This window comes from Triturus cristatus, chromosome 2_2 (genome assembly GCF_964204655.1).
Source record: "Triturus cristatus chromosome 2_2, aTriCri1.1, whole genome shotgun sequence".
NCBI lineage: Eukaryota > Metazoa > Chordata > Amphibia > Caudata > Salamandridae > Triturus > Triturus cristatus.
Genome location: NC_140582.1, coordinates 2,083,542 through 2,226,712, shown reverse-complemented (window position 1 = coordinate 2,226,712; position 143,171 = coordinate 2,083,542).

Below are 143,171 nucleotides of genomic sequence, written 5' to 3'. Positions count from 1 at the left end.
GACTCCTACTCTGGCCTAATAGCTAAGGTCTTAACTCTTACTCTAGCCTAATAGCTAAGGTCTTAGACTCGTACTCTGGCCTACTTGTTAAGGTCTTAACTCTTGCTCTGGCCTACTGGGTAAGATCTTAACTCTTACTCTGGCCTAATTGCTAAGGTCTTAGACTCGTACACTGGCCTACTGGTTAAGGTCTTAACTCTTACTCTGGCCTAATAGCTAAGATCTTAACTCTTACTCTGGCCTAACAGCTAAGGTCTTAGACTCGTACTCTGGCTTACTGGTTAAGGTCTTAACTCTTACTCTGTCCTAATAGCTAAGGTCTTAGACTCGTACTATGGTTTACAGGTTAAGGTCTTAACTCTTACTCTGGCCTAATAGCTAAGGTCTTAGACTCGTACTCTGGCCTACTGGTTAAGGTCTTAACTCTTACTCTGGCCTAAGAGCTAAGGTCTTAGACTCGTACTCTGGCCTAATGGTTAAGGTCTTAGACTCTTACCCTGGCCTACTGGTTAAGGTCTTAACTCTTACTCTGGCTTACTGGTTAAGGTCTTAACTCTTACTCTGGCCTAATGGTTAAGGTCTTCACTCTTACTCTGGCCTAATAGCTAAGGTCTGAACTCTTACTCTGGCCTACTTGTTAAGGTCTTAACTCTTGCTTTGGCCTACAGGTTAAGGTCTTAACTCTTACTCTGGCCTAATGGTTAATGTCTTAACTCTTACTCTGGCTTAATAGCTAAGGTCTTAACTCTTACTCTGGCCTAATAGCTAAGGTCTTAACTTTTACTCTGGCCTACTGGTTAAGGTCTTAACTCTTACTCTGGCCTAATGGTTAATGTCTTAACTCTTACTCTGGCTTAATAGCTAAGGTCTTAACTCTTACTCTGGCCTAATAGCTAAGGTCTTAGACTCGTACTCTGGCCTACTGGTTAAGGTCTTAACTCTTACTCTGGCCTACTGGTTAAGGTCTTAACTCTTACTCTGGCCTAATAGCTAAGGTCTTAGACTCATACTCTGGCCTAATGGTTAAGGTCTTAGACTCTTACTCTGGCCTACTGGTTAAGGTCTTAACTCTTACTCTGGCCTACTGGTTAAGGTCTTAACTCTTGCTCTGGCCTACTGGGTAAGGGCTTAACACTTACTCTGGCCTAATTGCTAAGGTCTTAGACTCTTACTCTGGCCTACTGGTTAAGGTCTTAGACTCCTACTCTGGCCTAATAGCTAAGGTCTTAACTCTTACTCTAGCCTAATAGCTAAGGTCTTAGACTCGTACTCTGGCCTAATGGTTAAGGTCTTAACTCTTACTCTGGCCTAATAGCTAAGGTGTTAGACTCGTACTCTGGCCTACTTGTTAAGGTCTTAACTCTTGCTCTGGCCTACTGGGTAAGATCTTAACTCTTACTCGGGCCTAATTGCTAAGGTCTTAGACTCGTACTCTGGCCTACTGGTTAAGGTCTTAACTCTTACTCTGGCCTAATAGCTAAGATCTTAACTCTTACTCTGGCCTAACAGCTAAGGTCTTAGACTCGTACTCTGGCCTACTGGTTAAGGTCTTAACTCTTACTCTGTCCTAATAGCTAAGGTCTTAGACTCGTACTCTGGCCTACTGGTTAAGGTCTTAACTCTTACTCTGGCCTAAGAGCTAAGGTCTTAGACTCGTACTCTGGCCTAATGGTTAAGGTCTTAGACTCTTACCCTGACCTACTGGTTAAGGTCTTAACTCTTACTCTGGCTTACTGGTTAAGGTCTTAACTCTTACTCTGGCCTAATGGTTAAGGTCTTAACTCTTACTCTGGCCTAATAGCTAAGGTCTGAACTCTTACTCTGGCCTACTTGTTAAGGTCTTAACTCTTACTTTGGCCTACAGGTTAAGGTCTTAACTCTTACTCTGGCCTAATGGTTAAGGTCTTAACTCTTACTCTGGCTTAATAGCTAAGGTCTTAACTCTTACTCTGGCCTAAAAGCTAAGGTCTTAACTTTTACTCTGGCTTAATAGCTAAGGTCTTAGACTCGTACTTTGGCCTACTGGTTAAGGTCTTAACTCTTACTCTGGCCTACTGGTTAAGGTCTTAACTCTTACTCTGGCCTAATAGCTAAGGTCTTAGACTCATACTCTGGCCTAATGGTTAAGGTCTTAGACTCTTACTCTGGCCTACTGGTTAAGGTCTTAACTCTTACTCTGGGATACTGGTTAAGGTCTTAACTCTTACTCTGGCCTACTGGTTAAGGTCTTAACTCTTGCTCCGGCCTACTGGGTAAGGGCTTAACTCTTACTCTGGCCTAATTGCTAAGGTCTTAGACACTTACTCTGGCCTACTGGTTAAGGTCTTAACTCTTACTCTGGCCTACTGGTTAAGGGATTAACTCTTACTCTGGCCTAATGGCTAAGGTCTTAACTCTTCCTCTGGCCTACTGGTTAAGGTCTTAGACTCCTACTCTGGCCTAATAGCTAAGGTCTTAACTCTTACACTGGCCTAATTGCTGAGGTCTTAGACTCTTACTCTGGCCTACTGGTTAAGGTCTTAACTCTTACTCTGGCCTACTGGTTAAGGGATTAACTCTTACTCTGGCCTAATGGCTAAGGTCTTAACTCTTCCTCTGGCCTACTGGTTAAGGTCTTAGACTCCTACTCTGGCCTAATAGCTAAGGTCTTAACTCTTACTCTAGCCTAATAGCTAAGGTCTTAGACTCGTACTCTGGCCTAATGGTTAAGGTCTTAACTCTTACTCTGGCCTAATAGCTAAGGTCTTAGACTCGTACTTTGGCCTACTGGTTAAGGTCTTAACTCTTGCTCTGGCCTACTGGGTAAGATCTTAACTCTTACTCTGGCCTAATTGCTAAGGTCTTAGACTCGTACTATGGCCTACAGGTTAAGGTCTTAACTCTTACTTTGGCCTAATAGCTAAGGTCTTAGACTCATACTCCGGCCTACTGGTTAAGCTCTTAACTCTTACTCTGGCCTAATAGCTAAGGTCTTAGACTTGTACTCTGGCCTAATGGTTAAGGTCTTAGACTCTTACCCTGGCCTACTGGTTAGGGTCTTAACTCTTACTCTGGCTTACTGGGTAAGGTCTTAACTCTTACTCTGGCCTAATGGTTAAGGTTTTAACTCTTACTCTGGCCTAATAGCTAAGGTCTTAACTTTTACTCTGGCCTAATAGCTAAGGTCTTAGACTCGTACTCTGGCCTACTGGATAAGGTCTTAACTCTTACTCTGGCCGACTGGTTAAGGTCTTAACTCTTACTCTGGCCTACTGGTTAAGGTCTTAACTCTTGCTCTGGCCTACTGGGTAAGGGCTTAACTCTTACTCTGGCCTAATTGCTAAGGTCTTAGACTCTTACTCTGGCCTACTGGTTAAGGTCTTACCTCTTACTCTGGCCTACTGGTTAAGGGATTAACTCTTACTCTGGCCTAATGGCTAAGGTCTTAACTCTTACTCTGGCCTACTGGTTAAGGTCTTAGACTCCTACTCTGGCCTAATAGCTAAGGTCCTAACTCTTACTCTGGCCTAATTGCTAAGGTCTTAGACTCTTACTCTAGCCTACTGGTTAAGGTCTTAACTCTTACTCTGGCCTACTGGTTAAGGGATTAACTCTTACTCTGGCCTAATGGCTAAGGTCTTAACTCTTCCTCTGGCCTACTGGTTAAGGTCTTAGACTTCTACTCTGGCCTAATAGCAAAGGTCTTAACTCTTACTCTGGCCTAATTGCTAAGGTCTTAGACTCTTACTCTGGCCTACTGGTTAAGGTCTTAACTCTTACTCTGGCCTACTGGTTAAGGGATTAACTCTTACTCTGGCCTAATGGCTAAGGTCTTAACTCTTGCTCTGGCCTACTGGTTAAGGTCTTGGACTCCTACTCTGGCCTAATAGCTAAGGTCTTAACTCTTACTCTAGCCTAATAGCTAAGGTCTTAGACTCGTACTCTGGCCTAATGGTTAAGGTCTTAACTCTTACTCTGGCCTAATAGCTAAGGTCTTAGACTCGTACTCTGGCCTACTTGTTAAGGTCTTAACTCTTGCTCTGGCCTACTGGGTAAGATCTTAACTCTTACTCTGGCCTAATTGCTAAGGTCTTAGACTCGTACTCTGGCCTACTGGTTAAGGTCTTAACTCTTACTCTGGCCTAATAGCTAAGATCTTAACTCTTACTCTGGCCTAACAGCTAAGGTCTTAGACTCGTACTCTGGCCTACTGGTTAAGGTCTTAACTCTTACTCTGTCCTAATAGCTAAGGTCTTAGACTCGTACTATGGTTTACAGGTTAAGGTCTTAACTCTTACTCTGGCCTAATAGCTAAGGTCTTAGACTCGTACTCTGGCCTACTGGTTAAGGTCTTAACTCTTACTCTGGCCTAAGAGCTAAGGTCTTAGACTCTTACCCTGGCCTACTGGTTAAGGTCTTAACTCTTACTCTGGCTTACTGGTTAAGGTCTTAACTCTTACTCTGGCCTAATGGTTAAGGTCTTCACTCTTACTCTGGCCTAGTAGCTAAGGTCTGAACTCTTACTCTGGCCTACATGTTAAGGTCTTAACTCTTACTTTGGCCTACAGGTTAAGGTCTTAACTCTTACTCTGGCCTAATGGTTAATGTCTTAACTCTTACTCTGGCTTAATAGCTAAGGTCTTAACTCTTACTCTGGCCTAATAGCTAAGGTCTTAACTTTTACTCTGGCCTAATAGCTAAGGTCTTAGACTCGTACTCTGGCCTACTGGTTAAGGTCTTAACTCTTACTCTGGCCTACTGGTTAAGGTCTTAACTCTTACTCTGGCCTAATAGCTAAGGTCTTAGACTCATACTCTGGCCTAATGGTTAAGGTCTTAGACTCTAACTCTGGCCTACTGGTTAAGGTCTTAACTCTTACTCTGGCCTACTGGTTAAGGTCTTAACTCTTACTCTGGCCTACTGGTTAAGGTCTTAACTCTTGCTCTGGCCTACTGGGTAAGGGCTTAACTCTTACTCTGGCCTAATTGCTAAGGTCTTAGACTCGTACTCTGGCCTAAAGGTTAAGGTCTTAACTCTTACTCTGGCCTAATAGCTAAGGTCTTAACTCTTAATCTGGCCTAATAGCTAAGGTCTTAGACTCGTACTCTGGCCTAATGGTTAAGGTCTTAGACTCGTACTCTGGCCTAATGGTTAAGGTCTTAACTCTTACTCTGGCCTACTGGTTAAGGTCTTAACTCTTACTCTGGCCTAATAGCTAAGATCTTAGACTCGTACTTTGGCCTACTGGTTAAGGTCTTAACTCTTACTCTGGCCTAATAGCTAAGGTCTTAACTCTTACTCTGGCCTAATAGCTAAGGTCTTAGTCTCGTACTCTGGCCTACTGGTTAAGGTCTTAACTCTTACTCTGGCCTACTGGTTAAGGTCTTAACTCTTACACTGGCCTAATAGCTAAAGTCTTAGACTCATACTCTGGCCTAATGGTTAAGGTCTTAGACTCTTACTCTGGCCTACTGGTTAAGGTCTTAACTCCTACTCTGGCCTACTGGTTAAGGTCTTAACTCTTACTCTGGCCTACTGGTTAAGGTCTTAACTCTTGCTCTGGCCTACTGGTTAAGGTCTTAACTCTTACTGTGGCCTAATTGCTAACGTCTTAGACTCTTACTCTGGCCTACTGGTTAAGGTCTTAACTCTTACTCTGGCCTACTGGTTAAGGGATTAACTCTTACTCTGGCCTAATGGCTAAGGTCTTAACTCTTACTCTGGCCTACTGGTTAAGGTCTTAGACTCCTACTCTGGCCTAATAGCTAAGGTCTTAACTCTTTCTCTGGCCTAATAGCTAAGGTCTTAACTCTTACTCTAGCCTAATAGCTAAGGTCTTAGACTCTTACTCTGGCCTACTGGTTAAGGTCTTAACTCTTACTCTGGCCTACTGGTTAAGGTCTTAACTCTTTCTCTGGCCTACTGGTTAAGGTCTTAACTCTTACTCTGGCCTAATTGCTAAGGTCTTAGACTCTTACTCTGGCCTACTGGTTAAGGTCTTAACTCTTACTCTGGCCTACTGGTTAAGGGATTAACTCTTACTCTGGCCTAATGGCTAAGGTCTTAACTCTTACTCTGGCCTACTGGTTAAGGTCTTAGACTCCTACTCTGGCCTAATAGCTAAGGTCTTAACTCTTTCTCTAGCCTAATAGCTAAGGTCTTAACTCTTACTCTAGCCTAATAGCTAAGGTCTTAGACTCGTACTCTGGCCTAATGGTTAAGGTCTTAACTCTTACTCTGGCCTAATAGCTAAGGTCTTAGACTCGTACTCTGGCCTACTGGTTAAGGTCTTAACTCTTACTCTGGCCTAATAGCTAAGATCTTAACTCTTACTCTGGCCTAATAGCTAAGGTCTTAGACTCATACTCTGGCCTACTGGTTAAGGTCTTAACTCTTACTCTGTCCTAATAGCTAAGGTCTTAGACTCGTACTATGGCCTACAGGTTAAGGTCTTAACTCTTACTCTGGCCTAATAGCTAAGGTCTTAGACTCGTACTCTGGCCTACTGGTTAAGGTCTTAGCTCTTACTCTGGCCTAATAGCTAAGGTCTTAGACTCTTACTCTGGCCTAATGGTTAAGGTCTTAACTCTTACTCTGGCCTAATGGTTAAGGTCTTAACTCTTACTCTGGCCTAATGGTTAAGGTCTTAACTCTTACTCTGGCCTACTGGTAAAGGTCTTAGACTCTTACTCTGGCCTACAGGTTAAGGTCTTAACTCTTACTCTGGCCTACTGGTTAAGGTCTTAACTCTTACTCTGGCCTAATAGCTAAGGTCTTAACTCTTACTCTGGCCTAATAGCTAAGGTCTTAGACTCATACTATGGCCTACAGGTTAAGGTCTTAACTCTTACTCTGGCCTACTGGTTAAGGTCTTAACTCTTACTCTGGCCTAAGAGCTAAGGTCTTAACTCTTACTCTGGCCTAATAGCTAAGGTCTTAGACTCTTACTCTGGCCTAATAGCTAAGGTCTTAGACTCGTACTCTGGCCTACTGGTTAAGGTCTTGACTCTTGCTCTGGCCTACTGGTTAATGTCTTAACTCTTACTCTGGCCTACTGGTTAAGGGATTAACTCTTACTCTGGCCTAATGGCTAAGGTCTTAACTCTTCCTCTGGCCTACTGGTTAAGGTCTTAGACTCCTACTCTGGCCTAAAAGCTAAGTTCCTAACTCTTACTCTGGCCTAATTGCTAAGGTCTTAGACTCTTACTCTGGCCTACTGGTTAAGGTCTTAACTCTTACTCTGGCCTACTGGTTAAGGGATTAACTCTTACTCTGGCCTAATGGCTAAGGTCTTAACTCTTCCTCTGGCCTACTGGTTAAGGTCTTAGACTCCTACTCTGGCCTACTGGTTAAGGTCTTAGACTCGTACTCTGGCCTAATAGCCAAGGTCATAGACTCATACTCTGGCCTAATGGTTAAGGTCTTAGACTCGTACTCTGGCCTACTGGTTAAGGTATTAACTCTTACTCTGGCCTAATAGCTAAGGTCTTAACTCTTACTCTGGCCTAATAGCTAAGGTCTTAGACTCGTACTATGGCCTACAGGTTAAGGTCTTAAATCTTACTCTGGCCTAATAGCTAAGGTCTTAGACTCGTACTCTGGCCTAAAGGTTAAGGTCTTAACTCTTACTCTGGCCTAATTGCTAAGGTCTTAACTCTTATTCTGGCCTAATAGCTAAGGTCTTAGACTCGTACTTTGGCCTACTGGTTAAGGTCTTAACTCTTACTCTGGCCTAATATCTAAGGTCTTAACTCTTACTCTGGCCTACTGGTTAAGGTCTTAACTCTTACTCTGGCCTAATAGCTAAGGTCTTAACTCTTACTCTGGCCTAATAGCTAAGGTCTTAGACTCATACTCTGGCCTACTGGTTAAGGTCTTAGACTCGTACTCTGGCCTACTGGATAAGGTCTTAACTCTTACTCTGGCCTACTGGTTAAGGTCTTAACTCTTACTCTGGCCTAATAGCTAAGGTCTTAGACTCATACTCTGGCCTAATGGTTAAGGTCTTAGACTCTTACTCTGGCCTACTGGTTAAGGTCTTAACTCTTACTCCGGCCGACTGGTTAAGGTCTTAACTCTTACTCTGGCCTACTGGTTAAGGTCTTAACTCTTGCTCTGGCCTACTGGTTAATGTCTTAACTCTTACTCTGGCCTACTGGTTAAGGGATTAACTCTTACTCTGGCCTAATGGCTAAGGTCTTAACTCTTCCTCTGGCCTACTGGTTAAGGTCTTAGACTCCTACTCTGGCCTAATAGCTAAGTTCCTAACTCTAACTCTGGCCTAATTGCTAAGGTCTTAGACTCTTACTCTGGCCTACTGGTTAAGGTCTTAACTCTTACTCTGGCCTACTGGTTAAGGGATTAACTCTTACTCTGGCCTAATGGCTAAGGTCTTAACTCTTCCTCTGGCCTACTGGTTAAGGTCTTAGACTCCTACTCTGGCCTAATAGCAAAGGTCTTAACTCTTACTCTGGCCTAATTGCTAAGGTCTTAGACTCTTACTCTGGCCTACTGGTTAAGGTCTTAACTCTTACTCTGGCCTACTGGTTAAGGGATTAACTCTTACTCTGGCCTAATGGCTAAGGTCTTAACTCTTGCTCTGGCCTACTGGTTAAGGTCTTAACTCTTACTCTGGCCTAATATCTAAGGTCTTAACTCTTACTCTGGCCTACTGGTTAAGGTCTTAACTCTTACTCTGGCCTAATAGCTAAGGTCTTAACTCTTACTCTGGCCTAATAGCTAAGGTCTTAGACTCGTACTCTGGCCTACTGGTTAAGGTCTTAGACTCGTACTCTGGCCTACTGGATAAGGTCTTAACTCTTACTCTGGCCTACTGGTTAAGGTCTTAACTCTTACTCTGGCCTAATAGCTAAGGTCTTAGACTCATACTCTGGCCTAATGGTTAAGGTCTTAGACTCTTACTCTGGCCTACTGGTTAAGGTCTTAACTCTTACTCTGGCCTACTGGTTAAGGTCTTAACTCTTACTCTGGCCTAATGTTTAAGGTCTTAACTCTTACTCTGGCCTAATAGCTAAGGTCTGAACTCTTACTCTGGCCTACTTGTTAAGGTCTTAACTCTTACTTTTGCCTAGAGGTTCAGGTCTTAACTCTTACTCTGGCCTACTGGTTAAGGTCTTAACTCTTACTCTGGCCTAATAGCTAAGGTCTTAGACTCATACTCTGGCCTAATGGTTAAGGTCTTAGACTCTTACTCTGGCCTACTGGTTAAGGTCTTAACTCTTACTCTGGCCGACTGGTTAAGGTCTTAACTCTTACTCTGGCCTACTGGTTAAGGTCTTAACTCTTGCTCTGGCCTACTGGTTAATGTCTTAACTCTTACTCTGGCCTACTGGTTAAGGGATTAACTCTTACTCTGGCCTAATGGCTAAGGTCTTAGACTCTTACTATGGCCTACTGGTTAAGGTCTTAACTCTTACTCTAGCCTAATAGCTAAGGTCTTAACTCTTACTCTGGCCTAATAGCTAAGGTCTTAACTCGTACTCTGGCCTAATAGCTAAGGTCTTAGACTCATACTCTGGCCTACTGGTTAAGGTATTAACTCTTACTCTGGCCTAATAGCTAAGGTCTTAACTCTTACTCTGGCCTAATAGCTAAGGTCTTAGACTCGTACTATGGCCTACAGGTTAAGGTCTTAAATCTTACTCTGGCCTAATAGCTAAGGTCTTAGACTCATACTCCGGCCTACTGGTTAAGCTCTTAACTCTTACTCTGGCCTAATATCTAAGGTCTTAACTCTTACTCTGGCCTACTGGTTAAGGTCTTAACTCTTACTCTGGCCTAATAGCTAAGGTCTTAACTCTTACTCTGGCCTAATAGCTAAGGTCTTAGACTCGTACTCTGGCCTACTGGTTAAGGTCTTAGACTCGTACTCTGGACTACTGGATAAGGTCTTAACTCTTACTCTGGCCTAATAGCTAAGGTCTTAGACTCATACTCTGGCCTAATGGTTAAGGTCTTAGACTCTTACTCTGGCCTACTGGTTAAGGTCTTAACTCTTACTCTGGCCGACTGGTTAAGGTCTTAACTCTTACTCTGGCCTACTGGTTAAGGTCTTAACTCTTGCTCTGGCCTACTGGTTAATGTCTTAACTCTTACTCTGGCCTACTGGTTAAGGGATTAACTCTTACTCTGGCCTAATGGCTAAGGTCTTAACTCTTCCTCTGGCCTACTGGTTAAGGTCTTAGACTCCTACTCTGGCCTAATAGCTAAGTTCCTAACTCTTACTCTGGCCTAATTGCTAAGGTCTTAGACTCTTACTCTGGCCTACTGGTTAAGGTCTTAACTCTTACTCTGGCCTACTGGTTAAGGGATTAACTCTTACTCTGGCCTAATGGCTAAGGTCTTAACTCTTCCTCTGGCCTACTGGTTAAGGTCTTAGACTCCTACTCTGGCCTAATAGCAAAGGTCTTAACTCTTACTCTGGCCTAATTGCTAAGGTCTTAGACTCTTACTCTGGCCTACTGGTTAAGGTCTTAACTCTTACTCTGGCCTACTGGTTAAGGGATTAACTCTTACTCTGGCCTAATGGCTAAGGTCTTAACTCTTGCTCTGGCCTACTGGTTAAGGTCTTAGACTCCTACTCTGGCCTAATAGCTAAGGTCTTAACTCTTACTCTAGCCTAATAGCTAAGGTCTTAGACTCGTACTCTGGCCTAATGGTTAAGGTCTTAACTCTTACTCTGGCCTAATAGCTAAGGTCTTAGACTCGTACTCTGGCATACTTGTTAAGGTCTTAACTCTTGCTCTGGCCTACTGGGTAAGATCTTAACTCTTACTCTGGCCTAATTGCTAAGGTCTTAGACTCGTACTCTGGCCTACTGGTTAAGGTCTTAACTCTTACTCTGGCCTAATAGCTAAGATCTTAACTCTTACTCTGGCCTAACAGCTAAGGTCTTAGACTCGTACTCTGGCCTACTGGTTAAGGTCTTAACTCTTACTCTGTCCTAATAGCTAAGGTCTTAGACTCGTACTATGGTTTACAGGTTAAGGTCTTAACTCTTACTCTGGCCTAATAGCTAAGGTCTTAGACGCGTACTCTGGCCTACTGGTTAAGGCCTTAACTCTTACTCTGGCCTAAGAGCTAAGGTCTTAGACTCGTACTCTGGCCTAATGGTTAAGGTCTTAGACTCTTACCCTGGCCTACTGGTTAAGGTCTTAACTCTTACTCTGGCTTACTGGTTAAGGTCTTAACTCTTACTCTGGCCTAATGGTTAAGGTCTTCACTCTTACTCTGGCCTAATAGCTAAGGTCTGAACTCTTACTCTGGCCTACTTGTTAAGGTCTTAACTCTTACTTTGGCCTACAGGTTAAGGTCTTAACTCTTACTCTGGCCTAATGGTTAATGTCTTAACTCTTACTCTGGCTTAATAGCTAAGGTCTTAACTCTTACTCTGGCCTAATAGCTAAGGTCTTAACTTTTACTCTGGCCTAATAGCTAAGGTCTTAGACTCGTACTCTGGCCTACTGGTTAAGGTCTTAACTCTTACTCTGGCCTACTGGTTAAGGTCTTAACTCTTACTCTGGCCTAATAGCTAAGGTCTTAGACTCATACTCTGGCCTAATGGTTAAGGTCTTAGACTCTTACTCTGGCCTACTGGTTAAGGTCTTAACTCTTACTCTGGCCTACTGGTTAAGGTCTTAACTCTTGCTCTGGCCTACTGGGTAAGGGCTTAACTCTTACTCTGGCCTAATTGCTAAGGGCTTAGACTCGTACTCTGGCCTAAAGGTTAAGGTCTTAACTCTTACTCTGGCCTAATAGCTAAGGTCTTAACTCTTATTCTGGCCTAATAGCTAAGGTCTTAGACTCGTACTCTGGCCTAATGGTTAAGGTCTTAGACTCGTACTCTGGCCTAATGGTTAAGGTCTTAACTCTTACTCTGGCCTACTGGTTAAGGTCTTAACTCTTACTCTGGCCTAATAGCTAAGGTCTTAGACTCGTACTTTGGCCTACTGGTTAAGGTCTTAACTCTTACTCTGGCCTAATAGCTAAGGTCTTAACTCTTACTCTGGCCTACTGGTTAAGGTCTTAACTCTTACTCTGGCCTAATAGCTAAGGTCTTAACTCTTACTCTGGCCTAATAGCTAAGGTCTTAGACTCGTACTCTGGCCTTCTGGTTAAGGTCTTAACTCTTACTCTGGCCTACTGGTTAAGGTCTTAACTCTTACACTGGCCTAATAGCTAAAGTCTTAGACTCATACTCTGGCCTAATGGTTAAGGTCTTAGACTCTTACTCTGGCCTACTGGTTAAGGTCTTAACTCTTACTCTGGCCTACTGGTTAAGGTCTTAACTCTTGCTCTGGCCTACTGGTTAAGGTCTTAACTCTTACTGTGGCCTAATTGCTAACGTCTTAGACTCTTACTCTGGCCTACTGGTTAAGGTCTTAACTCTTACTCTGGCCTACTGGTTAAGGGATTAACTCTTACTCTGGCCTAATGGCTAAGGTCTTAACTCTTACTCTGGCCTACTGGTTAAATGTCTTAGACTCCTACTCTGGCCTAATAGCTAAGGTCTTAACTCTTTCTCTGGCCTAATAGCTAAGGTCTTAACTCTTACTCTAGCCTAATAGCTAAGGTCTTAGACTCTTACTCTGGCCTACTGGTTAAGGTCTTAACTCTTACTCTGGCCTACTGGTTAAGGTCTTAACTCTTACTCTGGCCTACTGGTTAAGGTCTTAACTCTTGCTCTGGCCTACTGGTTAAGGTCTTAACTCTTACTCTGGCCTAATTGCTAAGGTCTTAGACTCTTACTCTGGCCTACTGGTTAAGGTCTTAACTCTTACTCTGGCCTACTGGTTAAGGGATTAACTCTTACTCTGGCCTAATGGCTAAGGTCTTAACTCTTACTCTGGCCTACTGGTTAAGGTCTTAGACTCCTACTCTGGCCTAATAGCTAAGGTCTTAACTCTTTCTCTAGCCTAATAGCTAAGGTCTTAACTCTTACTCTAGCCTAATAGCTAAGGTCTTAGACTCGTACTCTGGCCTAATGGTTAAGGTCTTAACTCTTACTCTGGCCTAATAGCTAAGGTCTTAGACTCGTACTCTGGCCTACTGGTTAAGGTCTTAACTCTTACTCTGGCCTAATAGCTAAGATCTTAACTCTTACTCTGGCCTAATAGCTAAGGTCTTAGACTCATACTCTGGCCTACTGGTTAAGGTCTTAACTCTTACTCTGTCCTAATAGCTAAGGTCTTAGACTCGTACTATGGCCTACAGGTTAAGGTCTTAACTCTTACTCTGGCCTAATAGCTAAGGTCTTAGACTCGTACTCTGGCCTACTGGTTAAGGTCTTACCTCTTACTCTGGCCTAATAGCTAAGGTCTTAGACTCTTACTCTGGCCTAATGGTTAAGGTCTTAACTCTTACTCTGGCCTAATGGTTAAGGTCTTAACTCTTACTCTGGCCTAATGGTTAAGGTCTTAACTCTTACTCTGGCCTACTGGTAAAGGTCTTAGACTCTTACTCTGGCCTACAGGTTAAGGTCTTAACTCTTACTCTGGCCTACTGGTTAAGGTCTTAACTCTTACTCTGGCCTAATAGCTAAGGTCTTAACTCTTACTCTGGCCTAATAGCTAAGGTCTTAGACTCATACTATGGCCTACAGGTTAAGGTCTTAACTCTTACTCTGGCCTACTGGTTAAGGTCTTAACTCTTACTCTGGCCTAAGAGCTAAGGTCTTAACTCTTACTCTGGCCTAATAGCTAAGGTCTTAGACTCTTACTCTGGCCTAATAGCTAAGGTCTTAGACTCGTACTCTGGCCTACTGGTTAAGGTCTTAACTCTTACTCTGGCCTAATAGCTAAGGTCTTAGACTCGTACTATGGCCTACAGGTTAAGGTCTTAACTCGTACTATGGCCTACAGGTTAAGGTCCTAACTCTTACTCTGGCCTACTGGTTAAGGTCTTAACTCTTACTCTGGCCTAATAGATAAGGTCTTAACTCTTACTCTGGCCCAATAGCTAAGGTCTTACACTCTTACTCTGGCCTAATGGTTAAGGGCTTAACTCTTACTCTGGCCTAATGGTTAAGGTCTTAACTCTTACTCTGGCCTACTGGTAAAGGTCTTAGACTCTTACTCTGGCCTACAGGTTAAGGTCTTAACTCTTACTCTGGCCTACTGGTTAAGGTCTTAGACTCTTACTCTGGCCTAATGGTTAAGGTCTTAACTCTTACTCTGGCCTACTGGTTAAGGTCTTAACTCTTACTCTAGCCTAATAGCTAAGGTCTTAACTCTTACTCTGGCCTAATAGCTAAGGTCTTAGACTCGTACTATGGCCTAAAGGTTAAGGTCTTAACTCTTACTCTGGCCTATTAGCTAAGGTCTTAACTCTTATTCTGGCCTAATAGCTAAGGTCTTAAACTTGTACTCTGGCCTAATGGTTAAGGTCTTAGACTCGTACTCTGGCCTAATGGTTAAGGTCTTAACTCGTACTCTGGCCTACTGGTTAAGGCTTTAACTCTTACTCTGGCCTAATAGCTAAGATCTTAGACTCATACTTTGGCCTACTGGTTAAGGTCTTAACTCTTACTCTGGCCTAATAGCTAAGGTCTTAACTCTTACTCTGGCCTACTGGTTAAGGTCTTAACTCTTACTCTGGCCTAATAGCTAAGGTCTTAACTCTTACTCTGGCCTAATAGCTAAGGTCTTAGACTCGTACTCTGGCCTACTGGTTAAGGTCTTAACTCTTACTCTGGCCTTCTGGTTAAGGTCTTAACTCTTACTCTGGCCTAATAGCTAAAGTCTTAGACTCATACTCTGGCCTAATGGTTAAGATCTTAGACTCTTCCTCTGGCCTACTGGTTAAGGTCTTAACTCTTACTCTGGCCTACTGGTTAAGGTCTTAACTCTTACTCTGGCCTACTGGTTAAGGTCTTAACTCTTGCTCTGGCCTACTGGTTAAGGTCTTAACTCTTACTCTGGCCTAATTGCTAAGGTCTTAATCTCTTTCTCTGGCCTACTGGTTAAGGTCTTAACTCTTACTCTGGCCTACTGGTTAAGGGATTAACTCTTACTCTGGCCTAATGGCTAAGGTCTTAACTCTTACTCTGGCCTACTGGTTAAGGTCTTAGACTCCTACTCTGGCCTAATAGCTAAGGTCTTTACTCTTTCTCTGTCCTAATAGCTAAGGTCTTAACTCTTACTCTAGCCTAATAGCTAAGGTCTTAGACTCGTACTCTGGCCTAATGGTTAAGGTCTTAACTCTTACTCTGGCCTAATAGCTAAGGTCTTAGACTCGTACTCTGGCCTACTGGTTAAGGTCTTAACTCTTGCTCTGGCCTACTGGGTAAGATCTTAACTCTTACTCTGGCCTAATTGCTAAGGTCTTAGACTCGTACTCTGGCCTACTGGTTAAGGTCTTAACTCTTACTCTGGCCTAATAGCTAAGATCTTAACTCTTACTCTGGCCTAATAGCTAAGGTCTTAGACTCGTACTCTGGGCTACTGGTTAAGGTCTTAACTCTTACTATGTCCTAATAGCTAAGGTCTTAGACTCGTACTATGGCCTACAGGTTAAGGTCTTAACTCTTACTCTGGCCTAATAGCTAAGGTCTTAGACTCGTACTCTGGCCTACTGTTTAAGGTCTTAACTCTTACTCTGTCCTAATAGCTAAGGTCTTAACTCTTACTCTGGCCTAATAACTAAGGTCTGAACTCTTACTCTGGCCTACTTGTTAAGGTCTTAACTCTTACTCTGGCATTATAGCTAAGGTCTTAACTCTTACTCTGGCCTACTGGTTAAGGTCTTAACTCTTACTCTGGCCTAATAGCTAAGGTCTTAACTCTTACTCTGGCCTAATAGCTAAGGTCTTAACTCCTACTCTGGCCTAATAGCTAAGGTCTTAGACTCGTACTCTGGCCTAATGGTTAAGGTCTTAACTCTTACTCTGGACTAATAGCTAAGGTTTTAGACTCGTACTCTGGCCTACTGGTTAAGGTCTTAACTCGTACTCTGGCCTACAGGTTAAGGTCTTAACTCTAACTCTGGCCTACTGGTTAAGGTCTTAACTCTTACTCTGGCCTAATAGCTAAGGTCTTAGACTCGTACTATGGCCTACTGGTTAAGGTCTTAACTCTTACTCTGGCCTACTGGTTAAGGTCTTAACTCTTACTGTGGCCTAATAGCTAAAGTCTTAGACTCATACTCTGGCCTAATGGTTAAGGTCTTAGACTCTTACTCTGGCCTACTGGTTAAGGTCTTAACTCTTACTCTGGCCTACTGGTTAAGGTCTTAACTCTTACTCTGGCCTACTGGTTAAGATCTTAACTCTTGCTCTGGCCTACTGGTTAAGGTCTTAACTCTTACTCTGGCCTAATTGCTAAGGTCTTAGACTCTTACTCTGGCCTACTGGTTAAGGTCTTAACTCTTACTCTGGCCTACTAGTTAAGGGATTAACTCTTACTCTGGCCTAATGGCTAAGGTCTTAACTCTTACTCTGGCCTACTGGTTAAGGTCTTAGACTCCCACTCTGGCCTAATAGCTAAGGTCTTAACTCTTTCTCTGGCCTACTAGCTAAGGTCTTAACTCTTACTCTAGCCTAATAGCTAAGGTCTTAGACTCGTACTCTGGCCTAATGGTTAAGGTCTTAACTCTTACTCTGGCCTAATAGCTAAGGTCTTAGACTCAAACTCTGGCCTAATGGTTAAGGTCTTAGACTCTCACTCTGGCCTACTGGTTAAGGTCTTAACTCTTACTCTGGCCTACTGGTTAAGGTCTTAACTCTTACTCTGGCCTACAGGTTAAGGTCTTAGACTCCTACTCTGGCCTAATAGCTAAGGTCTTAACTCTTTCTCTGGCCTGATAGCTAAGGTCTTAACTCTTACTCTAGCCTAATAGCTAAGGTCTTAGACTCGTACTCTGGCCTAATGGTTAAGGTCTTAACTCTTACTCTGGCCTAATAGCTAAGGTCTTAGACTCATACTCTGGCCTACTGGTTAAGGTCTTAACTCTTACTCTGGCCTAATAGCTAAGATCTTAACTCTTACTCTGGCCTAATAGCTAAGGTCTTAGACTCGTACTCTGGCCTACTGGTTAAGGTCTTAACTCTTACTCTGTCCTAATAGCTAAGGTCTTAGACTCGTACTATGGCCTACAGGTTAAGGTCTTAACTCTTACTCTGGCCTAATAGCTAAGGTGTTAGACTCGTACTCTGGCCTACTGGTTAAGGTCTTAACTCTTACTCTGGCCTAATAGCTAAGGTCTTAGACTCTTACTCTGGCCTAATGGTTAAGGTCTTAACTCTTACTCTGTTCTACTGGTAAAGGTCTTAGACTCTTACTCTGGCCTACAGGTTAAGGTCTTAACTCTTACTCTGGCCTACTGGTTAAGGTCTTAGACTCTTACTCTGGCCTACAGGTTAAGGTCTTAACTCTTACTCTGGCCTACTGGTTAAGGTCTTAACTCTTACTCTAGCCTAATAGCTAAGGTCTTAAATCTTACTCTGGCCTAATAGCTAAGGTCTTAACTCGTACTCTGGCCTAATAGCTAAGGTCTTAGACTCGTACTCTGGCCTACTGGTTAAGGTATTAACTCTTACTCTGGCCTAATAGCTAAGGTCTTAACTCTTACTCTGGCCTAATAGCTAAGGTCTTAGACTCGTACTATGGCCTACAGGTTAAGGTCTTAAATCTTACTCTGGCCTAATAGCTAAGGTCTTAGACTCGTACTCTGGCCTAAAGGTTAAGGTCTTAACTCTTACTCTGGCCTAATTGCTAAGGTCTTAACTCTTATTCTGGCCTAATAGCTAAGGTCTTAGACTCGTACTTTGGCCTACTGGTTAAGGTCTTAACTCTTACTCTGGCCTAATATCTAAGGTCTTAACTCTTACTCTGGCCTACTGGTTAAGGTCTTAACTCTTACTCTGGCCTAATAGCTAAGGTCTTAACTCTTACTCTGGCCTAATAGCTAAGGTCTTAGACTCGTACTCTGGCCTACTGGTTAAGGTCTTAGACTCGTACTCTGGCCTAATAGCCAAGGTCTTAGACTCATACTCTGGCCTAATGGTTAAGGTCTTAGACTCTTACTCTGGCCTACTGGTTAAGGTCTTAACTCTTACTCTGGCCTACTGGTTAAGGTCTTAACTCTTGCTCTGGCCTACTGGTTAAGGTCTTAACTCTTACTCTGGCCTAATTGCTAAGGTCTTAGACTATTACTCTGGCCTACTGGTTAAGGGATTAAATCTTACTCTGGCCTAATGGCTAAGGTCTTAACTCTTACTCTGGCCTACTGGTTAAGGTCTTAGACTCCTACTCTGGCCTAATAGCTAAGGTCTTAACTCTTACTCTAGCCTAATAGCTAAGGTCTTAGACTCGTACTCTGGCCTAATGGTTAAGGTCTTAACTCTTACTCTGGCCTAATAGCTAAGGTCTTAGACTCGTACTTTGGCCTACTGGTTAAGGTCTTAACTCTTGCTCTGGCCTACTGGGTAAGATCTTAACTCTTACTCTGGCCTAATTGCTAAGGTCTTAGACTCGTACTCTGGCCTACTGGTTAAGGTCTTAACTCTTGCTCTGGCCTACTGGGTAAGATCTTAACTCTTACTCTGGCCTAATTGCTAAGGTCTTAGACTCGTACTCTGGCCTACTGGTTAAGGTCTTAACTCTTACTCTGGCCTAATAGCTAAGATCTTAACTCTTACTCTGGCCTAATAGCTAAGGTCTTAGACTCGTACTCTGGGCTACTGGTTAAGGTCTTAACTCTTACTCTGTCCTAATAGCTAAGGTCTTAGACTCGTACTATGGCCAACAGGTTAAGGTCTTAACTCTTACTCTGGCCTAATAGCTAAGGTCTTAGACTCGTACTCTGGCCTACTGGTTAAGGTCTTAACTCTTACTCTGTCCTAATAGCTAAGGTCTTAACTCTTACTCTGGCCTAATAACTAAGGTCTGAACTCTTACTCTGGCCTACTTGTTAAGGTCTTAACTCTTACTCTGGCATTATAGCTAAGGTCTTAACTCTTACTCTGGCCTACTGGTTAAGGTCTTAACTCTTACTCTGGCCTAATAGCTAAGGTCTTAACTCTTACTCTGGCCTAATAGCTAAGGTCTTAACTCCTACTCTGGCCTAATAGCTAAGGTCTTAGACTCAAACTCTGGCCTAATGGTTAAGGTCTTAGACTCTTACTCTGGCCTACTGGTTAAGGTCTTAACTCTTACTCTGGCCTACTGGTTAAGGTCTTAACTCTTACTCTGGCCTACAGGTTAAGGTCTTAGACTCCTACTCTGGCCTAATAGCTAAGGTCTTAACTCTTTCTCTGGCCTGATAGCTAAGGTCTTAACTCTTACTCTAGCCTAATAGCTAAGGTCTTAGACTCGTACTCTGGCCTAATGGTTAAGGTCTTAACTCTTACTCTGGCCTAATAGCTAAGGTCTTAGACTCATACTCTGGCCTACTGGTTAAGGTCTTAACTCTTACTCTGGCCTAATAGCTAAGATCTTAACTCTTACTCTGGCCTAATAGCTAAGGTCTTAGACTCGTACTCTGGCCTACTGGTTAAGGTCTTAACTCTTACTCTGTCCTAATAGCTAAGGTCTTAGACTCGTACTATGGCCTACAGGTTAAGGTCTTAACTCTTACTCTGGCCTAATAGCTAAGGTGTTAGACTCGTACTCTGGCCTACTGGTTAAGGTCTTAACTCTTACTCTGGCCTAATAGCTAAGGTCTTAGACTCGTACTATGGCCTACAGGTTAAGGTCTTAACTCGTACTCTGGCCTACAGGTTAAGGTCTTAACTCTAACTCTGGCCTACTGGTTAAGGTCTTAACTCTTACTCTGGCCTACTGGTTAAGGTCTTAGACTCTTACTCTGGCCTACAGGTTAAGGTCTTAACTCTTACTCTGGCCTACTGGTTAAGGTCTTAACTCTTACTCTAGCCTAATAGCTAAGGTCTTAAATCTTACTCTGGCCTAATAGCTAAGGTCTTAACTCGTACTCTGGCCTAATAGCTAAGGTCTTAGACTCGTACTCTGGCCTACTGGTTAAGGTATTAACTCTTACTCTGGCCTAATAGCTAAGGTCTTAACTCTTACTCTGGCCTAATAGCTAAGGTCTTAGACTCGTACTATGGCCTACAGGTTAAGGTCTTAAATCTTACTCTGGCCTAATAGCTAAGGTCTTAGACTCGTACTCTGGCCTAAAGGTTAAGGTCTTAAGTCTTACTCTGGCCTAATTGCTAAGGTCTTAACTCTTATTCTGGCCTAATAGCTAAGGTCTTAGACTCGTACTTTGGCCTACTGGTTAAGGTCTTAACTCTTACTCTGGCCTAATATCTAAGGTCTTAACTCTTACTCTGGCCTACTATTTAAGGTCTTAACTCTTACTCTGGCCTAATAGCTAAGGTCTTAACTCTTACTCTGGCCTAATAGCTAAGGTCTTAGACTCGTACTCTGGCCTACTGGTTAAGGTCTTAGACTCGTACTCTGGCCTAATAGCCAAGGTCTTAGACTCATACTCTGGCCTAATGGTTAAGGTCTTAGACTCTTACTCTGGCCTACTGGTTAAGGTCTTAACTCTTACTCTGGCCTACTGGTTAAGGTCTTAACTCTTGCTCTGGCCTACTGGTTAAGGTCTTAACTCTTACTCTGGCCTAATTGCTAAGGTCTTAGACTATTACTCTGGCCTACTGGTTAAGGGATTAACTCTTACTCTGGCCTAATGGCTAAGGTCTTAACTCTTACTCTGGCCTACTGGTTAAGGTCTTAGACTCCTACTCTGGCCTAATAGCTAAGGTCTTAACTCTTACTCTAGCCTAATAGCTAAGGTCTTAGACTCGTACTCTGCCCTAATGGTTAAGGTCTTAACTCTTACTCTGGCCTAATAGCTAAGGTCTTAGACTCGTACTTTGGCCTACTGGTTAAGGTCTTAACTCTTGCTCTGGCCTACTGGGTAAGATCTTAACTCTTACTCTGGCCTAATTGCTAAGGTCTTAGACTCGTACTCTGGCCTACTGGTTAAGGTCTTAACTCTTGCTCTGGCCTACTGGGTAAGATCTTAACTCTTACTCTGGCCTAATTGCTAAGGTCTTAGACTCGTACTCTGGCCTACTGGTTAAGGTCTTAACTCTTACTCTGGCCTAATAGCTAAGATCTTAACTCTTACTCTGGCCTAATAGCTAAGGTCTTAGACTCGTACTCTGGGCTACTGGTTAAGGTCTTAACTCTTACTCTGTCCTAATAGCTAAGGTCTTAGACTCGTACTATGGCCAACAGGTTAAGGTCTTAACTCTTACTCTGGCCTAATAGCTAAGGTCTTAGACTCGTACTCTGGCCTACTGGTTAAGGTCTTAACTCTTACTCTGTCCTAATAGCTAAGGTCTTAACTCTTATTCTGGCCTAATAACTAAGGTCTGAACTCTTACTCTGGCCTACTTGTTAAGGTCTTAACTCTTACTCTGGCATTATAGCTAAGGTCTTAACTCTTACTCTGGCCTACTGGTTAAGGTCTTAACTCTTACTCTGGCCTAATAGCTAAGGTCTTAACTCTTACTCTGGCCTAATAGCTAAGGTCTTAACTCCTACTCTGGCCTAATAGCTAAGGTCTTAGACTCGTACTCTGGCCTAATGGTTAAGGTCTTAACTCTTACTCTGGACAAATAGCTAAGGTTTTAGACTCGTACTCTGGCCTACTGGTTAAGGTCTTAACTCGTACTCTGGCCTACAGGTTAAGGTCTTAACTCTTACTCTGGCCTACTGGTTAAGGTCTTAAATCTTACTCTGGCCTAATAGCTAAGGTCTTAGACTCGTACTATGGCCTACTGGTTAAGGTCTTAACTCTTACTCTGGCCTACTGGTTAAGGTCTTAACTCTTACTCTGGCCTAATAGCTAAAGTCTTAGACTCATACTCTGGCCTAATGGTTAAGGTCTTAGACTCTTACTCTGGCCTACTGGTTAAGGTCTTAACTCTTACTCTGGCCTACTGGTTAAGGTCTTAACTCTTACTCTGGCCTACTGGTTAAGATCTTAACTCTTGCTCTGGCCTACTGGTTAAGGTCTTAACTCTTACTCTGGCCTAATTGCTAAGGTCTTAGACTCTTACTCTGGCCTACTGGTTAAGGTCTTAACTCTTACTCTGGCCTACTAGTTAAGGGATTAACTCTTACTCTGGCCTAATGGCTAAGGTCTTAACTCTTACTCTGGCCTACTGGTTAAGGTCTTAGACTCCCACTCTGGCCTAATAGCTAAGGTCTTAACTCTTTCTCTGGCCTACTAGCTAAGGTCTTAACTCTTACTCTAGCCTAATAGCTAAGGTCTTAGACTCGTACTCTGGCCTAATGGTTAAGGTCTTAACTCTTACTCTGGCCTAATAGCTAAGGTCTTAGACTCAAACTCTGGCCTAATGGTTAAGGTCTTAGACTCTTACTCTGGCCTACTGGTTAAGGTCTTAACTCTTACTCTGGCCTACTGGTTAAGGTCTTAACTCTTACTCTGGCCTACTGGTTAAGGTCTTAACTCTTGCTCTGGCCTACTGGTTAAGGTCTTAACTCTTACTCTGGCCTAATTGCTAAGGTCTTAGACTCTTACTCTGGCCTACTGGTTAAGGTCTTAACTCTTACTCTGGCCTACTGGTTAAGGGATTAACTCTTACTCTGGCCTAGTGGCTAAGGTCTTAACTCTTACTCTGGCCTACTGGTTAAGGTCTTAGACTCCTACTCTGGCCTAATAGCTAAGGTCTTAACTCTTTCTCTGGCCTAATAGCTAAGGTCTTAACTCTTACTCTAGCCTAATAGCTAAGGTCTTAGACTCGTACTCTGGCCTAATGGTTAAGGTCTTAACTCTTTCTCTGGCCTAATAGCTAAGGTCTTAGACTCATACTCTGGCCTACTGGTTAAGGTCTTAACTCTTACTCTGGCCTAATAGCTAAGATCTTAACTCTTACTCTGGCCTAATAGCTAAGGTCTTAGACTCGTACTCTGGCCTACTGGTTAAGGACTTAACTCTTACTCTGTCCTAATAGCTAAGGTCTTAGACTCGTACTATGGCCTACAGGTTAAGGTCTTAACTCTTACTCTGGCCTAATAGCTAAGGTGTTAGACTCGTACTCTGGCCTACTGGTTAAGGTCTTAACTCTTACTCTGGCCTAATAGCTAAGGTCTTAGACTCTTACTCTGGCCTAATGGTTAAGGTCTTAACTCTTACTCTGGCCTACTGGTAAAGGTCTTAGACTCTTACTCTGGCCTACAGGTTAAGGTCTTAACTCTTACTCTGGCCTACTGGTTAAGGTCTTAGACTCTTACTCTGGCCTACAGGTTAAGGTCTTAATTCTTACTCTGGCCTACTGGTTAAGGTCTTAACTCTTACTCTAGCCTAATAGCTAAGGTCTTAACTCTTACTCTGGCCTAATAGCTAAGGTCTTAACTCTTACTCTGGCCTAATAGCTAAGGTCTTAGACTTGTACTATGGCCTACAGGTTAAGGTCTTAACTCTTACTCTGGCCTAATAGCTAAGGTCTTAGACTCGTACTCTGGCCTAAAGGTTAAGGTCTTAACTCTTACTCTGGCCTAATTGCTAAGGTCTTAACTCTTATTCTGGCCTAATAGCTAAGGTCTTAGACTCGTACTTTGGCCTACTGGTTAAGGTCTTAACTCTTACTCTGGCCTAATAGCTAAGGTCTTAACTCTTACTCTGGCCTACTGGTTAAGGTCTTAACTCTTACTCTGGCCTAATAGCTAAGGTCTTAACTCTTACTCTGGCCTAATAGCTAAGGTCTTAGACTCGTACTCTGGCCTAAAGGTTAAGGTCTTAACTCTTACTCTGGCCTACTGGTTAAGGTCTTAACTCTTACTCTGGCCTAATAGCCAAGGTCTTAGACTCATACTCTGGCCTAATGGTTAAGGTCTTAGACTCTTACTCTGGCCTACTGGTTAAGGTCTTAACTCTTACTCTGGCCTACTGGTTAAGGTCTTAACTCTTGCTCTGGCCTACTGGTTAAGGTCTTAACTCTTACTCTGGCCTAATTGCTAAGGTCTTAGACTCTTACTCTGGCCTACTGGTTAAGGTCTTAACTCTTACTCTGGCCTACTGGTTAAGGGATTAACTCTTACTCTGGCCTAATGGCTAAGGTCTTAACTCTTACTCTGGCCTACTGGTTAAGGTCTTAGACTCCTATTCTGGCCTAATAGCTAAGGTCTTAACTCTTTCTCTGGCCTAATAGCTAAGGTCTTAACTCTTACTCTAGCCTAATAGCTAAAGTCTTAGACTCATACTCTGGCCTAATGGTTAAGGTCTTAACTCTTACTCTGGCCTAATAGCTAAGGTCTTAGACTCGTACTCTGGCCTACTGGTTAAGGTCTTAACTCTTGCTCTGGCCTACTGGGTAAGATCTTAACTCTTACTCTGGCCTAATTGCTAAGGTCTTAGACTCGTACTCTGGCCTACTGGTTAAGGTCTTAACTCTTACTCTGGCCTAATAGCTAAGATCTTAACTCTTACTCTGACCTAATAGCTAAGGTCTTAGACTCGTACTCTGGGCTACTGGTTAAGATCTTAACTCTTACTCTGTCCTAATAGCTAAGGTCTTAGACTCGTACTATGGCCTACAGGTTAAGGTCTTAACTCTTACTCTGGCCTAATAGCTAAGGTCTTAGACTCGTACTCTGGCCTACTGGTTAAGGTCTTAACTCTTACTCTGTCCTAATAGCTAAGGTCTTAACTCTTACTCTGGCCTAATAACTAAGGTCTGAACTCTTACTCTGGCCTACTTGTTAAGGTCTTAACTCTTACTCTGGCCTACAGGTTAAGGTCTTAACTCTTACTCTGGCCTAATGGTTAAGGTCTTAACTCTTACTCTGGCTTTATAGCTAAGGTCTTAACTCTTACTCTGGCCTAATAGCTAAGGTCTTAGACTCATACTCTGGCCTACTGGTTAAGGTCTTAACTCTTACTCTGGCCTAATAGCTAAGGTCTTAGACTCTTACTCTGGCCTAATGGTTAAGGTCTTAACTTATACTCCGGCCTAATGGTTAAGGTCTTAACTCTTACTCTGGCCTACTGGTAAATGTCTTAGACTCTTACTCTGGCCTACAGGTTAAGGTCTTAACTCTTACTCTGGCCTACTGGTTAAGGTCTTAGACTCTTACTCTGGCCTACAGGTTAACGTCTTAACTCTTACTCTGGCCTACTGGTTAAGGTCTTAACTCTTACTCTAGCCTAATAGCTAAGGTCTTAACTCTTACTCTGGCCTAATAGCTAAGGTCTTAACTCGTACTCTGGCCTAATAGCTAAGGTCTTAGACTCGTACTCTGGCCTACTGGTTAAGGTCTTAACTCTTACTCTGGCCTAATAGCTAAGGTCTTAACTCTTACTCTGGCCTAATAGCTAAGGTCTTAGACTCGTATTGTGGCCTACAGGTTAAGGTCTTAACTCTTACTCTGGCCTAATAGCTAAGGTCTTAGACTCGTACTCTGGCCTAAAGGTTAAGGTCTTAACTCTTACTCTGGCCTAATAGCTAAGGTCTTAACTCTTATTCTGGCCTAATAGCTAAAGTCTTAGACTCGTACTCTGGCCTAATGGTTAAGGTCTTAGACTCGTACTCTGGCCTAATGGTTAAGGTCTTAACTCTTACTCTGGCCTACTGGTTAAGGTCTTAACTCTTACTCTGGCCTAATAGCTAAGGTCTTAGACTCGTACTCTGGCCTACTGGTTAAGGTCTTAACTCTTACTCTGGCCTAATAGCTAAGGTCTTAGACTCGTACTTTGGCCTACTGACTAAGGTCTTAACTCTTACTCTGGCCTAATAGCTAAGGTCTTAACTCTTACTCTGGTCTACTGGTTAAGGTCTTAACTCTTACTCTGGCCTAATAGCTAAGGTATTAACTATTACTCTGGCCTAATAGCTAAGGTCTTAGACTCGTACTCTGGCCTACTGGTTAAGGTCTTAACTCTTACTCTGGCCTAATAGCTAAAGTCTTAGACTCATACTCTGGCCTAATGGTTAAGGTCTTAGACTCTTACTCTGGCCTACTGGTTAAGGTCTTAACTCTTACTCTGGCCTACTGGTTAAGGTCTTAACTCTTGCTCTGGCCTACTGGTTAAGGTCTTAACTCTTACTCTGGCCTAATTGCTAAGGTTTTAGACTCTTACTCTGGCCTACTGGTTAGGGTCTTAACTCTTAATCTGGCCTACTGGTTAAGGGATTAACTCTTACTCTGGCCTAATGGCTAAGGTCTTAACTCTTACTCTGGCCTACTGGTTAAGGTCTTAGACTCCTACTCTGGCCTAATAGCTAACGTCTTAACTCTTTCTCTGGCCTAATAGCTAAGGTCTTAACTCTTACTCTAGCCTAATAGCTAAGGTCTTAGACTCGCACTCTGGCCTAATGGTTAAGGTCTTAACTCTTACTCTGGCCTAATAGCTAAGGTCTTAGACTCATACTCAGGCCTAATGGTTAAGGTCTTAGACTCTTACTCTGGCCTACTGGTTAAGGTCTTAACTCTTACTCTGGCCTACTAGTTAAGGGATTAACTCTTACTCTGGCCTAATGGCTAAGGTCTTAACTCTTACTCTGGCCTACTGGTTAAGGTCTTAGACTCCCAATCTGGCCTAATAGCTAAGGTCTTAACTCTTTCTCTGGCCTAATAGCTAAGGTCTTAACTCTCACTCTAGCCTAATGGCTAAGGTCTTAGACTCGTACTCTGGCCTAATGGTTAAGGTCTTAACTCTTACTCTGGCCTAATAGCTAAGGTCTTAGACTCAAACTCTGGCCTAATGGTTAAGGTCTTAGACTCTTACTCTGGCCTACTGGTTAAGGTCTTAACTCTTACTCTGGCCTACTGGTTAAGGTCTTAACTCTTACTCTGGCCTACTGGTTAAGGTATTAACTCTTGCTCTGGCCTACTGATTAAGGTCTTAACTCTTACTCTGGCCTAATTGCTAAGGTCTTAGACTCTTACTCTGGCCTACTGGTTAAGGTCTTAACTCTTACTCTGGCCTACTGGTTAAGGGATTAACTCTTACTCTGGCCTAATGGCTAAGGTCTTAACTCTTACTCTGGCCTACTGGTTAAGGTCTTAGACTCCCACTCTGGCCTAATAGCTAAGGTCTTAACTCTTTCTCTGGCCTAATAGCTAAGGTCTTAACTCTTACTCTAGCCTAATAGCTAAGGTCTTAGACTCGTACTCTGGCCTAATGGTTAAGGTCTTAACTTTTACTCTGGCCTAATAGCTAAGGTCTTAGACTCGTACTCTGGCCTACTGGTTAAGGTCTTAACTCTTGCTCTGGCCTAATAGCTAAGGTCTTAGACTCGTACTCTGGCCTACTGGTTAAGGTCTTAACTCTTACTCTGTCCTAATAGCTAAGGTCTTAGACTTGTACTATGGCCTACAGGTTAAGGTCGTAACTCTTACTCTGGCCTAATAGCTAAGGTGTTAGACTCGTACTCTGGCCTACTGGTTAAGGTCTTAACTCTTACTCTGGCCTAATAGCTAAGGTCTTAGACTCTTACTCTGGCCTAATGGTTAAGGTCTTAACTCTTACTCTGGCCTACTGGTAAAGGTCTTAGACTCTTACTCTGGCCTACAGGTTAAGGTCTTAACTCTTACTCTGGCCTACTGGTTAAGGTCTTAGACTCTTACTCTGGCCTACAGGTTAAGGTCTTAACTCTTACTCTGGCCTACTGGTTAAGGTCTTAATTCTTACTCTAGCCTAATAGCTAAGGTCTTAACTCTTACTCTGGCCTAATAGCTAAGGTCTTAACTCGTACTCTGGCCTAATAGCTAAGGTCTTAGACTCGTATTCTGGCCTACTGGTTAAGGTATTAACTCTTACTCTGGCCTAATAGCTAAGGTCTTAGACTCGTACTATGGCCTACAGGTTAAGGTCTTAACTCTTACTCTGGCCTAATAGCTAAGGTCTTAGACTCGTACTCTGGCCTAAAGGTTAAGGTCTTAACTCTTACTCTGGCCTAATTGCTAAGGTCTTAACTCTTATTCTGGCCTAATAGCTAAGGTCTTAGACTCGTACTTTGGCCTACTGGTTAAGGTCTTAACTCTTACTCTGGCCTAATAGCTATGGCCTTAACTCTTACTCTGGCCTACTGGTTAAGGTCTTAACTCTTACTCTGGCCTAATAGCTAAGGTCTTAACTCTTACTCTGGCCTAATAGCTAAGGTCTTAGACTCGTACTCTGGCCTACTGGTTAAGGTCTTAACTCTTACTCTGGCCTACTGGTTAAGGTCTTAACTCTTACTCTGGCCTAATAGCTAAGGTCTTAGACTCATACTCTGGCCTAATGGTTAAGGTCTTAGACTCTTACTCTGGCCTACTGGTTAAGGTCTTAACTCTTACTCTGGCCTACTGGTTAAGGTCTTAACTCTTACTCTGGCCTACTGGTTAAGGTCTTAACTCTTGCTCTGGCCTACTGGTTAAGGTCTTAACTCTTACTCTGGCCTAATTGCTATGGTCTTAGACTGTTACTCTGGCCTACTGGTTAAGGTCTTAACTCTTACTCTGGCCTACTGGTTAAGGGATTAACTCTTACTCTGGCCTAATGGCTAAGGTCTTAACTCTTACTCTGGCCTACTGGTTAAGGTCTTAGACTCCTACTCTGGCCTAATAGCTAAGGTCTTAACTCTTTCTCTGGCCTAATAGCTAAGGTCTTAACTCTTACTCTAGCCTAATAGCTAAGGTCTTAGACTCGTACTCTGGCCTAATGGTTAAGGTCTTAACTCTTACTCTGGCCTAATAGCTAAGGTCTTAGACTCGTACTCTGGCCTACTGGTTAAGGTCTTAACTCTTGCTCTGGCCTACTGGGTAAGATCTTAACTCTTACTCTGGCCTAATTGCTAAGGTCTTAGACTCGTACACTGGCCTACTGGTTAAGGTCTTAACTCTTACTCTGGCCTAATAGCTAAGATGTTAACTCTTACTCTGGCCTAATAGCTAAGGTCTTAGACTCGTACTCTGGGCTACTGGTTAAGGTCTTAACTCTTACTCTGTCCTAATAGCTAAGGTCTTAGACTCGTACTATGGCCTACAGGTTAAGGTCTTAACTCTTACTCTGGCCTAATAGCTAAGGTCTTAGACTCGTACTCTGGCCTAATAACTAAGGTCTGAACTCTTACTCTGGCCTACTTGTTAAGGTCTTAACTCTTACTCTGGCCTACAGGTTAAGGTCTTAACTCTTACTCTGGCTTAATAGCTAAGGTCTTAACTCTTACTCTGGCCTAATAGCTAATGTCTTAGACTCGTACTCTGGCCTACTGGTTAAGGTATTAACTCTTACTGTGGCCTAATAGCTAAGGTCTTAGACTCGTACTTTGGCCTACTGGTTAAGGTCTTTACTTTTACTCTGGCCTAATAGCTTAGGTCTTAACTCTTACTCTGGCCTACTGGTTAAGGTCTTAACTCTTACTCTGGCCTAATAGCTAAGGTCTTAACTCTTACTCTGGCCTAATAGCTAAGGTCTTAGACTCGTACTATGGCCTACAGGTTAAGGTCTTAACTCTTACTCTGGCCTACTGGTTAAGGTCTTAACTCTTACTCTGGCCTACTGGTTAAGGGATTAACTCTTACTCTGGCCTAATGGCTAAGGTCTTAACTCTTACTCTGGCCTACCGGTTAAGGTCTTAGACTCCTACTCTGGCCTAATAGCTAAGATCTTAACTCTTACTCTGGCCTAATAGCTAAGGTCTTAAACTCTTGCTCTGGCCTACTGATTAAGGTCTTAACTCTTACTCTGGCCTAATTGCTAAGGTCTTAGACTCTTACTCTGGCCTACTGGTTAAGGTCTTAACTCTTACTCTGGCCTACTGGTTAAGGGATTAACTCTTACTCTGGCCTAATGGCTAAGGTCTTAACTCTTACTCTGGCCTACTGGTTAAGGTCTTAGACTCCCACTCTGGCCTAATAGCTAAGGTCTTAACTCTTTCTCTGGCCTAATAGCTAAGGTCTTAACTCTTACTCTAGCCTAATAGCTAAGGTCTTAGACTCGTACTCTGGCCTAATGGTTAAGGTCTTAACTCTTACTCTGGCCTAATAGCTAAGGTCTTAGACTCGTACTCTGGCCTTCTGGTTAAGGTCTTAACTCTTGCTCTGGCCTAATAGCTAAGGTCTTAGACTCGTACTCTGGCCTACTGGTTAAGGTCTTAACTCTTACTCTGTCCTAATAGCTAAGGTCTTAGACTTGTACTATGGCCTACAGGTTAAGGTCGTAACTCTTACTCTGGCCTAATAGCTAAGGTGTTAGACTCGTACTCTGGCCTACTGGTTAAGGTCTTAACTCTTACTCTGGCCTAATAGCTAAGGTCTTAGACTCTTACTCTGGCCTAATGGTTAAGGTCTTAACTCTTACTCTGGCCTACTGGTTAAGGTCTTAGACTCCCACTCTGGCCTAATAGCTAAGGTCTTAACTCTTTCTCTGGCCTAATAGCTAAGGTCTTAACTCTTACTCTAGCCTAATAGCTAAGGTCTTAGACTCGTACTCTGGCCTAATGGTTAAGGTCTTAACTCTTACTCTGGCCTAATAGCTAAGGTCTTAGACTCGTACTCTGGCCTACTGGTTAAGGTCTTAACTCTTGCTCTGGCCTAATAGCTAAGGTCTTAGACTCGTACTCTGGCCTACTGGTTAAGGTCTTAACTCTTACTCTGTCCTAATAGCTAAGGTCTTAGACTCGTACTATGGCCTACAGGTTAAGGTCGTAACTCTTACTCTGGCCTAATAGCTAAGGTGTTAGACTCGTACTCTGGCCTACTGGTTAAGGTCTTAACTCTTACTCTGGCCTAATAGCTACGGTCTTAGACTCTTACTCTGGCCTAATGGTTAAGGTCTTAACTCTTACTCTGGCCTACTGGTAAAGGTCTTAGACTCTTACTCTGGCCTACAGGTTAAGGTCTTAACTCTTACTCTGGCCTACTGGTTAAGGTCTTAGACTCTTACTCTGGCCTACAGGTTAAGGTCTTAACTCTTACTCTGGCCTACTGGTTAAGGTCTTAATTCTTACTCTAGCCTAATAGCTAAGGTCTTAACTCTTACTCTGGCCTAATAGCTAAGGTCTTAACTCGTACTCTGGCCTAATAGCTAAGGTCTTAGACTCGTATTCTGGCCTACTGGTTAAGGTATTAACTCTTACTCTGGCCTAATAGCTAAGGCCTTAACTCTTACTCTGGCCTACTGGTTAAGGTCTTAACTCTTACTCTGGCCTAATAGCTAAGGTCTTAACTCTTACTCTGGCCTAATAGCTAAGGTCTTAGACTCGTACTCTGGCCTACTGGTTAAGGTCTTAACTCTTACTCTGGCCTACTGGTTAAGGTCTTAACTCTTACTCTGGCCTAATAGCTAAGGTCTTAGACTCATACTCTGGCCTAATGGTTAAGGTCTTAGACTCTTACTCTGGCCTACTGGTTAAGGTCTTAACTCTTACTCTGGCCTACTGGTTAAGGTCTTAACTCTTACTCTGGCCTACTGGTTAAGGTCTTAACTCTTGCTCTGGCCTACTGGTTAAGGTCTTAACTCTTACTCTGGCCTAATTGCTATGGTCTTAGACTGTTACTCTGGCCTACTGGTTAAGGTCTTAACTCTTACTCTGGCCTACTGGTTAAGGGATTAACTCTTACTCTGGCCTAATGGCTAAGGTCTTAACTCTTACTCTGGCCTACTGGTTAAGGTCTTAGACTCCTACTCTGGCCTAATAGCTAAGGTCTTAACTCTTTCTCTGGCCTAATAGCTAAGGTCTTAACTCTTACTCTAGCCTAATAGCTAAGGTCTTAGACTCGTACTCTGGCCTAATGGTTAAGGTCTTAACTCTTACTCTGGCCTAATAGCTAAGGTCTTAGACTCGTACTCTGGCCTACTGGTTAAGGTCTTAACTCTTGCTCTGGCCTACTGGGTAAGATCTTAACTCTTACTCTGGCCTAATTGCTAAGGCCTTAGACTCGTACACTGGCCTACTGGTTAAGGTCTTAACTCTTACTCTGGCCTAATAGCTAAGATGTTAACTCTTACTCTGGCCTAATAGCTAAGGTCTTAGACTCGTACTCTGGGCTACTGGTTAAGGTCTTAACTCTTACTCTGTCCTAATAGCTAAGGTCTTAGACTCGTACTATGGCCTACAGGTTAAGGTCTTAACTCTTACTCTGGCCTAATAGCTAAGGTCTTAGACTCGTACTCTGGCCTAATAACTAAGGTCTGAACTCTTACTCTGGCCTACTTGTTAAGGTCTTAACTCTTACTCTGGCCTACAGGTTAAGGTCTTAACTCTTACTCTGGCTTAATAGCTAAGGTCTTAACTCTTACTCTGGCCTAATAGCTAATGTCTTAGACTCGTACTCTGGCCTACTGGTTAAGGTATTAACTCTTACTGTGGCCTAATAGCTAAGGTCTTAGACTCGTACTTTGGCCTACTGGTTAAGGTCTTTACTTTTACTCTGGCCTAATAGCTTAGGTCTTAACTCTTACTCTGGCCTACTGGTTAAGGTCTTAACTCTTACTCTGGCCTAATAGCTAAGGTCTTAACTCTTACTCTGGCCTAATAGCTAAGGTCTTAGACTCGTACTATGGCCTACAGGTTAAGGTCTTAACTCTTACTCTGGCCTACTGGTTAAGGTCTTAACTCTTACTCTGGCCTACTGGTTAAGGGATTAACTCTTACTCTGGCCTAATGGCTAAGGTCTTAACTCTTACTCTGGCCTACCGGTTAAGGTCTTAGACTCCTACTCTGGCCTAATAGCTAAGATCTTAACTCTTACTCTGGCCTAATAGCTAAGGTCTTAAACTCTTGCTCTGGCCTACTGATTAAGGTCTTAACTCTTACTCTGGCCTAATTGCTAAGGTCTTAGACTCTTACTCTGGCCTACTGGTTAAGGTCTTAACTCTTACTCTGGCCTACTGGTTAAGGGATTAACTCTTACTCTGGCCTAATGGCTAAGGTCTTAACTCTTACTCTGGCCTACTGGTTAAGGTCTTAGACTCCCACTCTGGCCTAATAGCTAAGGTCTTAACTCTTTCTCTGGCCTAATAGCTAAGGTCTTAACTCTTACTCTAGCCTAATAGCTAAGGTCTTAGACTCGTACTCTGGCCTAATGGTTAAGGTCTTAACTCTTACTCTGGCCTAATAGCTAAGGTCTTAGACTCGTACTCTGGCCTACTGGTTAAGGTCTTAACTCTTGCTCTGGCCTAATAGCTAAGGTCTTAGACTCGTACTCTGGCCTACTGGTTAAGGTCTTAACTCTTTCTCTGTCCTAATAGCTAAGGTCTTAGACTTGTACTATGGCCTACAGGTTAAGGTCGTAACTCTTACTCTGGCCTAATAGCTAAGGTGTTAGACTCGTACTCTGGCCTACTGGTTAAGGTCTTAACTCTTACTCTGGCCTAATAGCTAAGGTCTTAGACTCTTACTCTGGCCTAATGGTTAAGGTCTTAACTCTTACTCTGGCCTACTGGTTAAGGTCTTAGACTCCCACTCTGGCCTAATAGCTAAGGTCTTAACTCTTTCTCTGGCCTAATAGCTAAGGTCTTAACTCTTACTCTAGCCTAATAGCTAAGGTCTTAGACTCGTACTCTGGCCTAATGGTTAAGGTCTTAACTCTTGCTCTGGCCTAATAGCTAAGGTCTTAGACTCGTACTCTGGCCTACTGGTTAAGGTCTTAACTCTTACTCTGTCCTAATAGCTAAGGTCTTAGACTTGTACTATGGCCTACAGGTTAAGGTCGTAACTCTTACTCTGGCCTAATAGCTAAGGTGTTAGACTCGTACTCTGGCCTACTGGTTAAGGTCTTAACTCTTACTCTGGCCTAATAGCTACGGTCTTAGACTCTTACTCTGGCCTAATGGTTAAGGTCTTAACTCTTACTCTGGCCTACTGGTAAAGGTCTTAGACTCTTACTCTGGCCTACAGGTTAAGGTCTTAACTCTTACTCTGGCCTACTGGTTAAGGTCTTAGACTCTTACTCTGGCCTACAGGTTAAGGTCTTAACTCTTACTCTGGCCTACTGGTTAAGGTCTTAATTCTTACTCTAGCCTAATAGCTAAGGTCTTAACTCTTACTCTGGCCTAATAGCTAAGGTCTTAACTCGTACTCTGGCCTAATAGCTAAGGTCTTAGACTCGTATTCTGGCCTACTGGTTAAGGTATTAACTCTTACTCTGGCCTAATAGCTAAGGTCTTAGACTCGTACTATGGCCTACAGGTTAAGGTCTTAACTCTTACTCTGGCCTAATAGCTAAGGTCTTAGACTCGTACTCTGGCCTAAAGGTTAAGGTCTTAACTCTTACTCTGGCCTAATTGCTAAGGTCTTAACTCTTATTCTGGCCTAATAGCTAAGGTCTTAGACTCGTACGTTGGCCTACTGGTTAAGGTCTTAACTCTTACTCTGGCCTAATAGCTAAGGCCTTAACTCTTACTCTGGCCTACTGGTTAAGGTCTTAACTCTTACTCTGGCCTAATAGCTAAGTTCTTAACTCTTACTCTGGCCTAATAGCTAAGGTCTTAGACGACTCGTACTCTGGCCTACTGGTTAAGGTCTTAACTCTTACTCTGGCCTACTGGTTAAGGTCTTAACTCTTACTCTGGCCTAATAGCTAAGGTCTTAGACTCATACTCTGGCCTAATGGTTAAGGTCTTAGACTCTTACTCTGGCCTACTGGTTAAGGTCTTAACTCTTACTCTGGCCTACTGGTTAAGGTCTTAACTCTTACTCTGGCCTACTGGTTAAGGTCTTAACTCTTGCTCTGGCCTACTGGTTAAGGTCTTAACTCTTACTCTGGCCTAATTGCTATGGTCTTAGACTGTTACTCTGGCCTACTGGTTAAGGTCTTAACTCTTACTCTGGCCTACTGGTTAAGGGATTAACTCTTACTCTGGCCTAATGGCTAAGGTCTTAACTCTTACTCTGGCCTACTGGTTAAGGTCTTAGACTCCTACTCTGGCCTAATAGCTAAGGTCTTAACTCTTTCTCTGGCCTAATAGCTAAGGTCTTAACTCTTACTCTAGCCTAATAGCTAAGGTCTTAGACTCGTACTCTGGCCTAATGGTTAAGGTCTTAACTCTTACTCTGGCCTAATAGCTAAGGTCTTAGACTCGTACTCTGGCCTACTGGTTAAGGTCTTAACTCTTGCTCTGGCCTACTGGGTAAGATCTTAACTCTTACTCTGGCCTAATTGCTAAGGTCTTAGACTCGTACACTGGCCTACTGGTTAAGGTCTTAACTCTTACTCTGGCCTAATAGCTAAGATGTTAACTCTTACTCTGGCCTAATAGCTAAGGTCTTAGACTTGTACTCTGGGCTACTGGTTAGGGTCTTAACTCTTACTCTGTCCTAATAGCTAAGGTCTTAGACTCGTACTATGGCCTACAGGTTAAGGTCTTAACTCTTACTCTGGCCTAATAGCTAAGGTCTTAGACTCGTACTCTGGCCTAATAACTAAGGTCTGAACTCTTACTCTGGCCTACTTGTTAAGGTCTTAACTCTTACTCTGGCCTACAGGTTAAGGTCTTAACTCTTACTCTGGCCTAATGGTTAAGGTCTTAACTCTTACTCTGGCTTAATAGCTAAGGTCTTAACTCTTACTCTGGCCTAATAGCTAATGTCTTAGACTCGTACTCTGGCCTACTGGTTAAGGTATTAACTCTTACTGTGGCCTAATAGCTAAGGTCTTAGACTCGTACTTTGGCCTACTGGTTAAGGTCTTTACTTTTACTCTGGCCTAATAGCTTAGATCTTAACTCTTACTCTGGCCTACTGGTTAAGGTCTTAACTCTTACTCTGGCCTAATAGCTAAGGTCTTAACTCTTACTCTGGCCTAATAGCTAAGGTCTTAGACTCGTACTATGGCCTACAGGTTAAGGTCTTAACTCTTACTCTGGCCTACTGGTTAAGGTCTTAACTCTTACTCTGGCCTACTGGTTAAGGGATTAACTCTTACTCTGGCCTAATGGCTAAGGTCTTAACTCTTACTCTGGCCTACCGGTTAAGGTCTTAGACTCCTACTCTGGCCTAATAGCTAAGATCTTAACTCTTACTCTGGCCTAATAGCTAAGGTCTTAGACTCGTACTCTGGCCTACTGGTTAAGGTCTTAACTCTTACTCTGTCCTAATAGCTAAGGTCTTAACTCTTACTCTGGCCTAATAACTAAGGTCTGAACTCTTACTCTGGCCTACTTGTTAAGGTCTTAACTCTTACTCTGGCATTATAGCTAAGGTCTTAACTCTTACTCTGGCCTACTGGTTAAGGTCTTAACTCTTACTCTGGCCTAATAGCTAAGGTCTTAACTCTTACTCTGGCCTAATAGCTAACGTCTTAACTCCTACTCTGGCCTAATAGCTAAGGTCTTAGACTCGTACTCTGGCCTAATGGTTAAGGTCTTAACTCTTACTCTGGACTAATAGCTAAGGTTTTAGACTCGTACTCTGGCCTACTGGTTAAGGTCTTAACTCGTACTCTGGCCTACAGGTTAAGGTCTTAACTCTTACCCTGGCCTACTGGTTAAGGTCTTAACTCTTACTCTGGCCTAATAGCTAAGGTCTTAGACTCGTACTATGGCCTACTGGTTAAGGTCTTAACTCTTACTCTGGCCTACTGGTTAAGGTCTTAACTCTTACTCTGGCCTAATAGCTAAATTCTTAGACTCATACTCTGGCCTAATGGTTAAGGTGTTAGACTCTTACTCTGGCCTTCTGGTTAAGGTCTTAACTCTTACTCTGGCCTACTGGTTAAGGTCTTAACTCTTACTCTGGCCTACTGGTTAAGATCTTAACTCTTGCTCTGGCCTACTGGTTAAGGTCTTAACTCTTACTCTGGCCTAATTGCTAAGGTCTTAGACTCTTACTCTGGCCTACTGGTTAAGGTCTTAACTCTTACTCTGGCCTACTAGTTAAGGGATTAACTCTTACTCTGGCCTAATGGCTAAGGTCTTAACTCTTACTCTGGCCTACTGGTTAAGGTCTTAGACTCCCACTCTGGCCTAATAGCTAAGGTATTTACTCTTTCTCTGGCCTAATAGCTAAGGTCTTAACTCTTACTCTAGCCTAATAGCTAAGGTCTTAGACTCGTACTCTGGCCTAATGGTTAAGGTCTTAACTCTTACTCTGGCCTAATAGCTAAGGTCTTAGACTCAATCTCTGGCCTAATGGTTAAGGTCTTAGACTCTTACTCTGGCCTACTGGTTAAGGTCTTAACTCTTACTCTGGCCTACTGGTTAAGGTCTTAACTCTTACTCTGGCCTACTGGTTAAGGTCTTAACTCTTGCTCTGGCCTACTGGTTAAGGTCTTAACTCTTACTCTAGCCTAATAGCTAAGGTCTTAACTCTTACTCTGGCCTAATAGCTAAGGTCTTAACTCGTACTCTGGCCTAATAGCTAAGGTCTTAGACTCGTATTCTGGCCTACTGGTTAAGGTATTAACTCTTACTCTGGCCTAATAGCTAAGGCCTTAACTCTTACTCTGGCCTACTGGTTAAGGTCTTAACTCTTACTCTGGCCTAATAGCTAAGGTCTTAACTCTTACTCTGGCCTAATAGCTAAGGTCTTAGACTCGTACTCTGGCCTACTGGTTAAGGTCTTAACTCTTACTCTGGCCTACTGGTTAAGGTCTTAACTCTTACTCTGGCCTAATAGCTAAGGTCTTAGACTCATACTCTGGCCTAATGGTTAAGGTCTTAGACTCTTACTCTGGCCTACTGGTTAAGGTCTTAACTCTTACTCTGGCCTACTGGTTAAGGTCTTAACTCTTACTCTGGCCTACTGGTTAAGGTCTTAACTCTTGCTCTGGCCTACTGGTTAAGGTTTTAACTCTTACTCTGGCCTAATTGCTATGGTCTTAGACTGTTACTCTGGCCTACTGGTTAAGGTCTTAACTCTTACTCTGGCCTACTGGTTAAGGGATTAACTCTTACTCTGGCCTAATGGCTAAGGTCTTAACTCTTACTCTGGCCTACTGGTTAAGGTCTTAGACTCCTACTCTGGCCTAATAGCTAAGGTCTTAACTCTTTCTCTGGCCTAATAGCTAAGGTCTTAACTCTTACTCTAGCCTAATAGCTAAGGTCTTAGACTCGTACTCTGGCCTAATGGTTAAGGTCTTAACTCTTACTCTGGCCTAATAGCTAAGGTCTTAGACTCGTACTCTGGCCTACTGGTTAAGGTCTTAACTCTTGCTCTGGCCTACTGGGTAAGATCTTAACTCTTACTCTGGCCTAATTGCTAAGGTCTTAGACTCGTACACTGGCCTACTGGTTAAGGTCTTAACTCTTACTCTGGCCTAATAGCTAAGATGTTAACTCTTACTCTGGCCTAATAGCTAAGGTCTTAGACTCGTACTCTGGGCTACTGGTTAAGGTCTTAACTCTTACTCTGTCCTAATAGCTAAGGTCTTAGACTCGTACTATGGCCTACAGGTTAAGGTCTTAACTCTTACTCTGGCCTAATAGCTAAGGTCTTAGACTCGTACTCTGGCCTAATAACTAAGGTCTGAACTCTTACTCTGGCCTACTTGTTAAGGTCTTAACTCTTACTCTGGCCTACAGGTTAAGGTCTTAACTCTTACTCTGGCTTAATAGCTAAGGTCTTAACTCTTACTCTGGCCTAATAGCTAATGTCTTAGACTCGTACTCTGGCCTACTGGTTAAGGTATTAACTCTTACTGTGGCCTAATAGCTAAGGTCTTAGACTCGTACTTTGGCCTACTGGTTAAGGTCTTTACTTTTACTCTGGCCTAATAGCTTAGGTCTTAACTCTTACTCTGGCCTACTGGTTAAGGTCTTAACTCTTACTCTGGCCTAATAGCTAAGGTCTTAACTCTTACTCTGGCCTAATAGCTAAGGTCTTAGACTCGTACTATGGCCTACAGGTTAAGGTCTTAACTCTTACTCTGGCCTACTGGTTAAGGTCTTAACTCTTACTCTGGCCTACTGGTTAAGGGATTAACTCTTACTCTGGCCTAATGGCTAAGGTCTTAACTCTTACTCTGGCCTACCGGTTAAGGTCTTAGACTCCTACTCTGGCCTAATAGCTAAGATCTTAACTCTTACTCTGGCCTAATAGCTAAGGTCTTAAACTCTTGCTCTGGCCTACTGATTAAGGTCTTAACTCTTACTCTGGCCTAATTGCTAAGGTCTTAGACTCTTACTCTGGCCTACTGGTTAAGGTCTTAACTCTTACTCTGGCCTACTGGTTAAGGGATTAACTCTTACTCTGGCCTAATGGCTAAGGTCTTAACTCTTACTCTGGCCTACTGGTTAAGGTCTTAGACTCCCACTCTGGCCTAATAGCTAAGGTCTTAACTCTTTCTCTGGCCTAATAGCTAAGGTCTTAACTCTTACTCTAGCCTAATAGCTAAGGTCTTAGACTCGTACTCTGGCCTAATGGTTAAGGTCTTAACTCTTACTCTGGCCTAATAGCTAAGGTCTTAGACTCGTACTCTGGCCTACTGGTTAAGGTCTTAACTCTTGCTCTGGCCTAATAGCTAAGGTCTTAGACTCGTACTCTGGCCTACTGGTTAAGGTCTTAACTCTTACTCTGTCCTAATAGCTAAGGTCTTAGACTTGTACTATGGCCTACAGGTTAAGGTCGTAACTCTTACTCTGGCCTAATAGCTAAGGTGTTAGACTCGTACTCTGGCCTACTGGTTAAGGTCTTAACTCTTACTCTGGCCTAATAGCTAAGGTCTTAGACTCTTACTCTGGCCTAATGGTTAAGGTCTTAACTCTTACTCTGGCCTACTGGTTAAGGTCTTAGACTCCCACTCTGGCCTAATAGCTAAGGTCTTAACTCTTTCTCTGGCCTAATAGCTAAGGTCTTAACTCTTACTCTAGCCTAATAGCTAAGGTCTTAGACTCGTACTCTGGCCTAATGGTTAAGGTCTTAACTCTTACTCTGGCCTAATAGCTAAGGTCTTAGACTCGTACTCTGGCCTACTGGTTAAGGTCTTAACTCTTGCTCTGGCCTAATAGCTAAGGTCTTAGACTCGTACTCTGGCCTACTGGTTAAGGTCTTAACTCTTACTCTGTCCTAATAGCTAAGGTCTTAGACTTGTACTATGGCCTACAGGTTAAGGTCGTAACTCTTACTCTGGCCTAATAGCTAAGGTGTTAGACTCGTACTCTGGCCTACTGGTTAAGGTCTTAACTCTTACTCTGGCCTAATAGCTACGGTCTTAGACTCTTACTCTGGCCTAATGGTTAAGGTCTTAACTCTTACTCTGGCCTACTGGTAAAGGTCTTAGACTCTTACTCTGGCCTACAGGTTAAGGTCTTAACTCTTACTCTGGCCTACTGGTTAAGGTCTTAGACTCTTACTCTGGCCTACAGGTTAAGGTCTTAACTCTTACTCTGGCCTACTGGTTAAGGTCTTAATTCTTACTCTAGCCTAATAGCTAAGGTCTTAACTCTTACTCTGGCCTAATAGCTAAGGTCTTAACTCGTACTCTGGCCTAATAGCTAAGGTCTTAGACTCGTATTCTGGCCTACTGGTTAAGGTATTAACTCTTACTCTGGCCTAATAGCTAAGGTCTTAGACTCGTACTATGGCCTACAGGTTAAGGTCTTAACTCTTACTCTGGCCTAATAGCTAAGGTCTTAGACTCGTACTCTGGCCTAAAGGTTAAGGTCTTAACTCTTACTCTGGCCTAATTGCTAAGGTCTTAACTCTTATTCTGGCCTAATAGCTAAGGTCTTAGACTCGTACGTTGGCCTACTGGTTAAGGTCTTAACTCTTACTCTGGCCTAATAGCTAAGGCCTTAACTCTTACTCTGGCCTACTGGTTAAGGTCTTAACTCTTACTCTGGCCTAATAGCTAAGGTCTTAACTCTTACTCTGGCCTAATAGCTAAGGTCTTAGACGACTCGTACTCTGGCCTACTGGTTAAGGTCTTAACTCTTACTCTGGCCTACTGGTTAAGGTCTTAACTCTTACTCTGGCCTAATAGCTAAGGTCTTAGACTCATACTCTGGCCTAATGGTTAAGGTCTTAGACTCTTACTCTGGCCTACTGGTTAAGGTCTTAACTCTTACTCTGGCCTACTGGTTAAGGTCTTAACTCTTACTCTGGCCTACTGGTTAAGGTCTTAACTCTTGCTCTGGCCTACTGGTTAAGGTCTTAACTTTTACTCTGGCCTAATTGCTATGGTCTTAGACTGTTACTCTGGCCTACTGGTTAAGGTCTTAACTCTTACTCTGGCCTACTGGTTAAGGGATTAACTCTTACTCTGGCCTAATGGCTAAGGTCTTAACTCTTACTCTGGCCTACTGGTTAAGGTCTTAGACTCCTACTCTGGCCTAATAGCTAAGGTCTTAACTCTTTCTCTGGCCTAATAGCTAAGGTCTTAACTCTTACTCTAGCCTAATAGCTAAGGTCTTAGACTCGTACTCTGGCCTAATGGTTAAGGTCTTAACTCTTACTCTGGCCTAATAGCTAAGGTCTTAGACTCGTACTCTGGCCTACTGGTTAAGGTCTTAACTCTTGCTCTGGCCTACTGGGTAAGATCTTAACTCTTACTCTGGCCTAATTGCTAAGGTCTTAGACTCGTACACTGGCCTACTGGTTAAGGTCTTAACTCTTACTCTGGCCTAATAGCTAAGATGTTAACTCTTACTCTGGCCTAATAGCTAAGGTCTTAGACTCGTACTCTGGGCTACTGGTTAGGGTCTTAACTCTTACTCTGTCCTAATAGCTAAGGTCTTAGACTCGTACTATGGCCTACAGGTTAAGGTCTTAACTCTTACTCTGGCCTAATAGCTAAGGTCTTAGACTCGTACTCTGGCCTAATAACTAAGGTCTGAACTCTTACTCTGGCCTACTTGTTAAGGTCTTAACTCTTACTCTGGCCTACAGGTTAAGGTCTTAACTCTTACTCTGGCCTAATGGTTAAGGTCTTAACTCTTACTCTGGCTTAATAGCTAAGGTCTTAACTCTTACTCTGGCCTAATAGCTAATGTCTTAGACTCGTACTCTGGCCTACTGGTTAAGGTATTAACTCTTACTGTGGCCTAATAGCTAAGGTCTTAGACTCGTACTTTGGCCTACTGGTTAAGGTCTTTACTTTTACTCTGGCCTAATAGCTTAGATCTTAACTCTTACTCTGGCCTACTGGTTAAGGTCTTAACTCTTACTCTGGCCTAATAGCTAAGGTCTTAACTCTTACTCTGGCCTAATAGCTAAGGTCTTAGACTCGTACTATGGCCTACAGGTTAAGGTCTTAACTCTTACTCTGGCCTACTGGTTAAGGTCTTAACTCTTACTCTGGCCTACTGGTTAAGGGATTAACTCTTACTCTGGCCTAATGGCTAAGGTCTTAACTCTTACTCTGGCCTACCGGTTAAGGTCTTAGACTCCTACTCTGGCCTAATAGCTAAGATCTTAACTCTTACTCTGGCCTAATAGCTAAGGTCTTAGACTCGTACTCTGGCCTACTGGTTAAGGTCTTAACTCTTACTCTGTCCTAATAGCTAAGGTCTTAACTCTTACTCTGGCCTAATAACTAAGGTCTGAACTCTTACTCTGGCCTACTTGTTAAGGTCTTAACTCTTACTCTGGCATTATAGCTAAGGTCTTAACTCTTACTCTGGCCTACTGGTTAAGGTCTTAACTCTTACTCTGGCCTAATAGCTAAGGTCTTAACTCTTACTCTGGCCTAATAGCTAACGTCTTAACTCCTACTCTGGCCTAATAGCTAAGGTCTTAGACTCGTACTCTGGCCTAATGGTTAAGGTCTTAACTCTTACTCTGGACTAATAGCTAAGGTTTTAGACTCGTACTCTGGCCTACTGGTTAAGGTCTTAACTCGTACTCTGGCCTACAGGTTAAGGTCTTAACTCTTACCCTGGCCTACTGGTTAAGGTCTTAACTCTTACTCTGGCCTAATAGCTAAGGTCTTAGACTCGTACTATGGCCTACTGGTTAAGGTCTTAACTCTTACTCTGGCCTACTGGTTAAGGTCTTAACTCTTACTCTGGCCTAATAGCTAAATTCTTAGACTCATACTCTGGCCTAATGGTTAAGGTGTTAGACTCTTACTCTGGCCTACTGGTTAAGGTCTTAACTCTTACTCTGGCCTACTGGTTAAGGTCTTAACTCTTACTCTGGCCTACTGGTTAAGATCTTAACTCTTGCTCTGGCCTACTGGTTAAGGTCTTAACTCTTACTCTGGCCTAATTGCTAAGGTCTTAGACTCTTACTCTGGCCTACTGGTTAAGGTCTTAACTCTTACTCTGGCCTACTAGTTAAGGGATTAACTCTTACTCTGGCCTAATGGCTAAGGTCTTAACTCTTACTCTGGCCTACTGGTTAAGGTCTTAGACTCCCACTCTGGCCTAATAGCTAAGGTCTTAGACTCGTATTCTGGCCTACTGGTTAAGGTATTAACTCTTACTCTGGCCTAATAGCTAAGGTCTTAGACTCGTACTATGGCCTACAGGTTAAGGTCTTAACTCTTACTCTGGCCTAATAGCTAAGGTCTTAGACTCGTACTCTGGCCTAAAGGTTAAGGTCTTAACTCTTACTCTGGCCTAATTGCTAAGGTCTTAACTCTTATTCTGGCCTAATAGCTAAGGTCTTAGACTCGTACGTTGGCCTACTGGTTAAGGTCTTAACTCTTACTCTGGCCTAATAGCTAAGGCCTTAACTCTTACTCTGGCCTACTGGTTAAGGTCTTAACTCTTACTCTGGCCTAATAGCTAAGGTCTTAACTCTTACTCTGGCCTAATAGCTAAGGTCTTAGATGACTCGTACTCTGGCCTACTGGTTAAGGTCTTAACTCTTACTCTGGCCTACTGGTTAAGGTCTTAACTCTTACTCTGGCCTAATAGCTAAGGTCTTAGACTCATACTCTGGCCTAATGGTTAAGGTCTTAGACTCTTACTCTGGCCTACTGGTTAAGGTCTTAACTCTTACTCTGGCCTACTGGTTAAGGTCTTAACTCTTACTCTGGCCTACTGGTTAAGGTCTTAACTCTTGCTCTGGCCTACTGGTTAAGGTCTTAACTCTTACTCTGGCCTAATTGCTATGGTCTTAGACTGTTACTCTGGCCTACTGGTTAAGGTCTTAACTCTTACTCTGGCCTACTGGTTAAGGGATTAACTCTTACTCTGGCCTAATGGCTAAGGTCTTAACTCTTACTCTGGCCTACTGGTTAAGGTCTTAGACTCCTACTCTGGCCTAATAGCTAAGGTCTTAACTCTTTCTCTGGCCTAATAGCTAAGGTCTTAACTCTTACTCTAGCCTAATAGCTAAGGTCTTAGACTCGTACTCTGGCCTAATGGTTAAGGTCTTAACTCTTACTCTGGCCTAATAGCTAAGGTCTTAGACTCGTACTCTGGCCTACTGGTTAAGGTCTTAACTCTTGCTCTGGCCTACTGGGTAAGATCTTAACTCTTACTCTGGCCTAATTGCTAAGGTCTTAGACTCGTACACTGGCCTACTGGTTAAGGTCTTAACTCTTACTCTGGCCTAATAGCTAAGATGTTAACTCTTACTCTGGCCTAATAGCTAAGGTCTTAGACTCGTACTCTGGGCTACTGGTTAGGGTCTTAACTCTTACTCTGTCCTAATAGCTAAGGTCTTAGACTCGTACTATGGCCTACAGGTTAAGGTCTTAACTCTTACTCTGGCCTAATAGCTAAGGTCTTAGACTCGTACTCTGGCCTAATAACTAAGGTCTGAACTCTTACTCTGGCCTACTTGTTAAGGTCTTAACTCTTACTCTGGCCTACAGGTTAAGGTCTTAACTCTTACTCTGGCCTAATGGTTAAGGTCTTAACTCTTACTCTGGCTTAATAGCTAAGGTCTTAACTCTTACTCTGGCCTAATAGCTAATGTCTTAGACTCGTACTCTGGCCTACTGGTTAAGGTATTAACTCTTACTGTGGCCTAATAGCTAAGGTCTTAGACTCGTACTTTGGCCTACTGGTTAAGGTCTTTACTTTTACTCTGGCCTAATAGCTTAGATCTTAACTCTTACTCTGGCCTACTGGTTAAGGTCTTAACTCTTACTCTGGCCTAATAGCTAAGGTCTTAACTCTTACTCTGGCCTAATAGCTAAGGTCTTAGACTCGTACTATGGCCTACAGGTTAAGGTCTTAACTCTTACTCTGGCCTACTGGTTAAGGTCTTTACTCTTACTCTGGCCTACTGGTTAAGGGATTAACTCTTACTCTGGCCTAATGGCTAAGGTCTTAACTCTTACTCTGGCCTACCGGTTAAGGTCTTAGACTCCTACTCTGGCCTAATAGCTAAGATCTTAACTCTTACTCTGGCCTAATAGCTAAGGTCTTAGACTCGTACTCTGGCCTACTGGTTAAGGTCTTAACTCTTACTCTGTCCTAATAGCTAAGGTCTTAACTCTTACTCTGGCCTAATAACTAAGGTCTGAACTCTTACTCTGGCATACTTGTTAAGGTCTTAACTCTTACTCTGGCATTATAGCTAAGGTCTTAACTCTTACTCTGGCCTACTGGTTAAGGTCTTAACTCTTACTCTGGCCTAATAGCTAAGGTATTAACTCTTACTCTGGCCTAATAGCTAACGTCTTAACTCCTACTCTGGCCTAATAGCTAAGGTCTTAGACTCGTACTCTGGCCTAATGGTTAAGGTCTTAACTCTTACTCTGGACTAATAGCTAAGGTTTTAGACTCGTACTCTGGCCTACTGGTTAAGGTCTTAACTCGTACTCTGGCCTACAGGTTAAGGTCTTAACTCTTACCCTGGCCTACTGGTTAAGGTCTTAACTCTTACTCTGGCCTAATAGCTAAGGTCTTAGACTCGTACTATGGCCTACTGGTTAAGTTCTTAACTCTTACTCTGGCCTACTGGTTAAGGTCTTAACTCTTACTCTGGCCTAATAGCTAAATTCTTAGACTCATACTCTGGCCTAATGGTTAAGGTGTTAGACTCTTACTCTGGCCTACTGGTTAAGGTCTTAACTCTTACTCTGGCCTACTGGTTAAGGTCTTAACTCTTACTCTGGCCTACTGGTTAAGATCTTAACTCTTGCTCTGGCCTACTGGTTAAGGTCTTAACTCTTACTCTGGCCTAATTGCTAAGGTCTTAGACTCTTACTCTGGCCTACTGGTTAAGGTCTTAACTCTTACTCTGGCCTACTAGTTAAGGGATTAACTCTTACTCTGGCCTAATGGCTAAGGTCTTAACTCTTACTCTGGCCTACTGGTTAAGGTCTTAGACTCCCACTCTGGCCTAATAGCTAAGGTCTTTACTCTTTCTCTGGCCTAATAGCTAAGGTCTTAACTCTTACTCTAGCCTAATAGCTAAGGTCTTAGACTCGTACTCTGGCCTAATGGTTAAGGTCTTAACTCTTACTCTGGCCTAATAGCTAAGGTCTTAGACTCAATCTCTGGCCTAATGGTTAAGGTCTTAGACTCTTACTCTGGCCTACTGGTTAAGGTCTTAACTCTTACTCTGGCCTACTGGTTAAGGTCTTAACTCTTACTCTGGCCTACTGGTTAAGGTCTTAACTCTTGCTCTGGCCTACTGGTTAAGGTCTTAACTCTTACTCTAGCCTAATAGCTAAGGTCTTAACTCTTACTCTGGCCTAATAGCTAAGGTCTTAACTCGTACTCTGGCCTAATAGCTAAGGTCTTAGACTCGTATTCTGGCCTACTGGTTAAGGTATTAACTCTTACTCTGGCCTAATAGCTAAGGTCTTAGACTCGTACTATGGCCTACAGGTTAAGGTCTTAACTCTTACTCTGGCCTAATAGCTAAGGTCTTAGACTCGTACTCTGGCCTAAAGGTTAAGGTCTTAACTCTTACTCTGGCCTAATTGCTAAGGTCTTAACTCTTATTCTGGCCTAATAGCTAAGGTCTTAGACTCGTACTTTGGCCTACTGGTTAAGGTCTTAACTCTTACTCTGGCCTAATAGCTAAGGCCTTAACTCTTACTCTGGCCTACTGGTTAAGGTCTTAACTCTTACTCTTGCCTAATAGCTAAGGTCTTAACTCTTACTCTGGCCTAATAGCTAAGGTCTTAGACGACTCGTACTCTGGCCTACTGGTTAAGGTCTTAACTCTTACTCTGGCCTACTGGTTAAGGTCTTAACTCTTACTCTGGCCTAATAGCTAAGGTCTTAGACTCATACTCTGGCCTAATGGTTAAGGTCTTAGACTCTTACTCTGGCCTACTGGTTAAGGTCTTAACTCTTACTCTGGCCTACTGGTTAAGGTCTTAACTCTTTCTCTGGCCTACTGGTTAAGGTCTTAACTCTTGCTCTGGCCTACTGGTTAAGGTCTTAACTCTTACTCTGGCCTAATTGCTATGGTCTTAGACTGTTACTCTGGCCTACTGGTTAAGGTCTTAACTCTTACTCTGGCCTACTGGTTAAGGGATTAACTCTTACTCTGGCCTAATGGCTAAGGTCTTAACTCTTACTCTGGCCTACTGGTTAAGGTCTTAGACTCCTACTCTGGCCTAATAGCTAGGGTCTTAACTCTTTCTCTGGCCTAATAGCTAAGGTCTTAACTCTTACTCTAGCCTAATAGCTAAGGTCTTAGACTCGTACTCTGGCCTAATGGTTAAGGTCTTAACTCTTACTCTGGCCTAATAGCTAAGGTCTTAGACTCGTACTCTGGCCTACTGGTTAAGGTCTTAACTCTTGCTCTGGCCTACTGGGTAAGATCTTAACTCTTACTCTGGCCTAATTGCTAAGGTCTTAGACTCGTACACTGGCCTACTGGTTAAGGTCTTAACTCTTACTCTGGCCTAATAGCTAAGATGTTAACTCTTACTCTGGCCTAATAGCTAAGGTCTTAGACTCGTACTCTGGGCTACTGGTTAGGGTCTTAACTCTTACTCTGTCCTAATAGCTAAGGTCTTAGACTCGTACTATGGCCTACAGGTTAAGGTCTTAACTCTTACTCTGGCCTAATAGCTAAGGTCTTAGACTCGTACTCTGGCCTAATAACTAAGGTCTGAACTCTTACTCTGGCCTACTTGTTAAGGTCTTAACTCTTACTCTGGCCTACAGGTTAAGGTCTTAACTCTTACTCTGGCCTAATGGTTAAGGTCTTAACTCTTACTCTGGCTTAATAGCTAAGGTCTTAACTCTTACTCTGGCCTAATAGCTAATGTCTTAGACTCGTACTCTGGCCTACTGGTTAAGGTATTAACTCTTACTGTGGCCTAATAGCTAAGGTCTTAGACTCGTACTTTGGCCTACTGGTTAAGGTCTTTACTTTTACTCTGGCCTAATAGCTTAGGTCTTAACTCTTACTCTGGCCTACTGGTTAAGGTCTTAACTCTTACTCTGGCCTACTGGTTAAGGTCTTAACTCTTACTCTGGCCTAATAGCTAAGGTCTTAGACTCATACTCTGGCCTAATGGTTAAGGTCTTAGACTCTTACTCTGGCCTACTGGTTAAGGTCTTAACTCTTACTCTGGCCTACTGGTTAAGGTCTTAACTCTTTCTCTGGCCTACTGGTTAAGGTCTTAACTCTTGCTCTGGCCTACTGGTTAAGGTCTTAACTCTTACTCTGGCCTAATTGCTATGGTCTTAGACTGTTACTCTGGCCTACTGGTTAAGGTCTTAACTCTTACTCTGGCCTACTGGTTAAGGGATTAACTCTTACTCTGGCCTAATGGCTAAGGTCTTAACTCTTACTCTGGCCTACTGGTTAAGGTCTTAGACTCCTACTCTGGCCTAATAGCTAGGGTCTTAACTCTTTCTCTGGCCTAATAGCTAAGGTCTTAACTCTTACTCTAGCCTAATAGCTAAGGTCTTAGACTCGTACTCTGGCCTAATGGTTAAGGTCTTAACTCTTACTCTGGCCTAATAGCTAAGGTCTTAGACTCGTACTCTGGCCTACTGGTTAAGGTCTTAACTCTTGCTCTGGCCTACTGGGTAAGATCTTAACTCTTACTCTGGCCTAATTGCTAAGGTCTTAGACTCGTACACTGGCCTACTGGTTAAGGTCTTAACTCTTACTCTGGCCTAATAGCTAAGATGTTAACTCTTACTCTGGCCTAATAGCTAAGGTCTTAGACTCGTACTCTGGGCTACTGGTTAGGGTCTTAACTCTTACTCTGTCCTAATAGCTAAGGTCTTAGACTCGTACTATGGCCTACAGGTTAAGGTCTTAACTCTTACTCTGGCCTAATAGCTAAGGTCTTAGACTCGTACTCTGGCCTAATAACTAAGGTCTGAACTCTTACTCTGGCCTACTTGTTAAGGTCTTAACTCTTACTCTGGCCTACAGGTTAAGGTCTTAACTCTTACTCTGGCCTAATGGTTAAGGTCTTAACTCTTACTCTGGCTTAATAGCTAAGGTCTTAACTCTTACTCTGGCCTAATAGCTAATGTCTTAGACTCGTACGCTGGCCTACTGGTTAAGGTATTAACTCTTACTGTGGCCTAATAGCTAAGGTCTTAGACTCGTACTTTGGCCTACTGGTTAAGGTCTTTACTTTTACTCTGGCCTAATAGCTTAGGTCTTAACTCTTACTCTGGCCTACTGGTTAAGGTCTTAACTCTTACTCTGGCCTAATAGCTAAGGTCTTAACTCTTACTCTGGCCTAATAGCTAAGGTCTTAGACTCGTACTATGGCCTACAGGTTAAGGTCTTAACTCTTACTCTGGCCTACTGGTTAAGGTCTTAACTCTTACTCTGGCCTTTTGGTTAAGGGATTAACTCTTACTCTGGCCTAATGGCTAAGGTCTTAACTCTTACTCTGGCCTACCGGTTAAGGTCTTAGACTCCTACTCTGGCCTAATAGCTAAGATCTTAACTCTTACTCTGGCCTAATAGCTAAGGTCTTAGACTCGTACTCTGGCCTACTGGTTAAGGTCTTAACTCTTACTCTGTCCTAATAGCTAAGGTCTTAACTCTTACTCTGGCCTAATAACTAAGGTCTGAACTCTTACTCTGGCCTACTTGTTAAGGTCTTAACTCTTACTCTGGCATTATAGCTAAGGTCTTAACTCTTACTCTGGCCTACTGGTTAAGGTCTTAACTCTTACTCTGGCCTAATAGCTAAGGTCTTAACTTTTACTCTGGCCTAATAGCTAACGTCTTAACTCCTACTCTGGCCTAATAGCTAAGGTCTTAGACTCGTACTCTGGCCTAATGGTTAAGGTCTTAACTCTTACTCTGGACTAATAGCTAAGGTTTTAGACTCGTACTCTGGCCTACTGGTTAAGGTCTTAACTCGTACTCTGGCCTACAGGTTAAGGTCTTAACTCTTACACTGGCCTACTGGTTAAGGTCTTAACTCTTACTCTGGCCTAATAGCTAAGGTCTTAGACTCGTACAATGGCCTACTGGTTAAGGTCTTAACTCTTACTCTGGCCTACTGGTTAAGGTCTTAACTCTTACTCTGGCCTAATAGCTAAATTCTTAGACTCATACTCTGGCCTAATGGTTAAGGTGTTAGACTCTTACTCTGGCCTACTGGTTAAGGTCTTAACTCTTACTCTGGCCTACTGGTTAAGGTCTTAACTCTTACTCTGGCCTACTGGTTAAGATCTTAACTCTTGCTCTGGCCTACTGGTTAAGGTCTTAACTCTTACTCTGGCCTAATTGCTAAGGTCTTAGACTCTTACTCTGGCCTACTGGTTAAGGTCTTAACTCTTACTCTGGCCTACTAGTTAAGGGATTAACTCTTACTCTGGCCTAATGGCTAAGGTCTTAACTCTTACTCTGGCCTACTGGTTAAGGTCTTAGACTCCCACTCTGGCCTAATAGCTAAGGTCTTTACTCTTTCTCTGGCCTAATAGCTAAGGTCTTAACTCTTACTCTAGCCTAATAGCTAAGGTCTTAGACTCGTACTCTGGCCTAATGGTTAAGGTCTTAACTCTTACTCTGGCCTAATAGCTAAGGTCTTAGACTCAATTTCTGGCTTAATGGTTAAGGTCTTAGACTCTTACTCTGGCCTACTGGTTAAGGTCTTAACTCTTACTCTGGCCTACTGGTTAAGGTCTTAACTCTTACTCTGGCCTACTGGTTAAGGTCTTAACTCTTACTCTGGCCTACTGGTTAAGGTCTTAACTCTTACACTGGCCTAATTGCTAAGGTCTTAGTCTCTTACTCTGGCCTACTGGTTAAGGTCTTAACTCTTACTCTGGCCTACTGGTTAAGGGATTAACTCTTACTCTGGCCTAATGGCTAAGGTCTTAACTCTTACTCTGGCCTACTGGTTAAGGTCTTAGACTCCTACTCTGGCCTAATAGCTAAGGTCTTAACTCTTTCTCTGGCCTAATAGCTAAGGTCTTAACTCTTACTCTAGCCTAATAGCTAAGGTCTTAGACTCGTACTCTGGCCTAATGGTTAAGGTCTTAACTCTTACTCTGGCCTAATAGCTAAGGTCTTAGACTCGTACTCTGGCCTACTGGTTAAGGTCTTAACTCTTACTCTGGCCTAATAGCTAAGGTCTTAGACTCGTACTCTGGCCTACTGGTTAAGGTCTTAACTCTTACTCTGTCCTAATAGCTAAGGTCTTAGATTCGTACTATGGCCTACAGGTTAAGGTCTTAACTCTTACTCTGGCCTAATAGCTAAGGTGTTAGACTCGTACTCTGGCCTACTGGTTAAGGTCTTAACTCTTACTTTGGCCTAATAGCTAAGGTCTTAGACTCTTACTCTGGCCTAATGGTTAAGGTCTTAACTCTTACTCTGGCCTACTGGTAAAGGTCTTAGACTCTTACTCTGGCCTACAGGTTAAGGTCTTAACTCTTACTCTGGCCTACTGGTTAAGGTCTTAGACTCTTACTCTGGCCTACAGGTTAAGGTCTTAACTCTTACTCTGGCCTACTGGTTAAGGTCTTAACTCTTACTCTAGCCTAATAGCTAAGGTCTTAACTCTTACTCTGGCCTAATAGCTAAGGTCTTAACTCGTACTCTGGCCTAATAGCTAAGGTCTTAGACTCGCACTCTGGCCTAATGGTTAAGGTCTTAACTCTTACTCTGGCCTAATAGCTAAGGTCTTAGACTCATACTCAGGCCTAATGGTTAAGGTCTTAGACTCTTACTCTGGCCTACTGGTTAAGGTCTTAACTCTTACTCTGGCCTACTGGTTAAGGTCTTAACTCTTGCTCTGGCCTACTGGTTAAGGTCTTAACTCTCACTCTGGCCTAATTGCTAAGGTCTTAGACTCTTACTCTGGTCTGCTGGTTAAGGTCTTAACTCTTACTCTGGCCTACTGGTTAAGGGATTAACTCTTACTCTGGCCTAATGGCTAAGGTCTTAACTCTTACTCTGGCCTACCGGTTAAGGTCTTAGACTCCTACTCTGGCCTAATAGCTAAGATCTTAACTCTTACTCTGGCCTAATAGCTAAGGTCTTAGACTCGTACTCTGGGCTACTGGTTAAGGTCTTAACTCTTACTCTGTCCTAATAGCTAAGGTCTTAGACTCGTACTATGGCCTACAGGTTAAGGTCGTAACTCTTACTCTGGCCTAATAGCTAAGGTCTTAGACTCGTACTCTGGCCTACTGGTTAAGGTCTTAACTCTTACTCTGTCCTATTAGCTAAGGTCTTAACTCTTACTCTGGCCTAATAACTAAGGTCTGAACTCTTACTCTGGCCTACTTGTTAAGGTCTTAACTCTTACTCTGGCATTATAGCTAAGGTCTTAACTCTTACTCTGGCCTACTGGTTAAGGTCTTAACTCTTACTCTGGCCTAATAGCTAAGGTCTTAACTCTTGCTCTGGCCTAATAGCTAAGGTCTTAACTCCTACTCTGGCCTGATAGCTAAGGTCTTAGACTCGTACTCTGGCTTAATGGTTAAGGTCTTAACTCTTACTCTGGACTAATAGCTAAGGTTTTAGACTCGTACTCTGGCCTACTGGTTAAGGTCTTAACTCGTACTCTGGCCTACAGGTTAAGGTCTTAACTCTTACTCTGGCCTACTGGTTAAGGTCTTAACTCTTAGTCTGGCCTAATAGCTAAAGTCTTAGACTCATACTCTGGCCTAATGGTTAAGGTGTTAGACTCTTACTCTGGCCTACTGGTTAAGGTCTTAACTCTTACTCTGGCCTACTGGTTAAGGTCTTAACTCTTACTCTGGCCTACTGGTTAAGATCTTAACTCTTGCTCTGGCCTACTGGTTAAGGTCTTAACTCTTACTCTGGCCTAATTGCTAAGGTCTTAGACTCTTACTCTGGCCTACTGGTTAAGGTCTTAACTCTTACTCTGGCCTACTAGTTAAGGGATTAACTCTTACTCTGGCCTAATGGCTAAGGTCTTAACTCTTACTCTGGCCTACTGGTTAAGGTCTTAGACTCCCACTCTGGCCTAATAGCTAAGGTCTTAACTCTTTCTCTGGCCTATTAGCTAAGGTCTTAACTCTTACTCTAGCCTAATTGCTAAGGTCTTAGACTCGTACTCTGGCCTAATGGTTAAGGTCTTAACTCTTACTCTGGCCTAATAGCTAAGGTCTTAGACTCAAACTCTGGCCTAATGGTTAAGGTCTTAGACTCTTACTCTGGCCTACTGGTTAAGGTCTTAACTCTTACTCTGGCCTACTGGTTAAGGTCTTAACTCTTACTCTGGCCTACTGGTTAAGGTCTTAACTCTTGCTCTGGCCTACTGATTAAGGTCTTAACTCTTACTCTGGCCTAATTGCTAAGGTCTTAGACTCTTACTCTGGCCTACTGGTTAAGGTCTTAACTCTTACTCTGGCCTACTGGTTAAGGGATTAACTCTTACTCTGGCCTAATGGCTAAGGTCTTAACTCTTACTCTGGCCTACTGGTTAAGGTCTTAGACTCCCACTCTGGCCTAATAGCTAAGGTCTTAACTCTTTCTCTGGCCTAATAGCTAAGGTCTTAACTCTTACTCTAGCCTAATAGCTAAGGTCTTAGACTCGTACTCTGGCCTAATGGTTAAGGTCTTAACTCTTACTCTGGCCTAATAGCTAAGGTCTTAGACTCGTACTCTGGCCTACTGGTTAAGGTCTTAACTCTTGCTCTGGCCTAATAGCTAAGGTCTTAGACTCGTACTCTGGCCTACTGGTTAAGGTCTTAACTCTTACTCTGTCCTAATAGCTAAGGTCTTAGACTTGTACTATGGCCTACAGGTTAAGGTCGTAACTCTTACTCTGGCCTAATAGCTAAGGTGTTAGACTCGTACTCTGGCCTACTGGTTAAGGTCTTAACTCTTACTCTGGCCTAATAGCTAAGGTCTTAGACTCTTACTCTGGCCTAATGGTTAAGGTCTTAACTCTTACTCTGGCCTACTGGTAAAGGTCTTAGACTCTTACTCTGGCCTACAGGTTAAGGTCTTAACTCTTACTCTGTCCTAATAGCTAAGGTCTTAGACTTGTACTATGGCCTACAGGTTAAGGTCGTAACTCTTACTCTGGCCTAATAGCTAAGGTCTTAGACTCGTACTCTGGCCTACTGGTTAAGGTCTTAACTCTTACTCTGTCCTAATAGCTAAGGTCTTAGACTTGTACTATGGCCTACAGGTTAAGGTCGTAACTCTTACTCTGGCCTAATAGCTAAGGTGTTAGACTCGTACTCTGGCCTACTGGTTAAGGTCTTAACTCTTACTCTGGCCTAATAGCTACGGTCTTAGACTCTTACTCTGGCCTAATGGTTAAGGTCTTAACTCTTACTCTGGCCTACTGGTAAAGGTCTTAGACTCTTACTCTGGCCTACAGGTTAAGGTCTTAACTCTTACTCTGGCCTACTGGTTAAGGTCTTAGACTCTTACTCTGGCCTACAGGTTAAGGTCTTAACTCTTACTCTGGCCTACTGGTTAAGGTCTTAATTCTTACTCTAGCCTAATAGCTAAGGTCTTAACTCTTACTCTGGCCTAATAGCTAAGGTCTTAACTCGTACTCTGGCCTAATAGCTAAGGTCTTAGACTCGTATTCTGGCCTACTGGTTAAGGTATTAACTCTTACTCTGGCCTAATAGCTAAGGTCTTAGACTCGTACTATGGCCTACAGGTTAAGGTCTTAACTCTTACTCTGGCCTAATAGCTAAGGTCTTAGACTCGTACTCTGGCCTAAAGGTTAAGGTCTTAACTCTTACTCTGGCCTAATTGCTAAGGTCTTAACTCTTATTCTGGCCTAATAGCTAAGGTCTTAGACTCGTACTTTGGCCTACTGGTTAAGGTCTTAACTCTTACTCTGGCCTAATAGCTAAGGCCTTAACTCTTACTCTGGCCTACTGGTTGAGGTCTTAACTCTTACTCTGGCCTAATAGCTAAGGTCTTAACTCTTACTCTGGCCTAATAGCTAAGGTCTTAGACGACTCGTACTCTGGCCTACTGGTTAAGGTCTTAACTCTTACTCTGGCCTACTGGTTAAGGTCTTAACTCTTACTCTGGCCTAATAGCTAAGGTCTTAGACTCATACTCTGGCCTAATGGTTAAGGTCTTAGACTCTTACTCTGGCCTACTGGTTAAGGTCTTAACTCTTACTCTGGCCTACTGGTTAAGGTCTTAACTCTTACTCTGGCCTACTGGTTAAGGTCTTAACTCTTGCTCTGGCCTACTGGTTAAGGTCTTAACTCTTACTCTGGCCTAATTGCTATGGTCTTAGACTGTTACTCTGGCCTACTGGTTAAGGTCTTAACTCTTACTCTGGCCTACTGGTTAAGGGATTAACTCTTACTCTGGCCTAATGGCTAAGGTCTTAACTCTTACTCTGGCCTACTGGTTAAGGTCTTAGACTCCTACTCTGGCCTAATAGCTAAGGTCTTAACTCTTTCTCTGGCCTAATAGCTAAGGTCTTAACTCTTACTCTAGCCTAATAGCTAAGGTCTTAGACTCGTACTCTGGCCTAATGGTTAAGGTCTTAACTCTTACTCTGGCCTAATAGCTAAGGTCTTAGACTCGTACTCTGGCCTACTGGTTAAGGTCTTAACTCTTGCTCTGGCCTACTGGGTAAGATCTTAACTCTTACTCTGGCCTAATTGCTAAGGTCTTAGACTCGTACACTGGCCTACTGGTTAAGGTCTTAACTCTTACTCTGGCCTAATAGCTAAGATGTTAACTCTTACTCTGGCCTAATAGCTAAGGTCTTAGACTCGTACTCTGGGCTACTGGTTAGGGTCTTAACTCTTACTCTGTCCTAATAGCTAAGGTCTTAGACTCGTACTATGGCCTACAGGTTAAGGTCTTAACTCTTACTCTGGCCTAATAGCTAAGGTCTTAGACTCGTACTCTGGCCTAATAACTAAGGTCTGAACTCTTACTCTGGCCTACTTGTTAAGGTCTTAACTCTTACTCTGGCCTACAGGTTAAGGTCTTAACTCTTACTCTGGCCTAATGGTTAAGGTCTTAACTCTTACTCTGGCTTAATAGCTAAGGTCTTAACTCTTACTCTGGCCTAATAGCTAATGTCTTAGACTCGTACTCTGGCCTACTGGTTAAGGTATTAACTCTTACTGTGGCCTAATAGCTAAGGTCTTAGACTCGTACTTTGGCCTACTGGTTAAGGTCTTTACTTTTACTCTGGCCTAATAGCTTAGGTCTTAACTCTTACTCTGGCCTACTGGTTAAGGTCTTAACTCTTACTCTGGCCTAATAGCTAAGGTCTTAACTCTTACTCTGGCCTAATAGCTAAGGTCTTAGACTCGTACTATGGCCTACAGGTTAAGGTCTTAACTCTTACTCTGGCCTACTGGTTAAGGTCTTAACTCTTACTCTGGCCTACTGGTTAAGGGATTAACTCTTACTCTGGCCTAATGGCTAAGGTCTTAACTCTTACTCTGGCCTACCGGTTAAGGTCTTAGACTCCTACTCTGGCCTAATAGCTAAGGTCTTAGACTCGTACTCTGGCCTACTGGTTAAGGTCTTAACTCTTACTCTGTCCTAATAGCTAAGGTCTTAGACTTGTACTATGGCCTACAGGTTAAGGTCGTAACTCTTACTCTGGCCTAATAGCTAAGGTGTTAGACTCGTACTCTGGCCTACTGGTTAAGGTCTTAACTCTTACTCTGGCCTAATAGCTACGGTCTTAGACTCTTACTCTGGCCTAATGGTTAAGGTCTTAACTCTTACTCTGGCCTACTGGTAAAGGTCTTAGACTCTTACTCTGGCCTACAGGTTAAAGTCTTAACTCTTACTCTGGCCTACTGGTTAAGGTCTTAGACTCTTACTCTGGCCTACAGGTTAAGGTCTTAACTCTTACTCTGGCCTACTGGTTAAGGTCTTAATTCTTACTCTAGCCTAATAGCTAAGGTCTTAACTCTTACTCTGGCCTAATAGCTAAGGTCTTAACTCGTACTCTGGCCTAATAGCTAAGGTCTTAGACTCGTATTCTGGCCTACTGGTTAAGGTATTAACTCTTACTCTGGCCTAATAGCTAAGGTCTTAGACTCGTACTATGGCCTACAGGTTAAGGTCTTAACTCTTACTCTGGCCTAATAGCTAAGGTCTTAGACTCGTACTCTGGCCTAAAGGTTAAGGTCTTAACTCTTACTCTGGCCTAATTGCTAAGGTCTTAACTCTTATTCTGGCCTAATAGCTAAGGTCTTAGACTCGTACTTTGGCCTACTGGTTAAGGTCTTAACTCTTACTCTGGCCTAATAGCTAAGGCCTTAACTCTTACTCTGGCCTACTGGTTAAGGTCTTAACTCTTACTCTGGCCTAATAGCTAAGGTCTTAACTCTTACTCTGGCCTAATAGCTAAGGTCTTAGACGACTCGTACTCTGGCCTACTGGTTAAGGTCTTAACTCTTACTCTGGCCTACTGGTTAAGGTCTTAACTCTTACTCTGGCCTAATAGCTAAGGTCTTAGACTCATACTCTGGCCTAATGGTTAAGGTCTTAGACTCTTACTCTGGCCTACTGGTTAAGGTCTTAACTCTTACTCTGGCCTACTGGTTAAGGTCTTAACTCTTACTCTGGCCTACTGGTTAAGGTCTTAACTCTTGCTCTGGCCTACTGGTTAAGGTCTTAACTCTTACTCTGGCCTAATTGCTATGGTCTTAGACTGTTACTCTGGCCTACTGGTTAAGGTCTTAACTCTTACTCTGGCCTACTGGTTAAGGGATTAACTCTTACTCTGGCCTAATGGCTAAGGTCTTAACTCTTACTCTGGCCTACTGGTTAAGGTCTTAGACTCCTACTCTGGCCTAATAGCTAAGGTCTTAACTCTTTCTCTGGCCTAATAGCTAAGGTCTTAACTCTTACTCTAGCCTAATAGCTAAGGTCTTAGACTCGTACTCTGGCCTAATGGTTAAGGTCTTAACTCTTACTCTGGCCTAATAGCTAAGGTCTTAGACTCGTACTCTGGCCTACTGGTTAAGGTCTTAACTCTTGCTCTGGCCTACTGGGTAAGATCTTAACTCTTACTCTGGCCTAATTGCTAAGGTCTTAGACTCGTACACTGGCCTACTGGTTAAGGTCTTAACTCTTACTCTGGCCTAATAGCTAAGATGTTAACTCTTACTCTGGCCTAATAGCTAAGGTCTTAGACTCGTACTCTGGGCTACTGGTTAGGGTCTTAACTCTTACTCTGTCCTAATAGCTAAGGTCTTAGACTCGTACTATGGCCTACAGGTTAAGGTCTTAACTCTTACTCTGGCCTAATAGCTAAGGTCTTAGACTCGTACTCTGGCCTAATAACTAAGGTCTGAACTCTTACTCTGGCCTACTTGTTAAGGTCTTAACTCTTACTCTGGCCTACAGGTTAAGGTCTTAACTCTTACTCTGGCCTAATGGTTAAGGTCTTAACTCTTACTCTGGCTTAATAGCTAAGGTCTTAACTCTTACTCTGGCCTAATAGCTAATGTCTTAGACTCGTACTCTGGCCTACTGGTTAAGGTATTAACTCTTACTGTGGCCTAATAGCTAAGGTCTTAGACTCGTACTTTGGCCTACTGGTTAAGGTCTTTACTTTTACTCTGGCCTAATAGCTTAGGTCTTAACTCTTACTCTGGCCTACTGGTTAAGGTCTTAACTCTTACTCTGGCCTAATAGCTAAGGTCTTAACTCTTACTCTGGCCTAATAGCTAAGGTCTTAGACTCGTACTATGGCCTACAGGTTAAGGTCTTAACTCTTACTCTGGCCTACTGGTTAAGGTCTTAACTCTTACTCTGGCCTACTGGTTAAGGGATTAACTCTTACTCTGGCCTAATGGCTAAGGTCTTAACTCTTACTCTGGCCTACCGGTTAAGGTCTTAGACTCCTACTCTGGCCTAATAGCTAAGATCTTAACTCTTACTCTGGCCTAATAGCTAAGGTCTTAGACTCGTACTCTGGCCTACTGGTTAAGGTCTTAACTCTTACTCTGTCCTAATAGCTAAGGTCTTAACTCTTACTCTGGCCTAATAACTAAGGTCTGAACTCTTACTCTGGCCTACTTGTTAAGGTCTTAACTCTTACTCTGGCATTATAGCTAAGGTCTTAACTCTTACTCTGGCCTACTGGTTAAGGTCTTAACTCTTACTCTGGCCTAATAGCTAAGGTCTTAACTCTTACTCTGGCCTAATAGCTAACGTCTTAACTCCTACTCTGGCCTAATAGCTAAGGTCTTAGACTCGTACTCTGGCCTAATGGTTAAGGTCTTAACTCTTACTCTGGACTAATAGCTAAGGTTTTAGACTCGTACTCTGGCCTACAGGTTAAGGTCTTAACTCTTACCCTGGCCTACTGGTTAAGGTCTTAACTCTTACTCTGGCCTAATAGCTAAGGTCTTAGACTCGTACTATGGCCTACTGGTTAAGGTCTTAACTCTTACTCTGGCCTACTGGTTAAGGTCTTAACTCTTACTCTGGCCTAATAGCTAAATTCTTAGACTCATACTCTGGCCTAATGGTTAAGGTGTTAGACTCTTACTCTGGCCTACTGGTTAAGGTCTTAACTCTTACTCTGGCCTACTGGTTAAGGTCTTAACTCTTACTCTGGCCTACTGGTTAAGATCTTAACTCTTGCTCTGGCCTACTGGTTAAGGTCTTAACTCTTACTCTGGCCTAATTGCTAAGGTCTTAGACTCTTACTCTGGCCTACTGGTTAAGGTCTTAACTCTTACTCTGGCCTACTAGTTAAGGGATTAACTCTTACTCTGGCCTAATGGCTAAGGTCTTAACTCTTACTCTGGCCTACTGGTTAAGGTCTTAGACTCCCACTCTGGCCTAATAGCTAAGGTCTTTACTCTTTCTCTGGCCTAATAGCTAAGGTCTTAACTCTTACTCTAGCCTAATAGCTAAGGTCTTAGACTCGTACTCTGGCCTAATGGTTAAGGTCTTAACTCTTACTCTGGCCTAATAGCTAAGGTCTTAGACTCAATCTCTGGCCTAATGGTTAAGGTCTTAGACTCTTACTCTGGCCTACTGGTTAAGGTCTTAACTCTTACTCTGGCCTACTGGTTAAGGTCTTAACTCTTGCTCTGGCCTACTGGTTAAGGTCTTAACTCTTACTCTGGCCTAATTGCTAAGGTCTTAGTCTCTTACTCTGGCCTACTGGTTAAGGTCTTAACTCTTACTCTGGCCTACTGGTTAAGGGATTAACTCTTACTCTGGCCTAATGGCTAAGGTCTTAACTCTTACTCTGGCCTACTGGTTAAGGTCTTAGACTCCTACTCTGGCCTAATAGCTAAGGTCTTAACTCTTTCTCTGGCCTAATAGCTAAGGTCTTAACTCTTACTCTAGCCTAATAGCTAAGGTCTTAGACTCGTACTCTGGCCTAATGGTTAAGGTCTTAACTCTTACTCTGGCCTAATAGCTAAGGTCTTAGACTCAATCTCTGGCCTAATGGTTAAGGTCTTAGACTCTTACTCTGGCCTACTGGTTAAGGTCTTAATTCTTACTCTAGCCTAATAGCTAAGGTCTTAACTCTTACTCTGGCCTAATAGCTAAGGTCTTAACTCGTACTCTGGCCTAATAGCTAAGGTCTTAGACTCGTATTCTGGCCTACTGGTTAAGGTATTAACTCTTACTCTGGCCTAATAGCTAAGGTCTTAGACTCGTACTATGGCCTACAGGTTAAGGTCTTAACTCTTACTCTGGCCTACTGGTTAAGGTCTTAACTCTTACTCTGGCCTACTGGTTAAGGTCTTAACTCTTACTCTGGCCTACTGGTTAAGGTCTTAACTCTTACTCTGGCCTAATTGCTAAGGTCTTAGTCTCTTACTCTGGCCTACTGGTTAAGGTCTTAACTCTTACTCTGGCCTACTGGTTAAGGGATTAACTCTTACTCTGGCCTAATGGCTAAGGTCTTAACTCTTACTCTGGCCTACTGGTTAAGGTCTTAGACTCCTACTCTGGCCTAATAGCTAAGGTCTTAACTCTTTCTCTGGCCTAATAGCTAAGGTCTTAACTCTTACTCTAGCCTAATAGCTAAGGTCTTAGACTCGTACTCTGGCCTAATGGTTAAGGTCTTAACTCTTACTCTGGCCTAATAGCTAAGGTCTTAGACTCGTACTCTGGCCTACTGGTTAAGGTCTTAACTCTTACTCTGGCCTAATAGCTAAGGTCTTAGACTCGTACTCTGGCCTACTGGTTAAGGTCTTAACTCTTACTCTGTCCTAATAGCTAAGGTCTTAGATTCGTACTATGGCCTACAGGTTAAGGTCTTAACTCTTACTCTGGCCTAATAGCTAAGGTGTTAGACTCGTACTCTGGCCTACTGGTTAAGGTCTTAACTCTTACTTTGGCCTAATAGCTAAGGTCTTAGACTCTTACTCTGGCCTAATGGTTAAGGTCTTAACTCTTACTCTGGCCTACTGGTAAAGGTCTTAGACTCTTACTCTGGCCTACAGGTTAAGGTCTTAACTCTTACTCTGGCCTACTGGTTAAGGTCTTAGACTCTTACTCTGGCCTACAGGTTAAGGTCTTAACTCTTACTCTGGCCTACTGGTTAAGGTCTTAACTCTTACTCTAGCCTAATAGCTAAGGTCTTAACTCTTACTCTGGCCTAATAGCTAAGGTCTTAACTCGTACTCTGGCCTAATAGCTAAGGTCTTAGACTCGCACTCTGGCCTAATGGTTAAGGTCTTAACTCTTACTCTGGCCTAATAGCTAAGGTCTTAGACTCATACTCAGGCCTAATGGTTAAGGTCTTAGACTCTTACTCTGGCCTACTGGTTAAGGTCTTAACTCTTACTCTGGCCTACTGGTTAAGGTCTTAACTCTTGCTCTGGCCTACTGGTTAAGGTCTTAACTCTCACTCTGGCCTAATTGCTAAGGTCTTAGACTCTTACTCTGGTCTGCTGGTTAAGGTCTTAACTCTTACTCTGGCCTACTGGTTAAGGGATTAACTCTTACTCTGGCCTAATGGCTAAGGTCTTAACTCTTACTCTGGCCTACCGGTTAAGGTCTTAGACTCCTACTCTGGCCTAATAGCTAAGATCTTAACTCTTACTCTGGCCTAATAGCTAAGGTCTTAGACTCGTACTCTGGGCTACTGGTTAAGGTCTTAACTCTTACTCTGTCCTAATAGCTAAGGTCTTAGACTCGTACTATGGCCTACAGGTTAAGGTCGTAACTCTTACTCTGGCCTAATAGCTAAGGTCTTAGACTCGTAATCTGGCCTACTGGTTAAGGTCTTAACTCTTACTCTGTCCTATTAGCTAAGGTCTTAACTCTTACTCTGGCCTAATAACTAAGGTCTGAACTCTTACTCTGGCCTACTTGTTAAGGTCTTAACTCTTACTCTGGCATTATAGCTAAGGTCTTAACTCTTACTCTGGCCTACTGGTTAAGGTCTTAACTCTTACTCTGGCCTAATAGCTAAGGTCTTAACTCTTACTCTGGCCTAATAGCTAAGGTCTTAACTCCTACTCTGGCCTGATAGCTAAGGTCTTAGACTCGTACTCTGGCTTAATGGTTAAGGTCTTAACTCTTACTCTGGACTAATAGCTAAGGTTTTAGACTCGTACTCTGGCCTACTGGTTAAGGTCTTAACTCGTACTCTGGCCTACAGGTTAAGGTCTTAACTCTTACTCTGGCCTACTGGTTAAGGTCTTAACTCTTAGTCTGGCCTAATAGCTAAAGTCTTAGACTCATACTCTGGCCTAATGGTTAAGGTGTTAGACTCTTACTCTCGCCTACTGGTTAAGGTCTTAACTCTTACTCTGGCCTACTGGTTAAGGTCTTAACTCTTACTCTGGCCTACTGGTTAAGATCTTAACTCTTGCTCTGGCCTACTGGTTAAGGTCTTAACTCTTACTCTGGCCTAATTGCTAAGGTCTTAGACTCTTACTCTGGCCTACTGGTTAAGGTCTTAACTCTTACTCTGGCCTACTAGTTAAGGGATTAACTCTTACTCTGGCCTAATGGCTAAGGTCTTAACTCTTACTCTGGCCTACTGGTTAAGGTCTTAGACTCCCACTCTGGCCTAATAGCTAAGGTCTTAACTCTTTCTCTGGCCTATTAGCTAAGGTCTTAACTCTAACTCTAGCCTAATTGCTAAGGTCTTAGACTCGTACTCTGGCCTAATGGTTAAGGTCTTAACTCTTACTCTGGCCTAATAGCTAAGGTCTTAGACTCAAACTCTGGCCTAATGGTTAAGGTCTTAGACTCTTACTCTGGCCTACTGGTTAAGGTCTTAACTCTTACTCTGGCCTACTGGTTAAGGTCTTAACTCTTACTCTGGCCTACTGGTTAAGGTCTTAACTCTTGCTCTGGCCTACTGATTAAGGTCTTAACTCTTACTCTGGCCTAATTGCTAAGGTCTTAGACTCTTACTCTGGCCTACTGGTTAAGGTCTTAACTCTTACTCTGGCCTACTGGTTAAGGGATTAACTCTTACTCTGGCCTAATGGCTAAGGTCTTAACTCTTACTCTGGCCTACTGGTTAAGGTCTTAGACTCCCACTCTGGCCTAATAGCTAAGGTCTTAACTCTTTCTCTGGCCTAATAGCTAAGGTCTTAACTCTTACTCTAGCCTAATAGCTAAGGTCTTAGACTCGTACTCTGGCCTAATGGTTAAGGTCTTAACTCTTACTCTGGCCTAATAGCTAAGGTCTTAGACTCGTACTCTGGCCTACTGGTTAAGGTCTTAACTCTTGCTCTGGCCTAATAGCTAAGGTCTTAGACTCGTACTCTGGCCTACTGGTTAAGGTCTTAACTCTTACTCTGTCCTAATAGCTAAGGTCTTAGACTTGTACTATGGCCTACAGGTTAAGGTCGTAACTCTTACTCTGGCCTAATAGCTAAGGTGTTAGACTCGTACTCTGGCCTACTGGTTAAGGTCTTAACTCTTACTCTGGCCTAATAGCTAAGGTCTTAGACTCTTACTCTGGCCTAATGGTTAAGGTCTTAACTCTTACTCTGGCCTACTGGTAAAGGTCTTAGACTCTTACTCTGGCCTACAGGTTAAGGTCTTAACTCTTACTCTGTCCTAATAGCTAAGGTCTTAGACTTGTACTATGGCCTACAGGTTAAGGTCGTAACTCTTACTCTGGCCTAATAGCTAAGGTCTTAGACTCGTACTCTGGCCTACTGGTTAAGGTCTTAACTCTTACTCTGTCCTAATAGCTAAGGTCTTAGACTTGTACTATGGCCTACAGGTTAAGGTCGTAACTCTTACTCTGGCCTAATAGCTAAGGTGTTAGACTCGTACTCTGGCCTACTGGTTAAGGTCTTAACTCTTACTCTGGCCTAATAGCTACGGTCTTAGACTCTTACTCTGGCCTAATGGTTAAGGTCTTAACTCTTACTCTGGCCTACTGGTAAAGGTCTTAGACTCTTACTCTGGCCTACAGGTTAAGGTCTTAACTCTTACTCTGGCCTACTGGTTAAGGTCTTAGACTCTTACTCTGGCCTACAGGTTAAGGTCTTAACTCTTACTCTGGCCTACTGGTTAAGGTCTTAATTCTTACTCTAGCCTAATAGCTAAGGTCTTAACTCTTACTCTGGCCTAATAGCTAAGGTCTTAACTCGTACTCTGGCCTAATAGCTAAGGTCTTAGACTCGTATTCTGGCCTACTGGTTAAGGTATTAACTCTTACTCTGGCCTAATAGCTAAGGTCTTAGACTCGTACTATGGCCTACAGGTTAAGGTCTTAACTCTTACTCTGGCCTAATAGCTAAGGTCTTAGACTCGTACTCTGGCCTAAAGGTTAAGGTCTTAACTCTTACTCTGGCCTAATTGCTAAGGTCTTAACTCTTATTCTGGCCTAATAGCTAAGGTCTTAGACTCGTACTTTGGCCTACTGGTTAAGGTCTTAACTCTTACTCTGGCCTAATAGCTAAGGCCTTAACTCTTACTCTGGCCTACTGGTTAAGGTCTTAACTCTTACTCTGGCCTAATAGCTAAGGTCTTAACTCTTACTCTGGCCTAATAGCTAAGGTCTTAGACGACTCGTACTCTGGCCTACTGGTTAAGGTCTTAACTCTTACTCTGGCCTACTGGTTAAGGTCTTAACTCTTACTCTGGCCTAATAGCTAAGGTCTTAGACTCATACTCTGGCCTAATGGTTAAGGTCTTAGACTCTTACTCTGGCCTACTGGTTAAGGTCTTAACTCTTACTCTGGCCTACTGGTTAAGGTCTTAACTCTTACTCTGGCCTACTGGTTAAGGTCTTAACTCTTGCTCTGGCCTACTGGTTAAGGTCTTAACTCTTACTCTGGCCTAATTGCTATGGTCTTAGACTGTTACTCTGGCCTACTGGTTAAGGTCTTAACTCTTACTCTGGCCTACTGGTTAAGGGATTAACTCTTACTCTGGCCTAATGGCTAAGGTCTTAACTCTTACTCTGGCCTACTGGTTAAGGTCTTAGACTCCTACTCTGGCCTAATAGCTAAGGTCTTAACTCTTTCTCTGGCCTAATAGCTAAGGTCTTAACTCTTACTCTAGCCTAATAGCTAAGGTCTTAGACTCGTACTCTGGCCTAATGGTTAAGGTCTTAACTCTTACTCTGGCCTAATAGCTAAGGTCTTAGACTCGTACTCTGGCCTACTGGTTAAGGTCTTAACTCTTGCTCTGGCCTACTGGGTAAGATCTTAACTCTTACTCTGGCCTAATTGCTAAGGTCTTAGACTCGTACACTGGCCTACTGGTTAAGGTCTTAACTCTTACTCTGGCCTAATAGCTAAGATGTTAACTCTTACTCTGGCCTAATAGCTAAGGTCTTAGACTCGTACTCTGGGCTACTGGTTAGGGTCTTAACTCTTACTCTGTCCTAATAGCTAAGGTCTTAGACTCGTACTATGGCCTACAGGTTAAGGTCTTAACTCTTACTCTGGCCTAATAGCTAAGGTCTTAGACTCGTACTCTGGCCTAATAACTAAGGTCTGAACTCTTACTCTGGCCTACTTGTTAAGGTCTTAACTCTTACTCTGGCCTACAGGTTAAGGTCTTAACTCTTACTCTGGCCTAATGGTTAAGGTCTTAACTCTTACTCTGGCTTAATAGCTAAGGTCTTAACTCTTACTCTGGCCTAATAGCTAATGTCTTAGACTCGTACTCTGGCCTACTGGTTAAGGTATTAACTCTTACTGTGGCCTAATAGCTAAGGTCTTAGACTCGTACTTTGGCCTACTGGTTAAGGTCTTTACTTTTACTCTGGCCTAATAGCTTAGGTCTTAACTCTTACTCTGGCCTACTGGTTAAGGTCTTAACTCTTACTCTGGCCTAATAGCTAAGGTCTTAACTCTTACTCTGGCCTAATAGCTAAGGTCTTAGACTCGTACTATAGCCTACAGGTTAAGGTCTTAACTCTTACTCTGGCCTACTGGTTAAGGTCTTAACTCTTACTCTGGCCTACTGGTTAAGGGATTAACTCTTACTCTGGCCTAATGGCTAAGGTCTTAACTCTTACTCTGGCCTACCGGTTAAGGTCTTAGACTCCTACTCTGGCCTAATAGCTAAGATCTTAACTCTTACTCTGGCCTAATAGCTAAGGTCTTAGACTCGTACTCTGGCCTACTGGTTAAGGTCTTAACTCTTACTCTGTCCTAATAGCTAAGGTCTTAACTCTTACTCTGGCCTAATAACTAAGGTCTGAACTCTTACTCTGGCCTACTTGTTAAGGTCTTAACTCTTACTCTGGCATTATAGCTAAGGTCTTAACTCTTACTCTGGCCTACTGGTTAAGGTCTTAACTCTTACTCTGGCCTAATAGCTAAGGTCTTAACTCTTACTCTGGCCTAATAGCTAACGTCTTAACTCCTACTCTGGCCTAATAGCTAAGGTCTTAGACTCGTACTCTGGCCTAATGGTTAAGGTCTTAACTCTTACTCTGGACTAATAGCTAAGGTTTTAGACTCGTACTCTGGCCTACTGGTTAAGGTCTTAACTCGTACTCTGGCCTACAGGTTAAGGTCTTAACTCTTACCCTGGCCTACTGGTTAAGGTCTTAACTCTTACTCTGGCCTAATAGCTAAGGTCTTAGACTCGTACTATGGCCTACTGGTTAAGGTCTTAACTCTTACTCTGGCCTACTGGTTAAGGTCTTAACTCTTACTCTGGCCTAATAGCTAAATTCTTAGACTCATACTCTGGCCTAATGGTTAAGGTGTTAGACTCTTACTCTGGCCTACTGGTTAAGGTCTTAACTCTTACTCTGGCCTACTGGTTAAGGTCTTAACTCTTACTCTGGCCTACTGGTTAAGATCTTAACTCTTGCTCTGGCCTACTGGTTAAGGTCTTAACTCTTACTCTGGCCTAATTGCTAAGGTCTTAGACTCTTACTCTGGCCTACTGGTTAAGGTCTTAACTCTTACTCTGGCCTACTAGTTAAGGGATTAACTCTTACTCTGGCCTAATGGCTAAGGTCTTAACTCTTACTCTGGCCTACTGGTTAATGTCTTAGACTCCCACTCTGGCCTAATAGCTAAGGTCTTTACTCTTTCTCTGGCCTAATAGCTAAGGTCTTAACTCTTACTCTAGCCTAATAGCTAAGGTCTTAGACTCGTACTCTGGCCTAATGGTTAAGGTCTTAACTCTTACTCTGGCCTAATAGCTAAGGTCTTAGACTCAATCTCTGGCCTAATGGTTAAGGTCTTAGACTCTTACTCTGGCCTACTGGTTAAGGTCTTAACTCTTACTCTGGCCTACTGGTTAAGGTCTTAACTCTTGCTCTGGCCTACTGGTTAAGGTCTTAACTCTTACTCTGGCCTAATTGCTAAGGTCTTAGTCTCTTACTCTGGCCTACTGGTTAAGGTCTTAACTCTTACTCTGGCCTACTGGTTAAGGGATTAACTCTTACTCTGGCCTAATGGCTAAGGTCTTAACTCTTACTCTGGCCTACTGGTTAAGGTCTTAGACTCCTACTCTGGCCTAATAGCTAAGGTCTTAACTCTTTCTCTGGCCTAATAGCTAAGGTCTTAACTCTTACTCTAGCCTAATAGCTAAGGTCTTAGACTCGTACTCTGGCCTAATGGTTAAGGTCTTAACTCTTACTCTGGCCTAATAGCTAAGGTCTTAGACTCAATCTCTGGCCTAATGGTTAAGGTCTTAGACTCTTACTCTGGCCTACTGGTTAAGGTCTTAATTCTTACTCTAGCCTAATAGCTAAGGTCTTAACTCTTACTCTGGCCTAATAGCTAAGGTCTTAACTCGTACTCTGGCCTAATAGCTAAGGTCTTAGACTCGTATTCTGGCCTACTGGTTAAGGTATTAACTCTTACTCTGGCCTAATAGCTAAGGTCTTAGACTCGTACTATGGCCTACAGGTTAAGGTCTTAACTCTTACTCTGGCCTAATAGCTAAGGTCTTAGACTCGTACTCTGGCCTAAAGGTTAAGGTCTTAACTCTTACTCTGGCCTAATTGCTAAGGTCTTAACTCTTATTCTGGCCTAATAGCTAAGGTCTTAGACTCGTACTTTGGCCTACTGGTTAAGGTCTTAACTCTTACTCTGGCCTAATAGCTAAGGCCTTAACTCTTACTCTGGCCTACTGGTTAAGGTCTTAACTCTTACTCTGGCCTAATAGCTAAGGTCTTAACTCTTACTCTGGCCTAATAGCTAAGGTCTTAGACGACTCGTACTCTGGCCTACTGGTTAAGGTCTTAACTCTTACTCTGGCCTACTGGTTAAGGTCTTAACTCTTACTCTGGCCTAATAGCTAAGGTCTTAGACTCATACTCTGGCCTAATGGTTAAGGTCTTAGACTCTTACTCTGGCCTACTGGTTAAGGTGTTAACTCTTACTCTGGCCTACTGGTTAAGGTCTTAACTCTTACTCTGGCCTACTGGTTAAGGTCTTAACTCTTGCTCTGGCCTACTGGTTAAGGTCTTAACTCTTACTCTGGCCTAATTGCTATGGTCTTAGACTGTTACTCTGGCCTACTGGTTAAGGTCTTAACTCTTACTCTGGCCTACTGGTTAAGGGATTAACTCTTACTCTGGCCTAATGGCTAAGGTCTTAACTCTTACTCTGGCCTACTGGTTAAGGTCTTAGACTCCTACTCTGGCCTAATAGCTAAGGTCTTAACTCTTTCTCTGGCCTAATAGCTAAGGTCTTAACTCTTACTCTAGCCTAATAGCTAAGGTCTTAGACTCGTACTCTGGCCTAATGGTTAAGGTCTTAACTCTTACTCTGGCCTAATAGCTAAGGTCTTAGACTCGTACTCTGGCCTACTGGTTAAGGTCTTAACTCTTGCTCTGGCCTACTGGGTAAGATCTTAACTCTTACTCTGGCCTAATTGCTAAGGTCTTAGACTCGTACACTGGCCTACTGGTTAAGGTCTTAACTCTTACTCTGGCCTAATAGCTAAGATGTTAACTCTTACTCTGGCCTAATAGCTAAGGTCTTAGACTCGTACTCTGGGCTACTGGTTAGGGTCTTAACTCTTTCTCTGTCCTAATAGCTAAGGTCTTAGACTCGTACTATGGCCTACAGGTTAAGGTCTTAACTCTTACTCTGGCCTAATAGCTAAGGTCTTAGACTCGTACTCTGGCCTAATAACTAAGGTCTGAACTCTTACTCTGGCCTACTTGTTAAGGTCTTAACTCTTACTCTGGCCTACAGGTTAAGGTCTTAACTCTTACTCTGGCCTAATGGTTAAGGTCTTAACTCTTACTCTGGCTTAATAGCTAAGGTCTTAACTCTTACTCTGGCCTAATAGCTAATGTCTTAGACTCGTACTCTGGCCTACTGGTTAAGGTATTAACTCTTACTGTGGCCTAATAGCTAAGGTCTTAGACTCGTACTTTGGCCTACTGGTTAAGGTCTTTACTTTTACTCTGGCCTAATAGCTTAGGTCTTAACTCTTACTCTGGCCTACTGGTTAAGGTCTTAACTCTTACTCTGGCCTAATAGCTAAGGTCTTAACTCTTACTCTGGCCTAATAGCTAAGGTCTTAGACTCGTACTATGGCCTACAGGTTAAGGTCTTAACTCTTACTCTGGCCTACTGGTTAAGGTCTTAACTCTTACTCTGGCCTACTGGTTAAGGGATTAACTCTTACTCTGGCCTAATGGCTAAGGTCTTAACTCTTACTCTGGCCTACCGGTTAAGGTCTTAGACTCCTACTCTGGCCTAATAGCTAAGATCTTAACTCTTACTCTGGCCTAATAGCTAAGGTCTTAGACTCGTACTCTGGCCTACTGGTTAAGGTCTTAACTCTTACTCTGTCCTAATAGCTAAGGTCTTAACTCTTACTCTGGCCTAATAACTAAGGTCTGAACTCTTACTCTGGCCTACTTGTTAAGGTCTTAACTCTTACTCTGGCATTATAGCTAAGGTCTTAACTCTTACTCTGGCCTACTGGTTAAGGTCTTAACTCTTACTCTGGCCTAATAGCTAAGGTCTTAACTCTTACTCTGGCCTAATAGCTAACGTCTTAACTCCTACTCTGGCCTAATAGCTAAGGTCTTAGACTCGTACTCTGGCCTAATGGTTAAGGTCTTAACTCTTACTCTGGACTAATAGCTAAGGTTTTAGACTCGTACTCTGGCCTACTGGTTAAGGTCTTAACTCGTACTCTGGCCTACAGGTTAAGGTCTTAACTCTTACCCTGGCCTACTGGTTAAGGTCTTAACTCTTACTCTGGCCTAATAGCTAAGGTCTTAGACTCGTACTATGGCCTACTGGTTAAGGTCTTAACTCTTACTCTGGCCTACTGGTTAAGGTCTTAACTCTTACTCTGGCCTAATAGCTAAATTCTTAGACTCATACTCTGGCCTAATGGTTAAGGTGTTAGACTCTTACTCTGGCCTACTGGTTAAGGTCTTAACTCTTACTCTGGCCTACTGGTTAAGGTCTTAACTCTTACTCTGGCCTACTGGTTAAGATCTTAACTCTTGCTCTGGCCTACTGGTTAAGGTCTTAACTCTTACTCTGGCCTAATTGCTAAGGTCTTAGACTCTTACTCTGGCCTACTGGTTAAGGTCTTAACTCTTACTCTGGCCTACTAGTTAAGGGATTAACTCTTACTCTGGCCTAATGGCTAAGGTCTTAACTCTTACTCTGGCCTACTGGTTAAGGTCTTAGACTCCCACTCTGGCCTAATAGCTAAGGTCTTTACTCTTTCTCTGGCCTAATAGCTAAGGTCTTAACTCTTACTCTAGCCTAATAGCTAAGGTCTTAGACTCGTACTCTGGCCTAATGGTTAAGGTCTTAACTCTTACTCTGGCCTAATAGCTAAGGTCTTAGACTCAATCTCTGGCCTAATGGTTTAGGTCTTAGACTCTTACTCTGGCCTACTGGTTAAGGTCTTAACTCTTACTCTGGCCTACTGGTTAAGGTCTTAACTCTTGCTCTGGCCTACTGGTTAAGGTCTTAACTCTTACTCTGGCCTAATTGCTAAGGTCTTAGTCTCTTACTCTGGCCTACTGGTTAAGGTCTTAACTCTTACTCTGGCCTACTGGTTAAGGGATTAACTCTTACTCTGGCCTAATGGCTAAGGTCTTAACTCTTACTCTGGCCTACTGGTTAAGGTCTTAGACTCCTACTCTGGCCTAATAGCTAAGGTCTTAACTCTTTCTCTGGCCTAATAGCTAAGGTCTTAACTCTTACTCTAGCCTAATAGCTAAGGTCTTAGACTCGTACTCTGGCCTAATGGTTAAGGTCTTAACTCTTACTCTGGCCTAATAGCTAGGGTCTTAGACTCGTACTCTGGCCTACTGGTTAAGGTCTTAACTCTTACTCTGGCCTAATAGCTAAGGTCTTAGACTCGTACTCTGGCCTACTGGTTAAGGTCTTAACTCTTACTCTGTCCTAATAGCTAAGGTCTTAGATTCGTACTATGGCCTACAGGTTAAGGTCTTAACTCTTACTCTGGCCTAATAGCTAAGGTGTTAGACTCGTACTCTGGCCTACTGGTTAAGGTCTTAACTCTTACTTTGGCCTAATAGCTAAGGTCTTAGACTCTTACTCTGGCCTAATGGTTAAGGTCTTAACTCTTACTCTGGCCTACTGGTAAAGGTCTTAGACTCTTACTCTGGCCTACAGGTTAAGGTCTTAACTCTTACTCTGGCCTACTGGTTAAGGTCTTAGACTCTTACTCTGGCCTACAGGTTAAGGTCTTAACTCTTACTCTGGCCTACTGGTTAAGGTCTTAACTCTTACTCTAGCCTAATAGCTAAGGTCTTAACTCTTACTCTGGCCTAATAGCTAAGGTCTTAACTCGTACTCTGGCCTAATAGCTAAGGTCTTAGACTCGCACTCTGGCCTAATGGTTAAGGTCTTAACTCTTACTCTGGCCTAATAGCTAAGGTCTTAGACTCATACTCAGGCCTAATGGTTAAGGTCTTAGACTCTTACTCTGGCCTACTGGTTAAGGTCTTAACTCTTACTCTGGCCTACTGGTTAAGGTCTTAACTCTTGCTCTGGCCTACTGGTTAAGGTCTTAACTCTCACTCTGGCCTAATTGCTAAGGTCTTAGACTCTTACTCTGGTCTACTGGTTAAGGTCTTAACTCTTACTCTGGCCTACTGGTTAAGGGATTAACTCTTACTCTGGCCTAATGGCTAAGGTCTTAACTCTTACTCTGGCCTACCGGTTAAGGTCTTAGACTCCTACTCTGGCCTAATAGCTAAGATCTTAACTCTTACTCTGGCCTAATAGCTAAGGTCTTAGACTCGTACTCTGGGCTACTGGTTAAGGTCTTAACTCTTACTCTGTCCTAAAAGCTAAGGTCTTAGACTCGTACTATGGCCTACAGGTTAAGGTCGTAACTCTTACTCTGGCCTAATAGCTAAGGTCTTAGACTCGTACTCTGGCCTACTGGTTAAGGTCTTAACTCTTACTCTGTCCTATTAGCTAAGGTCTTAACTCTTACTCTGGCCTAATAACTAAGGTCTGAACTCTTATTCTGGCCTACTTGTTAAGGTCTTAACTCTTACTCTGGCATTATAGCTAAGGTCTTAACTCTTACTCTGGCCTACTGGTTAAGGTCTTAACTCTTACTCTGGCCTAATAGCTAAGGTCTTAACTCTTACTCTGGCCTAATAGCTAAGGTCTTAACTCCTACTCTGGCCTGATAGCTAAGGTCTTAGACTCGTACTCTGGCCTAATGGTTAAGGTCTTAACTCTTACTCTGGACTAATAGCTAAGGTTTTAGACTCGTACTCTGGCCTACTGGTTAAGGTCTTAACTCGTACTCTGGCCTACAGGTTAAGGTCTTAACTCTTACTCTGGCCTACTGGTTAAGGTCTTAACTCTTAGTCTGGCCTAATAGCTAAAGTCTTAGACTCATACTCTGGCCTAATGGTTAAGGTGTTAGACTCTTACTCTGGCCTACTGGTTAAGGTCTTAACTCTTACTCTGGCCTACTGGTTAAGGTCTTAACTCTTACTCTGGCCTACTGGTTAAGATCTTAACTCTTGCTCTGGCCTACTGGTTAAGGTCTTAACTCTTACTCTGGCCTAATTGCTAAGGTCTTAGACTCTTACTCTGGCCTACTGGTTAAGGTCTTAACTCTTACTCTGGCCTACTAGTTAAGGGATTAACTCTTACTCTGGCCTAATGGCTAAGGTCTTAACTCTTACTCTGGCCTACTGGTTAAGGTCTTAGACTCCCACTCTGGCCTAATAGCTAAGGTCTTAACTCTTTCTCTGGCCTAATAGCTAAGGTCTTAACTCTTACTCTAGCCTAATTGCTAAGGTCTTAGACTCGTACTCTGGCCTAATGGTTAAGGTCTTAACTCTTACTCTGGCCTAATAGCTAAGGTCTTAGACTCAAACTCTGGCCTAATGGTTAAGGTCTTAGACTCTTACTCTGGCCTACTGGTTAAGGTCTTAACTCTTACTCTGGCCTACTGGTTAAGGTCTTAACTCTTACTCTGGCCTACTGGTTAAGGTCTTAACTCTTGCTCTGGCCTACTGATTAAGGTCTTAACTCTTACTCTGGCCTAATTGCTAAGGTCTTAGACTCTTACTCTGGCCTACTGGTTAAGGTCTTAACTCTTACTCTGGCCTACTGGTTAAGGGATTAACTCTTACTCTGGCCTAATGGCTAAGGTCTTAACTCTTACTCTGGCCTACTGGTTAAGGTCTTAGACTCCCACTCTGGCCTAATAGCTAAGGTCTTAACTCTTTCTCTGGCCTAATAGCTAAGGTCTTAACTCTTACTCTAGCCTAATAGCTAAGGTCTTAGACTCATACTCTGGCCTAATGGTTAAGGTCTTAACTCTTACTCTGGCCTAATAGCTAAGGTCTTAGACTCGTACTCTGGCCTACTGGTTAAGGTCTTAACTCTTGCTCTGGCCTAATAGCTAAGGTCTTAGACTCGTACTCTGGCCTACTGGTTAAGGTCTTAACTCTTACTCTGTCCTAATAGCTAAGGTCTTAGACTTGTACTATGGCCTACAGGTTAAGGTCGTAACTCTTACTCTGGCCTAATAGCTAAGGTGTTAGACTCGTACTCTGGCCTACTGGTTAAGGTCTTAACTCTTACTCTGGCCTAATAGCTAAGGTCTTAGACTCTTACTCTGGCCTAATGGTTAAGGTCTTAGACTCTTACTCTGGCCTACAGGTTAAGGTCTTAACTCTTACTCTGGCCTACTGGTTAAGGTCTTAGACTCTTACTCTGGCCTACAGGTTAAGGTCTTAACTCTTACTCTGGCCTACTGGTTAAGGTCTTAATTCTTACTCTAGCCTAATAGCTAAGGTCTTAACTCTTACTCTGGCCTAATAGCTAAGGTCTTAACTCGTACTCTGGCCTAATAGCTAAGGTCTTAGACTCGTATTCTGGCCTACTGGTTAAGGTATTAACTCTTACTCTGGCCTAATAGCTAAGGTCTTAACTCTTACTCAGGCCTAATAGCTAAGGTCTTAGACTCGTACTATGGCCTACAGGTTAAGGTCTTAACTCTTACTCTGGCCTAATAGCTAAGGTCTTAGACTCGTACTCTGGCCTAAAGGTTAAGGTCTTAACTCTTACTCTGGCCTAATTGCTAAGGTCTTAACTCTTATTCTGGCCTAATAGCTAAGGTCTTAGACTCGTACTTTGGCCTACTGGTTAAGGTCTTAACTCTTACTCTGGCCTAATAGCTAATGTCTTAGACTCGTACTCTGGCCTACTGGTTAAGGTATTAACTCTTACTGTGGCCTAATAGCTAAGGTCTTAGAATCGTACTTTGGCCTACTGGTTAAGGTCTTTACTTTTACTCTGGCCTAATAGCTTAGGTCTTAACTCTTACTCTGGCCTACTGGTTAAGGTCTTAACTCTTACTCTGGCCTAATAGCTAAGGTCTTAACTCTCACTCTGGCCTAATAGCTAAGGTCTTAGACTCGTACTATGGCCTACAGGTTAAGGTCTTAACTCTTACTCTGGCCTACTGGTTAAGGTCTTAACTCTTACACTGGCCTACTGGTTAAGGGATTAACTCTTACTCTGGCCTAATGGCTAAGGTCTTAACTCTTACTCTGGCCTACCGGTTAAGGTCTTAGACTCCTACTCTGGCCTAATAGCTAAGATCTTAACTCTTACTCTGGCCTAATAGCTAAGGTCTTAGACTCGTACTCTGGGCTACTGGTTAAGGTCTTAACTCTTACTCTGTCCTAATAGCTAAGGTCTTAGACTCGTACTATGGCCAACAGGTTAAGGTCGTAACTCTTACTCTGGCCTAATAGCTAAGGTCTTAGACTCGTACTCTGGCCTACTGGTTAAGGTCTTAACTCTTACTCTGTCCTAATAGCTAAGGTCTTAACTCTTACTCTGGCCTAATAACTAAGGTCTGAACTCTTACTCTGGCCTACTTGTTAAGGTCTTAACTCTTACTCTGGCATTATAGCTAAGGTCTTAACTATTACTCTGGCCTACTGGTTAAGGTCTTAACTCTTACTCTGGCCTAATAGCTAAGGTCTTAACTCGTACTCTGGCCTAATAGCTAAGGTCTTAGACTCGTATTCTGGCCTACTGGTTAAGGTATTAACTCTTACTCTGGCCTAATAGCTAAGGTCTTAACTCTTACTCTGGCCTAATAGCTAAGGTCTTAGACTCGTACTATGGCCTACAGGTTAAGGTCTTAACTCTTACTCTGGCCTAATAGCTAAGGTCTTAGACTCGTACTCTGGCCTAAAGGTTAAGGTCTTAACTCTTACTCTGGCCTAATTGCTAAGGTCTTAACTCTTATTCTGGCCTAATAGCTAAGGTCTTAGACTCGTACTTTGGCCTACTGGTTAAGGTCTTAACTCTTACTCTGGCCTAATAGCTAATGTCTTAGACTCGTACTCTGGCCTACTGGTTAAGGTATTAACTCTTACTGTGGCCTAATAGCTAAGGTCTTAGACTCGTACTTTGGCCTACTGGTTAAGGTCTTTACTTTTACTCTGGCCTAATAGCTTAGGTCTTAACTCTTACTCTGGCCTACTGGTTAAGGTCTTAACTCTTACTCTGGCCTAATAGCTAAGGTCTTAACTCTTACTCTGGCCTAATAGCTAAGGTCTTAGACTCGTACTATGGCCTACAGGTTAAGGTCTTAACTCTTACTCTGGCCTACTGGTTAAGGTCTTAACTCTTACTCTGGCCTACTGGTTAAGGGATTAACTCTTACTCTGGCCTAATGGCTAAGGTCTTAACTCTTACTCTGGCCTACCGGTTAAGGTCTTAGACTCCTACTCTGGCCTAATAGCTAAGATCTTAACTCTTACTCTGGCCTAATAGCTAAGGTCTTAGACTCGTACTCTGGGCTACTGGTTAAGGTCTTAACTCTTACTCTGTCCTAATAGCTAAGGTCTTAGACTCGTACTATGGCCAACAGGTTAAGGTCGTAACTCTTACTCTGGCCTAATAGCTAAGGTCTTAGACTCGTACTCTGGCCTACTGGTTAAGGTCTTAACTCTTACTCTGTCCTAATAGCTAAGGTCTTAACTCTTACTCTGGCCTAATAACTAAGGTCTGAACTCTTACTCTGGCCTACTTGTTAAGGTCTTAACTCTTACTCTGGCATTATAGCTAAGGTCTTAACTCTTACTCTGGCCTACTGGTTAAGGTCTTAACTCTTACTCTGGCCTAATAGCTAAGGTCTTAACTCTTACTCTGGCCTAATAGCTAAGGTCTTAACTCCTACTCTGGCCTAATAGCTAAGGTCTTAGACTCGTACTCTGGCCTACTGGTTAAGGTATTAACTCTTACTGTGGCCTAATAGCTAAGGTCTTAGACTTGTACTTTGGCCTACTGGTTAAGGTCTTTACTTTTACTCTGGCCTAATAGCTTAGGTCTTAACTCTTACTCTGGCCTACTGGTTAAGGTCTTAACTCTTACTCTGGCCTAATAGCTAAGGTCTTAACTCTTACTCTGGCCTAATAGCTAAGGTCTTAGACTCGTACTATGGCCTACAGGTTAAGGTCTTAACTCTTACTCTGGCCTACTGGTTAAGGTCTTAACTCTTACTCTGGCCTACTGGTTAAGGGATTAACTCTTACTCTGGCCTAATGGCTAAGGTCTTAACTCTTACTCTGGCCTACCGGTTAAGGTCTTAGACTCCTACTCTGGCCTAATAGCTAAGATCTTAACTCTTACTCTGGCCTAATAGCTAAGGTCTTAGACTCGTACTCTGGGCTACTGGTTAAGGTCTTAACTCTTACTCTGTCCTAATAGCTAAGGTCTTAGACTCGTACTATGGCCAACAGGTTAAGGTCGTAACTCTTACTCTGGCCTAATAGCTAAGGTCTTAGACTCGTACTCTGGCCTACTGGTTAAGGTCTTAACTCTTACTCTGTCCTAATAGCTAAGGTCTTAACTCTTACTCTGGCCTACTAACTAAGGTCTGAACTCTTACTCTGGCCTACTTGTTAAGGTCTTAACTCTTACTCTGGCATTATAGCTAAGGTCTTAACTCTTACTCTGGCCTACTGGTTAAGGTCTTAACTCTTACTCTGGCCTAATAGCTAAGGTCTTAACTCTTACTCTGGCCTAATAGCTAAGGTCTTAACTCCTACTCTGGCCTAATAGCTAAGGTCTTAGACTCGTACTCTGGCCTAATGGTTAAGGTCTTAACTCTTACTCTGGACTAATAGCTAAGGTTTTAGACTCGTACTCTGGCCTACTGGTTAAGGTCTTAACTCGTACTCTGGCCTACAGGTTAAGGTCTTAACTCTTACCCTGGCCTACTGGTTAAGGTCTTAACTCTTACTCTGGCCTAATAGCTAAGGTCTTAGACTCGTACTATGGCCTACTGGTTAAGGTCTTAACTCTTACTCTGGCCTACTGGGTAAGATCTTAACTCTTACTCTGGCCTAATAGCTAAAGTCTTAGACTCTTACTCTGGTCTACTGGTTAAGGTCTTAACTCTTACTCTGGCCTACTGGTTAAGGTCTTAACTCTTACTCTGGCCTACTGGTTAAGGTCTTAACTCTTGCTCTGGCCTACTGGTTAAGGTCTTAACTCTTACTCTGGCCTAATTGCTAAGGTCTTAGACTCTTACTCTGGCCTACTGGTTAAGGTATTAACTCTTACTCTGGCCTACTGGTTAAGGGATTAACTCTTACTCTGGCCTAATGGCTAAGGTCTTAACTCTTACTCTGGCCTACTGGTTAAGGTCTTAGACTCCTACTCTGGCCTAATAGCTAAGGTCTTAACTCTTTCTCTGGCCTAATAGCTAAGGTCTTAACTCTTACTCTAGCCTAATAGCTAAGGTCTTAGACTCGTACTCTGGCCTAATGGTTAAGGTCTTAACTCTTACTCTGGCCTAATAGCTAAGGTCTTAGACTCGTACTCTGGCCTACTGGTTAAGGTCTTAACTCTTGCTCTGGCCTACTGGGTAAGATCTTAACTCTTACTCTGGCCTAATTGCTAAGGTCTTAGACTCGTACTCTGGCCTACTGGTTAAGGTCTTAACTCTTACTCTGGCCTAATAGCTAAGATCTTAACTCTTACTCTGGCCTAATAGCTAAGGTCTTAGACTCGTACTCTGGGCTACTGGTTAAGGTCTTAACTCTTACTCTGTCCTAATAGCTAAGGTCTTAGACTCGTACTATAGCCCACAGGTTAAGGTCTTAACTCTTACTCTGGCCTAATAGCTAAGGTCTTAGACTCGTACTCTGGCCTACTGGTTAAGGTCTTAACTCTTACTCTGTCCTAATAGCTAAGGTCTTAACTCTTACTCTGGCCTAATAACTAAGGTCTGAACTCTTACTCTGGCCTACTTGTTAAGGTCTTAACTCTTACTCTGGCATTATAGCTAAGGTCTTAACTCTTACTCTGGCCTACTGGTTAAGGTCTTAATTCTTACTCTGGCCTAATAGCTAAGGTCTTAACTCTTACTCTGGCCTAATAGCTAAGGTCTTAACTCCTACTCTGGCCTAATAGCTAAGGTCTTAGACTCGTACTCTGGCCTAATGGTTAAGGTCTTAACTCTTACTCTGGACTAATAGCTAAGGTTTTAGACTCGTACTCTGGCCTACTGGTTAAGGTCTTAACTCGTACTCTGGCCTACTGGTTAAGGTCTTAACTCTTACTCTGGCCTACTGGTTAAGGGATTAACTCTTACTCTGGCCTAATGGCTAAGGTCTTAACTCTTACTCTGGCCTACTGGTTAAGGTCTTAGACTCCTACTCTGGCCTAATAGCTAAGGTCTTAACTCTTTCTCTGGCCTAATAACTAAGGTCTTAACTCTTACTCTAGCCTAATAGCTAAGGTCTTAGACTCGTACTCTGGCCTAATGGTTAAGGTCTTAACTCTTACTCTGGCCTAATAGCTAAGGTCTTAGACTCGTACTCTGGCCTACTGGTTAAGGTCTTAACTCTTGCTCTGGCCTACTGGGTAAGATCTTAACTCTTACTCTGGCCTAATTGCTAAGGTCTTAGACTCGTACACTGGCCTACTGGTTAAGGTCTTAACTCTTACTCTGGCCTAATAGCTAAGATGTTAACTCTTACTCTGGCCTAATAGCTAAGGTCTTAGACTCGTACTCTGGGCTACTGGTTAGGGTCTTAACTCTTACTCTGTCCTAATAGCTAAGGTCTTAGACTCGTACTATGGCCTACAGGTTAAGGTCTTAACTCTTACTCTGGCCTAATAGCTAAGGTCTTAGACTCGTACTCTGGCCTAATAACTAAGGTCTGAACTCTTATTCTGGCCTAATAGCTAAGGTCTTAGACTTGTACTCTGGCCTAATGGTTAAGGTCTTAGACTCGTACTCTGGCCTAATGGTTAATGTCTTAACTCTTACTCTGGCCTACTGGTTAAGGTCTTAACTCTTACTCTGGCCTAATAGCTAAGGTCTTAGACTCATACTTTGGCCTACTTGTTAAGGTCTTAACTCTTACTCTGGCCTAATAGCTAAGGTCTTAACTCTTACTCTGGCCTACTGGTTAAGGTCTTAACTCTTACTCTGGCCTAATAGCTAAGGTCTTAACTCTTACTCTGGCCTAATAGCTAAGGTCTTAGACTCGTACTCTGGCCTACTGGTTAAGGTCTTAACTCTTACTCTGGCCTACTGGTTAAGGTCTTAACTCTTACTCTGGCCTAATAGCTAAAGTCTTAGACTCTTACTCTGGCCTACTGGTTAAGGTCTTAACTCTTACTCTGGCCTACTGGTTAAGGTCTTAACTCTTACTCTGGCCTACTGGTTAAGGTCTTAACTCTTGCTCTGGCCTACTGGTTAAGGTCTTAACTCTTACTCTGGCCTAATTGCTAAGGTCTTAGACTCTTACTCTGGCCTACTGGTTAAGGTATTAACTCTTACTCTGGCCTACTGGTTAAGGGATTAACTCTTACTCTGGCCTAATGGCTAAGGTCTTAACTCTTACTCTGGCCTAATAGCTAAGGTCTTAACTCTTTCTCTGGCCTAATAGCTAAGGTCTTAACTCTTACTCTAGCCTAATAGCTAAGGTCTTAGACTCGTACTCTGGCCTAATGGTTAAGGTCTTAACTCTTACTCTGGCCTAATAGCTAAGGTCTTAGACTCGTACTCTGGCCTACTGGTTAAGGTCTTAACTCTTGCTCTGGCCTACTGGGTAAGATCTTAACTCTTACTCTGGCCTAATTGCTAAGGTCTTAGACTCGTACTCTGACCTACTGGTTAAGGTCTTAACTCTTACTCTGGCCTAATAGCTAAGATCTTAACTCTTACTCTGGCCTAATAGCTAAGGTCTTAGACTCGTACTCTGGGCTACTGGTTAAGGTCTTAACTCTTACTCTGTCCTAATAGCTAAGGTCTTAGACTCGTACTATAGCCCACAGGTTAAGGTCTTAACTCTTACTCTGGCCTAATAGCTAAGGTCTTAGACTCGTACTCTGGCCTACTGGTTAAGGTCTTAACTCTTACTCTGGCCTACTAGTTAAGGGATTAACTCTTACTCTGGCCTAATGGCTAAGGTCTTAACTCTTACTCTGGCCTACTGGTTAAGGTCTTAGACTCCCACTCTGGCCTAATAGCTAAGGTCTTAACTCTTTCTCTGGCCTATTAGCTAAGGTCTTAACTCTTACTCTAGCCTAATTGCTAAGGTCTTAGACTCGTACTCTGGCCTAATGGTTAAGGTCTTAACTCTTACTCTGGCCTAATAGCTAAGGTCTTAGACTCAAACTCTGGCCTAATGGTTAAGGTCTTAGACTCTTACTCTGGCCTAATAGCTAAGGTCTTAGACTCGTACTCTGGCCTACTGGTTAAGGTCTTAACTCTTACTCTGGCCTAATAGCTAAGGTCTTAGACTCGTACTCTGGCCTAAAGGTTAAGGTCTTAACTCTTACTCTGGCCTAATTGCTAAGGTCTTAACTCTTATTCTGGCCTAATAGCTAAGGTCTTAGACTCGTACTTTGGCCTACTGGTTAAGGTCTTAACTCTTACTCTGGCCTAATAGCTAAGGCCTTAACTCTTACTCTGGCCTACTGGTTAAGGTCTTAACTCTTACTCTGGCCTAATAGCTAAGGTCTTAACTCTTACTCTGGCCTAATAGCTAAGGTCTTAGACGACTCGTACTCTGGCCTACTGGTTAAGGTCTTAACTCTTACTCTGGCCTACTGGTTAAGGTCTTAACTCTTACTCTGGCCTATTAGCTAAGGTCTTAACTCTTACTCTGGCCTAATAACTAAGGTCTGAACTCTTATTCTGGCCTACTTGTTAAGGTCTTAACTCTTACTATGGCATTATAGCTAAGGTCTTAACTCTTACTCTGGCCTACTGGTTAAGGTCTTAACTCTTACTCTGGCCTAATAGCTAAGGTCTTAACTCTTACTCTGGCCTAATAGCTAAGGTCTTAACTCCTACTCTGGCCTGATAGCTAAGGTCTTAGACTCGTACTCTGGCCTAATGGTTAAGGTCTTAACTCTTACTCTGGACTAATAGCTAAGGTTTTAGACTCGTACTCTGGCCTACTGGTTAAGGTCTTAACTCGTACTCTGGCCTACAGGTTAAGGTCTTAACTCTTACTCTGGCCTACTGGTTAAGGTCTTAACTCTTAGTCTGGCCTAATAGCTAAAGTCTTAGACTCATACTCTGGCCTAATGGTTAAGGTGTTAGACTCTTACTCTGGCCTACTGGTTAAGGTCTTAACTCTTACTCTGGCCTACTGGTTAAGGTCTTAACTCTTACTCTGGCCTACTGGTTAAGATCTTAACTCTTGCTCTGGCCTACTGGTTAAGGTCTTAACTCTTACTCTGGCCTAATTGCTAAGGTCTTAGACTCTTACTCTGGCCTACTGGTTAAGGTCTTAACTCTTACTCTGGCCTACTAGTTAAGGGATTAACTCTTACTCTGGCCTAATGGCTAAGGTCTTAACTCTTACTCTGGCCTACTGGTTAAGGTCTTAGACTCCCACTCTGGCCTAATAGCTAAGGTCTTAACTCTTTCTCTGGCCTAATAGCTAAGGTCTTAACTCTTACTCTAGCCTAATTGCTAAGGTCTTAGACTCGTACTCTGGCCTAATGGTTAAGGTCTTAACTCTTACTCTGGCCTAATAGCTAAGGTCTTAGACTCAAACTCTGGCCTAATGGTTAAGGTCTTAGACTCTTACTCTGGCCTACTGGTTAAGGTCTTAACTCTTACTCTGGCCTACTGGTTAAGGTCTTAACTCTTACTCTGGCCTACTGGTTAAGGTCTTAACTCTTGCTCTGGCCTACTGATTAAGGTCTTAACTCTTACTCTGGCCTAATTGCTAAGGTCTTAGACTCTTACTCTGGCCTACTGGTTAAGGTCTTAACTCTTACTCTGGCCTACTGGTTAAGGGATTAACTCTTACTCTGGCCTAATGGCTAAGGTCTTAACTCTTACTCTGGCCTACTGGTTAAGGTCTTAGACTCCCACTCTGGCCTAATAGCTAAGGTCTTAACTCTTTCTCTGGCCTAATAGCTAAGGTCTTAACTCTTACTCTAGCCTAATAGCTAAGGTCTTAGACTCATACTCTGGCCTAATGGTTAAGGTCTTAACTCTTACTCTGGCCTAATAGCTAAGGTCTTAGACTCGTACTCTGGCCTACTGGTTAAGGTCTTAACTCTTGCTCTGGCCTAATAGCTAAGGTCTTAGACTCGTACTCTGGCCTACTGGTTAAGGTCTTAACTCTTACTCTGTCCTAATAGCTAAGGTCTTAGACTTGTACTATGGCCTACAGGTTAAGGTCGTAACTCTTACTCTGGCCTAATAGCTAAGGTGTTAGACTCGTACTCTGGCCTACTGGTTAAGGTCTTAACTCTTACTCTGGCCTAATAGCTAAGGTCTTAGACTCTTACTCTGGCCTAATGGTTAAGGTCTTAGACTCTTACTCTGGCCTACAGGTTAAGGTCTTAACTCTTACTCTGGCCTACTGGTTAAGGTCTTAGACTCTTACTCTGGCCTACAGGTTAAGGTCTTAACTCTTACTCTGGCCTACTGGTTAAGGTCTTAATTCTTACTCTAGCCTAATAGCTAAGGTCTTAACTCTTACTCTGGCCTAATAGCTAAGGTCTTAACTCGTACTCTGGCCTAATAGCTAAGGTCTTAGACTCGTATTCTGGCCTACTGGTTAAGGTATTAACTCTTACTCTGGCCTAATAGCTAAGGTCTTAACTCTTACTCAGGCCTAATAGCTAAGGTCTTAGACTCGTACTATGGCCTACAGGTTAAGGTCTTAACTCTTACTCTGGCCTAATAGCTAAGGTCTTAGACTCGTACTCTGGCCTAAAGGTTAAGGTCTTAACTCTTACTCTGGCCTAATTGCTAAGGTCTTAACTCTTATTCTGGCCTAATAGCTAAGGTCTTAGACTCGTACTTTGGCCTACTGGTTAAGGTCTTAACTCTTACTCTGGCCTAATAGCTAATGTCTTAGACTCGTACTCTGGCCTACTGGTTAAGGTATTAACTCTTACTGTGGCCTAATAGCTAAGGTCTTAGAATCGTACTTTGGCCTACTGGTTAAGGTCTTTACTTTTACTCTGGCCTAATAGCTTAGGTCTTAACTCTTACTCTGGCCTACTGGTTAAGGTCTTAACTCTTACTCTGGCCTAATAGCTAAGGTCTTAACTCTCACTCTGGCCTAATAGCTAAGGTCTTAGACTCGTACTATGGCCTACAGGTTAAGGTCTTAACTCTTACTCTGGCCTACTGGTTAAGGTCTTAACTCTTACACTGGCCTACTGGTTAAGGGATTAACTCTTACTCTGGCCTAATGGCTAAGGTCTTAACTCTTACTCTGGCCTACCGGTTAAGGTCTTAGACTCCTACTCTGGCCTAATAGCTAAGATCTTAACTCTTACTCTGGCCTAATAGCTAAGGTCTTAGACTCGTACTCTGGGCTACTGGTTAAGGTCTTAACTCTTACTCTGTCCTAATAGCTAAGGTCTTAGACTCGTACTATGGCCAACAGGTTAAGGTCGTAACTCTTACTCTGGCCTAATAGCTAAGGTCTTAGACTCGTACTCTGGCCTACTGGTTAAGGTCTTAACTCTTACTCTGTCCTAATAGCTAAGGTCTTAACTCTTACTCTGGCCTAATAACTAAGGTCTGAACTCTTACTCTGGCCTACTTGTTAAGGTCTTAACTCTTACTCTGGCATTATAGCTAAGGTCTTAACTATTACTCTGGCCTACTGGTTAAGGTCTTAACTCTTACTCTGGCCTAATAGCTAAGGTCTTAACTCGTACTCTGGCCTAATAGCTAAGGTCTTAGACTCGTATTCTGGCCTACTGGTTAAGGTATTAACTCTTACTCTGGCCTAATAGCTAAGGTCTTAACTCTTACTCTGGCCTAATAGCTAAGGTCTTAGACTCGTACTATGGCCTACAGGTTAAGGTCTTAACTCTTACTCTGGCCTAATAGCTAAGGTCTTAGACTCGTACTCTGGCCTAAAGGTTAAGGTCTTAACTCTTACTCTGGCCTAATTGCTAAGGTCTTAACTCTTATTCTGGCCTAATAGCTAAGGTCTTAGACTCGTACTTTGGCCTACTGGTTAAGGTCTTAACTCTTACTCTGGCCTAATAGCTAATGTCTTAGACTCGTACTCTGGCCTACTGGTTAAGGTATTAACTCTTACTGTGGCCTAATAGCTAAGGTCTTAGACTCGTACTTTGGCCTACTGGTTAAGGTCTTTACTTTTACTCTGGCCTAATAGCTTAGGTCTTAACTCTTACTCTGGCCTACTGGTTAAGGTCTTAACTCTTACTCTGGCCTAATAGCTAAGGTCTTAACTCTTACTCTGGCCTAATAGCTAAGGTCTTAGACTCGTACTATGGCCTACAGGTTAAGGTCTTAACTCTTACTCTGGCCTACTGGTTAAGGTCTTAACTCTTACTCTGGCCTACTGGTTAAGGGATTAACTCTTACTCTGGCCTAATGGCTAAGGTCTTAACTCTTACTCTGGCCTACCGGTTAAGGTCTTAGACTCCTACTCTGGCCTAATAGCTAAGATCTTAACTCTTACTCTGGCCTAATAGCTAAGGTCTTAGACTCGTACTCTGGGCTACTGGTTAAGGTCTTAACTCTTACTCTGTCCTAATAGCTAAGGTCTTAGACTCGTACTATGGCCAACAGGTTAAGGTCGTAACTCTTACTCTGGCCTAATAGCTAAGGTCTTAGACTCGTACTCTGGCCTACTGGTTAAGGTCTTAACTCTTACTCTGTCCTAATAGCTAAGGTCTTAACTCTTACTCTGGCCTAATAACTAAGGTCTGAACTCTTACTCTGGCCTACTTGTTAAGGTCTTAACTCTTACTCTGGCATTATAGCTAAGGTCTTAACTCTTACTCTGGCCTACTGGTTAAGGTCTTAACTCTTACTCTGGCCTAATAGCTAAGGTCTTAACTCTTACTCTGGCCTAATAGCTAAGGTCTTAACTCCTACTCTGGCCTAATAGCTAAGGTCTTAGACTCGTACTCTGGCCTACTGGTTAAGGTATTAACTCTTACTGTGGCCTAATAGCTAAGGTCTTAGACTTGTACTTTGGCCTACTGGTTAAGGTCTTTACTTTTACTCTGGCCTAATAGCTTAGGTCTTAACTCTTACTCTGGCCTACTGGTTAAGGTCTTAACTCTTACTCTGGCCTAATAGCTAAGGTCTTAACTCTTACTCTGGCCTAATAGCTAAGGTCTTAGACTCGTACTATGGCCTACAGGTTAAGGTCTTAACTCTTACTCTGGCCTACTGGTTAAGGTCTTAACTCTTACTCTGGCCTACTGGTTAAGGGATTAACTCTTACTCTGGCCTAATGGCTAAGGTCTTAACTCTTACTCTGGCCTACCGGTTAAGGTCTTAGACTCCTACTCTGGCCTAATAGCTAAGATCTTAACTCTTACTCTGGCCTAATAGCTAAGGTCTTAGACTCGTACTCTGGGCTACTGGTTAAGGTCTTAACTCTTACTCTGTCCTAATAGCTAAGGTCTTAGACTCGTACTATGGCCAACAGGTTAAGGTCGTAACTCTTACTCTGGCCTAATAGCTAAGGTCTTAGACTCGTACTCTGGCCTACTGGTTAAGGTCTTAACTCTTACTCTGTCCTAATAGCTAAGGTCTTAACTCTCACTCTGGCCTACTAACTAAGGTCTGAACTCTTACTCTGGCCTACTTGTTAAGGTCTTAACTCTTACTCTGGCATTATAGCTAAGGTCTTAACTCTTACTCTGGCCTACTGGTTAAGGTCTTAACTCTTACTCTGGCCTAATAGCTAAGGTCTTAACTCTTACTCTGGCCTAATAGCTAAGGTCTTAACTCCTACTCTGGCCTAATAGCTAAGGTCTTAGACTCGTACTCTGGCCTAATGGTTAAGGTCTTAACTCTTACTCTGGACTAATAGCTAAGGTTTTAGACTCGTACTCTGGCCTACTGGTTAAGGTCTTAACTCGTACTCTGGCCTACAGGTTAAGGTCTTAACTCTTACCCTGGCCTACTGGTTAAGGTCTTAACTCTTACTCTGGCCTAATAGCTAAGGTCTTAGACTCGTACTATGGCCTACTGGTTAAGGTCTTAACTCTTACTCTGGCCTACTGGGTAAGATCTTAACTCTTACTCTGGCCTAATAGCTAAAGTCTTAGACTCTTACTCTGGTCTACTGGTTAAGGTCTTAACTCTTACTCTGGCCTACTGGTTAAGGTCTTAACTCTTACTCTGGCCTACTGGTTAAGGTCTTAACTCTTGCTCTGGCCTACTGGTTAAGGTCTTAACTCTTACTCTGGCCTAATTGCTAAGGTCTTAGACTCTTACTCTGGCCTACTGGTTAAGGTATTAACTCTTACTCTGGCCTACTGGTTAAGGGATTAACTCTTACTCTGGCCTAATGGCTAAGGTCTTAACTCTTACTCTGGCCTACTGGTTAAGGTCTTAGACTCCTACTCTGGCCTAATAGCTAAGGTCTTAACTCTTTCTCTGGCCTAATAGCTAAGGTCTTAACTCTTACTCTAGCCTAATAGCTAAGGTCTTAGACTCGTACTCTGGCCTAATGGTTAAGGTCTTAACTCTTACTCTGGCCTAATAGCTAAGGTCTTAGACTCGTACTCTGGCCTACTGGTTAAGGTCTTAACTCTTGCTCTGGCCTACTGGGTAAGATCTTAACTCTTACTCTGGCCTAATTGCTAAGGTCTTAGACTCGTACTCTGGCCTACTGGTTAAGGTCTTAACTCTTACTCTGGCCTAATAGCTAAGATCTTAACTCTTACTCTGGCCTAATAGCTAAGGTCTTAGACTCGTACTCTGGGCTACTGGTTAAGGTCTTAACTCTTACTCTGTCCTAATAGCTAAGGTCTTAGACTCGTACTATAGCCCACAGGTTAAGGTCTTAACTCTTACTCTGGCCTAATAGCTAAGGTCTTAGACTCGTACTCTGGCCTACTGGTTAAGGTCTTAACTCTTACTCTGTCCTAATAGCTAAGGTCTTAACTCTTACTCTGGCCTAATAACTAAGGTCTGAACTCTTACTCTGGCCTACTTGTTAAGGTCTTAACTCTTACTCTGGCATTATAGCTAAGGTCTTAACTCTTACTCTGGCCTACTGGTTAAGGTCTTAATTCTTACTCTGGCCTAATAGCTAAGGTCTTAACTCTTACTCTGGCCTAATAGCTAAGGTCTTAACTCCTACTCTGGCCTAATAGCTAAGGTCTTAGACTCGTACTCTGGCCTAATGGTTAAGGTCTTAACTCTTACTCTGGACTAATAGCTAAGGTTTTAGACTCGTACTCTGGCCTACTGGTTAAGGTCTTAACTCGTACTCTGGCCTACTGGTTAAGGTCTTAACTCTTACTCTGGCCTACTGGTTAAGGGATTAACTCTTACTCTGGCCTAATGGCTAAGGTCTTAACTCTTACTCTGGCCTACTGGTTAAGGTCTTAGACTCCTACTCTGGCCTAATAGCTAAGGTCTTAACTCTTTCTCTGGCCTAATAACTAAGGTCTTAACTCTTACTCTAGCCTAATAGCTAAGGTCTTAGACTCGTACTCTGGCCTAATGGTTAAGGTCTTAACTCTTACTCTGGCCTAATAGCTAAGGTCTTAGACTCGTACTCTGGCCTACTGGTTAAGGTCTTAACTCTTGCTCTGGCCTACTGGGTAAGATCTTAACTCTTACTCTGGCCTAATTGCTAAGGTCTTAGACTCGTACACTGGCCTACTGGTTAAGGTCTTAACTCTTACTCTGGCCTAATAGCTAAGATGTTAACTCTTACTCTGGCCTAATAGCTAAGGTCTTAGACTCGTACTCTGGGCTACTGGTTAGGGTCTTAACTCTTACTCTGTCCTAATAGCTAAGGTCTTAGACTCGTACTATGGCCTACAGGTTAAGGTCTTAACTCTTACTCTGGCCTAATAGCTAAGGTCTTAGACTCGTACTCTGGCCTAATAACTAAGGTCTGAACTCTTATTCTGGCCTAATAGCTAAGGTCTTAGACTTGTACTCTGGCCTAATGGTTAAGGTCTTAGACTCGTACTCTGGCCTAATGGTTAATGTCTTAACTCTTACTCTGGCCTACTGGTTAAGGTCTTAACTCTTACTCTGGCCTAATAGCTAAGGTCTTAGACTCATACTTTGGCCTACTTGTTAAGGTCTTAACTCTTACTCTGGCCTAATAGCTAAGGTCTTAACTCTTACTCTGGCCTACTGGTTAAGGTCTTAACTCTTACTCTGGCCTAATAGCTAAGGTCTTAACTCTTACTCTGGCCTAATAGCTAAGGTCTTAGACTCGTACTCTGGCCTACTGGTTAAGGTCTTAACTCTTACTCTGGCCTACTGGTTAAGGTCTTAACTCTTACTCTGGCCTAATAGCTAAAGTCTTAGACTCTTACTCTGGCCTACTGGTTAAGGTCTTAACTCTTACTCTGGCCTACTGGTTAAGGTCTTAACTCTTACTCTGGCCTACTGGTTAAGGTCTTAACTCTTGCTCTGGCCTACTGGTTAAGGTCTTAACTCTTACTCTGGCCTAATTGCTAAGGTCTTAGACTCTTACTCTGGCCTACTGGTTAAGGTATTAACTCTTACTCTGGCCTACTGGTTAAGGGATTAACTCTTACTCTGGCCTAATGGCTAAGGTCTTAACTCTTACTCTGGCCTAATAGCTAAGGTCTTAACTCTTTCTCTGGCCTAATAGCTAAGGTCTTAACTCTTACTCTAGCCTAATAGCTAAGGTCTTAGACTCGTACTCTGGCCTAATGGTTAAGGTCTTAACTCTTACTCTGGCCTAATAGCTAAGGTCTTAGACTCGTACTCTGGCCTACTGGTTAAGGTCTTAACTCTTGCTCTGGCCTACTGGGTAAGATCTTAACTCTTACTCTGGCCTAATTGCTAAGGTCTTAGACTCGTACTCTGACCTACTGGTTAAGGTCTTAACTCTTACTCTGGCCTAATAGCTAAGATCTTAACTCTTACTCTGGCCTAATAGCTAAGGTCTTAGACTCGTACTCTGGGCTACTGGTTAAGGTCTTAACTCTTACTCTGTCCTAATAGCTAAGGTCTTAGACTCGTACTATAGCCCACAGGTTAAGGTCTTAACTCTTACTCTGGCCTAATAGCTAAGGTCTTAGACTCGTACTCTGGCCTACTGGTTAAGGTCTTAACTCTTACTCTGGCCTACTAGTTAAGGGATTAACTCTTACTCTGGCCTAATGGCTAAGGTCTTAACTCTTACTCTGGCCTACTGGTTAAGGTCTTAGACTCCCACTCTGGCCTAATAGCTAAGGTCTTAACTCTTTCTCTGGCCTATTAGCTAAGGTCTTAACTCTTACTCTAGCCTAATTGCTAAGGTCTTAGACTCGTACTCTGGCCTAATGGTTAAGGTCTTAACTCTTACTCTGGCCTAATAGCTAAGGTCTTAGACTCAAACTCTGGCCTAATGGTTAAGGTCTTAGACTCTTACTCTGGCCTAATAGCTAAGGTCTTAGACTCGTACTCTGGCCTACTGGTTAAGGTCTTAACTCTTACTCTGGCCTAATAGCTAAGGTCTTAGACTCGTACTCTGGCCTAAAGGTTAAGGTCTTAACTCTTACTCTGGCCTAATTGCTAAGGTCTTAACTCTTATTCTGGCCTAATAGCTAAGGTCTTAGACTCGTACTTTGGCCTACTGGTTAAGGTCTTAACTCTTACTCTGGCCTAATAGCTAAGGCCTTAACTCTTACTCTGGCCTACTGGTTAAGGTCTTAACTCTTACTCTGGCCTAATAGCTAAGGTCTTAACTCTTACTCTGGCCTAATAGCTAAGGTCTTAGACGACTCGTACTCTGGCCTACTGGTTAAGGTCTTAACTCTTACTCTGGCCTACTGGTTAAGGTCTTAACTCTTACTCTGGCCTAATAGCTAAGGTCTTAGACTCATACTCTGGCCTAATGGTTAAGGTCTTAGACTCTTACTCTGGCCTACTGGTTAAGGTCTTAACTCTTACTCTGGCCTACTGGTTAAGGTCTTAACTCTTACTCTGGCCTACTGGTTAAGGTCTTAACTCTTGCTCTGGCCTACTGGTTAAGGTCTTAACTCTTACTCTGGCCTAATTGCTATGGTCTTAGACTGTTACTCTGGCCTACTGGTTAAGGTCTTAACTCTTACTCTGGCCTACTGGTTAAGGGATTAACTCTTACTCTGGCCTAATGGCTAAGGTCTTAACTCTTACTCTGGCCTACTGGTTAAGGTCTTAGACTCCTACTCTGGCCTAATAGCTAAGGTCTTAACTCTTTCTCTGGCCTAATAGCTAAGGTCTTAACTCTTACTCTAGCCTAATAGCTAAGGTCTTAGACTCGTACTCTGGCCTAATGGTTAAGGTCTTAACTCTTACTCTGGCCTAATAGCTAAGGTCTTAGACTCGTACTCTGGCCTACTGGTTAAGGTCTTAACTCTTGCTCTGGCCTACTGGGTAAGATCTTAACTCTTACTCTGGCCTAATTGCTAAGGTCTTAGACTCGTACACTGGCCTACTGGTTAAGGTCTTAACTCTTACTCTGGCCTAATAGCTAAGATGTTAACTCTTACTCTGGCCTAATAGCTAAGGTCTTAGACTCGTACTCTGGGCTACTGGTTAGGGTCTTAACTCTTACTCTGTCCTAATAGCTAAGGTCTTAGACTCGTACTATGGCCTACAGGTTAAGGTCTTAACTCTTACTCTGGCCTAATAGCTAAGGTCTTAGACTCGTACTCTGGCCTAATAACTAAGGTCTGAACTCTTACTCTGGCCTACTTGTTAAGGTCTTAACTCTTACTCTGGCCTACAGGTTAAGGTCTTAACTCTTACTCTGGCCTAATGGTTAAGGTCTTAACTCTTACTCTGGCTTAATAGCTAAGGTCTTAACTCTTACTCTGGCCTAATAGCTAATGTCTTAGACTCGTACTCTGGCCTACTGGTTAAGGTATTAACTCTTACTGTGGCCTAATAGCTAAGGTCTTAGACTCGTACTTTGGCCTACTGGTTAAGGTCTTTACTTTTACTCTGGCCTAATAGCTTAGGTCTTAACTCTTACTCTGGCCTACTGGTTAAGGTCTTAACTCTTACTCTGGCCTAATAGCTAAGGTCTTAACTCTTACTCTGGCCTAATAGCTAAGGTCTTAGACTCGTACTATGGCCTACAGGTTAAGGTCTTAACTCTTACTCTGGCCTACTGGTTAAGGTCTTAACTCTTACTCTGGCCTACTGGTTAAGGTCTTAACTCTTACTCTGGCCTAATAGCTAAGGTCTTAACTCTTACTCTGGCCTACTGGTTAAGGTCTTAACTCTTACTCTGGCCTAATAGCTAAGGTCTTAACTCTTACTCTGGCCTAATAGCTAAGGTCTTAGACTCGTACTCTGGCCTACTGGTTAAGGTCTTAACTCTTACTCTGGCCTACTGGTTAAGGTCTTAACTCTTACTCTGGCCTAATAGCTAAGGTCTTAGACTCATACTCTGGCCTAATGCTTAAGGTCTTAGACTCTTACTCTGGCCTACTGGTTAAGGTCTTAACTCTTACTCTGGCCTACTGGTTAAGGTCTTAACTGTTACTCTGGCCTAATGGTTAAGGTCTTAACTCTTACTCTGGCCTAATAGCTAAGGTCTGAACTCTTACTCTGGCCTACTTGTTAAGGTCTTAACTCTTACTCTGGCCTACAGGTTAAGGTCTTAACTCTTACTCTGGCCTAATGGTTAAGGTCTTAACTCTTACTCTGGCTTAGTAGCTAAGGTCTTAACTCTTACTCTGGCCTAATAGCTAAGATGTTAACTCTTACTCTGGCCTAATAGCTAAGGTCTTAGACTCGTACTCTGGGCTACTGGTTAAGGTCTTAACTCTTACTCTGTCCTAATAGCTAAGGTCTTAGACTCGTACTATAGCCCACAGGTTAAGGTCTTAACTCTTACTCTGGCCTAATAGCTAAGGTCTTAGACTCGTACTCTGGCCTACTGGTTAAGGTCTTAACTCTTACTCTGTCCTAATAGCTAAGGTCTTAACTCTTACTCTGGCCTAATAACTAAGGTCTGAACTCTTACTCTGGCCTACTTGTTAAGGTCTTAACTCTTACTCTGGCATTATAGCTAAGGTCTTAACTCTTACTCTGGCCTACTGGTTAAGGTCTTAATTCTTACTCTGGCCTAATAGCTAAGGTCTTAACTCTTACTCTGGCCTAATAGCTAAGGTCTTAACTCCTACTCTGGCCTAATAGCTAAGGTCTTAGACTCGTACTCTGGCCTAATGGTTAAGGTCTTAACTCTTACTCTGGACTAATAGCTAAGGTTTTAGACTCGTACTCTGGCCTACTGGTTAAGGTCTTAACTCGTACTCTGGCCTACTGGTTAAGGTCTTAACTCTTACTCTGGCCTACTGGTTAAGGGATTAACTCTTACTCTGGCCTAATGGCTAAGGTCTTAACTCTTACTCTGGCCTACTGGTTAAGGTCTTAGACTCCTACTCTGGCCTAATAGCTAAGGTCTTAACTCTTTCTCTGGCCTAATAACTAAGGTCTTAACTCTTACTCTAGCCTAATAGCTAAGGTCTTAGACTCGTACTCTGGCCTAATGGTTAAGGTCTTAACTCTTACTCTGGCCTAATAGCTAAGGTCTTAGACTCGTACTCTGGCCTACTGGTTAAGGTCTTAACTCTTGCTCTGGCCTACTGGGTAAGATCTTAACTCTTACTCTGGCCTAATTGCTAAGGTCTTAGACTCGTACACTGGCCTACTGGTTAAGGTCTTAACACTTACTCTGGCCTAATAGCTAAGATGTTAACTCTTACTCTGGCCTAATAGCTAAGGTCTTAGACTCGTACTCTGGGCTACTGGTTAGGGTCTTAACTCTTACTCTGTCCTAATAGCTAAGGTCTTAGACTCGTACTATGGCCTACAGGTTAAGGTCTTAACTCTTACTCTGGCCTAATAGCTAAGGTCTTAGACTCGTACTCTGGCCTAATAACTAAGGTCTGAACTCTTATTCTGGCCTAATAGCTAAGGTCTTAGACTTGTACTCTGGCCTAATGGTTAAGGTCTTAGACTCGTACTCTGGCCTAATGGTTAATGTCTTAACTCTTACTCTGGCCTACTGGTTAAGGTCTTAACTCTTACTCTGGCCTAATAGCTAAGGTCTTAGACTCATACTTTGGCCTACTTGTTAAGGTCTTAACTCTTACTCTGGCCTAATAGCTAAGGTCTTAACTCTTACTCTGGCCTACTGGTTAAGGTCTTAACTCTTACTCTGGCCTAATAGCTAAGGTCTTAACTCTTACTCTGGCCTAATAGCTAAGGTCTTAGACTCGTACTCTGGCCTACTGGTTAAGGTCTTAACTCTTACTCTGGCCTACTGGTTAAGGTCTTAACTCTTACTCTGGCCTAATAGCTAAAGTCTTAGACTCTTACTCTGGCCTACTGGTTAAGGTCTTAACTCTTACTCTGGCCTACTGGTTAAGGTCTTAACTCTTACTCTGGCCTACTGGTTAAGGTCTTAACTCTTGCTCTGGCCTACTGGTTAAGGTCTTAACTCTTACTCTGGCCTAATTGCTAAGGTCTTAGACTCTTACTCTGGCCTACTGGTTAAGGTATTAACTCTTACTCTGGCCTACTGGTTAAGGGATTAACTCTTACTCTGGCCTAATGGCTAAGGTCTTAACTCTTACTCTGGCCTAATAGCTAAGGTCTTAACTCTTTCTCTGGCCTAATAGCTAAGGTCTTAACTCTTACTCTAGCCTAATAGCTAAGGTCTTAGACTCGTACTCTGGCCTAATGGTTAAGGTCTTAACTCTTACTCTGGCCTAATAGCTAAGGTCTTAGACTCGTACTCTGGCCTACTGGTTAAGGTCTTAACTCTTGCTCTGGCCTACTGGGTAAGATCTTAACTCTTACTCTGGCCTAATTGCTAAGGTCTTAGACTCGTACTCTGACCTACTGGTTAAGGTCTTAACTCTTACTCTGGCCTAATAGCTAAGATCTTAACTCTTACTCTGGCCTAATAGCTAAGGTCTTAGACTCGTACTCTGGGCTACTGGTTAAGGTCTTAACTCTTACTCTGTCCTAATAGCTAAGGTCTTAGACTCGTACTATAGCCCACAGGTTAAGGTCTTAACTCTTACTCTGGCCTAATAGCTAAGGTCTTAGACTCGTACTCTGGCCTACTGGTTAAGGTCTTAACTCTTACTCTGGCCTACTAGTTAAGGGATTAACTCTTACTCTGGCCTAATGGCTAAGGTCTTAACTCTTACTCTGGCCTACTGGTTAAGGTCTTAGACTCCCACTCTGGCCTAATAGCTAAGGTCTTAACTCTTTCTCTGGCCTATTAGCTAAGGTCTTAACTCTTACTCTAGCCTAATTGCTAAGGTCTTAGACTCGTACTCTGGCCTAATGGTTAAGGTCTTAACTCTTACTCTGGCCTAATAGCTAAGGTCTTAGACTCAAACTCTGGCCTAATGGTTAAGGTCTTAGACTCTTACTCTGGCCTAATAGCTAAGGTCTTAGACTCGTACTCTGGCCTACTGGTTAAGGTCTTAACTCTTACTCTGGCCTAATAGCTAAGGTCTTAGACTCGTACTCTGGCCTAAAGGTTAAGGTCTTAACTCTTACTCTGGCCTAATTGCTAAGGTCTTAACTCTTATTCTGGCCTAATAGCTAAGGTCTTAGACTCGTACTTTGGCCTACTGGTTAAGGTCTTAACTCTTACTCTGGCCTAATAGCTAAGGCCTTAACTCTTACTCTGGCCTACTGGTTAAGGTCTTAACTCTTACTCTGGCCTAATAGCTAAGGTCTTAACTCTTACTCTGGCCTAATAGCTAAGGTCTTAGACGACTCGTACTCTGGCCTACTGGTTAAGGTCTTAACTCTTACTCTGGCCTACTGGTTAAGGTCTTAACTCTTACTCTGGCCTAATAGCTAAGGTCTTAGACTCATACTCTGGCCTAATGGTTAAGGTCTTAGACTCTTACTCTGGCCTACTGGTTAAGGTCTTAACTCTTACTCTGGCCTACTGGTTAAGGTCTTAACTCTTACTCTGGCCTACTGGTTAAGGTCTTAACTCTTGCTCTGGCCTACTGGTTAAGGTCTTAACTCTTACTCTGGCCTAATTGCTATGGTCTTAGACTGTTACTCTGGCCTACTGGTTAAGGTCTTAACTCTTACTCTGGCCTACTGGTTAAGGGATTAACTCTTACTCTGGCCTAATGGCTAAGGTCTTAACTCTTACTCTGGCCTACTGGTTAAGGTCTTAGACTCCTACTCTGGCCTAATAGCTAAGGTCTTAACTCTTTCTCTGGCCTAATAGCTAAGGTCTTAACTCTTACTCTAGCCTAATAGCTAAGGTCTTAGACTCGTACTCTGGCCTAATGGTTAAGGTCTTAACTCTTACTCTGGCCTAATAGCTAAGGTCTTAGACTCGTACTCTGGCCTACTGGTTAAGGTCTTAACTCTTGCTCTGGCCTACTGGGTAAGATCTTAACTCTTACTCTGGCCTAATTGCTAAGGTCTTAGACTCGTACACTGGCCTACTGGTTAAGGTCTTAACTCTTACTCTGGCCTAATAGCTAAGATGTTAACTCTTACTCTGGCCTAATAGCTAAGGTCTTAGACTCGTACTCTGGGCTACTGGTTGGGGTCTTAACTCTTACTCTGTCCTAATAGCTAAGGTCTTAGACTCGTACTATGGCCTACAGGTTAAGGTCTTAACTCTTACTCTGGCCTAATAGCTAAGGTCTTAGACTCGTACTCTGGCCTAATAACTAAGGTCTGAACTCTTACTCTGGCCTACTTGTTAAGGTCTTAACTCTTACTCTGGCCTACAGGTTAAGGTCTTAACTCTTACTCTGGCCTAATGGTTAAGGTCTTAACTCTTACTCTGGCTTAATAGCTAAGGTCTTAACTCTTACTCTGGCCTAATAGCTAATGTCTTAGACTCGTACTCTGGCCTACTGGTTAAGGTATTAACTCTTACTGTGGCCTAATAGCTAAGGTCTTAGACTCGTACTTTGGCCTACTGGTTAAGGTCTTTACTTTTACTCTGGCCTAATAGCTTAGGTCTTAACTCTTACTCTGGCCTACTGGTTAAGGTCTTAACTCTTACTCTGGCCTAATAGCTAAGGTCTTAACTCTTACTCTGGCCTAATAGCTAAGGTCTTAGACTCGTACTATGGCCTACAGGTTAAGGTCTTAACTCTTACTCTGGCCTACTGGTTAAGGTCTTAACTCTTACTCTGGCCTACTGGTTAATGGATTAACTCTTACTCTGGCCTAATGGCTAAGGTATTAACTCTTACTCTGGCCTACCGGTTAAGGTCTTAGACTCCTACTCTGGCCTAATAGCTAAGATCTTAACTCTTACTCTGGCCTAATAGCTAAGGTCTTAGACTCGTACTCTGGCCTACTGGTTAAGGTCTTAACTCTTACTCTGTCCTAATAGCTAAGGTCTTCACTCTTACTCTGGCCTAATAACTAAGGTCTGAACTCTTACTCTGGCCTACTTGTTAAGGTCTTAACTCTTACTCTGGCATTATAGCTAAGGTCTTAACTCTTACTCTGGCCTACTGGTTAAGGTCTTAACTCTTACTCTGGCCTAATAGCTAAGGTCTTAACTCTTACTCTGGCCTAATAGCTAACGTCTTAACTCCTACTCTGGCCTAATAGCTAAGGTCTTAGACTCGTACTCTGGCCTAATGGTTAAGGTCTTAACTCTTACTCTGGACTAATAGCTAAGGTTTTAGACTCATACTCTGGCCTACTGGTTAAGGTCTTAACTCGTACTCTGGCCTACAGGTTAACGTCTTAACTCTTACCCTGGCCTACTGGTTAAGGTCTTAACTCTTACTCTGGCCTAATAGCTAAGGTCTTAGACTCGTACTATGGCCTACTGGTTAAGGTCTTAACTCTTACTCTGGCCTACTGGTTAAGGTCTTAACTCTTACTCTGGCCTAATAGCTAAATTCTTAGACTCATACTCTGGCCTAATGGTTAAGGTGTTAGACTCTTACTCTGGCCTACTGGTTAAGGTCTTAACTCTTACTCTGGCCTACTGGTTAAGGTCTTAACTCTTACTCTGGCCTACTGGTTAAGATCTTAACTCTTGCTCTGGCCTACTGGTTAAGGTCTTAACTCTTACTCTGGCCTAATAGCTAAGGTCTTAACTCTTACTCTGGCCTAATAGCTAAGGTCTTAGACTCGTACTATGGCCTACAGGTTAAGGTCTTAACTCTTACTCTGGCCTACTGGTTAAGGTCTTAACTCTTACTCTGGCCTACTGGTTAAGGGATTAACTCTTACTCTGGCCTAATGGCTAAGGTCTTAACTCTTACTCTGGCCTACCGGTTAAGGTCTTAGACTCCTACTCTGGCCTAATAGCTAAGATCTTAACTCTTACTCTGGCCTAATAGCTAAGGTCTTAGACTCGTACTCTGGCCTACTGGTTAAGGTCTTAACTCTTACTCTGTCCTAATAGCTAAGGTCTTCACTCTTACTCTGGCCTAATAACTAAGGTCTGAACTCTTACTCTGGCCTACTTGTTAAGGTCTTAACTCTTACTCTGGCATTATAGCTAAGGTCTTAACTCTTACTCTGGCCTACTGGTTAAGGTCTTAACTCTTACTCTGGCCTAATAGCTAAGGTCTTAACTCTTACTCTGGCCTAATAGCTAACGTCTTAACTCCTACTCTGGCCTAATAGCTAAGGTCTTAGACTCGTACTCTGGCCTAATGGTTAAGGTCTTAACTCTTACTCTGGACTAATAGCTAAGGTTTTAGACTCATACTCTGGCCTACTGGTTAAGGTCTTAACTCGTACTCTGGCCTACAGGTTAACGTCTTAACTCTTACCCTGGCCTACTGGTTAAGGTCTTAACTCTTACTCTGGCCTAATAGCTAAGGTCTTAGACTCGTACTATGGCCTACTGGTTAAGGTCTTAACTCTTACTCTGGCCTACTGGTTAAGGTCTTAACTCTTACTCTGGCCTAATAGCTAAATTCTTAGACTCATACTCTGGCCTAATGGTTAAGGTGTTAGACTCTTACTCTGGCCTACTGGTTAAGGTCTTAACTCTTACTCTGGCCTACTGGTTAAGGTCTTAACTCTTACTCTGGCCTACTGGTTAAGATCTTAACTCTTGCTCTGGCCTACTGGTTAAGGTCTTAACTCTTACTCTGGCCTAATTGCTAAGGTCTTAGACTCTTACTCTGGCCTACTGGTTAAGGTCTTAACTCTTACTCTGGCCTACTAGTTAAGGGATTAACTCTTACTCTGGCCTAATGGCTAAGGTCTTAACTCTTACTCTGGCCTACTGGTTAAGGTCTTAGACTCCCACTCTGGCCTAATAGCTAAGGTCTTTACTCTTTCTCTGGCCTAATAGCTAAGGTCTTAACTCTTACTCTAGCCTAATAGCTAAGGTCTTAGACTCGTACTCTGGCCTAATGGTTAAGGTCTTAACTCTTACTCTGGCCTAATAGCTAAGGTCTTAGACTCAATCTCTGGCCTAATGGTTAAGGTCTTAGACTCTTACTCTGGCCTACTGGTTAAGGTCTTAACTCTTACTCTGGCCTACTGGTTAAGGTCTTAACTCTTACTCTGGCCTACTGGTTAAGGTCTTAACTCTTGCTCTGGCCTACTGGTTAAGGTCTTAACTCTTACTCTGGCCTAATTGCTAAGGTCTTAGTCTCTTACTCTGGCCTACTGGTTAAGGTCTTAACTCTTACTCTGGCCTACTGGTTAAGGGATTAACTCTTACTCTGGCCTAATGGCTAAGGTCTTAACTCTTACTCTGGCCTACTGGTTAAGGTCTTAGACTCCTACTCTGGCCTAATAGCTAAGGTCTTAACTCTTTCTCTGGCCTAATAGCTAAGGTCTTAACTCTTACTCTAGCCTAATAGCTAAGGTCTTAGACTCGTACTCTGGCCTAATGGTTAAGGTCTTAACTCTTACTCTGGCCTAATAGCTAAGGTCTTAGACTCGTACTCTGGCCTACTGGTTAAGGTCTTAACTCTTACTCTGGCCTAATAGCTAAGGTCTTAGACTCGTACTCTGGCCTACTGGTTAAGGTCTTAACTCTTACTCTGTCCTAATAGCTAAGGTCTTAGATTCGTACTATGGCCTACAGGTTAAGGTCTTAACTCTTACTCTGGCCTAATAGCTAAGGTGTTAGACTCGTACTCTGGCCTACTGGTTAAGGTCTTAACTCTTACTTTGGCCTAATAGCTAAGGTCTTAGACTCTTACTCTGGCCTAATGGTTAAGGTCTTAACTCTTACTCTGGCCTACTGGTAAAGGTCTTAGACTCTTACTCTGGCCTACAGGTTAAGGTCTTAACTCTTACTCTGGCCTACTGGTTAAGGTCTTAGACTCTTACTCTGGCCTACAGGTTAAGGTCTTAACTCTTACTCTGGCCTACTGGTTAAGGTCTTAACTCTTACTCTAGCCTAATAGCTAAGGTCTTAACTCTTACTCTGGCCTAATAGCTAAGGTCTTAACTCGTACTCTGGCCTAATAGCTAAGGTCTTAGACTCGCACTCTGGCCTAATGGTTAAGGTCTTAACTCTTACTCTGGCCTAATAGCTAAGGTCTTAGACTCATACTCAGGCCTAATGGTTAAAGTCTTAGACTCTTACTCTGGCCTACTGGTTAAGGTCTTAACTCTTACTCTGGCCTACTGGTTAAGGTCTTAACTCTTGCTCTGGCCTACTGGTTAAGGTCTTAACTCTCACTCTGGCCTAATTGCTAAGGTCTTAGACTCTTACTCTGGTCTGCTGGTTAAGGTCTTAACTCTTACTCTGGCCTACTGGTTAAGGGATTAACTCTTACTCTGGCCTAATGGCTAAGGTCTTAACTCTTACTCTGGCCTACCGGTTAAGGTCTTAGACTCCTACTCTGGCCTAATAGCTAAGATCTTAACTCTTACTCTGGCCTAATAGCTAAGGTCTTAGACTCGTACTCTGGGCTACTGGTTAAGGTCTTAACTCTTACTCTGGCCTAATAGCTAAGGTCTTAACTCTTACTCTGGCCTACTGGTTAAGGTCTTAACTCTTACTCTGGCCTAATAGCTAAGGTCTTAACTCTTACTCTGGCCTAATAGCTAAGGTCTTAGACTCGTACTCTGGCCTACTGGTTAAGGTCTTAACTCTTACTCTGGCCTACTGGTTAAGGTCTTAACTCTTACTCTGGCCTAATAGCTAAAGTCTTAGACTCTTACTCTGGCCTACTGGTTAAGGTCTTAACTCTTACTCTGGCCTACTGGTTAAGGTCTTAACTCTTACTCTGGCCTACTGGTTAAGGTCTTAACTCTTGCTCTGGCCTACTGGTTAAGGTCTTAACTCTTACTCTGGCCTAATTGCTAAGGTCTTAGACTCTTACTCTGGCCTACTGGTTAAGGTATTAACTCTTACTCTGGCCTACTGGTTAAGGGATTAACTCTTACTCTGGCCTAATGGCTAAGGTCTTAACTCTTACTCTGGCCTAATAGCTAAGGTCTTAACTCTTTCTCTGGCCTAATAGCTAAGGTCTTAACTCTTACTCTAGCCTAATAGCTAAGGTCTTAGACTCGTACTCTGGCCTAATGGTTAAGGTCTTAACTCTTACTCTGGCCTAATAGCTAAGGTCTTAGACTCGTACTCTGGCCTACTGGTTAAGGTCTTAACTCTTGCTCTGGCCTACTGGGTAAGATCTTAACTCTTACTCTGGCCTAATTGCTAAGGTCTTAGACTCGTACTCTGACCTACTGGTTAAGGTCTTAACTCTTACTCTGGCCTAATAGCTAAGATCTTAACTCTTACTCTGGCCTAATAGCTAAGGTCTTAGACTCGTACTCTGGGCTACTGGTTAAGGTCTTAACTCTTACTCTGTCCTAATAGCTAAGGTCTTAGACTCGTACTATAGCCCACAGGTTAAGGTCTTAACTCTTACTCTGGCCTAATAGCTAAGGTCTTAGACTCGTACTCTGGCCTACTGGTTAAGGTCTTAACTCTTACTCTGGCCTACTAGTTAAGGGATTAACTCTTACTCTGGGCTAATGGCTAAGGTCTTAACTCTTACTCTGGCCTACTGGTTAAGGTCTTAGACTCCCACTCTGGCCTAATAGCTAAGGTCTTAACTCTTTCTCTGGCCTATTAGCTAAGGTCTTAACTCTTACTCTAGCCTAATTGCTAAGGTCTTAGACTCGTACTCTGGCCTAATGGTTAAGGTCTTAACTCTTACTCTGGCCTAATAGCTAAGGTCTTAGACTCAAACTCTGGCCTAATGGTTAAGGTCTTAGACTCTTACTCTGGCCTAATAGCTAAGGTCTTAGACTCGTACTCTGGCCTACTGGTTAAGGTCTTAACTCTTACTCTGGCCTAATAGCTAAGGTCTTAGACTCGTACTCTGGCCTAAAGGTTAAGGTCTTAACTCTTACTCTGGCCTAATTGCTAAGGTCTTAACTCTTATTCTGGCCTAATAGCTAAGGTCTTAGACTCGTACTTTGGCCTACTGGTTAAGGTCTTAACTCTTACTCTGGCCTAATAGCTAAGGCCTTAACTCTTACTCTGGCCTACTGGTTAAGGTCTTAACTCTTACTCTGGCCTAATAGCTAAGGTCTTAACTCTTACTCTGGCCTAATAGCTAAGGTCTTAGACGACTCGTACTCTGGCCTACTGGTTAAGGTCTTAACTCTTACTCTGGCCTACTGGTTAAGGTCTTAACTCTTACTCTGGCCTAATAGCTAAGGTCTTAGACTCATACTCTGGCCTAATGGTTAAGGTCTTAGACTCTTACTCTGGCCTACTGGTTAAGGTCTTAACTCTTACTCTGGCCTACTGGTTAAGGTCTTAACTCTTACTCTGGCCTACTGGTTAAGGTCTTAACTCTTGCTCTGGCCTACTGGTTAAGGTCTTAACTCTTACTCTGGCCTAATTGCTATGGTCTTAGACTGTTACTCTGGCCTACTGGTTAAGGTCTTAACTCTTACTCTGGCCTACTGGTTAAGGGATTAACTCTTACTCTGGCCTAATGGCTAAGGTCTTAACTCTTACTCTGGCCTACTGGTTAAGGTCTTAGACTCCTACTCTGGCCTAATAGCTAAGGTCTTAACTCTTTCTCTGGCCTAATAGCTAAGGTCTTAACTCTTACTCTAGCCTAATAGCTAAGGTCTTAGACTCGCACTCTGGCCTAATGGTTAAGGTCTTAACTCTTACTCTGGCCTAATAGCTAAGGTCTTAGACTCGTACTCTGGCCTACTGGTTAAGGTCTTAACTCTTGCTCTGGCCTACTGGGTAAGATCTTAACTCTTACTCTGGCCTAATTGCTAAGGTCTTAGACTCGTACACTGGCCTACTGGTTAAGGTCTTAACTCTTACTCTGGCCTAATAGCTAAGATGTTAACTCTTACTCTGGCCTAATAGCTAAGGTCTTAGACTCGTACTCTGGGCTACTGGTTAGGGTCTTAACTCTTACTCTGTCCTAATAGCTAAGGTCTTAGACTCGTACTATGGCCTACAGGTTAAGGTCTTAACTCTTTCTCTGGCCTAATAGCTAAGGTCTTAGACTCGTACTCTGGCCTAATAACTAAGGTCTGAACTCTTACTCTGGCCTACTTGTTAAGGTCTTAACTCTTACTCTGGCCTACAGGTTAAGGTCTTAACTCTTACTCTGGCCTAATGGTTAAGGTCTTAACTCTTACTCTGGCTTAATAGCTAAGGTCTTAACTCTTACTCTGGCCTAATAGCTAATGTCTTAGACTCGTACTCTGGCCTACTGGTTAAGGTATTAACTCTTACTGTGGCCTAATAGCTAAGGTCTTAGACTCGTACTTTGGCCTACTGGTTAAGGTCTTTACTTTTACTCTGGCCTAATAGCTTAGGTCTTAACTCTTACTCTGGCCTACTGGTTAAGGTCTTAACTCTTACTCTGGCCTAATAGCTAAGGTCTTAACTCTTACTCTGGCCTAATAGCTAAGGTCTTAGACTCGTACTATGGCCTACAGGTTAAGGTCTTAACTCTTACTCTGGCCTACTGGTTAAGGTCTTAACTCTTACTCTGGCCTACTGGTTAAGGGATTAACTCTTACTCTGGCCTAATGGCTAAGGTCTTAACTCTTACTCTGGCCTACCGGTTAAGGTCTTAGACTCCTACTCTGGCCTAATAGCTAAGATCTTAACTCTTACTCTGGCCTAATAGCTAAGGTCTTAGACTCGTACTCTGGCCTACTGGTTAAGGTCTTAACTCTTACTCTGTCCTAATAGCTAAGGTCTTCACTCTTACTCTGGCCTAATAACTAAGGTCTGAACTCTTACTCTGGCCTACTTGTTAAGGTCTTAACTCTTACTCTGGCATTATAGCTAAGGTCTTAACTCTTACTCTGGCCTACTGGTTAAGGTCTTAACTCTTACTCTGGCCTAATAGCTAAGGTCTTAACTCTTACTCTGGCCTAATAGCTAACGTCTTAACTCCTACTCTGGCCTAATAGCTAAGGTCTTAGACTCGTACTCTGGCCTAATGGTTAAGGTCTTAACTCTTACTCTGGACTAATAGCTAAGGTTTTAGACTCATACTCTGGCCTACTGGTTAAGGTCTTAACTCGTACTCTGGCCTACAGGTTAACGTCTTAACTCTTACCCTGGCCTACTGGTTAAGGTCTTAACTCTTACTCTGGCCTAATAGCTAAGGTCTTAGACTCGTACTATGGCCTACTGGTTAAGGTCTTAACTCTTACTCTGGCCTACTGGTTAAGGTCTTAACTCTTACTCTGGCCTAATAGCTACATTCTTAGACTCATACTCTGGCCTAATGGTTAAGGTGTTAGACTCTTACTCTGGCCTACTGGTTAAGGTCTTAACTCTTACTCTGGCCTACTGGTTAAGGTCTTAACTCTTACTCTGGCCTACTGGTTAAGATCTTAACTCTTGCTCTGGCCTACTGGTTAAGGTCTTAACTCTTACTCTGGCCTAATTGCTAAGGTCTTAGACTCTTACTCTGGCCTACTGGTTAAGGTCTTAACTCTTACTCTGGCCTACTAGTTAAGGGATTAACTCTTACTCTGGCCTAATGGCTAAGGTCTTAACTCTTACTCTGGCCTACTGGTTAAGGTTTTAGACTCCCACTCTGGCCTAATAGCTAAGGTCTTTACTCTTTCTCTGGCCTAATAGCTAAGGTCTTAACTCTTACTCTAGCCTAATAGCTAAGGTCTTAGACTCGTACTCTGGCCTAATGGTTAAGGTCTTAACTCTTACTCTGGCCTAATAGCTAAGGTCTTAGACTCAATCTCTGGCCTAATGGTTAAGGTCTTAGACTCTTACTCTGGCCTACTGGTTAAGGTCTTAACTCTTACTCTGGCCTACTGGTTAAGGTCTTAACTCTTACTCTGGCCTACTGGTTAAGGTCTTAACTCTTGCTCTGGCCTACTGGTTAAGGTCTTAACTCTTACTCTGGCCTAATTGCTAAGGTCTTAGTCTCTTACTCTGGCCTACTGGTTAAGGTCTTAACTCTTACTCTGGCCTACTGGTTAAGGGATTAACTCTTACTCTGGCCTAATGGCTAAGGTCTTAACTCTTTCTCTGGCCTACTGGTTAAGGTCTTAGACTCCTACTCTGGCCTAATAGCTAAGGTCTTAACTCTTTCTCTGGTCTAATAGCTAAGGTCTTAACTCTTACTCTAGCCTAATAGCTAAGGTCTTAGACTCGTACTCTGGCCTAATGGTTAAGGTCTTAACTCTTACTCTGGCCTAATAGCTAAGGTCTTAGACTCGTACTCTGGCCTACTGGTTAAGGTCTTAACTCTTACTCTGGCCTAATAGCTAAGGTCTTAGACTCGTACTCTGGCCTACTGGTTAAGGTCTTAACTCTTACTCTGTCCTAATAGCTAAGGTCTTAGATTCGTACTATGGCCTACAGGTTAAGGTCTTAACTCTTACTCTGGCCTAATAGCTAAGGTGTTAGACTCGTACTCTGGCCTACTGGTTAAGGTCTTAACTCTTACTTTGGCCTAATAGCTAAGGTCTTAGACTCTTACTCTGGCCTAATGGTTAAGGTCTTAACTCTTACTCTGGCCTACTGGTAAAGGTCTTAGACTCTTACTCTGGCCTATAGGTTAAGGTCTTAACTCTTACTCTGGCCTACTGGTTAAGGTCTTAGACTCTTACTCTGGCCTACAGGTTAAGGTCTTAACTCTTACTCTGGCCTACTGGTTAAGGTCTTAACTCTTACTCTAGCCTAATAGCTAAGGTCTTAACTCTTACTCTGGCCTAATAGCTAAGGTCTTAACTCGTACTCTGGCCTAATAGCTAAGGTCTTAGACTCGCACTCTGGCCTAATGGTTAAGGTCTTAACTCTTACTCTGGCCTAATAGCTAAGGTCTTAGACTCATACTCAGGCCTAATGGTTAAGGTCTTAGACTCTTACTCTGGCCTACTGGTTAAAGTCTTAACTCTTACTCTGGCCTACTGGTTAAGGTCTTAACTCTTGCTCTGGCCTACTGGTTAAGGTCTTAACTCTCACTCTGGCCTAATTGCTAAGGTCTTAGACTCTTACTCTGGTCTGCTGGTTAAGGTCTTAACTCTTACTCTGGCCTACTGGTTAAGGGATTAACTCTTACTCTGGCCTAATGGCTAAGGTCTTAACTCTTACTCTGGCCTACTGGTTAAGGTCTTAGACTCCTACTCTGGCCTAATAGCTAAGGTCTTAACTCTTTCTCTGGCCTAATAGCTAAGGTCTTAACTCTTACTCTAGCCTAATAGCTAAGGTCTTAGACTCGTACTCTGGCCTAATGGTTAAGGTCTTAACTCTTACTCTGGCCTAATAGCTAAGGTCTTAGACTCGTACTCTGGCCTACTGGTTAAGGTCTTAACTCTTACTCTGGCCTAATAGCTAAGGTCTTAGACTCGTACTCTGGCCTACTGGTTAAGGTCTTAACTCTTACTCTGTCCTAATAGCTAAGGTCTTAGATTCGTACTATGGCCTACAGGTTAAGGTCTTAACTCTTACTCTGGCCTAATAGCTAAGGTGTTAGACTCGTACTCTGGCCTACTGGTTAAGGTCTTAACTCTTACTTTGGCCTAATAGCTAAGGTCTTAGACTCTTACTCTGGCCTAATGGTTAAGGTCTTAACTCTTACTCTGGCCTACTGGTAAAGGTCTTAGACTCTTACTCTGGCCTACAGGTTAAGGTCTTAACTCTTACTCTGGCCTACTGGTTAAGGTCTTAGACTCTTACTCTGGCCTACAGGTTAAGGTCTTAACTCTTACTCTGGCCTACTGGTTAAGGTCTTAACTCTTACTCTAGCCTAATAGCTAAGGTCTTAACTCTTACTCTGGCCTAATAGCTAAGGTCTTAACTCGTACTCTGGCCTAATAGCTAAGGTCTTAGACTCGCACTCTGGCCTAATGGTTAAGGTCTTAACTCTTACTCTGGCCTAATAGCTAAGGTCTTAGACTCATACTCAGGCCTAATGGTTAAGGTCTTAGACTCTTACTCTGGCCTACTGGTTAAGGTCTTAACTCTTACTCTGGCCTACTGGTTAAGGTCTTAACTCTTGCTCTGGCCTACTGGTTAAGGTCTTAACTCTCACTCTGGCCTAATTGCTAAGGTCTTAGACTCTTACTCTGGTCTGCTGGTTAAGGTCTTAACTCTTACTCTGGCCTACTGGTTAAGGGATTAACTCTTACTCTGGCCTAATGGCTAAGGTCTTAACTCTTACTCTGGCCTACCGGTTAAGGTCTTAGACTCCTACTCTGGCCTAATAGCTAAGATCTTAACTCTTACTCTGGCCTAATAGCTAAGGTCTTAGACTCGTACTCTGGGCTACTGGTTAAGGTCTTAACTCTTACTCTGTCCTAATAGCTAAGGTCTTAGACTCGTACTATGGCCTACAGGTTAAGGTCGTAACTCTTACTCTGGCCTAATAGCTAAGGTCTTAGACTCGTACTCTGGCCTACTGGTTAAGGTCTTAACTCTTACTCTGTCCTATTAGCTAAGGTCTTAACTCTTACTCTGGCCTAATAACTAAGGTCTGAACTCTTACTCTGGCCTACTTGTTAAGGTCTTAACTCTTACTCTGGCATTATAGCTAAGGTCTTAACTCTTACTCTGGCCTACTGGTTAAGGTCTTAACTCTTACTCTGGCCTAATAGCTAAGGTCTTAACTCTTACTCTGGCCTAATAGCTAAGGTCTTAACTCCTACTCTGGCCTGATAGCTAAGGTCTTAGACTCGTACTCTGGCCTAATGGTTAAGGTCTTAACTCTTACTCTGGACTAATAGCTAAGGTTTTAGACTCGTACTCTGGCCTACTGGTTAAGGTCTTAACTCGTACTCTGGCCTACAGGTTAAGGTCTTAACTCTTACTCTGGCCTACTGGTTAAGGTCTTAACTCTTAGTCTGGCCTAATAGCTAAAGTCTTAGACTCATACTCTGGCCTAATGGTTAAGGTGTTAGACTCTTACTCTGGCCTACTGGTTAAGGTCTTAACTCTTACTCTGGCCTACTGCTTAAGGTCTTAACTCTTACTCTGGCCTACTGGTTAAGATCTTAACTCTTGCTCTGGCCTACTGGTTAAGGTCTTAACTCTTACTCTGGCCTAATTGCTAAGGTCTTAGACTCTTACTCTGGCCTACTGGTTAAGGTCTTAACTCTTACTCTGGCCTACTAGTTAAGGGATTAACTCTTACTCTGGCCTAATGGCTAAGGTCTTAACTCTTACTCTGGCCTACTGGTTAAGGTCTTAGACTCCAACTGTGGCCTAATAGCTAAGGTCTTAACTCTTTCTCTGGCCTACTGGTTAAGGTCTTAACTCTTACTCTGGCCTAATAGCTAAGGTCTTAACTCTTACTCTGGCCTAATAGCTAAGGTCTTAGACGACTCGTACTCTGGCCTACTGGTTAAGGTCTTAACTCTTACTCTGGCCTACTGGTTAAGGTCTTAACTCTTACTCTGGCCTAATAGCTAAGGTCTTAGACTCATACTCTGGCCTAATGGTTAAGGTCTTAGACTCTTACTCTGGCCTACTGGTTAAGGTCTTAACTCTTACTCTGGCCTACTGGTTAAGGTCTTAACTCTTACTCTGGCCTACTGGTTAAGGTCTTAACTCTTGCTCTGGCCTACTGGTTAAGGTCTTAACTCTTACTCTGGCCTAATTGCTATGGTCTTAGACTGTTACTCTGGCCTACTGGTTAAGGTCTTAACTCTTACTCTGGCCTACTGGTTAAGGGATTAACTCTTACTCTGGCCTAATGGCTAAGGTCTTAACTCTTACTCTGGCCTACTGGTTAAGGTCTTAGACTCCTACTCTGGCCTAATAGCTAAGGTCTTAACTCTTTCTCTGGCCTAATAGCTAAGGTCTTAACTCTTACTCTAGCCTAATAGCTAAGGTCTTAGACTCGTACTCTGGCCTAATGGTTAAGGTCTTAACTCTTACTCTGGCCTAATAGCTAAGGTCTTAGACTCGTACTCTGGCCTACTGGTTAAGGTCTTAACTCTTGCTCTGGCCTACTGGGTAAGATCTTAACTCTTACTCTGGCCTAATTGCTAAGGTCTTAGACTCGTACACTGGCCTACTGGTTAAGGTCTTAACTCTTACTCTGGCCTAATAGCTAAGATGTTAACTCTTACTCTGGCCTAATAGCTAAGGTCTTAGACTCGTACTCTGGGCTACTGGTTAGGGTCTTAACTCTTACTCTGTCCTAATAGCTAAGGTCTTAGACTCGTACTATGGCCTACAGGTTAAGGTCTTAACTCTTACTCTGGCCTAATAGCTAAGGTCTTAGACTCGTACTCTGGCCTAATAACTAAGGTCTGAACTCTTACTCTGGCCTACTTGTTAAGGTCTTAACTCTTACTCTGGCCTACAGGTTAAGGTCTTAACTCTTACTCTGGCCTAATGGTTAAGGTCTTAACTCTTACTCTGGCTTAATAGCTAAGGTCTTAACTCTTACTCTGGCCTAATAGCTAATGTCTTAGACTCGTACTCTGGCCTACTGGTTAAGGTATTAACTCTTACTGTGGCCTAATAGCTAAGGTCTTAGACTCGTACTTTGGCCTACTGGTTAAGGTCTTTACTTTTACTCTGGCCTAATAGCTTAGGTCTTAACTCTTACTCTGGCCTACTGGTTAAGGTCTTAACTCTTACTCTGGCCTAATAGCTAAGGTCTTAACTCTTACTCTGGCCTAATAGCTAAGGTCTTAGACTCGTACTATGGCCTACAGGTTAAGGTCTTAACTCTTACTCTGGCCTACAGGTTAAGGTCTTAACTCTTACTCTGGCCTACTGGTTAAGGTCTTAACTCTTACTCTAGCCTAATAGCTAAGGTCTTAACTCTTACTCTGGCCTAATAGCTAAGGTCTTAACTCGTACTCTGGCCTAATAGCTAAGGTCTTAGACTCGCACTCTGGCCTAATGGTTAAGGTCTTAACTCTTACTCTGGCCTAATAGCTAAGGTCTTAGACTCATACTCAGGCCTAATGGTTAAGGTCTTAGACTCTTACTCTGGCCTACTGGTTAAGGTCTTAACTCTTACTCTGGCCTACTGATTAAGGTCTTAACTCTTGCTCTGGCCTACTGGTTAAGGTCTTAACTCTCACTCTGGCCTAATTGCTAAGGTCTTAGACTCTTACTCTGGTCTGCTGGTTAAGGTCTTAACTCTTACTCTGGCCTACTGGTTAAGGGATTAACTCTTACTCTGGCCTAATGGCTAAGGTCTTAACTCTTACTCTGGCCTACCGGTTAAGGTCTTAGACTCCTACTCTGGCCTAATAGCTAAGATCTTAACTCTTACTCTGGCCTAATAGCTAAGGTCTTAGACTCGTACTCTGGGCTACTGGTTAAGGTCTTAACTCTTACTCTGTCCTAATAGCTAAGGTCTTAGACTCGTACTATGGCCTACAGGTTAAGGTCGTAACTCTTACTCTGGCCTAATAGCTAAGGTCTTAGACTCGTACTCTGGCCTACTGGTTAAGGTCTTAACTCTTACTCTGTCCTATTAGCTAAGGTCTTAACTCTTACTCTGGCCTAATAACTAAGGTCTGAACTCTTACTCTGGCCTACTTGTTAAGGTCTTAACTCTTACTCTGGCATTATAGCTAAGGTCTTAACTCTTACTCTGGCCTACTGGTTAAGGTCTTAACTCTTACTCTGGCCTAATAGCTAAGGTCTTAACTCTTACTCTGGCCTAATAGCTAAGGTCTTAACTCCTACTCTGGCCTGATAGCTAAGGTCTTAGACTCGTACTCTGGCCTAATGGTTAAGGTCTTAACTCTTACTCTGGACTAATAGCTAAGGTTTTAGACTCGTACTCTGGCCTACTGGTTAAGGTCTTAACTCGTACTCTGGCCTACAGGTTAAGGTCTTAACTCTTACTCTGGCCTACTGGTTAAGGTCTTAACTCTTAGTCTGGCCTAATAGCTAAAGTCTTAGACTCATACTCTGGCCTAATGGTTAAGGTGTTAGACTCTTACTCTGGCCTACTGGTTAAGGTCTTAACTCTTACTCTGGCCTACTGGTTAAGGTCTTAACTCTTACTCTGGCCTACTGGTTAAGATCTTAACTCTTGCTCTGGCCTACTGGTTAAGGTCTTAACTCTTACTCTGGCCTAATTGCTAAGGTCTTAGACTCTTACTCTGGCCTACTGGTTAAGGTCTTAACTCTTACTCTGGCCTACTAGTTAAGGGATTAACTCTTACTCTGGCCTAATGGCTAAGGTCTTAACTCTTACTCTGGCCTACTGGTTAAGGTCTTAGACTCCCACTCTGGCCTAATAGCTAAGGTCTTAACTCTTTCTCTGGCCTATTAGCTAAGGTCTTAACTCTTACTCTAGCCTAATTGCTAAGGTCTTAGACTCGTACTCTGGCCTAATGGTTAAGGTCTTAACTCTTACTCTGGCCTAATAGCTAAGGTCTTAGACTCAAACTCTGGCCTAATGGTTAAGGTCTTAGACTCTTACTCTGGCCTACTGGTTAAGGTCTTAACTCTTACTCTGGCCTACTGGTTAAGGTCTTAACTCTTACTCTGGCCTACTGGTTAAGGTCTTAACTCTTGCTCTGGCCTACTGATTACGGTCTTAACTCTTACTCTGGCCTAATTGCTAAGGTCTTAGACTCTTACTCTGGCCTACTGGTTAAGGTCTTAACTCTTACTCTGGCCTACTGGTTAAGGGATTAACTCTTACTCTGGCCTAATGGCTAAGGTCTTAACTCTTACTCTGGCCTACTGGTTAAGGTCTTAGACTCCCACTCTGGCCTAATAGCTAAGGTCTTAACTCTTTCTCTGGCCTAATAGCTAAGGTCTTAACTCTTACTCTAGCCTAATAGCTAAGGTCTTAGACTCGTACTCTGGCCTAATGGTTAAGGTCTTAACTCTTACTCTGGCCTAATAGCTAAGGTCTTAGACTCGTACTCTGGCCTACTGGTTAAGGTCTTAACTCTTGCTCTGGCCTAATAGCTAAGGTCTTAGACTCGTACTCTGGCCTACTGGTTAAGGTCTTAACTCTTACTCTGTTCTAATAGCTAAGGTCTTAGACTTGTACTATGGCCTACAGGTTAAGGTCGTAACTCTTACTCTGGCCTAATAGCTAAGGTGTTAGACTCGTACTCTGGCCTACTGGTTAAGGTCTTAACTCTTACTCTGGCCTAATAGCTAAGGTCTTAGACTCTTACTCTGGCCTAATGGTTAAGGTCTTAACTCTTACTCTGGCCTACTGGTAAAGGTCTTAGACTCTTACTCTGGCCTACAGGTTAAGGTCTTAACTCTTACTCTGGCCTACTGGTTAAGGTCTTAGACTCTTACTCTGGCCTACAGGTTAAGGTCTTAACTCTTACTCTGGCCTACTGGTTAAGGTCTTAATTCTTACTCTAGCCTAATAGCTAAGGTCTTAACTCTTACTCTGGCCTAATAGCTAAGGTCTTAACTCGTACTCTGGCCTAATAGCTAAGGTCTTAGACTCGTATTCTGGCCTACTGGTTAAGGTATTAACTCTTACTCTGGCCTAATAGCTAAGGTCTTAACTCTTACTCTGGCCTAATAGCTAAGGTCTTAGACTCGTACTATGGCCTACAGGTTAAGGTCTTAACTCTTACTCTGGCCTAATAGCTAAGGTCTTAGACTCGTACTCTGGCCTAAAGGTTAAGGTCTTAACTCTTACTCTGGCCTAATTGCTAAGGTCTTAACTCTTATTCTGGCCTAATAGCTAAGGTCTTAGACTCGTACTTTGGCCTACTGGTTAAGGTCTTAACTCTTACTCTGGCCTAATAGCTAATGTCTTAGACTCGTACTCTGGCCTACTGGTTAAGGTATTAACTCTTACTGTGGCCTAATAGCTAAGGTCTTAGAATCGTACTTTGGCCTACTGGTTAAGGTCTTTACTTTTACTTTGGCCTAATAGCTTAGGTCTTAACTCTTACTCTGGCCTACTGGTTAAGGTCTTAACTCTTACTCTGGCCTAATAGCTAAGGTCTTTACTCTTTCTCTGGCCTAATAGCTAAGGTCTTAACTCTTACTCTAGCCTAATAGCTAAGGTCTTAGACTCGTACTCTGGCCTAATGGTTAAGGTCTTAACTCTTACTCTGGCCTAATAGCTAAGGTCTTAGACTCAATCTCTGGCCTAATGGTTAAGGTCTTAGACTCTTACTCTGGCCTACTGGTTAAGGTCTTAACTCTTACTCTGGCCTACTGGTTAAGGTCTTAACTCTTGCTCTGGCCTACTGGTTAAGGTCTTAACTCTTACTCTGGCCTAATTGCTAAGGTCTTAGTCTCTTACTCTGGCCTACTGGTTAAGGTCTTAACTCTTACTCTGGCCTACTGGTTAAGGGATTAACTCTTACTCTGGCCTAATGGCTAAGGTCTTAACTCTTACTCTGGCCTACTGGTTAAGGTCTTAGACTCCTACTCTGGCCTAATAGCTAAGGTCTTAACTCTTTCTCTGGCCTAATAGCTAAGGTCTTAACTCTTACTCTAGCCTAATAGCTAAGGTCTTAGACTCGTACTCTGGCCTAATGGTTAAGGTCTTAACTCTTACTCTGGCCTAATAGCTAGGGTCTTAGACTCGTACTCTGGCCTACTGGTTAAGGTCTTAACTCTTACTCTGGCCTAATAGCTAAGGTCTTAGACTCGTACTCTGGCCTACTGGTTAAGGTCTTAACTCTTACTCTGTCCTAATAGCTAAGGTCTTAGATTCGTACTATGGCCTACAGGTTAAGGTCTTAACTCTTACTCTGGCCTAATAGCTAAGGTGTTAGACTCGTACTCTGGCCTACTGGTTAAGGTCTTAACTCTTACTTTGGCCTAATAGCTAAGGTCTTAGACTCTTACTCTGGCCTAATGGTTAAGGTCTTAACTCTTACTCTGGCCTACTGGTAAAGGTCTTAGACTCTTACTCTGGCCTACAGGTTAAGGTCTTAACTCTTACTCTGTCCTAATAGCTAAGGTCTTAGACTTGTACTATGGCCTACAGGTTAAGGTCGTAACTCTTACTCTGGCCTAATAGCTAAGGTCTTAGACTCGTACTCTGGCCTACTGGTTAAGGTCTTAACTCTTACTCTGTCCTAATAGCTAAGGTCTTAGACTTGTACTATGGCCTACAGGTTAAGGTCGTAACTCTTACTCTGGCCTAATAGCTAAGGTGTTAGACTCGTACTCTGGCCTACTGGTTAAGGTCTTAACTCTTACTCTGGCCTAATAGCTACGGTCTTAGACTCTTACTCTGGCCTAATGGTTAAGGTCTTAACTCTTACTCTGGCCTACTGGTAAAGGTCTTAGACTCTTACTCTGGCCTACAGGTTAAGGTCTTAACTCTTACTCTGGCCTACTGGTTAAGGTCTTAGACTCTTACTCTGGCCTACAGGTTAAGGTCTTAACTCTTACTCTGGCCTACTGGTTAAGGTCTTATTTCTTACTCTAGCCTAATAGCTAAGGTCTTAACTCTTACTCTGGCCTAATAGCTAAGGTCTTAACTCGTACTCTGGCCTAATAGCTAAGGTCTTAGACTCGTATTCTGGCCTACTGGTGAAGGTATTAACTCTTACTCTGGCCTAATAGCTAAGGTCTTAGATTCGTACTATGGCCTACAGGTTAAGGTCTTAACTCTTACTCTGGCCTAATAGCTAAGGTCTTAGACTCGTACTCTGGCCTAAAGGTTAAGGTCTTAACTCTTACTCTGGCCTAATTGCTAAGGTCTTAACTCTTATTCTGGCTTAATAGCTAAGGTCTTAGACTCGTACTTTGGCCTACTGGTTAAGGTCTTAACTCTTACTCTGGCCTAATAGCTAAGGCCTTAACTCTTACTCTGGCCTACTGGTTAAGGTCTTAACTCTTACTCTGGCCTAATAGCTAAGGTCTTAACTCTTACTCTGGCCTAATAGCTAAGGTCTTAGACGACTCGTACTCTGGCCTACTGGTTAAGGTCTTAACTCTTACTCTGGCCTACTGGTTAAGGTCTTAACTCTTACTCTGGCCTAATAGCTAAGGTCTTAGACTCATACTCTGGCCTAATGGTTAAGGTCTTAGACTCTTACTCTGGCCTACTGGTTAAGGTCTTAACTCTTACTCTGGCCTACTGGTTAAGGTCTTAACTCTTACTCTGGCCTACTGGTTAAGGTCTTAACTCTTGCTCTGGCCTACTGGTTAAGGTCTTAACTCTTACTCTGGCCTAATTGCTATGGTCTTAGACTGTTACTCTGGCATACTGGTTAAGGTCTTAACTCTTACTCTGGCCTACTGGTTAAGGGATTAACTCTTACTCTGGCCTAATGGCTAAGGTCTTAACTCTTACTCTGGCCTACTGGTTAAGGTCTTAGACTCCTACTCTGGCCTAATAGCTAAGGTCTTAACTCTTTCTCTGGCCTAATAGCTAAGGTCTTAACTCTTACTCTAGCCTAATAGCTAAGGTCTTAGACTCGTACTCTGGCCTAATGGTTAAGGTCTTAACTCTTACTCTGGCCTAATAGCTAAGGTCTTAGACTCGTACTCTGGCCTACTGGTTAATGTCTTAACTCTTGCTCTGGCCTACTGGGTAAGATCTTAACTCTTACTCTGGCCTAATTGCTAAGGTCTTAGACTCGTACACTGGCCTACTGGTTAAGGTCTTAACTCTTACTCTGGCCTAATAGCTAAGATGTTAACTCTTACTCTGGCCTAATAGCTAAGGTCTTAGACTCGTACTCTGGGCTACTGGTTAGGGTCTTAACTCTTACTCTGTCCTAATAGCTAAGGTCTTAGACTCGTACTATGGCCTACAGGTTAAGGTCTTAACTCTTACTCTGGCCTAATAGCTAAGGTCTTAGACTCGTACTCTGGCCTAATAACTAAGGTCTGAACTCTTACTCTGGCCTACTTGTTAAGGTCTTAACTCTTACTCTGGCCTACAGGTTAAGGTCTTAACTCTTACTCTGGCCTAATGGTTAAGGTCTTAACTCTTACTCTGGCTTAATAGCTAAGGTCTTAACTCTTACTCTGGCCTAATAGCTAATGTCTTAGACTCGTACTCTGGCCTACTGGTTAAGGTATTAACTCTTACTGTGGCCTAATAGCTAAGGTCTTAGACTCGTACTTTGGCCTACTGGTTAAGGTCTTTACTTTTACTCTGGCCTAATAGCTTAGGTCTTAACTCTTACTCTGGCCTACTGGTTAAGGTCTTAACTCTTACTCTGGCCTAATAGCTAAGGTCTTAACTCTTACTCTGGCCTAATAGCTAAGGTCTTAGACTCGTACTATGGCCTACAGGTTAAGGTCTTAACTCTTACTCTGGCCTACTGGTTAAGGTCTTAACTCTTACTCTGGCCTACTGGTTAAGGGATTAACTCTTACTCTGGCCTAATGGCTAAGGTCTTAACTCTTACTCTGGCCTACCGGTTAAGGTCTTAGACTCCTACTCTGGCCTAATAGCTAAGATCTTAACTCTTACTCTGGCCTAATAGCTAAGGTCTTAGACTCGTACTCTGGCCTACTGGTTAAGGTCTTAACTCTTACTCTGTCCTAATAGCTAAGGTCTTAACTCTTACTCTGGCCTAATAACTAAGGTCTGAACTCTTACTCTGGCCTACTTGTTAAGGTCTTAACTCTTACTCTGGCATTATAGCTAAGGTCTTAACTCTTACTCTGGCCTACTGGTTAAGGTCTTAACTCTTACTCTGGCCTAATAGCTAAGGTCTTAACTCTTACTCTGGCCTAATAGCTAACGTCTTAACTCCTACTCTGGCCTAATAGCTAAGGTCTTAGACTCGTACTCTGGCCTAATGGTTAAGGTCTTAACTCTTACTCTGGACTAATAGCTAAGGTTTTAGACTCGTACTCTGGCCTACTGGTTAAGGTCTTAACTCGTACTCTGGCCTACAGGTTAAGGTCTTAACTCTTACCCTGGCCTACTGGTTAAGGTCTTAACTCTTACTCTGGCCTAATAGCTAAGGTCTTAGACTCGTACTATGGCCTACTGGTTAAGGTCTTAACTCTTACTCTGGCCTACTGGTTAAGGTCTTAACTCTTACTCTGGCCTAATAGCTAAATTCTTAGACTCATACTCTGGCCTAATGGTTAAGGTGTTAGACTCTTACTCTGGCCTACTGGTTAAGGTCTTAACTCTTACTCTGGCCTACTGGTTAAGGTCTTAACTCTTACTCTGGCCTACTGGTTAAGATCTTAACTCTTGCTCTGGCCTACTGGTTAAGGTCTTAACTCTTACTCTGGCCTAATTGCTAAGGTCTTAGACTCTTACTCTGGCCTACTGGTTAAGGTCTTAACTCTTACTCTGGCCTACTAGTTAAGGGATTAACTCTTACTCTGGCCTAATGGCTAAGGTCTTAACTCTTACTCTGGCCTACTGGTTAAGGTCTTAGACTCCCACTCTGGCCTAATAGCTAAGGTCTTTACTCTTTCTCTGGCCTAATAGCTAAGGTCTTAACTCTTACTCTAGCCTAATAGCTAAGGTCTTAGACTCGTACTCTGGCCTAATGGTTAAGGTCTTAACTCTTACTCTGGCCTAATAGCTAAGGTCTTAGACTCAATCTCTGGCCTAATGGTTAAGGTCTTAGACTCTTACTCTGGCCTACTGGTTAAGGTCTTAACTCTTACTCTGGCCTACTGGTTAAGGTCTTAACTCTTGCTCTGGCCTACTGGTTAAGGTCTTAACTCTTACTCTGGCCTAATTGCTAAGGTCTTAGTCTCTTACTCTGGCCTACTGGTTAAGGTCTTAACTCTTACTCTGGCCTACTGGTTAAGGGATTAACTCTTACTCTGGCCTAATGGCTAAGGTCTTAACTCTTACTCTGGCCTACTGGTTAAGGTCTTAGACTCCTACTCTGGCCTAATAGCTAAGGTCTTAACTCTTTCTCTGGCCTAATAGCTAAGGTCTTAACTCTTACTCTAGCCTAATAGCTAAGGTCTTAGACTCGTACTCTGGCCTAATGGTTAAGGTCTTAACTCTTACTCTGGCCTAATAGCTAGGGTCTTAGACTCGTACTCTGGCCTACTGGTTAAGGTCTTAACTCTTACTCTGGCCTAATAGCTAAGGTCTTAGACTCGTACTCTGGCCTACTGGTTAAGGTCTTAACTCTTACTCTGTCCTAATAGCTAAGGTCTTAGATTCGTACTATGGCCTACAGGTTAAGGTCTTAACTCTTACTCTGGCCTAATAGCTAAGGTGTTAGACTCGTACTCTGGCCTACTGGTTAAGGTCTTAACTCTTACTTTGGCCTAATAGCTAAGGTCTTAGACTCTTACTCTGGCCTAATGGTTAAGGTCTTAACTCTTACTCTGGCCTACTGGTAAAGGTCTTAGACTCTTACTCTGGCCTACAGGTTAAGGTCTTAACTCTTACTCTGGCCTACTGGTTAAGGTCTTAGACTCTTACTCTGGCCTACAGGTTAAGGTCTTAACTCTTACTCTGGCCTACTGGTTAAGGTCTTAACTCTTACTCTAGCCTAATAGCTAAGGTCTTAACTCTTACTCTGGCCTAATAGCTAAGGTCTTAACTCGTACTCTGGCCTAATAGCTAAGTTCTTAGACTCGCACTCTGGCCTAATGGTTAAGGTCTTAACTCTTACTCTGGCCTAATAGCTAAGGTCTTAGACTCATACTCAGGCCTAATGGTTAAGGTCTTAGACTCTTACTCTGGCCTACTGGTTAAGGTCTTAACTCTTACTCTGGCCTACTGGTTAAGGTCTTAACTCTTGCTCTGGCCTACTGGTTAAGGTCTTAACTCTCACTCTGGCCTAATTGCTAAGGTCTTAGACTCTTACTCTGGTCTACTGGTTAAGGTCTTAACTCTTACTCTGGCCTACTGGTTAAGGGATTAACTCTTACTCTGGCCTAATGGCTAAGGTCTTAACTCTTACTCTGGCCTACCGGTTAAGGTCTTAGACTCCTACTCTGGCCTAATAGCTAAGATCTTAACTCTTACTCTGGCCTAATAGCTAAGGTCTTAGACTTGTACTCTGGGCTACTGGTTAAGGTCTTAACTCTTACTCTGTCCTAATAGCTAAGGTCTTAGACTCGTACTATGGCCTACAGGTTAAGGTCGTAACTCTTACTCTGGCCTAATAGCTAAGGTCTTAGACTCGTACTCTGGCCTACTGGTTAAGGTCTTAACTCTTACTCTGTCCTATTAGCTAAGGTCTTAACTCTTACTCTGGCCTAATAACTAAGGTCTGAACTCTTACTCTGGCCTACTTGTTAAGGTCTTAACTCTTACTCTGGCATTATAGCTAAGGTCTTAACTCTTACTCTGGCCTACTGGTTAAGGTCTTAACTCTTACTCTGGCCTAATAGCTAAGGTCTTAACTCTTACTCTGGCCTAATAGCTAAGGTCTTAACTCCTACTCTGGCCTGATAGCTAAGGTCTTAGACTCGTACTCTGGCCTAATGGTTAAGGTCTTAACTCTTACTCTGGACTAATAGCTAAGGTTTTAGACTCGTACTCTGGCCTACTGGTTAAGGTCTTAACTCGTACTCTGGCCTACAGGTTAAGGTCTTAACTCTTACTCTGGCCTACTGGTTAAGGTCTTAACTCTTAGTCTGGCCTAATAGCTAAAGTCTTAGACTCATACTCTGGCCTAATGGTTAAGGTGTTAGACTCTTACTCTGGCCTACTGGTTAAGGTCTTAACTCTTACTCTGGCCTACTGGTTAAGGTCTTAACTCTTACTCTGGCCTACTGGTTAAGATCTTAACTCTTGCTCTGGCCTACTGGTTAAGGTCTTAACTCTTACTCTGGCCTAATTGCTAAGGTCTTAGACTCTTACTCTGGCCTACTGGTTAAGGTCTTAACTCTTACTCTGGCCTACTAGTTAAGGGATTAACTCTTACTCTGGCCTAATGGCTAAGGTCTTAACTCTTACTCTGGCCTACTGGTTAAGGTCTTAGACTCCCACTCTGGCCTAATAGCTAAGGTCTTAACTCTTTCTCTGGCCTAATAGCTAAGGTCTTAACTCTTACTCTAGCCTAATTGCTAAGGTCTTAGACTCGTACTCTGGCCTAATGGTTAAGGTCTTAACTCTTACTCTGGCCTAATAGCTAAGGTCTTAGACTCAAACTCTGGCCTAATGGTTAAGGTCTTAGACTCTTACTCTGGCCTACTGGTTAAGGTCTTAACTCTTACTCTGGCCTACTGGTTAAGGTCTTAACTCTTACTCTGGCCTACTGGTTAAGGTCTTAACTCTTGCTCTGGCCTACTGATTAAGGTCTTAACTCTTACTCTGGCCTAATTGCTAAGGTCTTAGACTCTTACTCTGGCCTACTGGTTAAGGTCTTAACTCTTACTCTGGCCTACTGGTTAAGGGATTAACTCTTACTCTGGCCTAATGGCTAAGGTCTTAACTCTTACTCTGGCCTACTGGTTAAGGTCTTAGACTCCCACTCTGGCCTAATAGCTAAGGTCTTAACTCTTTCTCTGGCCTAATAGCTAAGGTCTTAACTCTTACTCTAGCCTAATAGCTAAGGTCTTAGACTCGTACTCTGGCCTAATGGTTAAGGTCTTAACTCTTACTCTGGCCTAATAGCTAAGGTCTTAGACTCGTACTCTGGCCTACTGGTTAAGGTCTTAACTCTTGCTCTGGCCTAATAGCTAAGGTCTTAGACTCGTACTCTGGCCTACTGGTTAAGGTCTTAACTCTTACTCTGTTCTAATAGCTAAGGTCTTAGACTTGTACTATGGCCTACAGGTTAAGGTCGTAACTCTTACTCTGGCCTAATAGCTAAGGTGTTAGACTCGTACTCTGGCCTACTGGTTAAGGTCTTAACTCTTACTCTGGCCTAATAGCTAAGGTCTTAGACTCTTACTCTGGCCTAATGGTTAAGGTCTTAACTCTTACTCTGGCCTACTGGTAAAGGTCTTAGACTCTTACTCTGGCCTACAGGTTAAGGTCTTAACTCTTACTCTGGCCTACTGGTTAAGGTCTTAGACTCTTACTCTGGCCTACAGGTTAAGGTCTTAACTCTTACTCTGGCCTACTGGTTAAGGTCTTAATTCTTACTCTAGCCTAATAGCTAAGGTCTTAACTCTTACTCTGGCCTAATAGCTAAGGTCTTAACTCGTACTCTGGCCTAATAGCTAAGGTCTTAGACTCGTATTCTGGCCTACTGGTTAAGGTATTAACTCTTACTCTGGCCTAATAGCTAAGGTCTTAACTCTTACTCTGGCCTAATAGCTAAGGTCTTAGACTCGTACTATGGCCTACAGGTTAAGGTCTTAACTCTTACTCTGGCCTAATAGCTAAGGTCTTAGACTCGTACTCTGGCCTAAAGGTTAAGGTCTTAACTCTTACTCTGGCCTAATTGCTAAGGTCTTAACTCTTATTCTGGCCTAATAGCTAAGGTCTTAGACTCGTACTTTGGCCTACTGGTTAAGGTCTTAACTCTTACTCTGGCCTAATAGCTAATGTCTTAGACTCGTACTCTGGCCTACTGGTTAAGGTATTAACTCTTACTGTGGCCTAATAGCTAAGGTCTTAGAATCGTACTTTGGCCTACTGGTTAAGGTCTTTACTTTTACTTTGGCCTAATAGCTTAGGTCTTAACTCTTACTCTGGCCTACTGGTTAAGGTCTTAACTCTTACTCTGGCCTAATAGCTAAGGTCTTTACTCTTTCTCTGGCCTAATAGCTAAGGTCTTAACTCTTACTCTAGCCTAATAGCTAAGGTCTTAGACTCGTACTCTGGCCTAATGGTTAAGGTCTTAACTCTTACTCTGGCCTAATAGCTAAGGTCTTAGACTCAATCTCTGGCCTAATGGTTAAGGTCTTAGACTCTTACTCTGGCCTACTGGTTAAGGTCTTAACTCTTACTCTGGCCTACTGGTTAAGGTCTTAACTCTTGCTCTGGCCTACTGGTTAAGGTCTTAACTCTTACTCTGGCCTAATTGCTAAGGTCTTAGTCTCTTACTCTGGCCTACTGGTTAAGGTCTTAACTCTTACTCTGGCCTACTGGTTAAGGGATTAACTCTTACTCTGGCCTAATGGCTAAGGTCTTAACTCTTACTCTGGCCTACTGGTTAAGGTCTTAGACTCCTACTCTGGCCTAATAGCTAAGGTCTTAACTCTTTCTCTGGCCTAATAGCTAAGGTCTTAACTCTTACTCTAGCCTAATAGCTAAGGTCTTAGACTCGTACTCTGGCCTAATGGTTAAGGTCTTAACTCTTACTCTGGCCTAATAGCTAGGGTCTTAGACTCGTACTCTGGCCTACTGGTTAAGGTCTTAACTCTTACTCTGGCCTAATAGCTAAGGTCTTAGACTCGTACTCTGGCCTACTGGTTAAGGTCTTAACTCTTACTCTGTCCTAATAGCTAAGGTCTTAGATTCGTACTATGGCCTACAGGTTAAGGTCTTAACTCTTACTCTGGCCTAATAGCTAAGGTGTTAGACTCGTACTCTGGCCTACTGGTTAAGGTCTTAACTCTTACTTTGGCCTAATAGCTAAGGTCTTAGACTCTTACTCTGGCCTAATGGTTAAGGTCTTAACTCTTACTCTGGCCTACTGGTAAAGGTCTTAGACTCTTACTCTGGCCTACAGGTTAAGGTCTTAACTCTTACTCTGGCCTACTGGTTAAGGTCTTAGACTCTTACTCTGGCCTACAGGTTAAGGTCTTAACTCTTACTCTGGCCTACTGGTTAAGGTCTTAACTCTTACTCTAGCCTAATAGCTAAGGTCTTAACTCTTACTCTGGCCTAATAGCTAAGGTCTTAACTCGTACTCTGGCCTAATAGCTAAGTTCTTAGACTCGCACTCTGGCCTAATGGTTAAGGTCTTAACTCTTACTCTGGCCTAATAGCTAAGGTCTTAGACTCATACTCAGGCCTAATGGTTAAGGTCTTAGACTCTTACTCTGGCCTACTGGTTAAGGTCTTAACTCTTACTCTGGCCTACTGGTTAAGGTCTTAACTCTTGCTCTGGCCTACTGGTTAAGGTCTTAACTCTCACTCTGGCCTAATTGCTAAGGTCTTAGACTCTGACTCTGGTCTACTGGTTAAGGTCTTAACTCTTACTCTGGCCTACTGGTTAAGGGATTAACTCTTACTCTGGCCTAATGGCTAAGGTCTTAACTCTTACTCTGGCCTACCGGTTAAGGTCTTAGACTCCTACTCTGGCCTAATAGCTAAGATCTTAACTCTTACTCTGGCCTAATAGCTAAGGTCTTAGACTTGTACTCTGGGCTACTGGTTAAGGTCTTAACTCTTACTCTGTCCTAATAGCTAAGGTCTTAGACTCGTACTATGGCCTACAGGTTAAGGTCGTAACTCTTACTCTGGCCTAATAGCTAAGGTCTTAGACTCGTACTCTGGCCTACTGGTTAAGGTCTTAACTCTTACTCTGTCCTATTAGCTAAGGTCTTAACTCTTACTCTGGCCTAATAACTAAGGTCTGAACTCTTACTCTGGCCTACTTGTTAAGGTCTTAACTCTTACTCTGGCATTATAGCTAAGGTCTTAACTCTTACTCTGGCCTACTGGTTAAGGTCTTAACTCTTACTCTGGCCTAATAGCTAAGGTCTTAACTCTTACTCTGGCCTAATAGCTAAGGTCTTAACTCCTACTCTGGCCTGATAGCTAAGGTCTTAGACTCGTACTCTGGCCTAATGGTTAAGGTCTTAACTCTTACTCTGGACTAATAGCTAAGGTTTTAGACTCGTACTCTGGCCTACTGGTTAAGGTCTTAACTCGTACTCTGGCCTACAGGTTAAGGTCTTAACTCTTACTCTGGCCTACTGGTTAAGGTCTTAACTCTTAGTCTGGCCTAATAGCTAAAGTCTTAGACTCATACTCTGGCCTAATGGTTAAGGTGTTAGACTCTTACTCTGGCCTACTGGTTAAGGTCTTAACTCTTACTCTGGCCTACTGGTTAAGGTCTTAACTCTTACTCTGGCCTACTGGTTAAGATCTTAACTCTTGCTCTGGCCTACTGGTTAAGGTCTTAACTCTTACTCTGGCCTAATTGCTAAGGTCTTAGACTCTTACTCTGGCCTACTGGTTAAGGTCTTAACTCTTACTCTGGCCTACTAGTTAAGGGATTAACTCTTACTCTGGCCTAATGGCTAAGGTCTTAACTCTTACTCTGGCCTACTGGTTAAGGTCTTAGACTCCCACTCTGGCCTAATAGCTAAGGTCTTAACTCTTTCTCTGGCCTAATAGCTAAGGTCTTAACTCTTACTCTAGCCTAATTGCTAAGGTCTTAGACTCGTACTCTGGCCTAATGGTTAAGGTCTTAACTCTTACTCTGGCCTAATAGCTAAGGTCTTAGACTCAAACTCTGGCCTAATGGTTAAGGTCTTAGACTCTTACTCTGGCCTACTGGTTAAGGTCTTAACTCTTACTCTGGCCTACTGGTTAAGGTCTTAACTCTTACTCTGGCCTACTGGTTAAGGTCTTAACTCTTGCTCTGGCCTACTGATTAAGGTCTTAACTCTTACTCTGGCCTAATTGCTAAGGTCTTAGACTCTTACTCTGGCCTACTGGTTAAGGTCTTAACTCTTACTCTGGCCTACTGGTTAAGGGATTAACTCTTACTCTGGCCTAATGGCTAAGGTCTTAACTCTTACTCTGGCCTACTGGTTAAGGTCTTAGACTCCCACTCTGGCCTAATAGCTAAGGTCTTAACTCTTTCTCTGGCCTAATAGCTAAGGTCTTAACTCTTACTCTAGCCTAATAGCTAAGGTCTTAGACTCGTACTCTGGCCTAATGGTTAAGGTCTTAACTCTTACTCTGGCCTAATAGCTAAGGTCTTAGACTCGTACTCTGGCCTACTGGTTAAGGTCTTAACTCTTGCTCTGGCCTAATAGCTAAGGTCTTAGACTCGTACTCTGGCCTACTGGTTAAGGTCTTAACTCTTACTCTGTCCTAATAGCTAAGGTCTTAGACTTGTACTATGGCCTACAGGTTAAGGTCGTAACTCTTACTCTGGCCTAATAGCTAAGGTGTTAGACTCGTACTCTGGCCTACTGGTTAAGGTCTTAACTCTTACTCTGGCCTAATAGCTAAGGTCTTAGACTCTTACTCTGGCCTAATGGTTAAGGTCTTAACTCTTACTCTGGCCTACTGGTAAAGGTCTTAGACTCTTACTCTGGCCTACAGGTTAAGGTCTTAACTCTTACTCTGGCCTACTGGTTAAGGTCTTAGACTCTTACTCTGGCCTACAGGTTAAGGTCTTAACTCTTACTCTGGCCTACTGGTTAAGGTCTTAATTCTTACTCTAGCCTAATAGCTAAGGTCTTAACTCTTACTCTGGCCTAATAGCTAAGGTCTTAACTCGTACTCTGGCCTAATAGCTAAGGTCTTAGACTCGTATTCTGGCCTACTGGTTAAGGTATTAACTCTTACTCTGGCCTAATAGCTAAGGTCTTAACTCTTACTCTGGCCTAATAGCTAAGGTCTTAGACTCGTACTATGGCCTACAGGTTAAGGTCTTAACTCTTACTCTGGCCTAATAGCTAAGGTCTTAGACTCGTACTCTGGCCTAAAGGTTAAGGTCTTAACTCTTACTCTGGCCTAATTGCTAAGGTCTTAACTCTTATTCTGGCCTAATAGCTAAGGTCTTAGACTCGTACTTTGGCCTACTGGTTAAGGTCTTAACTCTTACTCTGGCCTAATAGCTAATGTCTTAGACTCGTACTCTGGCCTACTGGTTAAGGTATTAACTCTTACTGTGGCCTAATAGCTAAGGTCTTAGAATCGTACTTTGGCCTACTGGTTAAGGTCTTTACTTTTACTTTGGCCTAATAGCTTAGGTCTTAACTCTTACTCTGGCCTACTGGTTAAGGTCTTAACTCTTACTCTGGCCTAATAGCTAAGGTCTTAACTCTCACTCTGGCCTAATAGCTAAGGTCTTAGACTCGTACTATGGCCTACAGGTTAAGGTCTTAACTCTTACTCTGGCCTACTGGTTAAGGTCTTAACTCTTACACTGGCCTACTGGTTAAGGGATTAACTCTTACTCTGGCCTAATGGCTAAGGTCTTAACTCTTACTCTGGCCTACCGGTTAAGGTCTTAGACTCCTACTCTGGCCTAATAGCTAAGATCTTAACTCTTACTCTGGCCTAATAGCTAAGGTCTTAGACTCGTACTCTGGACTACTGGTTAAGGTCTTAACTCTTACTCTGTCCTAATAGCTAAGGTCTTAGACTCGTACTATGGCCAACAGGTTAAGGTCGTAACTCTTACTCTGGCCTAATAGCTAAGGTCTTAGACTCGTACTCTGGCCTACTGGTTATGGTCTTAACTCTTACTCTGTCCTAATAGCTAAGGTCTTAACTCTTACTCTGGCCTAATAACTAAGGTCTGAACTCTTACTCTGGCCTACTTGTTAAGGTCTTAACTCTTACTCTGGCATTATAGCTAAGGTCTTAACTATTACTCTGGCCTACTGGTTAAGGTCTTAACTCTTACTCTGGCCTAATAGCTAAGGTCTTAACTCGTACTCTGGCCTAATAGCTAAGGTCTTAGACTCGTATTCTGGCCTACTGGTTAAGGTATTAACTCTTACTCTGGCCTAATAGCTAAGGTCTTAACTCTTACTCTGGCCTAATAGCTAAGGTCTTAGACTCGTACTATGGCCTACAGGTTAAGGTCTTAACTCTTACTCTGGCCTAATAGCTAAGGTCTTAGACTCGTACTCTGGCCTAAAGGTTAAGGTCTTAACTCTTACTCTGGCCTAATTGCTAAGGTCTTAACTCTTATTCTGGCCTAATAGCTAAGGTCTTAGACTCGTACTTTGGCCTACTGGTTAAGGTCTTAACTCTTACTCTGGCCTAATAGCTAATGTCTTAGACTCGTACTCTGGCCTACTGGTTAAGGTATTAACTCTTACTGTGGCCTAATAGCTAAGGTCTTAGACTCGTACTTTGGCCTACTGGTTAAGGTCTTTACTTTTACTCTGGCCTAATAGCTTAGGTCTTAACTCTTACTCTGGCCTACTGGTTAAGGTCTTAACTCTTACTCTGGCCTAATAGCTAAGGTCTTAACTCTTACTCTGGCCTAATAGCTAAGGTCTTAGACTCGTACTATGGCCTACAGGTTAAGGTCTTAACTCTTACTCTGGCCTACTGGTTAAGGTCTTAACTCTTACTCTGGCCTACTGGTTAAGGGATTAACTCTTACTCTGGCCTAATGGCTAAGGTCTTAACTCTTACTCTGGCCTACCGGTTAAGGTCTTAGACTCCTACTCTGGCCTAATAGCTAAGATCTTAACTCTTACTCTGGCCTAATAGCTAAGGTCTTAGACTCGTACTCTGGGCTACTGGTTAAGGTCTTAACTCTTACTCTGTCCTAATAGCTAAGGTCTTAGACTCGTACTATGGCCAACAGGTTAAGGTCGTAACTCTTACTCTGGCCTAATAGCTAAGGTCTTAGACTCGTACTCTGGCCTACTGGTTAAGGTCTTAACTCTTACTCTGTCCTAATAGCTAAGGTCTTAACTCTTACTCTGGCCTAATAACTAAGGTCTGAACTCTTACTCTGGCCTACTTGTTAAGGTCTTAACTCTTACTCTGGCATTATAGCTAAGGTCTTAACTCTTACTCTGGCCTACTGGTTAAGGTCTTAACTCTTACTCTGGCCTAATAGCTAAGGTCTTAACTCTTACTCTGGCCTAATAGCTAAGGTCTTAACTCCTACTCTGGCCTAATAGCTAAGGTCTTAGACTCGTACTCTGGCCTACTGGTTAAGGTATTAACTCTTACTGTGGCCTAATAGCTAAGGTCTTAGACTCGTACTTTGGCCTACTGGTTAAGGTCTTTACTTTTACTCTGGCCTAATAGCTTAGGTCTTAACTCTTACTCTGGCCTACTGGTTAAGGTCTTAACTCTTACTCTGGCCTAATAGCTAAGGTCTTAACTCTTACTCTGGCCTCATAGCTAAGGTCTTAGACTCGTACTATGGCCTACAGGTTAAGGTCTTAACTCTTACTCTGGCCTACTGGTTAAGGTCTTAACTCTTACTCTGGCCTACTGGTTAAGGGATTAACTCTTACTCTGGCCTAATGGCTAAGGTCTTAACTCTTACTCTGGCCTACCGGTTAAGGTCTTAGACTCCTACTCTGGCCTAATAGCTAAGATCTTAACTCTTACTCTGGCCTAATAGCTATGGTCTTAGACTCGTACTCTGGGCTACTGGTTAAGGTCTTAACTCTTACTCTGTCCTAATAGCTAAGGTCTTAGACTCGTACTATGGCCAACAGGTTAAGGTCGTAACTCTTACTCTGGCCTAATAGCTAAGGTCTTAGACTCGTACTCTGGCCTACTGGTTAAGGTCTTAACTCTTACTCTGTCCTAATAGCTAAGGTCTTAACTCTTACTCTGGCCTAATAACTAAGGTCTGAACTCTTACTCTGGCCTACTTGTTAAGGTCTTAACTCTTACTCTGGCATTATAGCTAAGGTCTTAACTCTTACTCTGGCCTACTGGTTAAGGTCTTAACTCTTACTCTGGCCTAATAGCTAAGGTCTTAACTCTTACTCTGGCCTAATAGCTAAGGTCTTAACTCCTACTCTGGCCTAATAGCTAAGGTCTTAGACTCGTACTCTGGCCTAATGGTTAAGGTCTTAACTCTTACTCTGGACTAATAGCTAAGGTCTTAACTCTTACTCTGGCCTAATAGCTAAGGTCTTAACTCCTACTCTGGCCTAATAGCTAAGGTTTTAGACTCGTACTCTGGCCTACTGGTTAAGGTCTTAACTCGTACTCTGGCCTACAGGTTAAGGTCTTAACTCTTACCCTGGCCTACTGGTTAAGGTCTTAACTCTTACTCTGGCCTAATAGCTAAGGTCTTAGACTCGTACTATGGCCTACTGGTTAAGGTCTTAACTCTTACTCTGGCCTACTGGTTAAGGTCTTAACTCTTACTCTGGCCTAATAGCTAAAGTCTTAGACTCATACTCTGGCCTAATGGTTAAGGTGTTAGACTCTTACTCTGGCCTACTGGTTAAGGTCTTAACTCTTACTCTGGCCTACTGGTTAAGGTCTTAACTCTTACTCTGGCCTACTGGTTAAGATCTTAACTCTTGCTCTGGCCTACTGGTTAAGGTCTTAACTCTTACTCTGGCCTAATTGCTAAGGTCTTAGACTCTTACTCTGGCCTACTGGTTAAGGTCTTAACTCTTACTCTGGCCTACTAGTTAAGGGATTAACTCTTACTCTGGCCTAATGGCTAAGGTCTTAACTCTTACTCTGGCCTACTGGTTAAGGTCTTAGACTCCCACTCTGGCCTAATAGCTAAGGTCTTTACTCTTTCTCTGGCCTAATAGCTAAGGTCTTAACTCTTACTCTAGCCTAATAGCTAAGGTCTTAGACTCGTACTCTGGCCTAATGGTTAAGGTCTTAACTCTTACTCTGGCCTAATAGCTAAGGTCTTAGACTCAATCTCTGGCCTAATGGTTAAGGTCTTAGATTCTTACTCTGGCCTACTGGTTAAGGTCTTAACTCTTACTCTGGCCTACTGGTTAGGGTCTTAACTCTTACTCTGGCCTACTGGTTAAGGTCTTAACTCTTGCTCTGGCCTACTGGTTAAGGTCTTAACTCTTACTCTGGCCTAATTGCTAAGGTATTAGTCTCTTACTCTGGCCTACTGGTTAAGGTCTTAACTCTTACTCTGGCCTACTGGTTAAGGGATTAACTCTTACTCTGGCCTAATGGCTAAGGTCTTAACTCTTACTCTGGCCTACTGGTTAAGGTCTTAGACTCCTACTCTGGCCTAATAGCTAAGGTCTTAACTCTTTCTCTGGCCTAATAGCTAAGGTCTTAACTCTTACTCTAGCCTAATAGCTAAGGTCTTAGACTCGTACTCTGGCCTAATGGTTAAGGTCTTAACTCTTACTCTGGCCTAATAGCTAAGGTCTTAGACTCGTACTCTGGCCTACTGGTTAAGGTCTTAACTCTTACTCTGGCCTAATAGCTAAGGTCTTAGACTCGTACTCTGGCCTACTGGTTAAGGTCTTAACTCTTACTCTGTCCTAATAGCTAAGGTCTTAGACTCGTACTATGGCCTACAGGTTAAGGTCTTAACTCTTACTCTGGCCTAATAGCTAAGGTGTTAGACTCGTACTCTGGCCTACTGGTTAAGGTCTTAACTCTTACTCTGGCCTAATAGCTAAGGTCTTAGACTCTTACTCTGGCCTAATGGTTAAGGTCTTAACTCTTACTCTGGCCTACTGGTAAAGGTCTTAGACTCTTACTCTGGCCTACAGGTTAAGGTCTTAACTCTTACTCTGGCCTACTGGTTAAGGTCTTAGACTCTTACTCTGGCCTACAGGTTAAGGTCTTAACTCTTACTCTGGCCTACTGGTTAAGGTCTTAACTCTTACTCTAGCCTAATAGCTAAGGTCTTAACTCTTACTCTGGCCTAATAGCTAAGGTCTTAACTCGTACTCTGGCCTAATAGCTAAGGTCTTAGACTCGTACTCTGGCCTACTGGTTAAGGTCTTAACTCTTACTCTGGCCTAATAGCTAATGTCTCAGACTCGTACTCTGGCCTACTGGTTAAGGTATTAACTCTTACTGTGGCCTAATAGCTAAGGTCTTAGAATCGTACTTTGGCCTACTGGTTAAGGTCTTTACTTTTACTTTGGCCTAATAGCTTAGGTCTTAACTCTTACTCTGGCCTTCTGGTTAAGGTCTTAACTCTTACTCTGGCCTAATAGCTAAGGTCTTAACTCTCACTCTGGCCTAATAGCTAAGGTCTTAGACTCGTACTATGGCCTACAGGTTAAGGTCTTAACTCTTACTCTGGCCTACTGGTTAAGGTCTTAACTCTTACACTGGCCTACTGGTTAAGGGATTAACTCTTACTCTGGCCTAATGGCTAAGGTCTTAACTCTTACTCTGGCCTACCGGTTAAGGTCTTAGACTCCTACTCTGGCCTAATAGCTAAGATCTTAACTCTTACTCTGGCCTAATAGCTAAGGTCTTAGACTCGTACTCTGGACTACTGGTTAAGGTCTTAACTCTTACTCTGTCCTAATAGCTAAGGTCTTAGACTTGTACTATGGCCAACTGGTTAAGGTCGTAACTCTTACTCTGGCCTAATAGCTAAGGTCTTAGACTCGTACTCTGGCCTACTGGTTAAGGTCTTAACTCTTACTCTGTCCTAATAGCTAAGGTCTTAACTCTTACTCTGGCCTAATGACTAAGGTCTGAACTCTTACTCTGGCCTACTTGTTAAGGTCTTAACTCTTACTCTGGCATTATAGCTAAGGTCTTAACTATTACTCTGGCCTACTGGTTAAGGTCTTAACTCTTACTCTGGCCTAATAGCTAAGGTCTTAACTCGTACTCTGGCCTAATAGCTAAGGTCTTAGACTCGTATTCTGGCCTACTGGTTAAGGTATTAACTCTTACTCTGGCCTAATAGCTAAGGTCTTAACTCTTACTCTGGCCTAATAGCTAAGGTCTTAGACTCGTACTATGGCCTACAGGTTAAGGTCTTAACTCTTACTCTGGCCTAATAGCTAAGGTCTTAGACTCGTACTCTGGCCTAAAGGTTAAGGTCTTAACTCTTACTCTGGCCTAATTGCTAAGGTCTTAACTCTTATTCTGGCCTAATAGCTAAGGTCTTAGACTCGTACTTTGGCCTACTGGTTAAGGTCTTAACTCTTACTCTGGCCTAATAGCTAATGTCTTAGACTCGTACTCTGGCCTACTGGTTAAGGTATTAACTCTTACTGTGGCCTAATAGCTAAGGTCTTAGACTCGTACTTTGGCCTACTGGTTAAGGTCTTTACTTTTACTCTGGCCTAATAGCTTAGGTCTTAACTCTTACTCTGGCCTACTGGTTAAGGTCTTAACTCTTACTCTGGCCTAATAGCTAAGGTCTTAACTCTTACTCTGGCCTAATAGCTAAGGTCTTAGACTCGTACTATGGCCTACAGGTTAAGGTCTTAACTCTTACTCTGGCCTACTGGTTAAGGTCTTAACTCTTACTCTGGCCTACTGGTTAAGGGATTAACTCTTACTCTGGCCTAATGGCTAAGGTCTTAACTCTTACTCTGGCCTACCGGTTAAGGTCTTAGACTCCTACTCTGGCCTAATAGCTAAGATCTTAACTCTTACTCTGGCCTAATAGCTAAGGTCTTAGACTCGTACTCTGGGCTACTGGTTAAGGTCTTAACTCTTACTCTGTCCTAATAGCTAAGGTCTTAGACTCGTACTATGGCCAACAGGTTAAGGTCGTAACTCTTACTCTGGCCTAATAGCTAAGGTCTTAGACTCGTACTCTGGCCTACTGGTTAAGGTCTTAACTCTTACTCTGTCCTAATAGCTAAGGTCTTAACTCTTACTCTGGCCTAATAACTAAGGTCTGAACTCTTACTCTGGCCTACTTGTTAAGGTCTTAACTCTTACTCTGGCATTATAGCTAAGGTCTTAACTCTTACTCTGGCCTACTGGTTAAGGTCTTAACTCTTACTCTGGCCTAATAGCTAAGGTCTTAACTCTTACTCTGGCCTAATAGCTAAGGTCTTAACTCCTACTCTGGCCTAATAGCTAAGGTCTTAGACTCGTACTATGGCCTACAGGTTAAGGTCTTAACTCTTACTCTGGCCTACTGGTTAAGGTCTTAACTCTTACACTGGCCTACTGGTTAAGGGATTAACTCTTACTCTGGCCTAATGGCTAAGGTCTTAACTCTTACTCTGGCCTACCGGTTAAGGTCTTAGACTCCTACTCTGGCCTAATAGCTAAGATCTTAACTCTTACTCTGGCCTAATAGCTAAGGTCTTAGACTCGTACTCTGGACTACTGGTTAAGGTCTTAACTCTTACTCTGTCCTAATAGCTAAGGTCTTAGACTTGTACTATGGCCAACTGGTTAAGGTCGTAACTCTTACTCTGGCCTAATAGCTAAGGTCTTAGACTCGTACTCTGGCCTACTGGTTAAGGTCTTAACTCTTACTCTGTCCTAATAGCTAAGGTCTTAACTCTTACTCTGGCCTAATGACTAAGGTCTGAACTCTTACTCTGGCCTACTTGTTAAGGTCTTAACTCTTACTCTGGCATTATAGCTAAGGTCTTAACTATTACTCTGGCCTACTGGTTAAGGTCTTAACTCTTACTCTGGCCTAATAGCTAAGGTCTTAACTCGTACTCTGGCCTAATAGCTAAGGTCTTAGACTCGTATTCTGGCCTACTGGTTAAGGTATTAACTCTTACTCTGGCCTAATAGCTAAGGTCTTAACTCTTACTCTGGCCTAATAGCTAAGGTCTTAGACTCGTACTATGGCCTACAGGTTAAGGTCTTAACTCTTACTCTGGCCTAATAGCTAAGGTCTTAGACTCGTACTCTGGCCTAAAGGTTAAGGTCTTAACTCTTACTCTGGCTTAATTGCTAAGGTCTTAACTCTTATTCTGGCCTAATAGCTAAGGTCTTAGACTCGTACTTTGGCCTACTGGTTAAGGTCTTAACTCTTACTCTGGCCTAATAGCTAATGTCTTAGACTCGTACTCTGGCCTACTGGTTAAGGTATTAACTCTTACTGTGGCCTAATAGCTAAGGTCTTAGACTCGTACTTTGGCCTACTGGTTAAGGTCTTTACTTTTACTCTGGCCTAATAGCTTAGGTCTTAACTCTTACTCTGGCCTACTGGTTAAGGTCTTAACTCTTACTCTGGCCTAATAGCTAAGGTCTTAACTCTTACTCTGGCCTAATAGCTAAGGTCTTAGACTCGTACTATGGCCTACAGGTTAAGGTCTTAACTCTTACTCTGGCCTACTGGTTAAGGTCTTAACTCTTACTCTGGCCTACTGGTTAAGGGATTAACTCTTACTCTGGCCTAATGGCTAAGGTCTTAACTCTTACTCTGGCCTACCGGTTAAGGTCTTAGACTCCTACTCTGGCCTAATAGCTAAGATCTTAACTCTTACTCTGGCCTAATAGCTAAGGTCTTAGACTCGTACTCTGGGCTACTGGTTAAGGTCTTAACTCTTACTCTGTCCTAATAGCTAAGGTCTTAGACTCGTACTATGGCCAACAGGTTAAGGTCGTAACTCTTACTCTGCCCTAATAGCTAAGGTCTTAGACTCGTACTCTGGCCTACTGGTTAAGGTCTTAACTCTTACTCTGTCCTAATAGCTAAGGTCTTAACTCTTACTCTGGCCTAATAACTAAGGTCTGAACTCTTACTCTGGCCTACTTGTTAAGGTCTTAACTCTTACTCTGGCATTATAGCTAAGGTCTTAACTCTTACTCTGGCCTACTGGTTAAGGTCTTAACTCTTACTCTGGCCTAATAGCTAAGGTCTTAACTCTTACTCTGGCCTAATAGCTAAGGTCTTAACTCCTACTCTGGCCTAATAGCTAAGGTCTTAGACTCGTACTCTGGCCTACTGGTTAAGGTATTAACTCTTACTGTGGCCTAATAGCTAAGGTCTTAGACTCGTACTTTGGCCTACTGGTTAAGGTCTTTACTTTTACTCTGGCCTAATAGCTTAGGTCTTAACTCTTACTCTGGACTACTGGTTAAGGTCTTAACTCTTACTCTGGCCTAATAGCTAAGGTCTTAACTCTTACTCTGGCCTCATAGCTAAGGTCTTAGACTCGTACTATGGCCTACAGGTTAAGGTCTTAACTCTTACTCTGGCCTACTGGTTAAGGTCTTAACTCTTACTCTGGCCTACTGGTTAAGGGATTAACTCTTACTCTGGCCTAATGGCTAAGGTCTTAACTCTTACTCTGGCCTACCGGTTAAGGTCTTAGACTCCTACTCTGGCCTAATAGCTAAGATCTTAACTCTTACTCTGGCCTAATAGCTATGGTCTTAGACTCGTACTCTGGGCTACTGGTTAAGGTCTTAACTCTTACTCTGTCCTAATAGCTAAGGTCTTAGACTCGTACTATGGCCAACAGGTTAAGGTCGTAACTCTTACTCTGGCCTAATAGCTAAGGTCTTAGACTCGTACTCTGGCCTACTGGTTAAGGTCTTAACTCTTACTCTGTCCTAATAGCTAAGGTCTTAACTCTTACTCTGGCCTAATAACTAAGGTCTGAACTCTTACTCTGGCCTACTTGTTAAGGTCTTAACTCTTACTCTGGCATTATAGCTAAGGTCTTAACTCTTACTCTGGCCTAATGGTTAAGGTCTTAACTCTTACTCTGGCCTAATAGCTAAGGTCTTAACTCTTACTCTGGCCTAATAGCTAAGGTCTTAACTCCTACTCTGGCCTAATAGCTAAGGTCTTAGACTCGTACTCTGGCCTAATGGTTAAGGTCTTAACTCTTACTCTGGACTAATAGCTAAGGTTTTAGACTCGTACTCTGGCCTACTGGTTAAGGTCTTAACTCGTACTCTGGCCTACAGGTTAAGGTCTTAACTCTTACCCTGGCCTACTGGTTAAGGTCTTAACTCTTACTCTGGCCTAATAGCTAAGGTCTTAGACTCGTACTATGGCCTACTGGTTAAGGTCTTAACTCTTACTCTGGCCTACTGGTTAAGGTCTTAACTCTTACTCTGGCCTAATAGCTAAAGTCTTAGACTCATACTCTGGCCTAATGGTTAAGGTGTTAGACTCTTACTCTGGCCTACTGGTTAAGGTCTTAACTCTTACTCTGGCCTACTGGTTAAGGTCTTAACTCTTACTCTGGCCTACTGGTTAAGATCTTAACTCTTGCTCTGGCCTACTGGTTAAGGTCTTAACTCTTACTCTGGCCTAATTGCTAAGGTCTTAGACTCTTACTCTGGCCTACTGGTTAAGGTCTTAACTCTTACTCTGGCCTACTAGTTAAGGGATTAACTCTTACTCTGGCCTAATGGCTAAGGTCTTAACTCTTACTCTGGCCTACTGGTTAAGGTCTTAGACTCCCACTCTGGCCTAATAGCTAAGGTCTTTACTCTTTCTCTGGCCTAATAGCTAAGGTCTTAACTCTTACTCTAGCCTAATAGCTAAGGTCTTAGACTCGTACTCTGGCCTAATGGTTAAGGTCTTAACTCTTACTCTGGCCTAATAGCTAAGGTCTTAGACTCAATCTCTGGCCTAATGGTTAAGGTCTTAGATTCTTACTCTGGCCTACTGGTTAAGGTCTTAACTCTTACTCTGGCCTACTGGTTAAGGTCTTAACTCTTACTCTGGCCTACTGGTTAAGGTCTTAACTCTTGCTCTGGCCTACTGGTTAAGGTCTTAACTCTTACTCTGGCCTAATTGCTAAGGTATTAGTCTCTTACTCTGGCCTACTTGTTAAGGTCTTAACTCTTACTCTGGCCTACTGGTTAAGGGATTAACTCTTACTCTGGCCTAATGGCTAAGGTCTTAACTCTTACTCTGGCCTACTGGTTAAGGTCTTAGACTCCTACTCTGGCCTAATAGCTAAGGTCTTAACTCTTTCTCTGGCCTACTGGTTAAGGTCTTAGACTCTTACTCTGGCCTACAGGTTAAGGTCTTAACTCTTACTCTGGCCTACTGGTTAAGGTCTTAACTCTTACTCTAGCCTAATAGCTAAGGTCTTAACTCTTACTCTGGCCTAATAGCTAAGGTCTTAACTCGTACTCTGGCCTAATAGCTAAGGTCTTAGACTCGTACTCTGGCCTACTGGTTAAGGTATTAACTCTTACTCTGGCCTAATAGCTAAGGTCTTAACTCTTACTCTGGCCTAATGGCTAAGGTCTTAGACTCGTACTATGGCCTACAGGTTAAGGTCTTTACTCTTACTCTGGCCTAATAGCTAAGGTCTTAGACTCGTACTCTGGCCTAAAGGTTAAGGTCTTAACTCTTACTCTGGCCTAATTGCTAAGGTCTTAACTCTTATTCTGGCCTAATAGCTAAGGTCTTAGACTTGTACTCTGGCCTAATGGTTAAGGTCTTAGACTCGTACTCTGGCCTAATGGTTAATGTCTTAACTCAAACTCTGGCCTACTGGTTAAGGTCTTAACTCTTACTCTGGCCTAATAGCTAAGATCTTAGACTCATACTTTGGCCTACTGGTTAAGGTCTTAACTCTTACTCTGGCCTAATAGCTAATGTCTTAACTCTTACTCTGGCCTACTGGTTAAGGTCTTAACTCTTACTCTGGCCTAATAGCTAAGGTCTTAACTCTTACTCTGGCCTAATAGCTAAGGTCTTAGACTCGTACTCTGGCCTACTGGTTAAGGTCTTAACTCTTACTCTGGCCTACTGGTTAAGGTCTTAACTCTTACTCTGGCCTAATAGCTAAAGTCTTAGACTCTTACTCTGGCCTACTGGTTAAGGTCTTAACTCTTACTCTGGCCTACTGGTTAAGGTCTTAACTCTTACTCTGGCCTACTGGTTAAGGTCATAACTCTTGCTCTGGCCTACTGGTTAAGGTCTTAACTCTTACTCTGGCCTAATTGCTAAGGTCTTAGACTCTTACTCTGGCCTACTGGTTAAGGTATTAACTCTTACTCTGGCCTACTGGTTAAGGGATTAACTCTTACTCTGGCCTAATGGCTAAGGTCTTAACTCTTACTCTGGCCTACTGGTTAAGGTCTTAGACTCCTACTCTGGCCTAATAGCTAAGGTCTTAACTCTTTCTCTGGCCTAATAGCTAAGGTCTTAACTCTTACTCTAGCCTAATAGCTAAGGTCTTAGACTCGTACTCTGGCCTAATGGTTAAGGTCTTAACTCTTACTCTGGCCTAATAGCTAAGGTCTTAGACTCGTACTCTGGCCTACTGGTTAAGGTCTTAACTCTTGCTCTGGCCTACTGGGTAAGATCTTAACTCTTACTCTGGCCTAATTGCTAAGGTCTTAGACTCGTACTCTGGCCTACTGGTTAAGGTCTTAACTCTTACTCTGGACTAATAGCTAAGATCTTAACTCTTACTCTGGCCTAATAGCTAAGGTCTTAGACTCGTACTCTGGGCTACTGGTTAAGGTCTTAACTCTTACTCTGTCCTAATAGCTAAGGTCTTAGACTCGTACTATAGCCCACAGGTTAAGGTCTTAACTCTTACTCTGGCCTAATAGCTAAGGTCTTAGACTCGTACTCTGGCCTACTGGTTAAGGTCTTAACTCTTACTCTGTCCTAATAGCTAAGGTCTTAACTCTTACTCTGGCCTAATAACTAAGGTCTGAACTCTTACTCTGGCCTACTTGTTAAGGTCTTAACTCTTACTCTGGCATTATAGCTAAGGTCTTAACTCTTACTCTGGCCTACTGGTTAAGGTCTTAATTCTTACTCTGGCCTAATAGCTAAGGTCTTAACTCTTACTCTGGCCTAATAGCTAAGGTCTTAACTCCTACTCTGGCCTAATAGCTAAGGTCTTAGACTCGTACTCTGGCCTAATGGTTAAGGTCTTAACTCTTACTCTGGACTAATAGCTAAGGTTTTAGACTCGTACTCTGGCCTACTGGTTAAGGTCTTAACTCGTACTCTGGCCTACAGGTTAAGGTCTTAACTCTTACTCTGGCCTACTGGTTAAGGTCTTAACTCTTACTCTGGCCTAATAGCTAAGGTCTTAGACTCGTACTCTGGGCTACTGGTTAAGGTCTTAACTCTTACTCTGTCCTAATAGCTAAGGTCTTAGACTCGTACTATGGCCTACAGGTTAAGGTCTTAACTCTTACTCTGGCCTAATAGCTAAGGTCTTAGACTCGTACTCTGGCCTACTGGTTAAGGTCTTAACTCTTACTCTGTCCTAATAGCTAAGGTCTTAACTCTTACTCTGGCCTAATAACTAAGGTCTTAACTCTTACTCTAGCCTAATAGCTAAGGTCTTAACACTTACTCTGGCCTAATAGCTAAGGTCTTAACTCGTACTCTGGCCTAATAGCTAAGGTCTTAGACTCGTACTCTGGCCTACTGGTTAAGGTATTAACTCTTACTCTGGCCTAATAGCTAAGGTCTTAACTCTTACTCTGGCCTAATGGCTAAGGTCTTAGACTCGTACTATGGCCTACAGGTTAAGGTCTTTACTCTTACTCTGGCCTAATAGCTAAGGTCTTAGACTCGTACTCTGGCCTAAAGGTTAAGGTCTTAACTCTTACTCTGGCCTAATTGCTAAGGTCTTAACTCTTATTCTGGCCTAATAGCTAAGGTCTTAGACTTGTACTCTGGCCTAATGGTTAAGGTCTTAGACTCGTACTCTGGCCTAATGGTTAATGTCTTAACTCTTACTCTGGCCTACTGGTTAAGGTCTTAACTCTTACTCTGGCCTAATAGCTAAGGTCTTAGACTCATACTTTGGCCTACTTGTTAAGGTCTTAACTCTTACTCTGGCCTAATAGCTAAGGTCTTAACTCTTACTCTGGCCTACTGGTTAAGGTCTTAACTCTTACTCTGGCCTAATAGCTAAGGTCTTAACTCTTACTCTGGCCTAATAGCTAAGGTCTTAGACTCGTACTCTGGCCTACTGGTTAAGGTCTTAACTCTTACTCTGGCCTACTGGTTAAGGTCTTAACTCTTACTCTGGCCTAATAGCTAAAGTCTTAGACTCTTACTCTGGCCTACTGGTTAAGGTCTTAACTCTTACTCTGGCCTAATTGCTAAGGTCTTAGACTCTTACTCTGGCCTACTGGTTAAGGTATTAACTCTTACTCTGGCCTACTGGTTAAGGGATTAACTCTTACTCTGGCCTAATGGCTAAGGTCTTAACTCTTACTCTGGCCTAATAGCTAAGGTCTTAACTCTTTCTCTGGCCTAATAGCTAAGGTCTTAACTCTTACTCTAGCCTAATAGCTAAGGTCTTAGACTCGTACTCTGGCCTAATGGTTAAGGTCTTAACTCTTACTCTGGCCTAATAGCTAAGGTCTTAGACTCGTACTCTGGCCTACTGGTTAAGGTCTTAACTCTTGCTCTGGCCTACTGGGTAAGATCTTAACTCTTACTCTGGCCTAATTGCTAAGGTCTTAGACTCGTACTCTGGCCTACTGGTTAAGGTCTTAACTCTTACTCTGGCCTAATAGCTAAGATCTTAACTCTTACTCTGGCCTAATAGCTAAGGTCTTAGACTCGTACTCTGGGCTACTGGTTAAGGTCTTAACTCTTACTCTGTCCTAATAGCTAAGGTCTTAGACTCGTACTATAGCCCACAGGTTAAGGTCTTAACTCTTACTCTGGCCTAATAGCTAAGGTCTTAGACTCGTACTCTGGCCTACTGGTTAAGGTCTTAACTCTTACTCTGTCCTAATAGCTAAGGTCTTAACTCTTACTCTGGCCTAATAGCTAAGGTCTTAACTCTTACTCTGGCCTAATAGCTAAGGTCTTAACTCCTACTCTGGCCTAATAGCTAAGGTCTTAGACTCGTACTCTGGCCTAATGGTTAAGGTCTTAACTCTTACTCTGGACTAATAGCTAAGGTTTTAGACTCGTACTCTGGCCTACTGGTTAAGGTCTTAACTCGTACTCTGGCCTACAGGTTAAGGTCTTAACTCTTACTCTGACCTACTGGTTAAGGTCTTAACTCTTACTCTGGCCTAATAGCTAAGGTCTTAGACTCGTACTCTGGGCTACTGGTTAAGGTCTTAACTCTTACTCTGTCCTAATAGCTAAGGTCTTAGACTCGTACTATGGCCTACAGGTTAAGGTCTTAACTCTTACTCTGGCCTAATAGCTAAGGTCTTAGACTCGTACTCTGGCCTACTGGTTAAGGTCTTAACTCTTACTCTGTCCTAATAGCTAAGGTCTTAACTCTTACTCTGGCCTAATAACTAAGGTGTGAACTCTTACTCTGGCCTAATGGTTAAGGTCTTAACTCTTACTCTGGCTTAATAGCTAAGGTCTTAACTCTTACTCTGGCCTAATAGCTAAGGTATTAGACTCGTACTATGGCCTACAGGTTAAGGTCTTAACTCTTACTCTGGCCTACAGGTTAAGGTCTTAACTCTTACTCTGGCCTACTGGTTAAGGTCTTAGACTCTTACTCTGGCCTAATGGTTAAGGTCTTAACTCTTACTCTGGCCTACTGGTTAAGGTCTCAACTCTTACTCTAGCCTAATAGCTAAGGTCTTAACTCTTACTCTGGCCTAATAGCTAAGGTCTTAGACTCGTACTATGGCCTACAGGTTAAGGTCTTAACTCTTACTCTGGCCTAATAGCTAAGGTCTTAACTCTTATTCTGGCCTAATAGCTAAGGTCTTAGACTTGTACTCTGGCCTAATGGTTAAGGTCTTAGACTCGTACTCTGGCCTAATGGTTAATGTCTTAACTCTTACTCTGGCCTACTGGTTAAGGTCTTAACTCTTACTCTGGCCTAATAGCTAAGATCTTAGACTCATACTTTGGCCTACTGGTTAAGGTCTTAACTCTTACTCTGGCCTAATAGCTAAGGTCTTAACTCTTACTCTGGCCTACTGGTTAAGGTCTTAACTCTTACTCTGGCCTAATAGCTAAGGTCTTAACTCTTACTCTGGCCTAATAGCTAAGGTCTTAGACTCGTACTCTGGCCTACTGGTTAAGGTCTTAACTCTTACTCTGGCCTAATAGCTAAAGTCTTAGACTCTTACTCTGGCCTACTGGTTAAGGTCTTAACTCTTACTCTGGCCTACTGGTTAAGGTCTTAACTCTTACTCTGGCCTACTGGTTAAGGTCTTAACTCTTGCTCTGGCCTACTGGTTAAGGTCTTAACTCTTACTCTGGCCTAATTGCTAAGGTCTTAGACTGTTACTCTGGCCTACTGGTTAAGGTATTAACTCTTACTCTGGCCTACTGGTTAAGGGATTAACTCTTACTCTGGCCTAATGGCTAAGGTCTTAACTCTTACTCTGGCCTACTGGTTAAGGTCTTAGACTCCTACTCTGGCCTAATAGCTAAGGTCTTAACTCTTTCTCTGGCCTAATAGCTAAGGTCTTAACTCTTACTCTAGCCTAATAGCTAAGGTCTTAGACTCGTACTCTGGCCTAATGGTTAAGGTCTTAACTCTTACTCTGGCCTAATAGCTAAGGTCTTAGACTCGTACTCTGGCCTACTGGTTAAGGTCTTAACTCTTGCTCTGGCCTACTGGGTAAGATCTTAACTCTTACTCTGGCCTAATTGCTAAGGTCTTAGACTCGTACTCTGGCCTACTGGTTAAGGTCTTAACTCTTACTCTGGCCTAATAGCTAAGATCTTAACTCTTACTCTGGCCTAATAGCTAAGGTCTTAGACTCGTACTCTGGGCTACTGGTTAAGGTCTTAACTCTTACTCTGTCCTAATAGCTAAGGTCTTAGACTCGTACTATAGCCCACAGGTTAAGGTCTTAACTCTTACTCTGGCCTAATAGCTAAGGTCTTAGACTCGTACTCTGGCCTACTGGTTAAGGTCTTAACTCTTACTCTGTCCTAATAGCTAAGGTCTTAACTCTTACTCTGGCCTAATAACTAAGGTCTGAACTCTTACTCTGGCTTACTTGTTAAGGTCTTAACTCTTACTCTGGCATTATAGCTAAGGTCTTAACTCTTACTCTGGCCT